At 31.9% G+C, this 132,587-nt stretch overlaps 8 protein-coding genes and 1 non-coding gene across 13 annotated transcripts; 3 read left to right on the forward strand and 6 right to left on the reverse strand.

Moving 5' to 3' along the window:
- Positions 1-7,903: 7,903 nt before the first annotated feature.
- LOC133294963 (AP2/ERF and B3 domain-containing transcription factor RAV1-like) lies at positions 7,904-9,204 on the reverse strand. The gene has a single exon (XM_061493739.1). It carries the CDS (start codon positions 9,182-9,184, stop codon positions 8,054-8,056), a length of 1,131 nt encoding a protein of 376 aa, XP_061349723.1. The 5' UTR covers positions 9,185-9,204; the 3' UTR covers positions 7,904-8,053.
- Positions 9,205-39,611: 30,407 nt separating this feature from the next.
- On the reverse strand, positions 39,612-45,851 carry LOC133294968 (receptor-like protein 4). The gene is made up of 9 exons (XM_061493747.1): positions 45,734-45,851; positions 44,570-45,640; positions 44,192-44,342; positions 43,400-43,471; positions 42,657-42,725; positions 42,099-42,167; positions 41,512-41,589; positions 40,633-40,838; positions 39,612-39,990 (listed from the first exon to the last, which is right to left on the reverse strand). Exons 1-9 carry the CDS (start codon positions 45,810-45,812, stop codon positions 39,884-39,886), a joined length of 1,902 nt encoding a protein of 633 aa, XP_061349731.1. The 5' UTR covers positions 45,813-45,851; the 3' UTR covers positions 39,612-39,883.
- Positions 45,852-57,001: 11,150 nt separating this feature from the next.
- On the forward strand, positions 57,002-57,073 carry TRNAD-GUC (transfer RNA aspartic acid (anticodon GUC)). The gene has a single exon. It is a non-coding gene; the product is annotated as a tRNA-Asp (tRNA).
- A 6,302-nt stretch (positions 57,074-63,375) lies between these two features.
- On the forward strand, positions 63,376-63,801 carry LOC133294969 (small polypeptide DEVIL 4). The gene has a single exon (XM_061493748.1). It carries the CDS (start codon positions 63,455-63,457, stop codon positions 63,593-63,595), a length of 141 nt encoding a protein of 46 aa, XP_061349732.1. The 5' UTR covers positions 63,376-63,454; the 3' UTR covers positions 63,596-63,801.
- Positions 63,802-68,735: 4,934 nt separating this feature from the next.
- LOC133294961 (SUPPRESSOR OF GAMMA RESPONSE 1-like) lies at positions 68,736-75,138 on the reverse strand. 2 transcript variants are annotated; one of them, XM_061493737.1, is made up of 6 exons: positions 75,009-75,138; positions 73,998-74,133; positions 72,212-72,398; positions 71,626-72,110; positions 69,941-70,330; positions 68,736-69,838 (listed from the first exon to the last, which is right to left on the reverse strand). In XM_061493737.1, exons 1-6 carry the CDS (start codon positions 75,020-75,022, stop codon positions 69,782-69,784), a joined length of 1,269 nt encoding a protein of 422 aa, XP_061349721.1. In that variant the 5' UTR covers positions 75,023-75,138; the 3' UTR covers positions 68,736-69,781. The 2 variants fall into 2 exon arrangements, with proteins under 2 accessions (XP_061349721.1, XP_061349720.1); XM_061493736.1 differs by lacking the exon at positions 75,009-75,138 and adding an exon at positions 74,700-74,830.
- Positions 75,139-85,042: 9,904 nt separating this feature from the next.
- LOC133294967 (leucoanthocyanidin reductase-like) lies at positions 85,043-88,956 on the forward strand. 2 transcript variants are annotated; one of them, XM_061493744.1, is made up of 5 exons: positions 85,043-85,284; positions 85,928-86,068; positions 87,628-87,865; positions 87,984-88,187; positions 88,512-88,956. In XM_061493744.1, the coding sequence occupies exons 1-5, from the start codon at positions 85,081-85,083 to the stop codon at positions 88,814-88,816; spliced, it is 1,092 nt and encodes a 363-aa protein (XP_061349728.1). In that variant the 5' UTR covers positions 85,043-85,080; the 3' UTR covers positions 88,817-88,956. The 2 variants fall into 2 exon arrangements, with proteins under 2 accessions (XP_061349728.1, XP_061349729.1); XM_061493745.1 differs by lacking the exon at positions 85,043-85,284 and adding an exon at positions 85,535-85,681.
- Positions 88,957-89,134: 178 nt separating this feature from the next.
- On the reverse strand, positions 89,135-98,486 carry LOC133294965 (uncharacterized). 3 transcript variants are annotated; one of them, XM_061493743.1, is made up of 15 exons: positions 98,108-98,486; positions 96,589-96,679; positions 96,399-96,483; positions 96,189-96,258; positions 95,832-95,901; positions 94,405-94,474; positions 93,244-93,289; positions 93,120-93,155; positions 92,900-93,029; positions 92,590-92,795; positions 92,382-92,456; positions 91,886-91,946; positions 91,649-91,729; positions 90,586-90,665; positions 89,135-90,202 (listed from the first exon to the last, which is right to left on the reverse strand). In XM_061493743.1, the coding sequence occupies exons 1-15, from the start codon at positions 98,242-98,244 to the stop codon at positions 90,124-90,126; spliced, it is 1,317 nt and encodes a 438-aa protein (XP_061349727.1). In that variant the 5' UTR covers positions 98,245-98,486; the 3' UTR covers positions 89,135-90,123. The 3 variants fall into 3 exon arrangements, with proteins under 3 accessions (XP_061349727.1, XP_061349725.1, XP_061349726.1); XM_061493741.1 differs by having other exon boundaries at positions 92,900-93,155; XM_061493742.1 differs by having other exon boundaries at positions 92,900-93,155; positions 95,814-95,901.
- A 3,616-nt stretch (positions 98,487-102,102) lies between these two features.
- LOC133294962 (serine/threonine-protein phosphatase 7 long form homolog) lies at positions 102,103-102,444 on the reverse strand. Its single transcript, XM_061493738.1, has one exon. It carries the CDS (start codon positions 102,442-102,444, stop codon positions 102,103-102,105), a length of 342 nt encoding a protein of 113 aa, XP_061349722.1.
- A 17,186-nt stretch (positions 102,445-119,630) lies between these two features.
- On the reverse strand, positions 119,631-121,792 carry LOC133294964 (transcription factor bHLH30-like). Its single transcript, XM_061493740.1, has 2 exons — positions 121,241-121,792; positions 119,631-120,259 (listed from the first exon to the last, which is right to left on the reverse strand). The coding sequence occupies exons 1-2, from the start codon at positions 121,790-121,792 to the stop codon at positions 119,795-119,797; spliced, it is 1,017 nt and encodes a 338-aa protein (XP_061349724.1). The 3' UTR covers positions 119,631-119,794.
- Between the last annotated feature and the right edge of the window lie 10,795 nt (positions 121,793-132,587).

The following is a 132,587-nucleotide window of genomic DNA, read 5'->3' on the forward strand; positions in this document are numbered from 1 at the left end:
ACTGGTGCCCGCTATTTTTTAACTGTAGTCGATGATTTTAGTAGACATGTTTGGATTTTTTTGATGCGCAATAAAACTGAAACTTCCACATGTTTACTTCGGTTTCTCCACTTGGTTCGCACCCAATATGATGCATCTGTTAAGCGAATTCAGAGTGATAATGGGACTGAATTTTTGTCATCTGTAGTCCAAGAGGCTCTCATCCTACGGTATTCATCATCAATTATCATGCACTTACACCCCACAGCAAAATGGACGCGTTGAACGTCGTCATCGTCACATCCTCAACGTCGTGCTTTGCGTTTTGCTCACTTGCGTTTTGGGGAGATGGTCACTTACCTATCAACAGGACACCGACTCTCCTTGGTGGTCAGTGTCCCTGTGAAGTTTTGCATGGCACTCCACCAAAGTATGATCACTTACGGGTCTTTGGGAGTTTATGTTACACTACTGTTTTACCCAAACCACATGACAAGTTCGCTCCTCGCTCCCGTAAGTGTGTGTTTATTGGCTACCCTTTCAACAAAAAAGGATGGAAGGTCATGGATATCTCCACTCATGAAATATTTGTTTCTCGTGATGTTTTATTTCATGAAACTATTTTTCCAGTCCATGTACCGTCACCACAAGCTGTCTTCACCGATTATGATGTGGCACCTGTTACTGCTATTGATACTCCCACAGCGGAGCTTGATGACAGGGGGAGTTCGTCCTCCCCAGTTCCGGGTTCTATTACTTCATCCACGGATGTCCCTGGTTCACCGGTTCCGTTGACAGAACCCAACACTGCATCTGTGGCAGATATTCGTGAACAGCGTGCCAGACGTCCCCCATCTCATTTAAAGGATTATGTATGCAACACAATGACTACACCCTTTCCTCGTCTCTCCACTTCTCCAATCGACTCAGGTATTCAATATTCCATTGATCATTATGTTTCTAATGCATTATTTTCTTCGCACCATCAGATTTTTCTTGCCGCCGTGGATAGTAACCTGGAACCCAAATCATTTAAAGAGGCTATGCAATATCCTCATTGGCAGAAAGCCATGCAAGCCGAAATTGATGCATTGGAAGCCAATCATACTTGGCAAATTCAACCTCTCCCTTCTGGTAAGAAAGCTATTCCATGTAAGTGGGTGTACCGCATCAAGTACAATTCTGATGGAACCATTGAACGCTATAAAGCGCGTCTGGTTATTGCTGGGAACAATCAGATCGAAGGAGAAGATTACACTGAGACTTTTGCACCGGTGGCTAAAATGACAAGTGTGCGTACATTTTTATCTGTAGCTGTAGCTCGAAAATGGAGCATTTTTCAGCTGGATGTTCAAAATGCCTTTCTCCATGGCGATTTGGATGAAGAAGTCTTTATGCGTTTTCCTCCCGGTTTCTCCCAAACCAAGTCTGGTCACGCCTGTAAGCTTCAACGTTCACTTTATGGTCTCAAGCAATCCCCACGAAATTGGTTTGCTAAGCTTCGTAGTTCTCTCCTCAGTTTCGGCTTTGTTCAGTCTCGTGCTGATTATACGTTGTTCACTTACTCGACTGGTTCCCATTATGTTGCTATACTTGTCTATGTAGATGATATTTTGTTGGCAGGTAGTGATCCTTCTCTCTGTGACCGTGTCAAAGCTCATTTACAAACCTGGTTTAAAATCAAAGATCTTGGTCCCCTCAAGTATTTTCTTGGCATTGAATTTGCTCGAAGCAAGACCGGTTTGTTTCTTACTCAACGCAAATTTGCTTTGGATATTCTTAAGGAATGTGGACTTCAAAGTTGTAAACCGGTTGCTTATCCTATGGATCCCAATCACAAGCTTGCTCTTGCTGAAGGACCTCCGTTTGATGATCCTAAACGTTATAGACGTATTGTTGGCCGTCTTGTATATCTCACGATTACACGACCAGAACTTAGTTATGCAGTTCACACACTTTCTCAGTTTTTGCAGCATCCTATGCAGATACATTACGATGCGGCTATTCGTGTTCTTCGGTACATTAAGTCCAATCCTGGCCAAGGACTCCTTCTTCGATCTGACAGTGATCTTCTTCTTCGTGCCTATTGTGATTCGGATTGGGCTAGTTGTCCCTTGACTCGAAAATCAGTCACTGGTTATTTTGTTACTCTTGGACATTCTCCTATTTCTTGGAAAACCAAGAAGCAAAACACAATATCCCGCTCCTCTGCTGAAGCTGAATACCGTGCCATGGCAGCTGCGACTTCTGAGCTTATTTGGTTAAAGTCTTTTCTCAGCTCTCTTGATATTCCTCATGCAGCCCCTATGCAACTGTTTTGTGACAGTCAGTCTGCTATTCATATTGCTTCTAATCCAGTGTTCCATGAGCGTACCAAGCATATCGAGTTAGATTGCCATTTTGTTCGGGACTATCTTCTCAGCAAGACTATTTCTACTCAACATATCCCCACTAGTTCTCAACCCGCAGATATTATGACCAAAGCACTTGGATCCAAACAATTCGATTTTTTGACTTCCAAGTTGGGCATCTCCTCCCTCCATGCTCCACCTTGAGGGGGAGTATTAGAGTAGCATTAATTTGTTAGGATCCTGATTGTAACTATCACGGTTTGTTACCTTGTATATTAAAATAGATTAGCTTGATTTATGCTTTCTGTTCCTTAGTTTTAGCTGATTTCCTGATGTAAATAGATTAGCTTGATTTATGCTTTCTGTTCCTTAAGTTTAGCTGATTTCCTGATGTAAATAGATTAGCTTGATTTATGCTTTCTGTTCCTTAAGTTTAGCTGATTTCCTGATGTAACCAATTGTAAATCTTGGTCTATATAATAGACCCAATTTGATATATCATTAAGCTGCGAATTACAGCAACTTCTGTTACAATCCTAGCAATCATTATTTATTAAAAAAAAGAGAGAGATGAAATTGTGATAATATTATTTGAAAAAACCAAAGAGGAAAAATGTTCATTTGTATGAAAGGGTTTTCGTAGAAGTTTCACGAATATTAAGAGGCAAGATAGTAGTGGGTAATGACTATTAAAAGAAGCTTCGGTGTGGGATATGCTTGATGTTGTTAATCATCATTCATCACAACCAGTCCACCAGTATCAATCGCTGTCGTTTAGAGTGAATTATTCAACTTAAATATATTGTTAAGGACAAAGGGCCAAGACTATAAAGATAAAGACGAATATGTTGACTCATTTGGAAATGTCCCAAGTTGACAATTCAAAAGCATTTCATTTTCAAAAATTTCAAATCAAGTGTCAATAGAAATAGCAATAGAATAGAATTGGTGGGAGATTTATAAGCTGCCCCCGCATTGCATGGTGCAAACACTGGCGTAAATTGAGAAAGTTAATTAAAAGAATTCGTTTTAGAAAATAATAAAAATGAATGAAGAAAAATAAAAGTCAAGTATTTGATTTTTAAAATAAATATGGACAAACATAATTCTGACAGTGTTTTAAATAAAACTTAAATAAATTGAATGTGAAATATTTTGAAATATATTGTTAAACTTATTAAAGCTTTCGATGGAATAGAAATGTGTATCCTTGATAGGAAAATGTAATTAGAGAATAAATTGGAAAAGGAGATAAATAAGGTCTTTTATTTTTTACTTATTTGTACTCGTAAAAAAAGTTAAATAGCAGAGTAATGAGTTATTAAGCTTGCTTAGTATCTATTTGGATGAGTGTTGGAGAAACTTGTTTTTGAATATTTTGATTTTGTGAATTTAATTTCAGTTAAAAATATGTTTAAAGTAAAATTATTTACATTTAAAAAAATTAATTTAAGAAAAAATTAAACTTGTATAAAATTCCTAACCAAATGTAAACGTTAATTTTTTTAACTTACATTTCTTTTCTTTCCTTTTTATTAAAATCATGTTTGCCACTTATGCAAGTTTGAAGTGGATGAACGAAAATCCAAATGTAGGCATGTACGAGTTTTTCCTCAAATCAACTATCCAAGCCAATGTTATAAAAATCGACCCAATCGATTAAGGTATTAGACCGGTTAAGTATTTGATCTGGTATAAAACCGGTGAATTGATCTTGAATCGAGTTCAGTCGGTGTTAAACAGGCACTAATTTTTTTTTTTCAAAAAAATCGGTTTTGCAAAGTTTAATTTGGACAAAATATTTGAAAAATACCATCAATGGGATTTGAATATAGACCATGTGAAATATAACTTATAATTAGTAACAACACTTATATCACTAAACCAACTCTATTTATTAACTTTAATTCTTCTAATTTTATATTTATTATATTTAATTCAAGTGATTGAACCAATAACTAGTTAATAATCTGGTGACCTATTGATCCAGTACACGTTAGACTTTCATAACATTGATTCAAACTCCGTACATAGGCTATGAACTAGGTATTTTGAACAACCCATAAAATTATATTATTAATTTCGCTGCAGCATCACTTCAAATATATATGAGAATTAACAATTGGACATTGTATGAATTGAAGTAGGTTGCTTTTAATCTATTGACTTTAAATTTAATTCATTTATTGTGTAAAGTTTTTCTTATATTATTTCAATAAAATCTTAACACATTATATAAATAAGTGATCAACAAAGAAAATTAGCAAAACAAAAAATTAGAATTGATTAAAGAGAAACTCTCTTTTTTTATAGGGTTTAAAATAAGAAAATATTCAATTTCTTTATAATAGGGGTCTTAATTAAATGCCATTTTATAAGTTATTTACATATCAATTGTAGTTAAATACATTAAAAGGAAAAGTAATAATTCAATACATATATATTAAAAGTCTTAAAAATCAAAATTAAATCAACCCTATCCTAATAATTTAAAAAAAGTTTTACCATGACAATTAATCAAGCGCAAGACATATATCAAATCTTTACCCTGAAAACACGCTAATTTCTTTAACATGAGAATTATGTTTAATGTGCCATTAATTTTTATTGACACTGAATTTCTTGAATTAACCCATTAAATACTTATTCATGCTTAATTAGCAACTCTAAATGCATTAGGAACTGACATGCCATTGAAGATTGAAACGTTCAACATGAAAAATATTGCAGTTCTGTAGGGCAAGGCAAGTACATGAAAAGTCGTGTTTGGCGCTTATACGCAAACTAAATGGAAGAATAAATGCTTAGAGATACCTAAATATGGGACCTCGTGTAGTTAATAAAAGTAACCCTAGTACCAATACTCGGACGTGAAGATTCAATTCCCACTTATCGCATGAGAAAAAGGGTGACAAAGACCTAGACTAAAATTATCTTGCAGTATAATGTTCTTGAGATTAGATTTCGTTCGTGAAGGAGGACATGAATGAAAATTTTGAAAGAAGAATAACATTTCGTTTCAGTTTGAATTTGATTGTTGGAATGAAAAACTGGTATATACTTATATCATAAATAAGTACTAAAAAAGTAATTATTTTTAGAGAATGTCATCAAATTAATGGCTATTCCTTTCAAATTAAGAGATGCGCCTAGTCCACTTCATTAACTATAAATTTAAATATCAGTTTGTCGATTTACATTGGATGTGCGCTTAAGTTAAAAAAGAAAGAAAGAAAGATGTGTAATAACATATTGAACTTCATACATTGACATAACTCGTTGACAATTGACACTGTCAGTCTTCTTTCTTTCTTTTTTTGCAATGACAAAATTTCAACCCCAACATTCATTGCTACCGCTAAGGTTGCAACCTTCCTACGGCTATGGCAAAAGTCATGATTGCCATGCGACTATTATTAATACGAAAAAGTGTTTGTCATTTTAAATGACATAAAATTATGTCTCATTTTAGAAGAGAGATAGACACAAAATAAATTTTTTTATTTAAAATTTAAATTAAAAAAAAACTCCACTCTCTCTCTCCTATGATTTTCATGTGTTTATTTTTCTCTTAAAATGACGTAACTTATGTCATTTAAATGACAAACATATTGTTATAAAAAAAAAATGACAAACATAAAACCCTTATTAATAACGCTTATTTCCGTTTAATTAAGCATGAAATCTTCGGTTACATCCATACGTACGTACGTAATACGAAAATCTATAATGGAGGGGGTTTGGGAGCAGTGCCTTTGAATTTTTTTTTAATTTTTAAATAAAAGAATATAAACAAAAAATGATTTATATCTTTCATGTTATATGAACCAAAACTTTTGTCATGTTAAAAAAAAAACAAAAACAATTCATTGAATAATGTGTGATCTCATTTTCTTTAATATTAACTTGTTTTTTTCTTAACATGACAACAAATTTCATTCATATATGAAAGATATAATCCTCAAAAAAAAAAAAAAAAAACTTCGAATTATTATAAAAAAATAGTAATTAACTTAATGATATAAAATCACTAAAACATATGTAGTAATGTTACCTTCTTAATATTTCTGGCAATGCAGTCACTAAAATTGCTCCTTAACTGACATTCTTAATTAATTAAAAAATATATCTCTTTTTTACTAAAAATAAATGTATGACTAAATTTATGCATGCACTTGCACACATTGGCAACCAAATAGGTCCGCCAACGAAGCCCGCAACAAGATCAAAAGCCCATTAACTGATAAATTAAATAAATAAAACCGTGAAAGTTTACGCAGCTTTTTTATCTAAAATTATTTTTAATTTTTTTCTTTCTCATTTATGCTGGTCATATTGACTGTTTGCTGTTTGGTTTACAAGTTTGTAGTATATAAATCAAAATTCATAAAATTATTCATGTCTAAATTAAGTTTTTACAATTAATTGAAGTGATTTTTTTGTTGACAATTCATTTGTGAGTGTCACTATAAGCTCTTGTTAAAACTCATGACATATTTTAATCTTAGAATAAGATAACTTGTACTCATATCAATATTTTTATTTGTAAAAAAAATAAAGGGGGAAACTTAAATTTGTTATGAATTTAGCTTTATGCAATGCAATCTTGTAAAGAACTATATTAGCTAGGTTCAAATTTTAGCCTAAAAAGTACATATTTTAAATGGTTAGGATAATATAATGAATTAAAAAATAATGAAGAGAATATTTGAATTTCAAAAAGGAACGATTTACCTGAATTCCATTAACATTGCTCAATCCAAAATTAGAGAGAAAGTCAATAGAAAATAGAAGCTTGTAGTACACGTTATTATCCTTAATAATAGATGAAAATTTGTTAAAAATATATACAAGCGATATTGTTGCATATTATATATTTGGTAGAGAAAAAGAACATATTTGGTAGAGAAAGAAAAAGAACAAGCGAAACGTAGAATTTTCAGGAGTTCGAAAATGAAATTGATCTGCCCCAAAACATGTCGACAAAATCTGAGTTGCAGATTTTTGGTTCCCTTTTTTTCAGGGAACGAGTTGCAATATTTGGGGTGCAGAGTGATGCAAACACTGCAAGCTTCATGGAAAGTTGACCATTCCAAAAACAAGGTACTGGCAAGGTCTTGAATTTTTCGAATATTAGAAGCTATGGGCACGTACAGTGTACGCAAAACCAACTTGCCAAATAGCTCTTCCTTTCTTTATTGGACAAATGTCTCATTATCAACTTGTTCGCATTTTCCTAGGCCATGCCTGCTATGGACCCCCCACCCGTAATATATACGAATTAATTTTTCTGAATCTTTAGCATACCTTCCTCGTTCATAAAAAATAAATGAAAGGTAAATATTTTAACTTTTCAACAGAGACGATATTTTCGGAAAGCCATGCCCCTACACCACAAAGAAGATATCAAAAGTAGACCGAAACCACGTATGTGTATGTGTATGTGTATGTGTTATGCATGAACAGATTACAAAATAAACACTTATAGTCCAGCTTCTTCATTTCTTTTTCAAAAACCTTTTCTATTATACAGTTTCTGCTGCCCCTAAATTTCACCTTTTCTTTTCTAATAATATACAATTCACTTTTTGCAACTTGCAACTACACCACCATTCTTGTACCTTCTCCACTTCCCATTCTTTTCCACATGATTTCATCAGTAACTAAATTCCAAAATTCACAAAAAACAAAAAACTTATAAAATAAAATAAAATTATGTAATGTTACAAAGCTCCAATTATCTTTAGCTTCTTGCTACATTCTAAGGTAAAGAGATTCAACTCTTTCCTCTTCCCATTACACCCACCAACAACACCATCAGAACCAGGTAGTTTCAAGAGGTTGACCCCAAAAAGCCGAACCATATGAACCGGTTCAACCACCGGTCCGACAGGAATAAACATATCACCATTATTAGTACCAACCTCACAAATACTAGTACTCCTGGCCTTGCAGTCAATGAAGAACTGCCTGTCCGGTCCGGTCGATCTGTAGAACCGAACCGCATCACCGGCCCGAAGGCTCTTCTCCTTCACGAACCGGCTCCACCCTTTGGTCAGCACGTAGCTCTGGCTACTGTTCCAATATGAGTAACGAAACCGCCACACTTTCCCTCCAATGTCCTCGAAATTCAAAAGCACACCCTTCGCCGCGGCCGCCGTCTCCGCCACGCACGGCGAGCTCCGACCTCCTAAGGGAAAGTGTTTCTCCGCGTGCTGTTTCGGTATCACCAACCGATTCAACTTCCCCACGTCACTCGGCGTAACGGTTTTCTCGAACAGATGCGCACGCGTTTTCATATCGCACGCGTCTCGCGACGGCGCCGTTTCTGCAGTTTCGCCGTTGCGCCGCTGCTTCATGCCGCCGCGCTTGCTCTGTTGGAGCTCGTCGTGGTAGGTGTGCTTTCGGAGCATGTCAACGATCTCGAATTTGGAATGCGAGATGAGGAACTCGGTTTCCTCGTCGTCGGAATCGTTTCCGGCGCCGGCGAGGGGCTTGAAGTTAGTGACGGCGTCTTTGCCACGGAACCTCTGGGCGGCGATGTCGTATGCTCTTGCGGCTTCGTCTTCATCGTTGAAGGTGCCGAGCCACACGCGCTGGTGCTTCTCGTAAATCTGAGCACCCCACCGGCCGTTGGGCTGTGGCACGACACCTTTGTATTTCGACGACGGAAGTTTCCTGGATTCTGCCTCACCGGAGCCGCCGCAAACTTCGGGGTCCACGACGGCGCTGGCGCCACTGCCGACTCGGCTTAGCGTGTTGGGCGTCGGTGAAGATATCTTCGCCGGTAAAAGGGATACAGAAAGGGAATCACTGGTTGTGGTGGTTTCGTCTGTGCAACTACCAACTTCCATTTTCTGTTAATTTTTTTTTTTTTTGTAACTAACTTTTGGTTTGTGTGAAGAAAGGGAGAGAAAGAGCAAATAAGTGTTTTGGTTCCGTTTGAGTATTAGCTATAGCATGAAGCATGAAAAAGCAGAGAAACTTGAGAATAGGTAAGCGTTGCTTTGAGTGTGGATGTATATATATAGGAGGAGACTGTCCTTAAGTGTATTTTTTATTTTGTGAAAAATGATATGTAACCAGGTTGGGATACTTAGGCATCATCATGGGTAATTACTATATTTTATTTCATTTCATTAATTGTGAGTGTGAATGAGTATAGTATAGGTGGGTGTGGGTCAACTCAATTGGACATGGAGGAAGATTCATGGTTGTAGATATATATATATATATATATATAGAGAGAAACAGAGAATGTGTGAGAAAAGTGGATAAGATCTCATAAGAGAAATCACCGATGTGGGTCACTTTATAATTTTAATTTCATTTGGGGGGACTTTATTTAAACTAGGTATCGAATTCGAAATAGGTGGAATTTTACGGGTCACTTTATATATACATAACAAGAGAAAATGTGTAAGTCACGTAATAAAATTGAAATAAAAATAAAACAATATTTTAGTTCGATTTCATAAGGTTTACGAAGTTTAAAAATACTATTATAATTTTAAATTTATTTAAATATTATTTTGAACTTGAATAAATAATTTATTTAACGGAACTATACTTAACTTGTTGCGGATCAACTTACATTTTGTTTAACCCGTTAAAAAATGACCTAAACTAACTCTCCTATTTGTATCTCAGTAGTGCTCACATTCACATATCTCAGTAAAGATCAATTCAATACTTTAAATATATAAGAATATTTCCAGGTCTTACCTTAAAATAAAATATAAGCGCATTTTATTTATCTGGTATATAAAATGTAGATTATATCATTATAGCATTAAAAAATATATTTTGAGTGAGAAAAAATAATAATTTATATAAATAAAATAGTACACGTTCAGTAATGTTATGGTTAAAAAACAATGCTCATTCTGTAAGTCATAAAAATTTCTCCTGTAGAGAATTGCGTGTCTCATATATATTATGTTTTAGTTGGGGGCTTTGTGTGTGACATAGGAACCCCCCACACATTACCAACTTGGCAACTTGATGGGGTTCACATGAGGGGGTGGACCTTGATTTTGTGAAGTTCATCCCCCCTTAGCTTTGCTGCTTCTGCACAAGCCCTCGGCATGGTCTCTTCTCTTTCTATCTCCTTAATTATCTTAAATAAACCTTTTTTTTTTCAATTTCCAAAATAATATAGAATATATCTTAGGAATCTACTCTATTGTTTGTTGTTGCTTTTTATGAGGCCAGTGATCAGACTCCAGATTAGCACATAAGGAGATATTCATTTTACATTTACATTGGGTTTATCCAAGAGTCATGGTAGGCATTGAAATTAAATACGAATAATTTTTTTTAAGCACGATTTATTATAAACAGTTAAATCATTATTAAATATAACTGTATAAATTATTACAAAATTATGCTTATAAATAATAATTATTTTGAGGTTTATACTTCTGGAACAACAGCAAAAAAAAAAAAATCTTCTGCTCGGTCTTGTTTTGCTGTATAGACCCCAATTATTTTTATATATTATCAAAAATATTTTTATACATAAGAAATAATGATTTAATTGATTTAGAGATAAAGTAATAATTAAAATGTGTGCCTAGCTAAGAATTTTTCTTGAAGATACATGCTCTCAACCAAAAACAAATTCTTGCCCATCCGTTGGTCCCCCGCGGCTTCACATATCATTCGTCCTCCCCCAGTTCGAGTTTGTCTTATTGGCCAGGTTCGCCTAAGTATTTTTCCATCAATTTTTTTTTTTTTTTTTAAAAGCCTATCCATTGCACAATCCTCCCCTTTGCTCATGATAATAATGATGATTCATTTTTCTTGTTTGTTCGATGAATTCTGTCCCAGAATGTTACTACTAAGAATGACTTGGATTGGATTGAGGTATAGATCATAGAGACAATCATTGTCATGTATTATAACTATTAACATTTTTTTTTTTTGTACATTGGATGACTATTTTACTATCTGTGTGCGATATACTGTAACATTACTAGTGATCCTATTTATATTTTATACTTTTAATATCAATACAAAAAAAAATATTAATAACTAGTTAATATTTAAAAGTAGAAAAAAAAATATTTAGTCAGACTTAGCACCACATCTTTTTGAGATGCATTTAGAAATAATGGAATAGAAAAATGATATTTATGTATACATTTTTAATATAATTAATCTTTCCTACTTTATTTTATGGGTTTTATATATATCATGTTATTATTACTCTCACAAAAAGTGATGGCCCCACCTTGTTTTTTTTTGTTTTTTGTTTTAGTGAGACTCACATCAAATGTATTAGAGTAACATGGCACTACAAATTTCCTATAATATAACATATACAAAACCCTTACATTATTATGGTTTTTTTTACACATATTCAATGATTCATTTTTGTAATGTGTTTATATTATGAGTCGCGCATTTTGTACTCAAGGAAATAAATAGCGCCAAGACCAATAGGATGAGTATGGTATTGAACAATTATGACTCTCTGAGTAGAGTATAACACTATATTGTAAAAATAGATTAAAAGAATTGAAATCCGTGTTACCATATAGAACAAAGTTGCATAAAATAGGTCACATCTTGTACGGATCAGTCCTTGGCGTTAGGGTGGACCCACATAGACAAGTTGATAAAAACCCGAGAACTCAAGATAGCGCGCCAGTTGTTTTTCATCAGTTTCTCTTCAGTGATTTGCTGCTTTTGGTTTTCTTCTCTTTGTGGACCCTGAAATATAAAATGACCCAAACTTTTCAATATAGCATCCAAGAAATATTTTAGGATAATCTATGCAAGGTGGATGATTATTACCAACTAAATATTCATGCTGCATTCATCAAATAATACAAATACCAATTAATTGATTGCCAATGGTTTAGGCTTTTGGCCCTCAACAGCTTCTGTCCTCAATCGAATTCCATGTAACTTAATCATTTCCTCCTTTCCAATTCCATCGTCAAATTTTTAATTAATATTATGATTTGTCTTAAACAATAGGCTATTTGAAAACCGTGTCATGCATATAATATATACCAGCATTCAACAAGTTATATGCTTGCTTATAAAGCCCTACAACAAGTCATAACTATTTTAAAAATTGTTATCCGCTACATGTAGTAATTATTTGGATCATCTCTTTTTTAGTTTTTTTTCTCTCTCCTTATAAGTAGAAATTAGATCAAACAAGTTTCTACAAAGCTCTTATAATAAAAAGATATTTTTTATAATGAATAAAAAAGCCAAAAGTTCATAGAATGAGCTCTTTTCAAAGTGCTTATCAATTTTTCTTAAAATGAGGTTTGAGCTTTTAAGTAACTTTTAAATTAAATTTTTTATGTAATTATCAAATAATATTTCTTTTTTTTTAAACTCTATTTTTTAACTTTAACTTAAAAATAACTTTTAACTTAAAAAAAGGGAACTCAAACAATATCAGTCATGTAACAATATTCTTATCTTAAACTTGGCATGTGAACGACATACGGTACCGATAAAAATATATAAAAAGGGGGTTAATTAGGTGGATGATATCGATATAAGATTTAATATTTTTACAATATCTATGTAGAATACGTTTTTAATTAATCTAAACCGTTGAATTATAACCATATATTATATTAATTGTTTGTGTTAAATCTTATGAAGTTTGGAAATTAAAAAAATATAGTCAAATGGTCTTATTTTTATATATTTTAAAAATACATTACAATCGAAATAAAGAAAGTTAAATTATTATTGAAAGTCTTGAAAAATATAAATTATGTAGACTTTTGTCATATAAAATTTCTCATACAAAATTTTACCTTTGCAGTTTATTTATTTTTAAAAAATAAACATTATAGATATAACATATAAATATAAACAACACTTAGAAATATAAATTAATAATTAAATATATAACATATCATACATATATGCATGGTATTATTCATATTTATGTTATTACATATATATGGTAATTATAAATTATAGAATTTTAAATTTGATGAAATATAAATTACATATATATATTTCTAAAATATAAATTAATATATATAAATATAAACAGCATTTAGAAATATAAATTAATAATAAAATATATAACATATTATGCATATATGGTATTGTTCATATATATGGTATTACATGTATATGGTAATTAGAATTTTAAATTCGATATAATATATATATATATATATATATATATATATATATATATATATATAGGTGTGTACAATTATAACGTACAAAAAATAACTTTATCATATGTTTATATTTTAAAAGAGAATTTATCCTTATTTTAATATTTTATTTTATTTTTCTTAGTTGGCAAAACTTGCTAACTTCAATTTCTTTTTTTTCTTTTTTTTTTCTCTTTCTCCTCTAATAAAGTTTCTTTCAAAATTTTCAAGACCCATTTCTTTTTCTCTCTCTTATTTCTCTAATTTTTTTTTTTGAAACATTGATAATGAATCCTTTATCTCTATTTATAGGGAAAAAATTTACTGTGTAAAAAATTCTTCTATTAGAAATTTACACTAAATCCTCATTAAAAAATTTCATTGAAGATTTAATTTATATCATTAACTCACGTGAAGATAAAAAATTTCATTCAAGATAAAGATAAATAAGACAAATTTAGTTAAAGGTGATAATTATATCATGAATTCATATAAATAAAAAAGTGAAATTTCATTGAAGTTGCAAAAGTGCTTTTTTTATATTATATTATTATTATTTAAAAAATTTAGAAATTATAATAAAATAATATAAAATTATAAATTTAATTAAAGAGTGTTACGTTTACCAAAAAAAATAAAAATTAAAGAGTGTTACATTATATGCATTAAAGAAAATCAAAAATGTAATATAAAAGTGAGACTGAATACTTAATGAAGCTCCATGGAAACTCATTGTACTCTAATAGGCAAAAAAAATTATTTATTGCAATTTAATTAAATAATTACACATTTATTACAGTTTTGGAAATAATTACAGATCTATTGCACAATGTGACGCCTTTTTTGGGCGTCACAAGTGACGCCTCTTTTAGGCGTCCCTCACCAAGGGAAGACGCCCCAATGGGGCGTCTCTCATGAGGTGTTGACACGTGTCATTTCTCTCTCCAAAAAAAATAATAATTTAATCATAAAACTTCTGAAGGCCATAACTTTTGACAAATAAATATAAAAAAATAAATAATTTAATCACATTTTTTAATTTTTAATATAAAAAATAAATAAAATTTTGGTTTGTGATTTAAATTTAAAAAATTCTAAAAAATTATCATTAATAAGGAAAACAAAAAAAAGATTTGATTTGTGACTTAAACTCAAAATCAATTTGAAAAATCTGTATAATAAAAAAATAATTAAATAAATATTATAAATCTCTAAGTAAGAAGGATTTTATTTTTGAAAACCATTCAGAAGCTATAATTTAAATGGCTTTAAAGAAAAAAATCATAAAACAGAAGGATGTAACTTATGATACCGTATGATTCAAGATACGAAAAATCAACCAAACGATACACAATACGAATTTCGGTTCAATAACATTGTACACTATTTTTTTTCAAACACTTGGTTTTAGTGTGTTTGGTGTTGATTCGGAAAGAACTAAGAGACTTTTAGGTTTAAACGCTCGTATAGTACCATTCTTGCAAATTTAAATTATGTTTGTGAGAAATAAAATATATCAAATGAGATGTCATTACGTAGATCTCGAAAATTTATGTGGAATCAAAAAAAGAATTATCTGAATTGAATAATCGAGTCAAAAGTTATGGCCTTCAGAAGTTTTATGATTAAATTATTATTATTTTTGGAGAGAGAAATGACACGTGTCAACACCTCATGAGAGACGCCCCATTAGGGCGTCTTCCCTTGGTGAGAGACGCCTAAAGGAGGCGTCACATGTGACGCCCAAAAAAGGCGTCATATTGTGCAATAGATCTGTAAATACTTCCCATATTGTAATAAATGCGTAATTATTTAATTAAATTACAATAAATAAATTTTTTTGCCCATATAGCCATATATCTTCTCATGTAATCTCACTCTTCATACATCTACTAAAATTTGTAAAACGAATATATATATATATATATATATATTTATATATATATATATATATATGGTTCACTTTTTCTATAGTTACTGCAGATAAGTTATCTGCAGTAAGTCCAATACGACGTCGTTTTGGGCGGAAATAATGGTATTTTTGTAATTTTAATTTATTTCAGGGTTATAATAGTCTTTATACTTATAATTTTTTAAGATTTCAATATCAAAACGACGTCGTTTTGAAAATAAATGCAGATAATTTATCTGCATTAACTGCAGAAACATTTTCCCCATATATATATATATATATATAGGGAAAAGTGTTTGTCATTTTAAATGACAGAAAGTTATGTCATTTTAAGAGAGATACAGACACAGAAAATTTGAATTTTAAATTAAGAAAAACCATCAACTTTCTCTCTCCCATGATTTCCGTTTTTCTATGTCTATCTCTCTCCTAAAATGACATAACTTATGTCATTTAAAATGACAAACACCAAACCCATATATATATATATATATATATAGGTAGGATCATCTTACACCGGTGTAAAAATAATAAATCTTACACCAAATCTTAACCATTGATTTTCTACATCTAACGGTTAAGATTTATTAGGTCTTACTCATTAATTAATTTTTAATTCCTAATAAATCTCAACCATTCGATGCACGGAAATCAACGGTTAAGATTTGGTGTAAGAATTATTATTCTTACACCGGTGTAAGTTGATCCTATCCCATATATATATATATATATATATGACGAAAGTTATATTGACAAACTTTTTTTCTTAAAACTACACTAAGTCTGACTGGTCATACTTAGTATAGTTTGTAAAAGTTTGTAAACAAAAAACTTTATAAATATATCATTCCCATGGCTTGTCGTTTCTCAAGCTGCTTGAGATAATCTTATCTTCGGCTACAAAATCATAACCGTACAAAGATGGATCAATGGTGATATAGGAAGAGAGAAAAAAAGAGAATCATAACCATTCAAAGGTGAATCAATTAATATAAGGAAATAAATAAATAAAACGACATAGTTTTGGGTAGCCGGAGATAAACGTATCTCAAGCTGTTTGAAAAATATTTTTTCATATATATATATATATACTTAATCAAATTTTTATATTAGAGAGGAATGATATTAAACTAACAATGAAATTTGTGAAGAGTAATTCTTCCTGTAGAAATTATCTCAAATTTTCACCAATCAATATATTTGTATCACTAGCAGTGGCGGAGCCAGGTACATCCTGTGTATAGCCTCGGACCGGGCTAAATTTTAACAAATTATACTTATTATATGTAATTATATAATTAATTATAATTTGATCCGGATTAAAATTATAATTTGCCCCCGGCTACAATTTGTATTTTGGCCCTATCTAAAACTTAAAATATTTTTTGTAAGAGATTTGGGTAAGTTATATTAGGTTATGTGTTTAATTTTCACTTGTATAAAAAAAATATTTAATAAAATTATAATTCTTCTTGGTACTACCTGCTCAGGTGCTCTATATTTAATATAATTTAAATAGGGAGGGTTATATTTACAAACTTTTTATTTATAAACTCTTACAAAATACACTATGTACTCCCGGAAGTACACTAGGTAACACTATGTACTTCCGGGAGTATGTAGTATAATTTGCAAAAATTTGCATTTGTTTTTATAAATAGATCCTTCCCCAATTTAAATATATTATGATATGAACTAACTAAAGTTAAGGAAAATAAATACGCATAAATTTTTTTTGGCCCGGGCTCAAATTTGAACCCGGCTCTGCCACTGATCACTAGTTTTTGGATTGCATATAGGAACGTAAATAGAGCAGGTGGTCTATTAGAGCCTACAACTTAATTCCGATCAGTATATTTAACAAAGACGGTGTTAATAGAAAACTTGAATTGTGGAGAAGCACGTTGAATCTAAAGGATTCACATTAAGTCGGAGCAAGACTGAGTATCTGAAGTGTGAGTTTTCTCTGATAAGAGATGTAGACCAAGATCCTGTGCATCTAAGTGGTCAAGAGGTACCCAAGAAAGATGCTTTTAAATACCTGGGTTCCATTTTGCAAAAAGGTGGAAAGATTGATGAGGATGTAAATCATAGAATCAAAACAGGGTGGATGAAATGGCGTAGTGCATCTGGGTTTTTGTGTGACCGCAAAATTCTCCTTAAATTAAAAGGAAAATTTTATAGAACAACAGTAAGACCTGCAATGTTATATGGAGCTGAATGTTGGCCAGCACATAGGCAACATGAGCATAAAATGGGAGTTACAGAGATGAGGATGTTAAGGTGAATGTGTGATTATACGAGGATGGATAAGATAAGAAATGAAGATATTTGATGAAAGGTAGGAGTAATACCGGTGGCTGAGAAGATAAGAGAACATAAATTGAGGTGATTTGGGCACGTAATGAGAAGGCCCCTGGATGTTCCTGTAAGAACAGAAGTTTGTTACCAAGAGCTCAACACAAAAAAGGTAAAGGTAGACCGAAACTTACTTGGGAAAAGGTAATAAAACAAGATTTAATGGAGTGAGATATAGATTGGCGGATAGTATGCTTTAGAACGTAATGGAGAAAAGCTATAAGCATGGTAGAGGGTTAGACCCGTTGTTATTCCTATGTTCCAGATGACCCCTTTTTATTCTTTTCCCCCTTCATTTCTCCCTCTTATTCTTTTCCCTTTCTTTTTTGTACTTATATATATATATATATATAGATATATATATATATATATATTTACTATTCTATTTATTTATTTTTACTTTTCTTTTTCTTTTTTCAACTTTTTTGTATCTTTTATTTGGGTTCATCTACTACTAACCTCAATTAAGTTGAGATAAATGTGTTGTTGATGTTGATGCTGATATTTAACAAAATATAATATGCTTGCACCTAGGGGTGAAAGTGGACTGGGTTGGGCCAAGTTTTGCCCCGAAAAGCCCAAGCCTACGTCAAAATATTTCAATTTGGTCTGGCCCAAGCTACTAACGAGTCTAACTATTAGCCTGGCTTGGCCCATTTATAAAATAACAAATGGCCTGTCATGGCCTGTTGGCCTGTTAATTTTTAACTTCTAAGCAGAACCATGAATCAACTTTACAAAATACTCAAATTCTGTTGCTAAACCAAAAATCATAGTTTCAACGTCCAAACAGAATTATGAATTACAACAAAACTCATACAATCTGCATTTAAGTCACTTTTAAAACAAAATGCTCAAACTAAATAACATATATTTCATCATATCCAACAAACAAATTCATACTATGTAAATTAAAATAACTACATGAATCTAACAAACACATCATAATACTTGTAGTAAGTATAACTTCTCCCAAAAACCTTTTAATATTCTCATATACACAATCTAACATGCTGAGATGTTGGTTCCTCCTACATAAGAAATATATTCAGATTTTTATTAAAATATAATCGAATATAATTAAGTTATAAATAATTACAATTGATTAAATTTATATCTTTTCTTTTTTCTTTAAGGCATACTTGTTTTATTTTATTTAAAATAAATATTATTATATAGGCCGGGCTGTAGGCTTATAGGCCAGGCCTTGTGAAAGTGGGCCTTCGGTCTTTTATTAAACAAGCTTTTTCAAGGCCTAAGTCCGGCCTATTTTACGAAATATATTAGGTCAGGACTGGCCTGACATAGGCCGACCCGTAGGCCCCTGTAGGCCGGCCCGACCCAGTTTCACCCCTACTTGCACCTAATAAAAGTCTGACCTATTTTTATAAGACTTGATTTATGGGTTGGCCAATATTATATTAATTAATTTTTTAAAATAAAACTATTTTTTAAATAATTTTAAATAAAAAAATAGTGAAATATTCATTATCATTTTTTATATTTTTATAGGCCCGCGAAAGGCTTAAATAGATTAATAAAATTAGATTATTTATTTATTTTTTAAATATAAATTAGATCTATATTTTGACACATAAATTTAATAAGTCAAACCAAACTCAAAATATTCTGTATAATACGAAGCCTAACCCATCTTAATCTACTCACACCTTTAATTGTGCAGTTGCAATTTTCAAGCAAAAGCATATAATATATAATTAGTTTTTTTTGTTATCATATTGTAAATCTAATGTCGGCTTGAAACTTTTTGGGCTGCCAAATATAGAATAATATATACGTCAAAATCTATCGAACCTGATTAAATTAATAAGCTAGCATCATATACCAATCACTACCGATAACCATGTATAGATTAAATTAAATACAGAAAATAAACTAGATTGTCGTGTCATATCTCTTCAATAGTATTTTTTTAAGGGGAATGTATATCTTCTTTTATCTAAGATAACAATTTATTCTTTAGAGATAATAAAGTGGAGTCAGCAATTAATTTTTTTTTTTAAATAAAACAAAAATGTAGCGCAAAAATTGATTTATGTGCAAGAATGAATTCTTATCCTGTGTCAAAGAAGAGAAGTATTTCCCATTTTTTAAACCACCCGACTTTATTTTGGAGAAAAAATTGAATCTTACATAACAAACGCATAAAGTGCATTTTTCACTTTCTCATTAAATAATCCAAAAGTTAATCTCAAGAGATATTCTTTCTAATGTCTCGAACCCTTATCATCAACCAAACCAATTTGGAGAAAGGGTGTGATGGTGATTAGAGGCTAGGAACCGCATTATTACACGTGCCTTTGATCCCCCTATTACAGTACTATTGCCAAAACAGAGGTTCCAGATCATCATACATTTTTATTTGGTGGATGAGATCACCGTATTAAAACAAAATAAGAATGCTACACGTTTTAATTTTGTGATTAAATCATATTTTATTAGGATGCTTTTGATGTTATGGATTGAAACACTACTTTATATATTTGAGTGCAGGTTATATTTATAAACTTTTTTATTTACAAACTCTTATAAACTACATTAAGTATGACCGGTCATACTTTAATCATGCAGTGTACGACCGGTCGTACTTAGTGTAATTTGCAAAAAAAAAAAATTGTAAACAGATCCTATCCCTATATATATATATATAAAACACGAAGGTACATGTTGAGATATATAAAATCATTAATGTAAAGAACTAATTCAACCCAAAAGTTTAAGCTATTGGGTGAGGTTACATTAATAATTTTATATATCTCAACACGCCCCCTCACACGAGAGCCCACTGGGCTTGAAGGGTGGACAATGCACAGGTCCACCTACGAGACTCTGATACCATGTAAAGAACCAATTCAACCCAAAAATTTAAGCTATTGGGTGATGCTACATTAATGATTTTATATATCTCAACAGTACACGTATATTTCCCCAAAAAAGGTTGATACTCGCATCATCGAATAACTTTTTTTTTTAATGGGATTTCCTTTGAATTCAATTGGTTTAAAGAGGATAGAGCGATTTGTTTCATCAAACTTTTGTGTCATCTGTATCCAAAAAAAAAAAAAAAAAATCTTTTGTGTCATCGATTTGTAATATTGTGCTAATTCACGAAACAACAAACACTCATAGAAATGTACGGCACGATATGGTAAGCTTACCCATTTACTTCACCGAATTGTTTTATTTGTTGGGGTGTAATATACCATTCAGTCATTATATATATATATATATATATATATATATATATATATATAATTAAAAAAATCAACAGTTCAATTTATAAATTTTTCAAATCATTTTATGTACGAAATGTTCTGCTGCTTTGGTGAAGCTATAAATTTCATCCTTATGTATAATTATTTTTCAAACTTCAATATTAAATCTACGATCCCTAAAAATGATATCTAAAATTAATCTCTTCGTTAAGCTTAATTTTTTCTGGACACCTCCTTTTTTTTTTTGTCCATAAGAAATTTTATTTTAAAAAAACCTATAATAGTATTTAATGTATTCCTTAAAATTATAATTATTTTTTCAGGTAATGGCCTAGCAAAAATAACACTGGTCATTGATAAACGAAATTTAAATAAAGAATATTCTATGATCATCTTCCCCAATTTGAGATTTATATAATGTTTGAAATCATGTATATTTGGGTGCTGAATTAATTATATTTTTTGCCATACAACGAAAACATTGTAGGAGAGTGATAGATACTAATTTTCACTGTAATAAAAATTTGAGGCAGATTTTAAGATAACTAATAAAAATAAATTTATATATACAAAAAAAAAATTATAAATGAAAAAAAAGTATGAACTTATAATAATAGATTAAATTATCAATTTTAAATCGTAGGATGAAAGTAACAGAAATATCAAATTTATTATTTGACTTTATTCCTTTTTTTTTTATTTCCCTGGTTTTCTTCCCACTTGGAAACAGAGCTTTCCTGTGTGTAATGCTACTTTAATTTTTGTACAATATATATTTTTTTATGAAAAATTAATAATAACTGTATAATCTTGCATAAATTATTAAAAATAGTTATACCTAAATTTAATCTACACACACATTATACATAACAAATGTATGAAAACTTTGCAAACCATACATGCCTGTTTGGTATAGCTAAAATAAGAGTGGTGGAATGAATTTGCATAATAATTTGTACTGTATATTTTTATATTTTATTTGGGTTTTCCAAATTAATTTTACAGCTAGTAGCTAGAATTGATTTTGTGGGAAAAAGATTTTTATCTTTTAATAAGTAGAATTCATTTTTGGTATGAAACCTACGAAAATTTTGAAAATACCTAAAGTTGCTTTTCTTAAGTATTTTTTGTTACTAACGAAACATAATTTTGCGTGTGTGGATAAAACAGAGGTATTCTCCATGGGAGGCAATCTTGTTCAAAGAAATCAGGATTAAAACTTTAAATCCTTCTCAAAGATAGTATTTGGAAGGATCGAACATAACCAAACATAATTAACTCTTCTATACTTATTTTTTTTTTTTGGTAATCTCTTCTATACTCATTTTAATATTACTCTTAAAGACATATTAAATTTTTTAACATCAATTATTTGAATTCTTTTAAGATTAATTTTACTAAAAAATAGTAAAAATTAAAACTAATGAACCTAAACAGTGATTTGTGCAGTTCGAGTTTATTATCTCCTCAGGCCCATGTTGCTGAACTAATACCATACTGTGAAGTCTGTTTGGATTCTCTCTTTTTTAAATTAGAAGCTACTTATAAGTATAAGCTAAGCCAAACAGGTTTTGAGAAAAATTCTTATAATGAAAAATTCTTTTTTTATAATGAAGAAAAAAGCTAAAAACTAAAAGCTCTTATCTGTTTTTCTTGAATTGTGTGCTTTTTTTTAAATGAAGAGTTATAAAGATAGAGAGAGAAATAATTTTCTTGAAACATGTGCTTTTAAATAATTTTTAAGCTAAATTTTTTATGCAATTACCTAGGGCCGGCAAAATGGGCTGAGCCCGCCGGGCTGGCCCGCCCCGCCTGCCAAATGGGGCGGGCTGGGTTGAGTCTTTCAACCCACCAGCCCGCCAAACCCGCCCCGCCAAACCCGCCAGCCCATATGGGTCAGCCCGCCACGGGGCGGGCTAACCCGCCAAGTCATTTTTTTTTTTTTTTTTTAGGTTACCCAATTGTTATGTAGCTCCGTATCTTAGATTTCTCTGCTTGCAAGTGGCTTTTTTGAATTGTTGTGGACTGCTCATACAACACTTTGTTACTTGTTTTGTTATTCTATTTTATCCTGATATGATTTTTTTTTTTTTTATTATTTTTGGATTGAAAGATGCATATTTATATGCAGATTATTAAACACTGATCTTCTTGGTTTCATAAGCACATTAGGATTTTATACAGATTTTTGTATGCTTTTATACAGATTTTTTTATGTGATTTTATGCAGAATTTAATTTTTTGTATTTTATTTTTTTATTTTTTTTATTTTAGGCGGGCTGGCCCGTAGCCCGCCAGCCCACTCATAAAACGGGCCGGGTTACTCAATTCAACCCATTTTGTCAAAACGGGCCGGGGCGGGCCAGCCCATTTTGGACGGGCTAGCGGCGGGCCGGGACGGGCTGGCCCATATTGCCAGCCCTACAATTACCAAACAGCTTTTAGTTTTTTTTTAAGCTTTTTTTTAGCTTTAGCTTATAAGTAGCTTCTAGCTTAAAAATAAGAGAATCCAAACAGACTAAGTGCCTGTTTGGATCCTCTTATTTTTAAGCTAGAAGCTACTTATAAGCATAAGCTAGGCCAAACAGGTTTTGGAAAAAGCTCTTATAATGAAAAACTCTTTTTTTTATAATGAAGAAAAAGCTGAAAATTAAAAGCTCGTATGAGAAGCTTTTTTTTAAGCTCTTATCTGTTTTTCTTGAATTGTGTGCTTTTTTTTAAATGAAGAATGATAAAGATATTGAGAGAGATAATTTTCTTGAAATATGTGCTTTTAAGTAATTTTTAAGCTAAATTTCTTATGTAATTTTCAAACAGCTTTTAGCTTCTTTTTTTAAGCTCTTTTTTTAGCTTTAGCTTATAAGTAGCTTCTAGCTTAAAAATAAAAGGATCCAAAAAGGCTCTAACTAGCAAACCCAAATGGCCATACATATTCAGAGAAGTTTTCACTCAGCGGAAAGCATATATTGGGATTCAGATTCACAATTGAAGGAGAGAATATTAGGAAATCAAGTGCGAGTAATGCATTCTCAAACTAGTTAGAAATGGATGAAGTGAATATTATATAAATAAAAAAATTCATAATCTCAATGCCTTAAGACATGGTGTCAAATTCACTTATCATGGTGGATTGCATCTTAAGCCATTGGTTTGATGGATTTAAAACCATTATATAATTAAAAGTAAAAAGTATAAAATATATATTTTTGGATTAGAATCATTTTATACCGGTATAAATTATACTTTTAATATTGATCGTTGATCTGTTTATATCTAATAGTTCTAATTTATTATATACTTAGAGTCGTTAGATACAAACAAATCAATGACCAAGATTTGATGTAAAACTTCTAATTCTTATATCAGTATTAGAATATCCTACCCCAATTTTTAATAAAATTTTAATATATTAATAAATCTTTTTATTTAATGTTTTCCTTTTAGTTTCTCAATAAGTAATTCTATAATATTTGTTTATAAAATTCTATAATTTAAGGGTTTAAAGTTTCTAAAGTTACTTTAGATAATTTTATTTAATGTTCACCAAAATACATACAAAAAAAATGTGAGATCCAGGTGAATCCATGTGAAGAGAAGAAAAGAAAAAAAATATAGCCCCATATATTTTTTATATGTATGTTGGTGAACATTAAATAAAATTATCTAAAATAATTTTAAAAATTTTAAATCAATAATTTTAATACACGTGTCATATGCAACAAACCTTAAAAGAAGGATCCCAGAATGCAGCAGCATTGGTAGATTCTATTTACAATCCGTTCCCTATTGTGGAGTAAAAACCAATAAAAACAAAACCATTGATTTTTTAAAGCAACGAATAACAAGTGCCACACAGCCTCTTGTTCACAAAAGGAGATCATTGGCTTAGCCCAACTTGCAACTAGCTAGCGTTAGGGTACCCCTCATGCAAATGTAATGGTATATAAGTTGCTTTATGTAAGTTAAGCACAATCCCCATTGGCCATTTTGGCTTTTGCTATTATTAATTTATTATAGTAGGCCCCACTGAACTCTGTGTGCCATATAACCAATCTAATTGGTTGAGGAATTTTTTGGGTACTATATTACTTTTATTAAAAAAAAATAGAAATAAATTTATTTTATTTGAATTACGTTTTTATTTTTATTTTTCTCAAAGTCTCAAATTTTTACCATTTTTAAAAGGGCTATATGTATTCCTGAAGTAACGAGAAAGCTCTCTTGATTGAGAAGATATGTCAGATAAAGAATTTATGGGGCAGGTGAGAGGATAATAAGGGTGATCGTGATTGTGTTCTTGTTTCATTCACCTTAAAAGTTAGCAAATTGCATAAGACTGTCCCACAGTTTTTGGGAATTATACTAAAAGCCCTTGATATTTATTTTGTCATTGAGGACTTTTGATTTTTCCCTGGTTTCGTTAGATCCACAGATTGCATGGTTTACATCAAATAGGGTGTCACTGTGTTTGACTTTATCAAAGGGGACTCTCATTTTCGTTGACTGTCTCAGACAACTGAACTCTTCAACTTTGGGGTGTTTTACTCTGGCATTTATTTCATAGGCGCATGGACGCGGAATATGAGAAAAATAACAGTCTGTTTTTTGGGATCATTTTAGTATCTATATAATGGGTGTTTAATTGAAAATAATTGTTTGTCTTAATTCTGAATTTGCATCATCTTAATTGATTTTAATTCAATTCTCTTCATCTCAATTTCGATTGTCCAACTAAATCACAATTAGTGAATTAATGATTGAAATTCAATTCTCGTGGAAATGATATCGTACTCAATACATTTTTATTACTTTTACAATTAGGTGAACTTGTCGAAGTCGCAACAGACAGTATCTAATATATTCTTTGAAACAAATATAAACTTAATATTATTAAAATAAAACATTGAACATAAATTTATTTTAATAAAAATTCTTCTAAAATCAATTTTTAGAAGAAATATTGATTCGAAGTTAATTTTTCATTTGAAACATTGATTCAAAGAAATAATTCTTTTTATAGTGAAAAAATAATATTATTATGTGTGTAAGTCTAAGAGGGGGTAAATAAGTCAAGTTAAGCTAAGTTTTTTTTTTTTTTTTGGGTAATCATCAAGCTAAGCTTTAGACTAAATGGTCTAGGCTTGTATAAATTATTTTAAGCCTGGCTTGTTAGACTTATACTAGCCAAATTATAAGTTTGACTTGACTTATTTTTCAAAAAAACAAAGTCTGACCTGGCTTGTCAAGCTTACCAAGCCTTCAAAATGACATATTGCACTCCGTAAAATATAGATTATGATTATTTTATTTCTTTTGTATGTTTTACTTGATGAAATATATTTCTTTTCTACACACATAACAACCTAAAAAATCAATAATTTAACTATGTTGCAAGAAATTGAAAACAAAAAATGGCAAGGAAGTACAACGCTTAATTACACTAAAAAAATAAATATATTCATTCACTCACGAATTAAAAAATTTCACTCAACAAAAATGATAATCGTGTTGATGACAAAAGCCAAAAGCTAAAGGCAATAAATTGTTCAAGAACATCATCAAAACTTTATGAAGAGATTCAAATTTTGTTGACTTTTTTTACTTCATCCACACCACCAAAAAGATTGGAAATGAAATTTGCTTGTCTTGATCGATCAAGGCACCTTCATATGAGCAAATTAATAGCATGTGATATTGACTCATCTTGCATAGGAAATACTTGAGAGTCGATGGTGAGCGATAAATAGTTTGAAACTGATAAGAAGTTAAGAAAAAGGTTAAAGAGTAGCAAAAATTGACGAATGGGGGAAGGAAAAAGAGCGGGGGTGAATGAATTTAGTGTGAAGAAAACGTGTTTGCGTGAAGAGGAAAGATTGCGAAAATTGAAAGATATTAATTTATTAAAAAATAATAAAGATATTATTTTATTGAAAACTAATAATATATTATTTTATTAAAAATAAAAAGATATTATTGTATTCAAAATAAAATAAAATATTATTTATTAAAAAATACAATCCAAGTTTGTAGGCTTAAAGGCTAAGCCTGCTAAAATCGGCTTGTGGCTTGATTTTTAAACAAGTCTTTTTATGAGCTTAATCCTATACTATTTTTAAAACGGGTCAAACCGAGTCAGGCCGAAGGCAGGACAAGCATAAATAGGGGTGTAAATGGGCTAGACCGGCCTACAGAGGCCTATGACATAGCCTATATTAGGTCAGACTTGGCCTATTACAAATAGTAAAATAGAACAGGCCTAGGCTTTTAAAAAGATCTATTTTCTAAATAGGTCATAGACTTTATTGTACATGTCTAGCAAATAATCCTACATGCCGACTTATATCATATTATTTATTTTAACTAAAATTATTATTTTAATATTTTGAATAATAAAATAATATTATTTTAGTTATTCTTTTAATTGTTGAATATTTAATAGGTCTTAAACATGCTTGAGCCAAAACTTTTATTTTTTAAATATAGGTTATGTCAGACTTGTAATTTTGGGCCTATACAGACTAATAGGACAGACCAGGCCCAATGATTTTTGTATAGGCCTGACCAAGGTAGTTAAAATCGAGATTTTACCTAAAATCGAAAGAGGAATGAAAAATCATAAAACGTAAAATCATAATACAAAACGTAGATTTTACCTGCACTTTAAAATTAAATTTATATATATATATATATATATATATATATATATATATATATATATATAAAGTAGGCCACTAGGCCGCCTGCCACTATCCATATGCATTTGCATGCAATCTTAGGTTGCATCAAATATTATTCTAAGGGAAACATTATTATCAAAATCAAAGCAAAGGCAAACAAGTTTAATATAGTCTAACATTATCATCAAATACCAATAAAACACAGGCAAACAAGCTTAATATTATCCAAGATTCAAGTCTAATTTAAATCAAAACAGCCTCAATCAATGTCACTCATTATCAAACTCTAATTTAAATAATTGTCACACTCTAAGCTAATGAATCATTCAAGTTATTATCATCAAAGACATTATCTTCCATATGATCTTCAACTACATCATGATGCATGGGCATTACATCTTCTCTTCCTCTTCTATCAACCTCATTGTCAAACTCAAAATTAGGAATCGTCATATCATCTATAAAGGCACCAACACCACCAATGTCATCATCTCCTCCAACTTGAGCATCCAATTCCAAATCAAAATTGTCTTCATCTAAACCTTCATTTCCTTCATTTTCCACAACTCATTCATCTTCGGATGAAACATCATCCATGTTATATTCAATAGTTTTTCTAACTTGCTTCTTCCTAGCCAATTTTGAATTTGTCATCACAAACACAACATCATTCATTTTCTTTTGTGTCAAGCGATTTCTTCTCTTTGAGTGGACCTGGAAAAAAACCCACTTAATATACAACAAGTAGGTTTCTAATTTTAATCATATAGCAACTACAAACTCAGATTTACATATTAAAAAAAATTTACCATCTCAAATGTATTCCAATTCCTCTCACAACCAGAGGAACTACATGTCAAGCTTAAGATGCGCATTGCAAATCTTTGGAGCTCTGAATGCTCAATCCCATAAGATTCTCACCATTGTGTTGGAGATTTTGTACTAATGCCACCTTGAGCTAATTCACAACCAAATCTCCCTAATTTCAACTTGAAATCATCAATTTGATCATCCATTAGAAAATAAAAAACTTATATATAAAAGAAAAAAGACTCATTAGCAAGCCTAAAAACTCTACAGAATCTCAGAGTAGAGTAATCTTAGAAGGTCAATTCAGAACAAAAAAAAGCCAAAGCAATATTAATAGCGAAATATAACTACCCTTTGAGATTGAATAACAAAGAGGATTACCTAATTTTTTTTTATTGAAGTACCAGAAAGTCATGTAACTAAAGAATTCAACACTAAAGACATTAAGGGACAAATAATTTTATTTTATTTGTTCTAATCTTGTGAAGCAATTCAAGAACATTTATACAAATTTCAGACGAATGGATTAAAAAAGGAAAATTGAAATCACATCATCAGTCATCTTAGATAAGTGAATAATAAAACTCAGTAAAGAAAACCTAAGCAACAATTGAGAAATTGAAAAAAAAAATATTATTAGTGAATCTGAATCCAACCCTAAACCCCAAAAAAAACCCTCAAAAAATTGAAGGTTCTTTTTTGTGTGCAGAAAAGAGAGGAATAGGGTAAGACGAAGAAAAATCTGACCTTTGTGGAGCTTGATTTGGAGCTTCTTAGCAGCCAAAGCGAAACAAATGATTTAGATTTTAGACTTCAAACTTGGTTGGAGGCTGGAGCTTCTTAGAAAATAGCAACGAAACAAAGGATTCAAACTTTAGAATCGGAGGACAGAGACGAAACAAATGAAAAAGTGAAATTTTTTGAGGGAAAGTTTAGTGTTGTGACTCGGCAAGTGCACCAGTCGTTAATTAATAAAAGTGTACCGGAGTACGAGATCGTTCCCACGAGGATCGAATTTCAAGCATTAGTTCGCTAATTGCGGTTTAGTTGGACAATCAAGAATAAGATGAAGATGATTGTATTTGGAAGAAATGAAAATTAAGAACAAGCAATAACATGTAATTAAAAATTCAGAATTAAAAAGACAATTGAAAAAGATGATGATTGATTACGAATTAAAACAAGCATAGTTAGAGTTTCGACTTCCCCCAATATCCTCGTTATGTTATGAGTTAAACAGTTAAGAACCTTTTCTTAATATAATGCCAATCAATTCTTTCTAAGTTAATTATGGCTCAATTCCTTGTTACCCTAAATCTATGTGATCTCAGACGAACCCTAGTTCTCCGGTTATTCCCCAAGAAAACATGCATTAAGATCAAGAATTCCAAGCTTGCACAATTACCCTATGTCTATCCCTAGGTCACAAGGATTGTGATAAATTTATCAAATCAGGGTTCATGCACCAACATCCCTATTGTCATACAATTCCCCTAAATCAATCTATAAGGAGCAAACTCATAGAAAGCAATAAAGACGGATAAATTTATTCAATTATAAAAAGAAAATAATTCAGATACAATTTAATTCATAAACATAAGTATTCAATTGGGTTCCATCTACCCCTAACTACATAAAAACCTATCCTAGCATACTGAATTCAAAAACAATAGTAAAGAAAAGAGAATCCCAAGCCTCCATTGGTGTGATGTTGACTTGGTTCCTTAGTGTTTCAGCGCTCCGCAACAGGATTCCTCCTTTTGGTCTCTGTGTAATTCTTTGGATTGGTTCCAGGGTAAAAGTCTGTGTTTCCTTGACCCTCAGCTCCCCTATTTATAACCATTGAAGTCATATCTTTTAATTCTCCATCCAATCTTCTCATGAATCTCTATCAAATTTGCAATCAAATCTTTAATTGCTTCCTTTTTATTTAAGATCTTGCAGATTGGGTGGCAGATTGAGCTTTGAATCTTTGTTATAATCCCTCATCAAATCTTCCCAGGGATCTCTATCAGTTAATAAATCAAGATTGATTTGTTTCCGCTTTCATTCAGAAATATTACAAATCTGTATCCATTGGCAAATCTAATCAAATCTTGGCTGACTGGTGCGTGTTTGGGCGCTCAAGCGCGCTACAGGGCGCTTGAGTATCAATTACTGAATTTTTCCTGCCTTCACGCACTCGAGCGTCCACTTGTGCGCTCGAGCGCGCTCCTCGATGGTGGATTCATGTGATCTTGGGCGCTTGAGCGCCCTGGATTGCTCAATTTAGCTTTTTTCCCTGCCTGAACGCGCTCGAGCGTCTATTCTCTGCGCTCGTGCGTGCTATTCTGGCCTTTGACTTGTAATATTTTGGCTTCCTTTGGTCCATCTTGAGCTGCAACTCTTTGTCATGATTTCTTCTTCACTTTTTAGCACCAATAAGTGTGGTTGTATCTCCAAAATGCAAAGAACATCAAAACGTTAGCTCAAATTCCTATCTTATGACTTATATGTTGTAAAACCTTGAATTCCATGCAATCTACTATATAATTCTTGTTTAATTTAGCCAAAAAACATGATAAACCAAAGGTTTATCATTCACATTTCAAGACGAAAATTTTGAGTCTTTAAAATCGTACCGACATGTAAAAAACGTAAGATTTTGCGATTTTACGCTTAAATGAGACGATTTTACAGATTTCAGTTCTAAAACGATTTCACGTGCAATCTAGATCGTTTTGTTAAAAGAAAAGCGTAAAATCTGCGATTTTACGTTTTAAATCTAGATTTTAGCTACCATGGGCCTGACCTATTTAAGTCAAAACCTAGTCTATTTACAATCCTCACTCTAAACCCTTGACAAGCTAGACTCCCCACGTGTGACTCACAAAATTCTTAAAATATATTTATAGACTATAATTATATTCTAAAGATAATTTTAATTTTGATCAAAATAAAATATTGAATAATTACTAAAAAAATAAAGCATCAAATTAACTTTTAAAATATATTTTTTAAACGTAAGATTCTTAATAATAATTCTTCTAAAATTAGTTTTTTTTAGAGTCATCTAAGTCAAACGGGTGGTGATATCTTAATCCTCATTTACAAAAGAGGTTTATGAGAAAACTTTTGTTATACTTAAAACTTTGTAAGTCAAAAACCTTGCCTGTAATTTTTCGAACAAAATAACTTTTCAAGATCGTCTAGCTGCAATCTAACTCTACTCCACAGAAAGTAAATAAAGATATTAGTCAGCCCGTGACTTATAAAATTTTAAGGAGCACTTGCTTGCAAAAGACACAAAAAAAAAAACAAAATTAAAAGACTGTTAAGGGATAGTGGAAAATAGAAACTAGAAATAGAATATAAATTTCTTTATTTTAAAATATTATGTATGAAGGATAAAAATAATTAGAAACTTGCGTTCATATTACACAAATAACCAAAACTCCATTTTTAAAGAATGACAACATCATAGGAAATTCTTTCACCGTCCTTTTATTTTTACGAGCGTCAGTATTTTTAGTAAATAACAGTTATCACATTCAGACATGTATTTCATTTAATTAAAATAAATATATATTTTATTTTAATATATATATATATATATATTTATATTGGAGACCCCATTTATTATATTTTATATTTCAAGTATATAGTAGGGAACACGTGCCTTTAATTGCTATGGCGTATCGTTTCCTTCAAAAAGGAAAAATAAAATAAAATAACACGAGGTAGTTGTCATCACAATTTAAATTAAGCTAATTCTCCACAAAAATTAAAATTAAGTCTATTAAATTAATTGGGATGGACTGAATCGAGTTGAGAATTTATTTATTTTATCAACACAAACTAACCCAATTTAACGATGGTCAAGTTGGTTTGAATTGGGTGATTGAGTTAATATTTTTTTAAAAAAATTAAATTCAACAAAAATTCACATCAAGCACGTGAATCAATTAATAATAGGAGGTTGTATTAGCTTAATTAGTAATCTCAATTTTGAGATATAATTAATTATGCCGTCGTGTTAAAAACTTGATAAAAAGAATTTTTTCATTCTTATGATCCTATTTGATAAACTGATAGAAAAATTTATATATATATATATATATATAAAAGAATAAGAGGCAATAAAGTTTAAACTCTAGAGTCTAGACCACTTAGCCACACATACTTTAATACTATGTTTAAACAATCAACTATCATAGAAATTTAGCTTTGTTATGGAAAGGGAGATAAATGATTTTATATTATATTTTTAACATATTACATATATTTTATACAATTTTTTGAAATATATATAATAAAACTAATGATCAACAAATAATTAAGAACTTATCTCAAATACATATTTTTAGATACTATAGTACTAACTCTATTAATTTTCAGTAAATTTCAAACTCTTACGTCACAAATTAAATTCACCCGTATAAAAGTCACGTGACTTGTTTGCACGAGCACGATGGAAGTTTATATAAGAGTTAAGAAAAGAAGCAGAAATTAAGCACAAGGGGGAGCTATGTTGCCGACATCCACATGGCACCTATAAACTGGTTGATTCAAAGTCAAATGAAAACAAGACAAGTGGAAGGCGTCGTAGCTGGCTAGTGGCTACCATTGTTGTTTTCTTGCTACTGCCACAGATTGGCCCATTGGCCTTTAAGATAAGCCTTTCTTTTTTCATTTTCAAACGTCGACGCAGTCTTTATCTGACATCTCTTTCTTCAACTTGCCCAAATTAAACTATATATTGCACCAATATTTGTTTTGATTCCATAATATCGAGGTCAACAGGGTTGTCCATTACTTCCAGTTATTATTAATTTAAAAGATTTGTATTTCTCATTTAACACGAAGGTAGAAAAATTCTTATACATACATAATTCAAATGAGTCTCATCATAAACAAAAAAATAAAAAATAAAAAAAATATTGCACGTAAAACGATCTCTCACTAACATGAGAAAACAATTATCCTATTAAAGGAGAAAATGTTTTCCTGAGGCGTTTGGTAGAAGAGAAATTTTTATTTATCCGGGAATCTCGATTTTCAAAAATATTATTTTTACATTCAGTTTACGATAATATCCAAAAATACAAAATTTAGAAAAATTCAGTTTCCCGGAAATCCTGGAGAATTCCGCGTACCATTGTGTGTGTCATTCAAAAGGATACAAGTTGTGTCATTTAATTGATTTACATATGACCGGTTGTACTCTGTTTTATTCTGAAAAGTTACTTTTTTCACTTTACACGTTAGCGATGTGACTGGGAAGAGAGAAAAAAAAAGCAACTTTTCAGTTTTACACAAAGTACGATCAATCGTATTTTTTGTAAAACATCTAAAATGATACAAGCTTGTGTTAATAAAAAGGATACTTCTTTTTTCCTAATTTAATACTATAATATGATCTGGGATTGCCGCGGAATTGAAAGCAAAAGGAAAATCTAGGTGTACATGTGTGTTTGTGGGGGGGGGGGGACTAAAAGTCAGGAAAAAAACATTTTTTATTTTCTAATATTGTAGTAACTAACTTATTCACATTTTGAAATTATTTATAAATAAACAATAAAATAAACTTTTGAATAAATCACCATAAAAGTAGGAGATTTGATCTAAAACACAGTTATGGAATTTACATAGAAAAATTTCACTAGAATTTTAAGGAAAAAATATATGTCATTTTAAAAAATATAAAATTAGATTCTTTTAAAATAGAGATAAATTATAAAGGAAAGAGAATTAAGATTTTTTTTTTCTTTCTCATAATCTATCTCAATTTTTTTCTCAAAAGAACTATCATCTTAATTGACACACACTTTTTCCAAAGTTACAATTATTAGAATTGAGAAACAGACCGACCTATTGTTCAAATTATTACGACAAATACTTAAGCTGGATTGTTAACCGATGTACGATTAATACTCAGCTTTCGAACAATGAAAACAAAGTCAGCAAAGCTTTGAGTGTTTTATGTCTTTTCAATAAGATTGATGTATTGGATGTGGTGTTTCTTTATTTGCGGTGGTATATATAATTTGGGAAATCTTATATTTATGAATTTTTTATTTGCAAATTATATAATATTTGATTAATAATATATTTTTGAGTAGCATATTACAGATCAAATATAATGTAGTTTGTAGGTTTGTAAAAAAATATTTATCAATATAATCCTATTATATTGATAAATAATTGTCTTGGACGAAGGAATGCATATATGTTTATGTTTCTCGTATTGTGGAAGATAAAATTATTTCTTATATATGTGTAAGGAGCTCATATAGGGTCATGTAAAAAAAGAAAAAAAAAAGAAAAATATATGTCTCACATATTTTTATATGAGTTTTTTTTTTCTCATGTTGCATGAGACAAATTGTCTCATGCAACACAAAAAAAAAAGTGAATGAGATTCACTTTTTTATTTTATCTATCTTTTTTAGTGGGTCTCACCCCTTTTTTTTGTGTTGCACGTGAGAAAAATAAAAATATTTTTATATATATGTAGAAGATAATTTTTTCTCCTATACATAGAAGACTTTAAACTCTTCCTTAATATACTAGAAAGAAAGGAAAAATCAAAGCCATATATCGGGCTATAATAATCCTGAACCACATAAAATTATAATTGAATTAATTAAAGTAAATAGTCAACACGTATTTTCAACGACTGCCTAAGCAACTAGGCGTTTGCTTGCCTAATTAACTAAAGTAATTAGTTCAAGATAACTTGTATACTTAGTTAAGCTAGTTCAAGAGGAAAGATCGTTTATTCTATATATTTCGTTACCCAGTGTTTGTTAATAACTAATAGAAAACGAGTGATAACTATTAACAACAAAGATTAAAGTATCGATCATTCAATGAGTATTGTTAATTAACCATTCAAGAAGGACCTACAACCATGCATATGTTGACAATTTAATGACAATGATCGATTAATTAAACATGGAGTCATGGCTGTTAACACCAAACGTTACATGCCATGTCAAAATTCACTCACATTGAACTTAACAGTGTTGATCATTTTTTTTCTTTTTTCTTTCTTTTAAAATTAGGAGTAATAATCTCCAAAAATATTTCTCAATAACATATAAAATATAATGATTTAAGAACTTAGGAATAGTTCATATTTTTTTTTTTTGAATTGTTTATGTTATGGACCTGAGTAAAGCCAATGTCCATGGGACAGGTAACGCAAGCTCAAAGGTAAACTCTATAAGTAGCTAGGAGCTAAAGACCACAAGTATGACTGATCTCTTTTTAACTCTATTTATGCAATCACACAGTGAACACACACCCCTTTGGCAAAGGCCGTTATATCGTGTCGTGATTCGCTACCCCAAGATACCTAATTCATAAGTATCTAGAGAGAAAACATTAGATCCAACATTAATCATCTAACCTCCGGTTAGACATCTCTGCCTTAGGAACAGTTTATACTTGAAAAAAGAAAAGAATGAAGGAGGTAAAGCTTTAACAAGCAACATAAAAGCAAAGAGAGATGAGACAAAATTAACAAACATAATAAAACTTTAATAAAATAGAGAAATAGATTGATGATTGAAATTTTATTAAGATAAGTTTTGATTATTAGGTGGAATTATATGGTCTTTTTTGAATTAAAATTTGAATTGTACTTTTTAAGCATTTTAATTTTTTTCCATTTAAATTAAATATTACTCCTTAATAGTAATTAATTAATATTAATTTTTCCATTTGAACTAATTTGAACTCTTTCGCAATAATCTACGGGGAATAATCTGTTTACAAACTTTGTTTACAATTTTTTACAAATTACACTATATACTCCCGAAAATACATAGAGTAACCTAGTGTACTTTCGGGAGTACATAGTATAGTTTATAAACAAAAAAATTTATACATATAACCCCCATTACTAGAAACCCTGCTACGAAAATAAAAATTGCAAATGCGCAATATGATCAAATCGAACACGGGCTTATGGTTTTAAAAACCATTTGCGCATTCCATATGCTTAAAATTTTGCTTTATTATATATATAGTAAAAGTTACTGACGTGGAGATCGGGATCCCTTGAATGGTACCTAATTAATATATCACATTTCCACCTAACATCAGTTAATTATTAATTTTCCAACATTATCTATGGCTGCACACTTAAGCCATCACATTACACAGAGTTAAACTGTTTTGAAAGTTTAATAATACGCATTATGTATAGGTCAGGAATTTGTAGACAATCTCCTAATAAATAATAAGATTACTAGATTAGATTCACAATTGTGTTTGATATTTGTTGAAAAGAAGAACAAGAATATGAAGTTTCAGTGCAACATTTCATGCTTTTTTATTAGGTATATCTTATTATATAATAACTAGTACTACACTCATTGAGTTTGAATTCTTCTTTTCAGTCAAAGCATGGCTAGAACAGAAAATGTTTCAGAGAGAGGAATATAAATTATTAACGTGTTGCGTCTTAAAAGTCATGTATTCGTTGTATGCTTGTTAAAGTCAATTTCCACACATGCGTTAGTGGTTGTTCATCATTTTGGTTTGGTCCAAGTCAATGCCTGTAGTTCAAATTCTTCTTCGTGAATTGTAACTTAACAACGTCGTTGGATTCCATACGTATTTAGGTATAGGGAAAACTCAGTTGAATGCTTGCTATTACCAATTATATACAGCCAAATCTGACACAAAAGCACTTATGCATATCTCTCTGTGTTCTCCCAAGAAGGACGCAACTCAAAGGTTAATATATAGATGACTGGGGTAGCATGAGATAGTTGACTTGACGTGTTTAATAAGAATTTTGTTTGGAAATATTCCATCGGTTCATCGCTTCGCGATTAGTCCGATTCGGGGCGGGTCCAGGATTAAGGCTTTAAACTCCTCCCAAAGGTGGTACTGGGGAGATTCGAACACATGCCCTCACCCCACCTGCTCAGCTCCCATGCGCCAACTGAGCTACCACCATTTGGTGTTTAATAAGAATTTTAAAGTACTATTTTTCACCCTAATATAAAGAAAGTCTACTACGTGCAGCGTGGATGAAAGGTTCGGTTTGCGAACATAGCGATTTTAGAAGTAAATTTAATGTCAATTGAATCACAACTCTTAGTTGAATACTAAAACTTTTCAATGTTTATGATTTCGGTCAAAGTTTTGAGCAATAAAAATGCATGCATTGTAACTGGTAAGTAATTTGACATTGCTTCGAGGCATATGACTAACATTGACAATTTTGAGGGGAGTGTAGCTCTACGAATTCCACAAACTCATAATATAATCACTTCTGAAAAAATGGGTGCCAAATACGGGAAAAGGTACAAATAACTAGAGCCCCAATATGACCTATGTTTACAGTATTAACAATGCCAGATCAAAGCTACAATATTTAGCATTCCCGCTCAAACCTTAACCCTATATTAATTATCCTTCTCAACTGACTTCGAGATTCATTTAAACTATACAACTCTAACTCCATTTGTATAACCTAATTAATTAAGAACCTATAACTTTAGATTCATTTAGACTATAAATTCAACTTTCTCGAACCTTAACATGTAGAATGCGAACGATGAGAGTACCTATAATGAGCATTACATATTTGGTTCTTTGGTTTTAATGACAACAAACATTATGAATGCAAGCTGGAGGAAAGTCCATCTACTTCATGAAGACGTGTACTGTTACACCTTAGGACTTAGATTATTTCGTTAAGGGTAGCAAAAGTTATCTAATATATGGCTCACTTCTTTGAAATTAAAATTATTGAAAATCTCAAAAAATACTCCATAAAAAGTTTTAAGAAAGCCGTCTAACTTGGATAATTTTGAAAGTGCAAATGGCTATAAAAAATAAATTGTAGTTGAATCCCATATGAAGATATTCAAATTTCAACCTCTATATTGAATCATTCGAGTATTAAATGTGTACCGGAAAAAAAAAAAAAAAAAAAAGCAGCAGCAGCTAGCAAGGCTTGTATTCAGAAAAATGTAAAGCTGAACAAACGAATTATACTTGAATTAAGATGATGGCTACTTATCCAGATCATTGAGCCCAACCCATATGCTATAGTGGGCTGCTTTGACCCAAATGCCTCGTATGGATTCCAAACTGTTTTTTTTTTATTTTATTTTTTATTTTTTACGCACGTGATTCTAAGGCAGCTGAGTAATGTTTTGTGTTATTTCCTAAACTTGTCGGCATTGAAGTCTTTTAAATAAAGTTTAGAATTCCTAAGTCAGAATTTTCTGTCCCTAAGTATATTTGAAATAATAAATCAGAAGGATAACTTTGATTAGTGTTTACTTTTTTTGTCTTTCCTTGGAGGGATGCACGTTTCGAGTCTTCAACAAGGCCAATTTCGAAGGGTTGTCATGCACTTTGATCCCCCTCCCACAGTCACAGCATTACCCTCAAGAAATTAGTGTATTGAATATACAAGGAAGGAGGGTCCGGTTCTTTGTAACAATTTAAGGCGCAACCTTTGAACCCTCGCTTAAGCTTTAGCTGCGACTTTAGGTTTCGTTACTGAGGTCAGGATAGGGCAACATACCGAACTTGCATGCCTATTCAACTTGTACCGACTACTAATACCATTACATTAATGAATACTCTTCCAATGCTTGCGGAATAAACAGCAGGATTCTCCAAGGAGAATAATGATGAAGATCTGAAGACAGTTGAACTTATGCTGTACAGGGTCACTAAAAGTTAGTGGTAGTCCTTTTACCTTTAGACCCTTGGGCCATTGACAATAAAAATTAAAAATTCTGTGAAACGGTGTTTGTTAGCTCTCTTTAATCATTCTGCTGACTTCATCTAGCTATAGGATATTCTCACCAAAGAAGAAAGTTGCAAATCAATAGAGCAATTGTCAGGAATTCTAAATTGTAGTCTTAGGTAAAGTAAACAAATCAATAATACACGTATTTATATTAGTAAAAGGTACGGAATTTTATCTATCATGCAATGTTTTGAGTATAAGTGTGGAAAGGCTTCGACAATACTCACTCACGTTTTGCTACATAAATCAGTATAGTGTTAAGAATCAAGCAGAATTGATGTAACATGAAAAACTGGACACTAACTTGTGGCTCAAATTGTATATATGGTTTGTTCCTATCACATATTTACCAGGAGTTTTGGATGACTATTGATATAACCAGGAATATGCCTTTGTATAATGACTAAGGAAACAATTGTCACAGTGCATGGCAATAGGTATCTCGCACAATCGATCTCGACAAAAAGTTGTAGGAGAAAAGCAAACCCCAGAAACCATCTTAACACTAATGCAGCATTGCGACATGGCCAAGCAGAGAAGCTTGCAAGCTTGTAAGATTTAACTACTTTCTCTAAGCAGTAACGGTGTATGTTTAGACGCAAACTATGAAAACCAATCTACCATTTTCATTTAAAAAACCAATTATTGTGGGGTAAAAGGTGAAGGTAAACCCTTGGCATGTTGACTCTCCAGCTCTAGAAGCATCAACGATTTCTGCCTCTGATATTTGTTTCTCTTTGCAGCCAATGCTGCAAAAGAAGCCACAAAATAGTCGACAATTAGCACAGGGATTAAACATCCGAAATCCATATAAAACCAAACATTTGTTGTCAGTTAGTGAATTTAACAGCTCAAATTAAACATTTTCAATGGAAGGACAATACAAAAATTATAGCAGGAGCTGTGTAGGCCACTAAAAAAAGATTGACTGGGTTTGAATGACTTCTGCTTCTTTGATCCCACCCAATTTGATGGAAGTTATTCAAATAACAAAACAAAGATTAGATAAAGATATGGTACATGATTCCAATTTTTACTCCAAGGTTACAAATTCCTATTAAGCACGTACATGCACTAGAAAGTTATTTTTCCACCTTCAGCAAATAATGGAACATATGGTGAAGACCAGAATAATACATATAACAGCCCAAGTAAGATCAAATTTATGAAGGATGTTTTATGTTCTTGCGAGCGGCAGTTAGATTTAATGGAAATTTTAACCAGTAAGACTGCCAGTGCAAGAAACACAAAATATACTGCTCAAAAATCAAATCCTATATGTATGAAGTATTGAAGTGTACTTCTATGCAATTCAAGAGTAACAGAAAAGAGCAGCTACAACAAAAATAAAAATGCTAGACAGAAACAGAATCTCTTTGAATTATACTTACACATTAATTCATGAGGCAGACCAAAGTCATAATCATTCCTTTTCCTCCTGATGCAGATATATACCAGCAGCAGTACCACACAGGAAACAAAAAGAAATGACAAGGCTATTGCAATTTTACCCCGGGAGGATAATCTGCCGCGCTCCCAAAACATAGGACATGATGGCAGAGATGGTACACCGCACAAACCCTTATTGCTAGAGAGACTGAATGAAAAAAATCAAATTAAATATGGAAAGAAATTATTTCTCATTGGCTTATACAATAACAATATAACTGTACCTTTATTAAATACAAAATAAAATTTCTTTTGCCTCAATTACAACCATAGCAAGTTAGATAACAACTAATGTTTAATTACTCAGATAGACAAAATCTTAGTCGGAACATCCATGCAAAACTGACAGGCTTGCCATGGGTTATAATCAATTTAGTTATTCCTTTAAAAAGGCAGCAGCACAACTACTGTGGTTGAAGTAGTTTAGTTATTCCATTAAAAATTGAGGAAATCAAAGTGGAAGAGATTTTCTAAGTCAAATTTACTTCAGCTTACAAGATTTGTGCAACTAAGATAGCCATACACCCAAAAAAGGCAGAATATAGCAGAAGTAGCAAGGGAAAATCGTAGACACTTAAGAACAGAAGCACTTTCATGTTAGAATAGGTATTTAAGTTGAGTTTGGCATCCAAAGCTGATGAGAGATGATACCATAAGCCTGGACGGGACTATTGCAACAGTTCAGTTTAGGTGTGGACACTTGCATGCACGCAGTGACACAGAAAATAATAAGCCAAATAGCAAGTATCATATGCAAGCTAATTTATCCAGCATTTCAATCTGAACACCACATTATGAGCTTGCAGATTAAGGTGACATACTCAATAGCTCCACCATGTACACCAACCGAATAAATTTGCTCTGGCACTCGTCCTTCCAATAAGTTATCATTCAATAACCTGGCATAAAACAAAATGAGGTAAGTATAACTTGTCTAGAGAATAAAAGGGACACCCATCTAATGCAGCAATAGAGGTCAAGTGTTATCTATCATTTCATTCCTAAATTTCAAGGAAAATAAGGCTTTATCTATCATTTCAATCCTAAACTTCAAGGAAAATAAAGCTGTTGAAATGAGCATTAAGATACCAAAATGACGAATTAGAAAATAACACCCGATGCAGAAAAAATATATTGACACCAATATAATTTTAGGAATTTAATTTACTAAACTAAATGACAAGGAAAGATGACTTGAATGACAATAATGACATGTTTCTTAAAAGAACATAACATTATAGCATCACCATTTTTGACAGAAAAGGATATTTTTCTACAACTAGAGGGAGGAATACTCATCTTCCAAGACAGGAAAAGAAAAGAACAAGGATAATAGAATCTATTTTGTCACTGACACAAGCTACGTAAATAAAAAACAGTCACATTAATTAATGCAGTGGATACTTACACAAGCTGCAAACTTGAGGATGCTAAACTGTCAGGTATGGAGCCCGTTAACTGATTGTTGGATAAATCCCTACAACAAAAATTACAAATGAAATAAATAGAATATCAAATAAATAATAAAGTTAGATTTTGTTTTTGGCAAAACCAACAAGTACTGCTACACCCTCTAGGTGTGGGATTAATCCCCGGTCCGCTCACATACTGCATAGTCTGCTCGTTAAGCCACACCTAATAGTTAAGTTAGACTATTTTTACTATAGTTGACATGGATGCATCATAATATTACAAATTATTTAAGAATTTAAATAGCATATATTTTAAGTTAAAAATAATTGAGCAAAAAACACACATATAGACTGTATATACCGTATTCAGTAGTATGATGACAAAAGTATATGACTTTTAAATGGGTAATAACATTGGAAGATGATAGTGAATTAATACAAAATAAAAATCCACTGATCTGCTCAGTTTAGTTCTGTAAAGCATTTGGATAACATCTAAAAACAACAACTCAGCAAGTAACTGTAACTAACAGAGAGATAATATCATATCTTACAATCGTATCAGGGATTTTTGACCTAGTCCAGAAGGTATTTCACCCTCCAAGGAATTAGAACTCAAGTTCCTGTAAAATGAAAGAGAAGTTACCAATAACTAAAACCAATATGAACATGACCAAAGTTAATCTAGGAAAACACTTGCTGCATGCAATAGAAGACATATATGGCATAGGAATACAAAATTGTGGCCAACATGCATATAGAGAGCAACACTTATAGATAATGAATGTGGATATAAGATTGAGGCATGCACTAGAATATGTAAGAAATTCTAAAGATGATTTCAAGGACAAACAAATTAGGAAAAGGTAAAGTATAAAATATTGAAATCCTTGAACTGGCTACGGTGTTCATTCATCAGGTAGAATGCAGAAGAGGTCTACTGTACATTATGATACTATCATCATGGTTTAACAGATCAAAACATAAATACTGTAGCCACCAAAATGAAAGAATTAGTAGGGCTGAAAGTACCAAAGCAGATCATTTTGAAAATGGATGTTCATAGTGTTCTAAATTGAAGTGGCAACGATATGCCAAACAAAAAAAAAAAAAATACATAAATATAAAATTAACTGCAGATCATGAATCCTGCAAGAACATATAAGCCAGAGTACTACTAAACGTGTAGAAAAATTACAGATCTAAGTTAGTTAGTAATTTTCTTACTTCATTTTAGTAAAATTTGGATATTTGCAAGATTTATGGAATATTTAAACATTTGGCAACTGATACTTACAAGCTTACCAAGTCTGACAAAAGACTAATCTGGTCACTCATGTACCCTTTCAAGCCTTGTCTGCCAAGATCTCTGAAATGAAAATAGAAACGAATATAAAATCAACCTTTTTCCTTTGCTGTTTTTGGTTCAGTAATATAAATAGCCATCTGTGGAGCAGGAGTTGAATCCACAATCAACAATCTACACATGATTTTAGCATGAAGGGGTGTTGATAGGACCAAAGGTCATATGCAAGGAAAATGCTACAAGTTCAAATAAGATATCAAGTGTAAATTAGATTAACCCACCATCTGCGTATATGTTTACACATTGAACCTATCCACTCATTAACCTTACAGGTGAAGTATGCCATGTCAACTGTTAAGAGATTTTATACATATAATAAGACTCCTTGTATATGTTGCACCAATTTCCTCAATAAAGGCTCTAAAAGCGTGAATATACATAACTTTGGAGAAGTGGAAGGAATTCCTAACTCATCATTAGGAGAGAAGAACAATTTAATCATAAGGAAAATGTTATATGTAAAAAAAAATAGAAACCTTCCTCATAAAATGATACAGGAACAAGTATCATGCATACTTTATATTCACACATGAATTCTGTATTTAGCACGTGGAACTTCCCCTGCCATTAACCTTGTACATAAATGGCATGTCAATTGTTAAGAGATTTTAATCAAAATATAGTTGATAGTAAGACTCGTTGTTAACGCAGCACGAGTTTTGTTTCATAATGCCAATTATAAAAGTAAATACACAACTCTGGAGAAGTGGAAAGAATGCTTACATTTCACTTATGACAAGAGCAGTTTTATCGTTATTCATACGGCAGGTAACACCCTCCCAAGCATCCCAGTCAGTAGGAGCACAAGGATCACCATTCCAACCCATTCTATCCGGAACACGAAGAGAACCCTTCAATGCTCTCATGGCAGTTACTAAAAAAACAAGCCCCCATTCAATTTGAGTGTTATATTTCCAAATTTGTAATGAAAACTTAGTGCTATAAAACTTTTGCTATGAGAAGGGTAAGACCTAGTCAACTTTACCTTATAATTGCCAAAAGACTGATGACATGATTAGAAATTTAGAACATATGACATTCCAGTTCTTATATTTCCAATTTTGTAAGATTCAAATAAAAAAGAATATGAGCACAACACACCTTGTTGAGGGACAGTAGAAGGATCATTGGCGACCAATGCATAATTCTCAATCCCACAAATGATAGGGGCACCAACAGCAGCCACAAGCTTAATATTCAACACGCTTTCGCTCAAGTTCTTGACAGTGTAATGCCAAGTAAAGGCAGCAAAACCACCCACCTCCTTGTATATATCAACCCTGCTCACATTGTTTCCATTGATGAACACATCAAACACCCTCTCCCCCGCTCTCTTCACGCTCGAATCAAGCTCCGCAAAGTGCAGCCACACCATATAATCCATCTTCGCGTCCACACCCAATTCGTACTCCAACTCACCGTCTATAGTCACCGCCGACTGGTAAAGCTTCATCGGAAAATAATTAGGTTCCACGTCAGCGCCGCTCACGCTGTTCGTCGTCACCACTCGAACATCGTCGGAATTTCCCGGTTTGGTTCGGAACGCCGAGTCGGTCTGCCAGGACCGGCCGAACCGGTCAGTGTCGTTGGTGAACCCGGCCCCCCAGTGGACGCCGGGGCCGCAGGAAATCCTGCCGTAGTTGACGAGAACGATGTTTTCTCCGGTGGAGGAAGAGTCGTAGGACGCCGGATCGACCTGGACGAGCTCGACGGAGGAGACAACCGGAGCGTCGGTGGCGTAGCCGTAGAAACAGAGATCGGCGCCGGCGGTGGTGGAGGACGTGGCATTGTCGACGAAGGCGAAGAGATCGGAGTAGGCGCCGTCGCGAGCGACGGATTCAGGCCAAGGGGAACGCCAGCTGAAGAGGACGGTACCGGAGAGGGCGACGTCGAAGGAGGGAGGGCGTGACTTTGCGTCGTAGTTATCGTAGACGGTGAATGTACGGAGGAGGTAACGACCGGAGGGGAGTGAAGGGAAAGAGTAGCAATTCTTCTTGCCATAGGAAGAAGCGGGGAAGAAACGGAGGGTTTTTTCCGATGGTTGTTGGAAACGAAGAGGTTCAGAGACAAGAGCGACGGAGCCGCCGGTGAAGAATCGATCGGAAATCCATGTGGTGTTGAAGGAGTCGGTGGTGTTTGTTGAAGTGCCGCAGTTAATGTCATAAGAAAAACCTGTGGAGTGTGTATAAATAATATTATTAGATTAATGTTAGTGCATGAAAAATATGAAATGTGAGAGAAAATTTGGAGCTTTGTTATTCTTACCGTAGGGGTATAGTGGTGTGGAGTTGCTAACACTGATGCACAAGAACAATAACCAAAAGAAGAAACATGTTCGAGTCATTGTGTTGGTTGGTTGAATGAAAAATGTGTGTGCTCTGCTCTGTGTTATGTAATAAGAGAGAGACCAGAGAGAGTGAGAGATGGCGAAATTAGCGGGAGAAGAAGAATTAGAAGCTTTTTGATTTTACAATTTTTTTCAATGATTGGTAATCTCATTTATTAAATATATATTCAGGTTGTGATTTAGCAAATCACTGAGATTATCCCTGATGTTCTGCTATTTGCCAAAAGTCATACTTTGACCAATCAAAGTCAAAAGTAGGTATATTTGCCTTTTTCTTCTTTCGTCTTTTGTTTTATTAATTCATTAAAATATTGATGAGATAGCTGTAAGTAGTAACTACTAACTACCCCCCTTGAATTGTAACTAAGAATAACTAACCAGAACAATTTTCTTGATGTTATACAATATTATATTATAATTAGTGTATTGCTCGTTGCGATGCACGGAGAACAAAAATTAAAAATTTTGTCAATGATTGTCATTGGTTAATCGTTAAAAGAAAAAAATGTGTCAGCATTTTGTGCTATTTTGTGAGGTGAAAAAGCTACAACACTCACATAAAACTATGTAAGTATCAACCATAAATAAAACTATGCAATTAAGAAACATCAATTATTATACAAATCAAAAATAGTTATGTATTCTATAATTAAATATTTTCATATACAACAATGCATACAGCAACAAAAGTGATGAGATGCAAATTGTTCTACCAAAGAAAAATATCAAAAAAAAAAAAAAACATTCGTGCACGCAATATTATCCGGAACAATTATTATTAGTCATCGAATTATGTATAACGAAAATGACCGTAAAAAGTAAGAATGCATTACGGTACATAAACAATAATAAAAAAATTAAAAATTATTATTTACACCTATCACATGTATTCAATTAATAATATCAATTCCTATAACTTACATGCAAATCAGTAATTTTATTTATTTTTATTAGTTTAAATAGTATTCATATAATATTATATAACATTATATGTTTATGACAAATAAATAAGTAATTGGAAAAAATTTAATATGTTCCAGGCTTATCATTTATTCAGTGGTCCATTTTAACTTTCTTCCATTTCTATCTTTTTTTATTTATTTTTTTCCCCTTAATCCCTCTCTTTTTTCTATTTTAAAGAGAAATTACTATGATCCAGGCCCAAAAAAAAACTTATGAAATAACTGGTAGATATTAGAGATTGGGATAGCTAAAGCTCTGATTGTGGGGTGTCCCAAAAGAATGGGTGCTACACTGTGAGAGCACTACTAACAAGAACAGAAAAATTGATCCAGGAAAGTGTAGAGTGTAGACCATCCAAGGGGAACTCATATCATTCTGAAAATTTTGCATACATAATAAATTATTACATCACATGGAATAAAAATATGGATTATGTATTCTTACATTGATTTTATAATAAAATTTAAATTAGAGGTTGCAATATTATTTTTGAAATATGTAAAAAAAAAACTTATATACTTTTTCCATTTTTTTAGTAAATAAAAATTTAGATTATAGAAAAATACAGCCCTCAGGTAAGGGAAAATCATCAAACTCAATAAAAATTTACGGTAGGATTACATATCGCATATCTGAGCACGAAATTAAAGTCACCGTTAGAGCAAAAAGGTTCTAGCAAATATACCAACCTTTAATGATTATATATATTTTTTCAAACTAAAATAAAAATTATTTGGTGTTGGTGGGTCCCCACCCATGGAGCAATTTAAGAAGATTATTGGTGGAGTACTTTTAGCCGAGATTATATTTTTTTGTCATTATTGAGAAATTATTTTTTCAAATATGATGTTATCGCGGGATTAATTGTGAAAGATTATATTATCTACTAATATTATTATAGCATAATTGCTGAATCAATAACGAAATTATATTCCTTAATAATGAATATTGTATGAACTTGTTTTTTAATACAAGAATTTAAACCAATAATTTCATATAAATTATAAAGTCTCTTTTCACTAGCCAATCCTAATGGCTTTAATTAATTTTTTTGGTTTTTCGTTTGGATGAGAGTAATTCTCTTGCTAGTATAAAGGATAAAGATCTTTGCTACCGGTCCCAAATTGCTTCGTCTAGAATTTGAAGTATAGATCTTTCAACCCTAACAATTTACTCCTTAAACAGAGCTCATTTATCAATTGTGCCAACCGTTGAGATCTAATTAATTTTTTTTCTTTTTCTATACATGACAAGAATGTAAAAAATAATGAGTGAAAGGAGAAAAATTTCAATGGTCGGGACCACCATTTATTCAGTGATCCAAATCAATTAAAATCATATAACTAACGAGGAGAAAGAAGAAATAAAAAAAAAATTGTCCAAATAGCAGCTCTTAAATGGAAGGACCACGTGAGATCTAGAAAAAAAAAAAATCCGAGTGAAAGAAACTGAATACAATTAGTCATTGGAATGAGGATATACAAACTGAATTTGGGTTTTGGTATAAATTGATGGTTTGTAACTGTATTTCTCAAGTTTATTATATAATCGATTTTGATATTTTCATTAAAGTAACCTGGTTTTGAACGAATCACAAAAATTTTACGCTTCTAATCTTATTTATTTATTGTGAAACGTTGGGAATGTATATATACCCGATTTATATCTCAGTGAATTGGTAGTGGACCTTTGATTTGTTAAACCTGAATTTTGATTTGTTGTTACAAAAAGACGTGCTACCCACTTCTCATGCAACCCAAACCACCAACACGCACTATGCGTAGGGAAGGGGCAGGTCAGGCGTTGACAATATTTCTCTACAGAATTTTTATTTTAAATAAAAAATGTTAACTAATGTGCAGAAATTCTTACTACTAATTTACTACTCATTACATCAGCATTGGATCAAAGAGAGAAAATGTTAAAAAGTTTTTGAAGAGAAAGAAAATGTTAATTCAATGATGATTAGATAGGTAGTAAGTAGGTAGTGAAAAATTTTGGTAGTGAAAATATCCCTCCTCTTAATATAAATAACTCTAAAGAGAGAAACAATAACTCCTAATTTCTCTTAAGAGAGTTATAATTTACTCCCAATTTAATATAAATACCTCTCTTAGCGGTGACTTAAAGAGTCAAGATCACGAATCAACTTTGTGAAGATTTTTTTTTTCTTTTTTTCTCTTTGTGCAAACACTTAATGTCACCTACAACTCATTTTGAACATCTATTATAAATTTTAAGATTTTAAAACATAGGATAAAATTTTAAATACCCCTACTATAAAAAAATGGTGTATAATACAGAGAAAGAGAATAAGAGATGGCAAAATTAACAGAAGAAAAAGAAGGATGAATTGAGAATTTGTAATTCATCATTAATTGATTTTATAAAAAGTTAAATTGATGGGTATTTTACTTAATAGACCATGACATGCAATAAAAAGATGGAATATGTATTCTTAAACTGATTTTATAATAAAATTTAAGCTGGACTTGGTTTGAAGTTTCGAAAATCCTTTTTCTTTTATTGTTTTTGTTTAAAGTATAGTGTAGAGAAAGCTCACGCTATAATTGGAGAAGAGTGAGAGGGTGAGTTCAAGGTCCAGCACCATTCATCAACCATCAGATTGAAGCAATAAATATTACAAATTTTTTTATGAGTTTAGTGTTTTTTATATAAATAAATTTATCATATAAAAGTACGTGAGATTCATTTTTTTTTTCATTTTTTTCTTTCTTCTCCTCGCAAGGGCTCACATGGGCTCCATATGCCTTGTGCAGGAAATAAATTTATCTCCTATGACATGAGAAACATTAAACTATTTTTTTATTAAGTTATAATTGCAATAATCTGAGTTAAATTTTATGTTTTTTAGTTGTTGATCTGTGTTAAATTTAAAAATTGTTCGATTATACTTCTGTTGTCTGAATTGTAAAATTGAGAGGAACTTTGCATTTTAGCTGAGATTGAGAGGTTTGCAAAATATATATTCATATTTGTTCATGCTCATGATTTATGTTGATATAGGATAATGCTAAGGTTAAGGTTTTCTGGTTCATATCTCTTGTTTTATTTTATGGTCTTTACTTGGTTGCATGTAGCGTGCAATAATATTGTTTCCAAGACATGCCAGAAGTTCTTTATACTTTTTCAAACTAAAATGAAGGAGTTATAAATTCCCATATATAACCAACATAAGTTATCTGTATTTATTCTCAAAACGACGTTATTTTGAGAATAAAAAAGTTAAAAAATTATAATTATAAAGACAATAATAACCCTGAAATAAATTAAAATTACAAAATACAATAATTTCTGTCCCAAAACGACGTCGTATTGGACTTACTGCAGATAACTTATCTGTAGTGACTGGAAAAGTGAACCCTGTAACCTATGCACAAATTCCTAATTCTATTTGTTTTTTTTTCTATTTAAATAGTATTTATATGATAAAAAGTATCTTTTACAGGTTATATGATCATTTAAGAAAAATGAATAGCTAGAAAGGCAGTTGGTGGATATTAAAAACTTTAAAAACTCTAATTAAATGATGAGGCAAATGCTTTTATCTTTTTATTTCATCTTAAGGGGTGTATTGGATTAGGATTTTAAAAGATTTTTTTGAGATAAAAAATTCTACAGATTTTAAAAGACATTTTAGAATTGGAGAGACTTTATAGATTTTTTTAAAAGACTTTTTATACAATCAAGATTTCATAGGATTGAATTTTAATAGATTTTAATAGAATTCATAAGATTTGAAAGGACAATATGAATTTATAAGATTTTAAAAAATTATATGAATTTTTAGCAAATATTCAAAATTACAATAGTCAATAAAAACAAATAACAAAGAAATGCAATGATATTAATAAAAAAAAAGTAAACTTAACAACGGGTTGAAAATTATATCAAAAATTACTAAGTAATAACTCTCCACATATCAATAAATTCTAATATAATTTTCTCAATGAGTTTGAGTTTGAGTTTGATTTGCGAAAATAATAACCATATATCAACGATTAACTTCCAAGTTAAATATTAATTAATTAGTTTGATTTGTGAAAATAATAACCATTGATTGACGAAAATCAACGATTAAAATATGATTGCAAACAAAAATAGGTTGTAAGTATAATATTTCCCATAAAAAAATAACAAAGAAATGCAATGAAATTAATAAAAAAAAAGTAAAACCTAATATAATTTCTCAATCAGTAAAACATATTATAATTTTTAACAAACATTCGAAATTACTAAACAACAACTTTTCATATATCTAACGGGTTGAAAATTATCTTCTTCATTTGGTATCAAAGTTATGCATATATGATTATAAGACCCAATTTTTTTAATTATAAAAATAATTCTAAATTTGCATACAGAACCTAAAGTTCATGATAAAATTTCGTTTGAATTTTTTTGCAATTGATCTTGAAAACCTTGGGGTTTTTGTTTTACGTGATGAGAGTTTTCTAACCATATATCATATGCATATTTTCATTGAATATTCTAAGAAAATTTTGAATCTGAAATTTTGGGTTTAATTACATGAAAGTTTAGAAAATTTCTCAAAAAAATTTCAGTCGATACATTGAAACCTTAAATTGCTTTGGGGCTATTGAGAAACAAGTTTTTAGTTATCTATTGACACAAAAATTGTTTGAAATCGTTTCCTATAGTAAAGGAATTCCGTTCATGAATGTATTGTTACGAAATATAGAGTTCATATTATGAAAGTTTCAATCTTTCTTTAAATTGATATTGATTCATTGATGTAAAACGAAAATTGGTTTGAGGGTTTTAGTTTTCCTGTTATTTTTTCACTGTTTTATGTTGTTTTTAATACCAAAATCACATGTTTTTGTGCCAAGAAAAATCGCGACCCATAGCTTGAAAAATCACTTTTTAAACTTTCAAAATTTCTCAAAAACAGCTCAAAAATATGTTATTTTTAAGATAGATTATATTAAATCTCGTTGGTTTGTTGTTTCTGGGTTGTTTTGTAATGAAAATCGCTCAAAAATATGCTTTTTTTTAGTTTAGACGAAGCTCCTATGGGGAACCCAATTTCGAGCAGTCAACCTGTCGAAGGAAGAAGAAAACACTGCAACAAAAGAATCTCACGAAATCCTAGAGGTTGGGGTGAGATTGTGAGAGAGACATCCTATTTATATTTTTCACTAAAAAGTCTCACGAAATTCCCACCAATAGAAAATCCATCAAAATCGTCGGATTTTTGAATACCACGAGATTGTGATTTCATTGTTTAAAATCCTGATTGAATACCAACGGATTTGGACGGATTTTAAAATAATCCTTTAAAATCCTAATCGAATACCACGTGACTTTTTTTCAATCCATTAAAATCTTAATCGAATACCAACGAATTTTTTTGTCCAAAAATAATCTATTAAAATCCTTTGAAATCTCAATCCAATACACCCCCTTAATCATGTAAAAATAAATTATAAAATATAAAAATATGATAATCAATCTTAAGAAATTATCCAAGATACTTATTATAAAATATAATGATGATGTCATACATATATTTCTTACCAACACAAATAATCAAACTCGGTTTGTATTGGCTATTATATATAAACTAGACCAATCCCAGTCTATGGTCTTGGGGTGAAGAATCCAATGAATACCTGCCACCATAAACTTCTTCCTCCTAATCAATGCTAGCACCATTATCAAAATCCGAAGCACTATAACCGGTATCAGCCGGTATAACTGTTGACACAGCGATAGCATTTGCAGGAAGATGCCCACTTCTGAATTTTGCTGGAGGTGGTAATCCAAATCCTCTGCCACTTCCACTCTTCATCCCACTTATGGGATCATTGCGAGATCTCAAAGTGGTGTTTGAGAATGGAACATCCTTCTAATCACAAAAATAATAATAGTAATAATCAGAACTTCACAAATATTAATGTGATCTCAAGGTGGTGTTGGAGAATGGAACTTCCTTCTAATCACACAAACCGAAATTGAAAAAAATAAAAAAATAAAATAAAAAATCAGAGCTTACAAATATTAATGTGATCTCAAGGTAGGGGAGCTCCAAGATGGAACTTCCTTCTAATCATCACTCGTCAGCATTATAAAAAAAACCTTTATAAATATTAAGGTAAATTAAGAGAAGATTACCTCTCTAACAAAAAAATTTAACAAGTGGAGATTACCTCTCTAAGACTCTAACCCATCGAAGTGCATTTTTGTCAAGGCCTTCGGTGAACATCATAACCTGAATAAATGGCAAATCTAGAGAATTATATTTATGTCTGCACATTTAGGGGTGGGGGTTCGGGATTGGCGCTCCCGAAATTTTTTTTAAATTTTTTTTCAAATGTATTAAAAAACAAACGAATATAAACAAGAAAAAAACAACAAAACTTCAACTTAGTATAAAAAAAATAGTAATCAAGAGTCTCTTAGGTATAATCGGGTCCGATTGCTGGTTAGGGTTATATAGAAAAACAAATTTTGTTTATTATGATATGTTGAATATTGCAATTATTTTTCATGTTAATGTTAACCTTTAATACTGAATCCAAATAAATTTAAAATTAAATATTGAAGAGTGGACAGTGCACATGTCCACCTACTTGTGCGAACAAAGAAAAAATCCGGGACACGAGACTCTGATACCATGTAAAGAATCAATTTAACCCAAAAACTTAAGCTTTTGGATGAGACTATATTAATGATTTTATATATCTCAATAGAATAATCAATTAGAAAAAATTTAGATATATACAAAAATATATATATATATAAATTGAGTAACAAATTATTTTTTAAAATTTTTTTATTCAAAAACGAAAGCCCTAGTAAAAATGGAATAATATTTTATTCAAAAAACAAAACCTTCTTTTCTATTTCACAAGAAATGAAGTCATCTCTCCCATTTATAAACAAAACCCCTTGTGATAAAAAAAATTTCTTACAAATTTATGTCTGCAATTGCACACATGTCAGTCCACCTCGCCTGCAATAACAAGTAACGTTCAAATCTCATATGAGCAACCCCTCCATGCAAATGCACTAGAATAATTGGAGGCCTTACATAAAAGATGAATCTTTGCTTGGACAAAGGGAAGGGTACTACGAGGAATGACAAAAAATGTAGTAATCTGACATGTGAATCGGTTTTTCACAGTAGAGGGTACCAAAGAGGAGCAAATGATACAGAAAAGGTTTCTTATTGAGAGAGTGAATCAGTTTAGAGAATGTAGAAACCTAATGGGGTGAGATTTGAGGGAGAGAAAAGAGGATTGATTAGCTTACTCAAAAAGCTTTCTTTGTTTAGCACTCATTCGCTCACTCACATAAGAGACTACTGAAGCATGAGAGACACACAAAAGTCCCTCTTCTCTCTCTTACTTGTCTCCTTCTTTGGGAGAGAAAGCACCAAAAGGACTTAAAAAGGAATTAAAGATAAAAATAATGGATTAAATGATATAGAAACTTCTCCATTTTTATTTTTATTTTGGTGTGGGAAACTTCTCCATTTAAGAGAGAGGGAGAGGAGCACGGAATTTTGGTGCTAATGGAGTACCAAGTTTCAATAACGTTTTTTTTTTCTAATCTATTAAAAACCCAATTAAGATCTTTTATTTTATTTATGAGATCCAAGCTAAATTTTAAATAATAATTTAACGAATATAATTTATTAAACATTAATAATTAATTAATAAATATGATCTAATAAAATATAATTATTAGATTCATAAAATTAATGGGTAAAATTTGATATTAAATTTTTTAATTTGACATTAGTATTAAAAGATTGTATCTAATACTAGTGCATTGCCCGTGCACTGCACAGAGAAAAAAGATCAAAAATTTTATCGGTGACTGTCGTTGGTTAATCTCAAAAAGAAAGAACGTGTCACTATTTTCCTACATGTATTAGTGTTTTGTCCGTGCAATGCATAGGAAAAAAAAAATAATCAATTTATCTATCTCGTAAAAATTAGCACAAATCGTAAAAGTATATCGCTGCATTTTATGTAATTAAGATAATGAATGGTCTTTTGAATTATCACATTTAACTTCAACTATGAAATATTTATTGAAATATTGAACGTACTAACTCAAATAATAGGATTAACAGATACTCATGCAAAAAATATAGGAACAATTAATAGGCTTAACAATTACTCATGCAGAAATTAGTGGGAACAATTAATGGAGTTAACAGTTTCAATGTAGAAAGTAATGAGACATTAATACAGTTTTCTGCCACTAACAAATTTTAAAAAATAATGATAATTCAAATTCAAGTTGTTTCTAAAAGTGGAAAAGTTTAAGTTGTTTAATTTGTAATGTGAACACAAAATGAAGAATGCATGGGAAATTGACACATCATCAAACTTGCCAACAAATGATTTTACTTTAGAATAAGTATAGATTTTAAATTTATATTATATAAATTAAAATATCACTTTCTCCTTTAGATTTGAAGATTATTTTAAAAGTATAATAAAAAATTTAATTAAATTTTTATAATTAAAATTATTTTGCATTATAACTTTATGGACTTATTACGTGTTTATAGGAAACAATATGGACTTATTACGTCTTCTCATAATATTTTTATATGAAGTATTTTTTACATAATGTTCTGTTTAAAAAAATTCTTATTTATCTATTTTTTTTAAACCACTTAATTCAAATGAGATGACTGACTCAATGGTTCGACTTTCTAGATTATAGCACTATGCTTGGTAATGGTATAATCACCTGCGTCCGTGTTTGAGTTGTTTACAAGATGCAACCTTGTTCCAGACAACAAAAGAATATGATTCTTCAAACCCAATGTCTCATAAGCTGGATGACTATCTTGTTGGACTGTTGGCCACATATACATGCTTCCAGCCCAAACTAAATAAAAGTTCTGGGTACGAGTAGCAAGTACAACACAAATGGATTCGAATTACGTGTCCTAAGTAACATATATTATTTGTGATTTGTGAAGTGTAAGGTACTTCTCACTAGTTAACATGTATGTTTCCATAGTTTTTTTTTCACGTTTGATGTTTTTTATATTATAGAAAATAATTTTATTTTCTACACACATAAAATAAAAGTATGTGGAGTCTATATGAAAAAAAAAAACATGGATTTTATATATTTTTATGTGTATATAAAAATGATTTTATTTTCTATAATATAAGAGACATTAAATTATTTTCTTTTCCTATGAGTAGGCTTTTTTTTAAGCTAGAAGCTACTTAGAGTCTGTTTGGATCCTCTTATTTTTAAGCTAGAAGTTACTTATAAGTTAAAGCTAAAAGCTGTTTGGAATTATATAAAAATTTTAACTTAAAAATTACTTGAATACACATATTTCTAGAAAATTATCTCTCTCTCTTTATCACTCTTCATTTAAAAAAAAAAAACATACAATTAAAGAAAAACAGATAAGAGTTTAAAAAAAAGCTCCTCCTAGAAGCTTTTAGTTTTCAGCTTTTTTCTTCATTATAAAAAAAGAGCTTTTCATTATAAGAGCTTTTCCCAAAATCTGTTTAGCCTAACTTATGCTTATAGGTAGCTTCTAACTTAAAAAAGAGAGGATCCAAACATGCAGTTATAAGTATAAGCTAAGCTAAACAGGTTTTGAAAAAAGTTCTTATAATGAAAAGCTATTTTTTTATAATGAAAAAAAGAAGTTAAAAGATAAAAGCTCTTGGGAGGAACTTTTTTTTAAGCTCTTATATGTTTTTCTTGAATTGTGTGTTTTTTTTTTTAAATGAAAAAATTATAAAAATAGAGATAGATAATTTTATTAAAATATGTGCTTTTAAGCTAAATTTTTTATAAAATTATGAAATAACTTTTAATTTTTTCTTTTGTTTTTTTTTTAATCTTTAGCTTCTAGTTAAAAAAAAAAATCCAAATAAGCTCGTGATAGTTGGTCTTTAAAAAAAGGGTTTTATTAATCTCCTTCCACGTAAGATAGTTATCTTATGTGGTAGAGAGAAAATGGGTGGGTCCCACCATTACAAGAAAAAAGAAAAAGAAGAAAAAAGTGGGGTGCGAAAATCGAAGTGAGAGAAAATGAGATAAGTTAACTCATGTAAAAGGAGAGTAATATTTCCCTTAAAAAAAATACAATAGAATTATCATCTGTCACCGCCGTTTGAAGTTTTCACTTTTATTTCATTGCTTTACGTCTTTTTTTATCTGACGAGAAATTTGTCATCAAAGTCGTTGTAGTATAGTGGTGAGTATTCCCGCCTGTCACGCGGGTGACCCGGGTTCGATCCCCGGCAACGGCGTTTTTTTTCGAAGAATGAAGATTATTTTGTACTGTAAGGTACAGTTACTACGGCTTTGGTTGCTCACTAATTCAAACAATCATGAGGGAGCTCTTGTTTGCGTTAGATTATCTTCAATAAACATGCACAAAACAGAACATTATTTTCTCTCAATCATAAAACATTATTTGACATATAACGTTTGCAGTTTTAAATCATAGCATATACGGGAGAAGGGTTTTAAGACTTCAGCATGTATTACGGTTATCCTTGGAGGTGGCAAATCACAGTTGGAGTATTCCATCACTGAAACAATGCAGTCACGGCTAGTTAGAGAGATGAACACAACTTTTGCATAGCAGGATTTTTTTCTTTTCTTCTTCTTCAGAAATATTTTATTGAACATGAAGAAAAGTAGGAGTCATATTGCAAGCCTTTTTTCATTTTTTTTTCCTTACAAGGAGATTGTCATATAACGGTAACATGAACATTGGTGAAGTCCTTGTTAAAAATTGCAGATAAACTCTAATTGTGCAGAATTCACAACGGATACCCATTGAACTTCTTTTCTGCTATTGAAGGTGACAAGGAAAAGATGGTGTTAGATACTTGGGTTCGCTAACTCAATGTGAAGCAGAATACCGAAGAATTTATTTGTCTTATGATAGGATTTTTCTGTAGTTATATATAATTGGCTAGAAATTATCATACAGGTTAAATTATTACTTTTTATATTAGATGGCCACTATCAATGCAAACTGTATTAATTTTTCCTATCTCATACAGTATGATGTTGTCTTTTGTTGCCGATAATGGTTTTCATCTTTCAAACATGAATTTGCCCGACAGATTTGATATCCATCTGGTGCTGGTTATAATCTTTCTTGAAATTGGGTGTATCAAATAATAATGACTAGCTTTCATTCTCCTTATCAAAACTAATTAGTCAGTTTCTGTATTGAAACTCATTTGAATATTATAAAGTAACTAATCAGACCAGTTCAATATGGATCGGGCTAAATCACACACGGATAAAGGTTGAAGACTTTGGAATGGGAATAGTATTTCGTGGGCTGATGATGTTCACCGTGTAGACGATATATGGAAGCCGGAAACTGACAGATATGACTGTTGCCGGGGGAAAAAAAAAATATTTTACTCAGCAGACAGTGGTCCACCGGAAAAAAAAAAAAACGCGGATTAGGATTCCTCTTGTTAGGCTCTAGATACCATGTTAATCACCAAGAGACAAGAGGTATTCATTGTAATCCTTGTTATATTAAACTACACAACATTGGTGCTATTATATAGCAAACCAATTGAAGAATACAAAGAGACACACTCAATGTGGGACTTCTATACTATGTACAACAACATAGATGATGGTTGGTGTATGCTTCTAGCGCAATGGAGCAGACTAGGGGTACTTGCAAAGACAAATACTCCAATGCTCAAGTCAGTATCAATGCAAGGTTTATGTTATGTTTTTATGGGAATCAAATCATCATAACTGAGTTTGTACCCTTTATATATATATCAAGTCTTATGCCGCCTTTGGTAGGCGGCATGCCTTTTTATTGGTTGTTATGGACTGCCAACTTATCTGCCTCAGCTGGTGCCTTTATGGCTATAGGTCTATATATTTGTCTGTCTTCTTAGAGCGGTGGCAAGTTGGAGCTGTCTTTCGCGTGTTGGCTTATATGCGCGGTGGATCTCATCTTGTTACAGGATCTTTCCTTAGCCTTTAAGTCACACAAGGCGGTTCTGCGTAATGTGGCCATTGCGCTTCTTGGTTCTTCTGCGCGATGCTTGTATCGCCCGTTATAGGCCTGTGTATTGCTTGGGCCCTTTCTGGGTCTTAACTCTGGTGGGCCTATATAATTATCCAGATCAGTAACAATATAGGACCTCTCAATAGCAGGATGACTGCATATTAAAGTTTTAACTTTAATGAATTTGTCAATATATTACTGACAATTTTTGTTATGCTTGCAAAATATTTTTACTCTAGTGTAACATTTAAGCAATAGCAACTAGCTAATCCTATCTATTAATTATATGATTGATCAAGCTGGATTTTCAAAGTGCTCGTAGTTTATGCCATTTTCTTACAGGCATTCCCTGGATTAAGCACAGATAATAGCCTAAAAAATATCCCTGAACTCAGGAGAGGCATGAAGCTGACCTCAATATTCTGATGTAAAGCACAACAAAAGGCTGAGTGCAAAAGCAATAGTAGCACATCCCTACTTTGAAAGGGAAGGCCTATTGGCATTATCTTTAATGCAAAAGCTGTGGCTGCAGCTCTTAGGTACCACTCTGCGGGACCATTGGAAAGGTACCACGTTGGTTATTAGGCTAAATGGCAAAGTTAGGAACTCTAAAGATTGCGGATTCACTGAAGCTCAGCTTCAGGAACTGAGAATATTATCTTAACTTTATTCTGAAATCACTTTTTCTTTAACATTTATATTAAGGTAATGAGTTTTTTTCTTTTCATTTTGTAGAAAATTAAACCCAAGAAGGCTAGTGCACAGAAAGTTGCTCTAGCTTCAGCTCTTAAACTTCAGAAAAAAAAATTAACAACCTTGAATAAGAGTATGGATGAGCTCCTCAACCAACTCAGGAAAAGCCTTTGGTGTAGCAGATGGATCCCCATAGAGGAATGAAGATTGTAAATAATTGTAATACATGTAAGAATTTTGTCTATATTTTGGATACCAAAATTAATTATCTTGTTAAGATAGAACAGTGTTTAGTATGAAAAGAAAAAATAAACAAACTAGTGTCTGATGGAGATGTAACTGGAATCTTTTGACCGCACGTGTAAGCCTCCTTTATATAAGATATGCTGAGAAGTTGTTGAATGACAGAAATCGTGATAATAACATAACATATTATCTTAGAGTGGCACTTTTTTTTTATGTTTCTTCTGGCCAGCTGTGATCCCTTAATAAATAAAAACTCATTGTTGTCCATAGACTTTTAGACAGTATGAAAAGACCCTGTAACTTCTCACTTTAAATTATGTTTCTTATTTCATTTGATTGAGTAAAGGACCGAAACTACGAGATTTTTCAATAGATGACCCCTTTACTTGAAGATAAGATCGTACTCTGGATCTGCAAAAGTTGAGTAGTTTCATAATTGCATCTTAAATCTTCTGAATAGTTGAGATTACTCACACTTATCACTAGATGTGAGACAATAATTATTCATAAATGAACAAAACAGTACTCGTGCTAAATCAAATTAAATCGACAAAAGATTATTTATGTAACTAAAATAAGATCGTTGTCGTTTGTCACTTCCACTCTCATTATGTTTGTGAGAATCCTCATGAATTAGTTGTGCCTTGAATTCCAAAGTTGCATATACTTGTTATCTAACACCTATGGTGCCTTCAGCAATTGGTAATAGAGTCATTTGACTTGTCATTGTTACAAAACCAGCTATGAACCATGCTGGTTATGTAGTAAATTAGAAGTTGGCTATAGTCACTTAACGTGCTATTATTGTTTACATAAGCGAAGCTGTACTTATTATTTAACTAGTAAGCCACAATGTGTGGTGTTGCACACAAAAGAAGCTTCGTGTTACATTCCCATTTGTGATATGCTGCTAAGAGAGGACAGCTGAAAGTCCCTAACCAAATCAACACATCGCGTTGAAAATCGACACACAAATCGGAAATAGTAAAGAGAAAGGGAAGAGATATTTGACACAGTGATTTACTTGATTCACCCAATGTAGGCTACGTCTAGCTTGTATGTACTATATTCACCTCACCACCACTCGTTACAAGTTACTCAGTTTACAAGGGACTATAAATAGGATTTAAAAAATCCTAATCCCAGTTCACTTTCCGTTGACCCTGCCAACAAAAATCTTCGTTTGAATGTAAAGTATGAGCCATACCTAACACATTCCACTAATGAAAATTCTTTAAAACTAAAATTCTTTACATAATGTGGCTGTTTTGAGTTTTTCAAAAGTCTCTATATGGGCATTTGGGATGGGTGTGAAGGAACATGTGGTGACTTTGTTCCTTAAGAATCAAGCATCAAGAAGAGGAATGGAGATGGGGTTGTGGCTCAAATGCTGGAAGTACATATTAAAAATTAAATTAATAATATAATGTTGATTATATCGCAGGCAAAGGTGTTGTGAATCACGAGAACTTCACGTGCAACTCTGACTTCCTTGTTCAGTACAAACGACTAATTTTTTTTAAGTTTCAAGATATGCCATGGTTGGACCACTTTGATCACAGAGCATTTCATACATTAATGTTATCACCTCTGTCGCTAATGTTGTTAAGTTCTCACGGTTTCACTTTGTCTCACGCTTTCAATTAACAAGGAAGTGCACCGATCGCTTAATTGTATATCATGAAAGGTTAAATAGGATTAAAAAAGGGTTACATTTTTTATGTGACGATCTAATAACGCACATTTAAATGTTCTCGATATTGACAAGCTCATAAATCGATACTGAAGACAACTAAGAGAAAAAAAGAGAGAAGAAAGAATAAAAAAGTAGCAAGATTGTTATTAGTACAAGCAGTTGGAAAAAGGTTGGCAACAAGTGACTTGGGGAGAGCACGAGGTAGAGCAAGTGGGTGATCATGTTTTGCCTTTGGCTAAGTATTGATTAGTCTATCATTGATTTAATTAATCACTTAGCTGGTTTTTTTTATCACTTCTAAATAAAATTGTGTGTCCTTTCTTATGGAATCTTAGTCAAAACCTTGAAACTTACGTCCTTAGCTACTTTTCTTAGCCTTTGTGATGTTGAAACCATTTTTCATTAAACCCTGGCTAGCGAGTAGGGCAACGACAATCTTTGTACGCAATCTTAACATTTGCATAATTGCAAAGAAATTATTCAATCTGGTGACCTTTCGATCACAAAGATTTACCACGGTTATAGGCTCGTACTCTTATTAGCCTGTGTGATGTTACTGGGGAAAAAAAAAAAAAAAACTTTTTCTATCCTGTGATCCATCTCATTAGCAAAATGCTTTCAGGCTGATGCAAAAGCCACTTTTTCTTATTTTTATATCCCTTTAAGGGCAAGAGATATTAACCAGTATTGATTTGGATTTTCTATCTTTTTTTCTTATAGTATTTTGGGTTTCCTGTTAAGGAGAAACAAAATACAGTGTGAAGGGGCAGAAAATTCTGACCTATCATCATCATTTGTAAGAATCTTGTCATTCAAAGCCTTAGCTCGTGCAAATATCTCATTACTGCTTCTATATTCTTGCTGTCTCCTCCAAAGCTGTCAGAACCCAATAACATATTCTGATATTCAGTTGGTTTTGGTTTGGATATCCATTATGCAGCTTTTGCCTACAGAGAGGCCAAATAGTTTAAATAGTGTATGTAATTAGAATCGAAGAAGAAAGGACATAAATTTGATGAAATTTGTTAAATCATATCTAACTAGTAATTTTTAGAATTTGGTCGTAAGCGAGTTTCAAACCATCTCACAGAGCCTTTCATTCAACTACAGTATTATAATGTGTTACACCTTCCTTTCCCCAAGCCAAAGAAATTTAAGTTTTCATTATGATGGGGTTAGTTAGGGTCACCAAATTCAGATTCTTGTTTTCTTGAGTGAGATCACCCAAGAAGTGCAATAATTTCTGAACTTTGTACTATTGGGTAAGCTAAGCATGATGACCGTGGTAATTTAAACTTAGAAGTTGATAACTAATTATTGTGTACTTTTTCTATAAAGAGTCAAGTTAGTAATAATAAGTTAGAGTCCATTATGATCTAAAACCTTTGTAATGATTGTCGTTATGAATTCTTATGTAGGATTCAACAAAACCAACCATCAGTCATTTCCCTGATTATGTGGATCCAACGAAAGATAGACAGAAACAACAAAATAAGAAGCATTATAAAAAAGAAAAGAGAGAAGGCTTTTGTCCTAATGGGCAACAAGAAACTCACCTATTATCATGCATAAATTAAGGGCAGCTTATAATCTAAGAAAAATAAAATAAAAATGTTACCTCATAGTTGAAATGGCAGACCCATTATGCTGGTTGGTGGTGCCTACACATAGGATTATAGAGTGTGACATAGCAATCCAAGAAAGAAAGAGAGGCTTTGGTGAATTGCTTGGCTTGTTTTTTATCAAAGGGTGAGGTGGGGTCCAATTTATGTTTGTCTGGTGGGTTTGGAAGCACTGCACGCCCTTTCATGCCCCATCGGTGCCTTCTTACTAGACCAATATGAGATAGGACCACAACCCTCCTATGTTCTATAAGAACCCATCTCTCACCTATTCTAAACCAAGTCAAGGACAACACTAGCTCAAAGATCAGCAAAAGGGTAAAAAAAAAAAGAACCCCTTTTTTTCATTTCCAAGAGTTTGAACAAAGAAAAAATGAAGATGGGTAATGCTACCATGGGAGGCTCAAAGAGAAGGCTATCAAGTAGAGGACTTGGAGGGGTCCTCAGAGAGCAGAGGGCTAAGTTATACATAATAAGAAGATGTGTGGTCATGCTCCTCTGCTGGCATGACTAGTAGATGAAGTCTTGAATACTTGGAAGTCCAAGCTTGCTTCCATGGCAATGGAACAAGATTAGTTCCTTCTCTTCTTTTGTTTTTCTCCCTTGTTTCTTTCTTTCTTTCTTTCTTCCTCTGATTCATGGTGGAGTGTAAATAGCTGACGGATGGATATTATGGGAGAGGGTAACAATTTTTTGTATGGCTTGCGGGCCTTTATGTACATCGGAATAGCAATGAATTATAATGATTAACAATTTCAATTTTATTAAAGTCCATTTTACTCTTCATTCTTTTCTTAGTTTCTTCTGATTAATGAAAGCATATAAATAAGTTACCTTGTTGATAGCTTGTGCATTTTAAGAATCTTTAACAAAATTTATATCTAAGCATAGATAGAGTACTTTGATCTTTTAAGAGCACGCTCTGTGATGATAAAGTTGAAGAGTGGTTGTTCTGGTTAAGGATTATGAGTCCCCAAAAGATTCCTTTCTAAATAGAATCTCAAGTAGTATTCAGGTTTTAGTAGGAATTTCATGAGAGGAAGATTTAATTTGCCATATTCTTATGATTGTGTCAAGCACATAACGGAAAGAATCTTCTAACATTGTGGGTTTTCTTAGATTGCTTGGAGTATTCAAGAGAAAGAAGAGTTAACAACAATCCAGATTGTATATTTGAATTTCTTAAAGTGCTTCTTTCTACAATTTCACAGAACTGCAATAGTTGTACTGGTAACTGTAGCAGTACATTTTATCTTTTACAGCAGTTGAGTGCCAAGGCTAATTTCTAATTCTTTAAAACTAGTCTAGACACAATTTTTTGGCTTATGAAATTAACTACGGGTGTGTTTGGTACAAGGGTATTAAAAAAATTACTGGTAAATCTTTTTTGGTAAATGTCAATTATTATATTTGGTAGAAATAACAAAAATCAGTTTCTGGATATCTAAAATTTATCGATAATTTGATTTACAAAGAAAAGTTACTATTCAGATTACCAAAAATAATATGGTAATTCAGAATTTCAAGTAAAGGAAAAGCACAACAATAATTTTTGAAACAAAAATACCCCAACACACATCAAAACCTATATCCAATCTATCAATTACAAAAGTAAAAATAGTTTGGAGTCATTTTTGTAAAATAACCTCATATTCCAAGTCATATTTCGTTCTAAACCAAACATGAAATCAGTAATCTTTATTCAATATTTTCAGTAATATTTTGACGAACCAAACACTTTTTTCATAACATTTCGAGTAAACTCAATTTCTAGTGTATTTTCATTAATCGTGATTCTCCGATATCAGAAAATTTCTCTTATACCAAACACATCCAGAGAGAATCAATTCAGCAAAATAATTTTTTTTTTTTTTTTTGGTATGCTATTCAGCAAAATAATTTAATATAATAAAAATAAAGATCTATACCCTTTTGGTGTATTTCCTAGGCATGAACCTTTCATTTTAAGGGGGACGTAGATACAACAATAGACTTTTATATGAAAATATGAGAATATGTGAAAAAGAGAGAGAGGGAGAGAGATATTGATTAAATAATTAACTGACGCGCTAAAAGAAAGGAATTAAAATTAAAATTTAATAATAATAAATAAAGCTTATGAAACAAAAATGCTGTATACTAAGATCAAGTTAATAGCAGTGGCATCAATAATTAGACGCATGATGTAGACCCATTAATCATTTGAAGTGAAGATTTTGTTGATGACACTAGTATAGGAACTGTTAGCACAGTATATGGCTTATAGAATCTACCTTTTTTCCCTTTACCCTAAAGGGTAATATCTATAAAGTGTTTGCAGCATGAACTCAAAGAGGGATAAAAAGATTATTTTTCTTTAAAAAAAAAAACGAACAAATATCTTCTATTAAACTTATTTTAGGCATATATTATTCTTTATACATAGTTTCCAAGCTCTTTTTTATTATTAAATGCTAATATAGAGAACTCTGTTAAAAGAAATGTCTTTCATATTTGACCACAAAATTTTGGAAGAACTCTTAACACTTTTATGTTATTATTTTCTTCCAATTTATTTTAAAATTAAACATGCATATGCTATTTAATAATTTTGTCTCTTTCTTTAAAACAAATAAATAACCCACATATGATATGATAACAACTTGTGACATTTTGATTTACTTTTTTCCTTTCTCTTATTTTTTTATTATTTTATGCATTATCTTTTCACCCATTATCAATCAAATATTTACTTCTCTAAATGTTTCTTTTTTATTCAAAAAAATATTTTTTTCATTATTTTTTATATTAACACATTTGTGTTTTTTCTTTTTAATAGTATAGTCGTATGGTGGTGGGGTGACATCATAAGATTAGTGATTAACTTAATTCTCAAAAAATAATTTTAATCGTTACGTGACATCAATTTAGTATGGTAAATTTTGATGTAAAAGAGTATAGTTCAGAAATTAAATTAATATAATATTCTTTTGAAAACCCTTTTTTTAATAATAATTGAAGATTAAAATAAGATTTTGCTATAAAAAAAAAAAAAAAAAAGAGCGTTTGGATATGACTTCACAAATCTCGGCTAATGTCAGCATAATTAACTTAACGAATGATGCATACCAGTGCTTCACATATACATATACATACATTTTATTTTAAAAAATAAAAATAAAAAATTCATCACCCTTGCTCTTGTTTGTGTATGCTTTTCCTTTTGAAACATGATGGTTAGATACTGTTTTGGGAAACATGAATTGTGCTCAACTCAATAACAAGACAAAGACCTTTGGTTGGTGTGCACTGACACTGGGGAAGGTTGACATGGATCTTCTTGTCTTCCAATCTTCATAGGTGAATATGGGATTATGATTATATCCTCATCTTCAACCTAACAACATCAAACATTTATTTTAAGTCTTAAAATAAGATTTTTTTTTTTTCATGCAACTTAGTCTGTTTTCAGATTAAGATATTAAGAAATTAAAAAAAAAAATTAATATCTTTATAATTTGTTATATATATCATATTACAATCTTAATTATTAATTTTTAATTAATACCCCTCTCACATAAACATTCAAGTTAAAGATTGTTTTTTTCAACAAAAAAAAAAAAAGTGTTTCAAACACCAGACAACACACGTTCGGCTCAACCAGGGAACAAATTGTGTGTGTTTATGGTCAAATCTCTCTGTGAATGTGGGCCTGACTGAATTATTGGCTTCTAGCCCACTTTCACGTGTGCCACTCGTCCATTTCAATGGGCCTACATCTGTTACTGATAATACTCCCGATTCTTTTTCATCTTTGACTACAAAAATAAATAAATAAAACATAAGTAACTGTTTAAATAAATAAACATAAGTAACTGTGCAGAATCTGAGTTATTGAAAATTGTATAATAGTGTTGTTAATATGAAAAATAATGTTATGAAGAAATGTGTGATAAGTAATATAGTTCTAAAGAAAAGTAATACTACAATTAAAAAAATTAAGACTCAAAGTGACGAGAATTTTTATATCCTTGTATAAATCTTTAACTGTACTTCTAGATGTCTGTATTAAAAATATTAGAATGTAAATTGGATCCAAGTGTACAAATAATAAACCAATAATTTAGTCTTTTGAAAATAATTTTTTGTTTACAATTTATTATTTAAATTTAATTATTGTACAAGTTACTCTTTAAATTCATGTAATTTGTATTAATTAATCTTTCTTAGAGGTTATTAATTAATATTTCTTAGAGGTTAAAGTAAGATATTAAAAAGACTGAATTGGCATAAATTTTGTTAATTCGAGAACTAATTTAATTAAATTTAAAACTAAATTAAAAAAAGTTAAAGAATTAAATTACTTAATAAAATAACGACAAGGTTGTAAGCTTTCTCAGACACGTGAATGGGAATGGGATCCTTTAGAGTTAAAAAAAATTACAGTAGTGTATAATTCTGTAATTAATTTTTTATTTTTTTATTTTGTAACAAAATAAAATATTTTTTATGATTAAGGTCTCAAAGTAACATGGTAAATAAATGAAGTACCATGGGTTGTTTGCGGAATTCAAACATGAATGGATGAACACACATGATTTTAACTGCATTGTCTTATTTATTTATTTATTATGAAATATGTTTGTGGACCATGTAGACACAGGAGAGAGTGTGTGTGTGTGTGTGTTAGTGAGGTCAAATTGCAGGCAAAAGGCACCCACGTGCGCAACCTTATCCTAAACCCTACCACGTACTTTTGATTCTCTTTCGGTCACATTATGTCTCCTCTTGTCTTGTGGTCCCTACTCCCTAATACCTATTCTTTCATTTCCACTTCTCATACATATACCCCCCTATCCCCTTTTCTCTTCTCCTTTGAGAATACCATAATCATAATTTAAATGTATGTACTTTAAAATATGTTTAGTATGAAATTTTTCAATTGATAATTAAATTTTAATATGTTCAAATCATATAATAGTTAAATTTTCTTTCACTTAGATATTTGAAAGCATACTTAGTTTTAGTCTGAGTCTTCATATGATTGAAACTATTGCTGTACCCTTATTTTCCATCACATTTTGCCTGACACCAAACATATTTTGTTTTGCAAAACTGGGGAGGGAGAGGCAGGAAGAACAAAATGCCTAACAAAGAATGTTCTGTGTCTAGCAAATTTAGAATATTGTTGCGTTCACAGTTAAGTCGTAACATAGATTAGGTTCGATGTTGTTAAACAAGGCACCAACAATTTTGCCGGGTGTTGATAGTTCAGACACAACAGAATGACATTCCCTGCAACTATTGCCTGGCACAATAACAATAATAATAATGATAAATAATTGATTACCATGATTAGTATGTAATACTGATTGATTAAAGGAAGGTTATTAGAATAAGAGAAGGTTATATTTATAAACTTTTTGTTTACAAACTAGACTAAGTATGATCGGTCATACTTCAATCAAGAATGTATGACCGGTCATATTTAATGTAATTTGTAAAAAAAATTATAAACGGATGTTTCTCCATTAGAATATTGGTATTACTATAGATTCTTTTTTTGTAGATATTTTCTCACAATCGTTTGGAATCTATAGCATAAAATCAACTTCATGTTTATATTAAGATTTACAATTTCATAGGTCATAACCAGCATATAATACAATTGGTGATAAGGTCATAAAAAAAAACATAATAACACAATGCTGTTCTTACTACCCAAACAAATGATTATGTTAGAGCTGTGGTGCCATAGGGAAGAAAAATGAATTTGCACCGTAAACTCAAAAGGCAGGTACTATGATTGCTTTGACTTAAGTTCTTCCCCAATGAACGAGCCAAATTAGCCGAAAGAAGTTGAGGTTTCAGGATCAGATTAGTCAGGTTGTTCAGGTCCCCATTGTCTGTGGCGAACAGCAAAGCCAGCATTAGTCTTTGGTCCAATAGGCAGATACTTTGAACGCTATGAACATACCTTGCCAGTTTCTGTTGCCTTGTAAAAGATGAACTGGAATCAGGTATATTAAAAATTATTGTGATTTAGATTTTCTCATCTTATTAGATGACCCACAAATTTTCTCATATAAACACTCATTCATTTTAGTCTCTCTCTCTTAAAATGATATGTTACAAACTAGAATGAAAGAATCCAAAGCTAATAAAGAAAAAAAGATGAAGGATTTGCCACTGTTTCTGAGATTTATAATTGCCTTGGGGGGGTTAAGACAAGTTCATGGGCAGCTCAATTAGCTCTATCTCAAGCAAAGACAAGTTTCATGATCTGTAAGGCAATAACAATCTCAACGTTCATGAATCTGTCACCACCACAGCACATAATTTTAAGAGTTTATGGTAGACAATGCATTTGACTGTAGGGACATCATATCTTAAAAAGCCAAAACATAGCAATATACATATGCATTTTCTACTTTCAAAGTGAGAAAAGGTGAGTGACTATGTGAGCAAATCAGGTCCACATCCAAGATTTGAGAACCTGGAAGGAACATGCCATAACTTCACCACACATCAGAAAGCATTGATTACAGCTTGGTTGATCAAATCAAAGTATCAAACAATAAGTTCGCTGCCCACCATTACAGCCAAAGAAGTCAAGCAAAGGAGTAACAGTTCAATTTACCCCTTATTTTAAAAATGCAATCTATCAACAAAATGTAGTTACAAAAAAATCTTTGCTTCCCATTTGAAGTTAAAAACCATATTAGTTGATTGCCTTGCTGCCACCCCAGGAAATATAGCTATCCTGTGAACCGAATTCCTATAAAAAGAAGAAAGTCATCACAAATCAAGAAAATTTGGTGGTCATGACAAAAATAAATTAAATCATTGTAATGCCAGATCATTGAGAAAATGGGAATACCAGCTGACTTAGCCGAAACTCTGAAGGTGGTGTCTCAAGCTCTACATTAGCAGGGTCAAGGACAAGATTTTGGCACTCTTCAATATCTTTCTTCAGATGCTCTGGTCCTAGATGAGCATAAATAGCAAGACTGGGTCGTTCTTCATGTTCTCCATTTTTCCCATCCCTATTGGGAGACTGGCTTTGAAGGAGATCATCACACAAGGACAATGCTTCAACAAGTTGTTGTGAATCCAACAGATTCTGTGACTCACTATCCCACCACTTTGGGTCTTCAGCATTATTTTCTATATTATCTTCATAATTTTGAGTTTCTACCATTAGTTGATCAGATTTTGCAATCTCTTCACCATCAGCTTGAATGCCATCAACACAATCCATTTCGGGATGCTTTGTTAGAATATGGTGCAGAAGACAAAAACAGAAGAATAAGAATTATCAACTTCTGTAGGTGCTATTTTCACATTTCCCTAAACTATCATCACAGATTCACAAGCAGCAACTATCAAAATTAATATCATAACTCATAAGACTTTCAAATCATTGTCATTCAGAATTTGCCTTAAAAAATATAAGACATAAGAATTAGAACCTTAAGCTAAGCGGTTAAGTGACATTTCAGTATTAATAAACAAGAATGATTAGAAGTGTAAGAAATTATTTCAGAGCAGTGGGACCAGCCATGCATGCATCTGTTCGGAGAAAAACCACATCAAATAAATATCTACTCTTAAAAACGCCAGACCATAGCACATTGTTTAACCACATTAGCCTCAGTGGCGGAGCCGGGCTCAAATTTGAGTCCGGGCCAAGAAATTATACGTGTATTTATTTTTCTTAATTTTAGTTAGTTCATATCATAATATATTTAAATTGGGGAATGATCTGTTTATAAATTTTTTTTTACAAATTTTTGTAAATTATACCATACGAAGTACATAGTATAACCTAGTGTACTTTCGAGAGTACATAATATAGTTTGTAAGAGTTTATAAACAAAAAATTTATAAATATAACCCTCCCCTTTTAAATTATGTTAAATACAAAGTACCTGAGCAGCAGTACAAGAAGAATTATAATTTTATTAAATATTTTTAATTTTACTAAAAATAATTTTTTTTATACAAGTGGAAATTGAACACATAACTTAATATAACTTACCCAAATCTCTTACCAAAAATATTTTAAGTTTTAGATAGGGCCAAATTATAAATTGTAGCCCGGGCCAAATTATAATTTTAACCCGGACGAAATTATAATTAATTATAATTATATATAATAAGTATAATTTGTTAAAATTTAGCCCGGGCCGAAGCCACACCCAAGATACACGTGGCTCCGCCAATGATTAGCCTAATTCAATACCGGGAGCAAATCACATGTTTGGTGCTATGGGAATAAAATCACATATGGCTCTTTCATATTACATCAATACCAACCTTCATTTTGATGTTGTTATCTTAGCAAATGACATGTCAAAAATTAAATCCAGATTAAATACTTAAAATGCTTTTGGGTAAAAAAAAAGTGGGCACAGCATACGATTACAGAAGAACAGTTACACTCTCATTATATGATACATTTCTTCTGACAACAAAGCAAAACACACAATAAGAAAATTTTCATGGAAGACAATAATTGGAAAGAAATTTTTACGTTTGTTAAGAAAAGGTTTAAGGTTTTACCTGAGGAATATGATGCGATTCTTGTCCTATATGTAGATTAGAACATCGCTTTTCATTACGAGGAGGTTCAGGAGTGACGGATTTGGGTGTGACCGGATCAACTTTCACAATAGTTGCTTCAGTGGTTTCTCGAATATCCTGGTCATCTTTTTCACCCAATTTGACTTGCTGCTGCTGGTAAAACACTTTAGAGATGACATACTCTCCATCCTTTTCATCCTCTTCTGTTCCGAGATGATATTGATGCATAACCCAATTAGTTTTCTCAGCTTTTCCTTCTCTCACAGGGCTCATATACAGAACCAAAAACTTTTTACAGCCTTTTTGAACCCCATTCAAGATGACAGGTTTAGTCCTTCCAGTCTTGTGCCAGCGGACATCACCAAAATCCTGACCATATATCTTCCGACGCTTTCGATTGCCAGTATTATAAGCCTTGATTGCTCTGTGGAAAAAGTGAGAAGCACTTCCATCTTGCTTGACACCTAAATTTTTTTATTTTTTATATTAAAAAAATCATATAGGATAATATATTGATTGAAAAAATAATCAATCATTCAAGTTTGAATAAACTCATGCTATCCACCTGGTAAATGTTGAGGATGAGTATGACAAATTCCATCATCATCTTCAAGAGTAGTAATAAATTCATCAATGAAAGGGTGAGGTTTTGAATTTCCAGCACAAACTTTTGCAAGCAAGTGCCATATTATCTCTTGATCAGATGGATCAAATTTAACACCTTTAGGTAGTCCAGGCCACTCTTGTGCTACCTAACAACAGAAAGTTTACAAATGTCAGAACACCTATAAGTGCAATACTAGGGGACTTAAAAAGGATGAAGTTGCAAACTTAATTTCATTATATGTTTCAAACTTAATTGCATTATACGTTTAAACTTTTAACTCAATAATGGTAATAAACTTATAGGACATGTTTCTGCGACTCCAGATATATGGCAATCAGCACAGTTAAAAATAAGAAAAGCAAACACCAAAGTAACAAGCATTTCTGATCAGATCACCAATCTCTGCTGTTGAGAATGCGTGATAGAAAGAAGCAATACTTGGATAGTGACTGCAGCCCACTTTTTGGTGTCATGTGCCTAACTTCGAGGACAGATATCAGAAATTGCCATGAAATAGGCTCCTCTGTAACAAATGGTTTCCGTCTCTAGAAGTTTGCTAACATCATTACTAAGTAAAAACCATGCCAAAAGTGCTCTAATCCCCCCAACCAATCCAATGATACAACTGATCCTATTCGATTTTAGAAGTACATAGAGAAATTGTGTGTATACTGAACAATTCTGATTTCCTATTTCTCCCATCACTTTATAACAAGTTTGATGATTTCCACGCTGAATTACATCAGGAATGCTATTTTAGAAACAGCTAAAACAGCAAAGGAGTATTTATATGTGCTTGAGGGAAATGATGAATACCAAAAGGGGGAATCATTTATTTTAGATTCCAGATTTCAAATTGAGGCTGGTACAGTGCCAATGTGCCATAGATTCTTTCCCTTGCACCCTATCTTGCTAGCAATGCATCATTCTGTATTCTCTACAATTTCTTGATGCTTGAAGGAAAATTTGAATTTTTTTATACCCTTCTCTCCACCTCGACAAACGACCCCATTACTTCTAGTGAAGTTGAAAATTCATCTTGATGTACACATGGCATTAATATCAGGAACGAACCTTTGGTACCACAACATGAGCTGGAACTGGAAATGTGCAATTTTTCATAATGCAATCATACTTATCTAATATGTTGTTGAAGATAGCAGCACCCACATAAATTATATATTCAAAAGTGAATATTAAGTAATTTGCCTCTTGAATTGCTAAGAGATAGTTAAGGCAAAAAAACTCATAGTAAGCTTTAAACTCAGGGCAAACTGACTTGCCCGTTTGATTACAAGCTAGCATGGAAAATGATGAGATTATCATCTACAGACGGGCATAAAGAAAAGTGACAGTTTCCTTCCTAAGATATAAGTAGATATTAAATGCTTTTGCATTAATGTTTACATTCAGTTCAGTTGGGATAAATCCCTTCTCTCACTTTTTTTTTCTTCAGTTAATAGTAGCTTCAACTAAGGCATAACTGAATAAAAATCATATACAATCACACTCGCGCAATATCACTGACAGAACATGGCAAAGAACCATCAGCAAGACTAGCGTAATTATGATGAAAAGTAATAATGAAAACTAGACTAAATGTCAAGGAGGTAGAGGGTGAACATCTGCCATGAAATAAACCTTACACGCAAACATGCACACACAAAATAGAATATCCACATAGGAAGATGTTCCAGCGAAATATAACCCAAAGCAAAAATCAATATTATAAAGATACACATACATCGCTGTTGTCAATAACATGTTGACAATTTGGGCAAGCTCTGGTAGGATCGCTTTCCCATATAGCTTTTCCATATGCTCCAGATGCACTCTTTATTTTGGTTGCAATTCTACTTTTGTCCACCAACCACGATGGTCTGCATACGCAAGAAGAGATACAAAACTTAACAATCTGAATCGATGCATCACTTCACAACATAAATTGTAATAGTCACATGATCCAAAAACTAAGATCAAAATGATATCAAGAGTCCCTTACTACAAGCTTCCAAAGGGATAACACATTAAGAAATAATGAATCCAAAAAGAAAGTTACAAATGGTAACATTAATCAAAGAATAATTCAAAAAGGAAAAGGGAAAATTCTTAGTTCTCTAACATTAGTACAAAGATGGCCTGGAAACTCAGGAAAACACAGACAAGACACACAATTACAATTTTATTACTTGGCTAGAACTACATCCGTCCACCAATATTTAGGCAATTTGGACAAGTTCAAAATAGCTTTCAGAAAAGCTTATAATGAAAACGATTGATCATAGAGAATTTTTTCCTGAAAATCTGTTTTTGGGTAAAATTTAAGCAAAACCAAACATTAGCTTAATCAATATCACAACACAGGTGACAGTAAGCAGTGGACTACCATTTCCATTATATTTAGAGAAAACACACAATATGGTGGTGGGGATGCAAGTGCTCAAACCTGATTGGATTAAAAATAAAAAGTTGAAGAGTATAACCAAAAAAGCTACGAGCTTTCAATTGCTTACGGTGAACTCTCATTTATTTCTCAATAATAGAACAATGAACAAAGCATAGAGGAAACCATCTCAGAATAACTCAACCGAAATCCAAAAAAGCTATGATTTTTCACACGAAAGTAGAAACCCCATTTGCGATATAGTAATAGAAGCACACGACAATGTTCTTCTTCTTCTTGAATGATATTTCAGTGGGAAAATGAAGTAATTTGATACAGTACCAGGCAAAGAAAAGAGAGAGAGATACATACCCAGGCCCAGCCATAGGAGAGAAATGTTGATGATGAAAGTCAAGCGTGAGAGAGATTCAAAACCATCGATTCATGCTACTTGCTGAGTTGCTTCTCTCTCTCTCTCTCTCTGAGAAACTTCCCATTATTCAAAAAAGGAGTGTTGTTATCAAAAAAAAAAAAAAAAAAAGAGTGTTATGTCGTAGGTATTCTTTTAGGGGACGTTTGGTACGCGGCATTTGGCCGGATTCCCGGGAAACTGAATTTTTCTAAATTTTAAATTTTCGAATATTATCGTAAACTGAATGTAAAAATCATATTTTTGAAAATTGAGATTCCCAGACAAATAAAAATTTCTCCTGTACCAAACGCCTCCTAGGCTTATCATATTATGTTGAATAGATTTGAAATCAATGAAAATTAATTTTTCTCTTTCAATCGTTGATTTCAAATTAATAATCAAACAGATAATAATAAAAATGGTAAGAATAAAATGACAAATATAATCGTCCCTAATGTTTAATACCTTCTTTCTTCTTCTTTTTTGTTTTCTCATTTCAAAATCTAACTTTATATTATTATTTTTTCAAAATTTAATTCTTATATTTTTATAAATTTTAAAATAAGTTTGAATGATAAACAAATGAAGAAAAAGAATCACCTTTTTTAGAAATACAATGAAAACTAAAGCAACATCAAAAAAAGTCCTATACTGGGCACAATCTTGGGAGACTAACTCCCCTCAAGTCATTACGAAGCAATTCCAAACAAGCCGTTAGAGGGACATCCAGCACAATCAGCTGTCCATCCTGATGAGGTGCATGAGTAGCAAGCCAATCAACAACAAAATTGCCTTCTCTATAAGTATGACTAAGCTGAATAATCCAGTCTCTTTGAAGCATGCTACGAGCTCGGATGATTAAAGCAGAAAGAGGATGACTTACGTCACACCCTTTTCTTATAAATTCCAAAGCCACCTTGGAGTCACCCTCCACAAAGACTCTCCTAAATCCCTTATGCCAAGCCAGATCCATACCTGTCAAGAACCCCCAAATTTCCGCTGAAGTAGAAGTATCACTCCCAAAGAATTTTGTAAAACCAGTTAACCAGTTCCCAGCAGCATCCCTTATGACTCCACCACATGCAATCCTTTGCCCACTGTCTATGCTGGAACCATCCACATTAAGTTTAACATAACCCTCAGAGGGAAAATTCGAGTGAATAAGACGTTCCTCTCTTCTAAGCTCCTGATGACCAATCTTAATAAGGGTTTCATTAGCCAATTGAATATTACCACAAGTATAGGTAATGCGCCTAATGAGACCATACTTCGAGGTGCTAGTTTGATAAAAGATCGCCTTATTTCTTTCCCCCCACAAACACCAAGCTATCACCCCAAAATACAAAGGCCAAGTTCGATCAGTTTGAAACGAACCTTTTAATCCTAGATTTGTCTGAATCCATAGGTGAAGATCCATGGAGAAAAAGTCACTACGGTTATCAGGAGGAACCCAATGCTCCCATAATTCCCTGGCACCAGGACAATCTCTAATGGCATGTAAACTATCCTCACGATTATAATGACATCTCAGACACCCTGCATTTGTAGCCATGTGACGATGCACTCTACGAACATTAGTTAAAAGAGAACCTCTGTAGAGAAGCCATAAGAATTGTCTAATACGTTTAGGATCAGGCCAAGCCCAAATTACCTTCCAAATCCTATCCTGATGATAATGCGAGGTACCCATGAGATAGTTATAAGCTGATTTCATTGAAAAAACCCCATCTTGGCTACCTGCCCAAATAACACGGTCCGGAGAAGGATCCACTGTAGGAGGGAGCACACTACGAATCTTGTCTAATACTGAAGTAGGAAGAAGGTGTTGAAATAAAGGCCAGTCCCAATTACCATAACAAGTTACAAATTGAGACGTAGACCAATGAGTCATAATAGGAGGAATAGGTTGAACAACCAGAGAAACAAGTTGAGGACATCCTGGCACCCACGAATCCATCCAAAAAGACGTATGAACCCCATCCCCTAAAATGATACGAGAATTCTCTAGAGTTTGAGGCCAATACTTAACAATAGCCTTCCATAAACCAGAATCATTTGCGGAAGCTGAGATACTTGGAATGAGCCTTTCCTCCACCTTATACTTGCTACGAAGGACCCGAACCCATAATGAATTACAATCAGTCATGATTCGGTGACCTAGCTTCATGATAAAAGCCATATTATTCTCTTTAATTTTACGAAAACCAAGCCCCCTACATTCTTCGGCAAACAGACCGTCTCCCAAGAAACCAGGTGAGCTTTCCTTCGTTCAGAAGTTGATCCCCAAATGAAATTCATAGTTACACTCTCAATACGATCACACGTACCACTAGGAATAATACAAGTTTGCATAGGATATTGAGGAATTGCAGTAAGAACTGACCTAGCCAAAGTTGATCTTCCTGCCAATGAAAGAGTACGTTGATTCCAGGCATTTAAACGAGCTTGCATCCGATTTAAGATATAGTCAAACGTACTCTTTGTAACACGGCTATGACGAAGAAGAATACCCAAGTATTTACCCAAGTCATTTGTAGGAGAGTAGCCCATCAACTGGCTTGGATTCTGCACTCGGGTATAATTAACGTTTATGGAGAAGAAGACTTTTGTTTTTTCCTTGCTAACCTTCTCACCAGAGCACCTGCAAAAACAATCAAGAATCTTATTAATAATAACAGCTTGCCCCTATGTGGCTTCTGTAAAGAGCAGAAGATCATCTGCAAAAAATAGATGGGAAAACAGTGGTCCCCTTCTATTCAATCTGATAGGCTTCCAAACGTCCTCTTGAACTGCTACATTAATCAAATGAGCAAGTCTTTCCATGCAAAGGATAAAAAGATAAGGAGACAAAGGATCTCCCTGACGAAGACCTTGATTAGGAGAAAATTCTGTCGTAGTTGATCTATTCCAGAAAAAGAATCACCTTGTACTTAAGAACTGTGAGACATACATTAAATTAGAACATAAATTAAAATAAATAGATAAAGATATTTTCATTTTAAAATTAAATTTTATGTACTTTAGACTAAACTAATAACAAATGTACCTTTATTCATTTGCTTTTCTCCCGTCCTGTTGACTTTGGCTTCATGTCTTACATTGTAATTTACCTACGAAAACGTGACTAAGCCTATGCAGGAAATATTATTTTTCTCCTTGTATAAGATTAACGGGAAAAATGTTCTACTTTTTTTTGGGTTTTTCAAGGTATCATTGAGCCGACAGCCGAAGAATAATCTTTTCGAGACGGGAGATCCCGTTAACTCATTAAGTGGGTAAATATCTCCTAACAAAGTTTTTTTCATACACTCGGCCAGGGATCGAACCCCTGTCAAGGTGCTTAAAAAACCCAACTATCTACCAACTGTGCTGAGTTTTGTTGGTTGTTTGTACTTTTTTTAAAGAATATAATTGTGTAATTTTAGATTTTAACTGTAAATTTTCATCAATCAATGATTAAATTTATTGGGTTTTATTATGTATTACTAATTAATTAATAAATTTGACCCAATAAATTCTATTCATTGATTGATGAAAATCAATAGTTAAAATTTAAAATGAACAAAATTATATATTCGGACAAGTATTTTTTCCAAAATTAATTATCCAATACAATATATAAAATAAATAAATGGGATTCATTTATTTATTTTTTTATCTTTAATTTAATGGGTTCTACTTATTTTATTTTTATTAGATAAGATAAATTTTATAGATATATCATATATATATATAATACTTACAAGTTTTTTCCACCGGTGATTGAGTTCCACTCATGATCTTAAACTTGAGCCCATAAATACACAGAAGATTTTTCCTAATCAACTCATCGAAGATGGTTGAGATTAGTGTGCATCCTAAATTAATAATTAATCAAACAATACATTTGAGACTTAAACGAATAAACGCTCATTTTTTTAATACTCTCCAAAATAAAAACCCAATTTTTTTGACTACCCTCCTACTAAAATAAATGTGTAAATCATTCTATTTAAAAATAAATCCAGGTTATCTTCTTATAACTCCATCGGTACAAACTTCAATCACGAAACTTGAGTGCAATTTTAAAGGCTATGTTTGTTTAAGCGTTAAAAAAATTATTTTTAAAATTACTTTTTCAATCATTTTTCAATTTTTTTAATCTTTCAAAAAACTTATATAATTATTATACAAATTTTAACTAAAAAAAAAAAAAAAACCCTCATAAACAAATCCCCGATCTCCGGCAAAGGTGCATCCGTTAGGTCCGATCCAAAATCAGTCTTAGTCCAAAATCAGCTTTAATACTGGAGAGAATCAAATACATACTTTTACTCTCACCTGCTCAAATTTTTTCACAACACCTAAACTACCATCATTTGATTCAACAAAATACAATCCATCGTCAACAAAAACAACCCCAAACACAAACCCACGCATACAAACTAATAATGCCTGTTTACATTTGATACACTTGTAAATGCTCTTGTGCTCAGATGTGACAGTAGTAGCTAGCTCTGGTGAAACACAATCAATGCTAAAACAAAAAAGAGAGGTTCTTATAGGTTAAAGGAAGAATTTTTTTTTTTTTATCCCTCTAGGGAACAATTTCACTTTTACTTAAATCTGTATAAATCTCATGGTTAAACCTACAAAATGCATGACATCTAATAGTAATATGAGAAAAATATGTGTGGTTTTAAAGGATATAAAATTAGGTTATTTTCAGAGAAAAATAGAAATAAATCATGAGAAGAGAGAATGGTTTTTTTTTTTTTTCTTTCTCCCTATCACTTATCTCTATCTCTCTTTTAAAAGAATTATCATTTTTAATGACATGTATTTTTCCGTAGCGACAATTCTTCAGCAGAAGTATATAAGAAATTTCCAAAAAAAAACAGAGCTAAATTATATTCTAATTCCAATACTTTTTTAACAGAAGCAAGCCAAAGATTAAAATTAACAACTTTTATAAGAAATAAAAAATTAAACTCAAGTTAAAAAGCAATCAAAGTTGAATTTAATCGTATTTACACGAACAAAAACATACTAAAGTCTGTTAAAATCTAAAGCAAGAAAATATGGACGATGTTAGGTGATAATTGAAAGAGGTAGTAATGACAGAAAATGAGATGATAGTGTGGAAGTGACAGTGAGCGCAGTGTGCTGGGGTGGGGTATATATGTTGTGGTTTGTGTTGGACACATATTGTCAATTGAGCAGACTGAGATACGGATCTACAGTGCAACGTGTCACTCCCAAAGAAATTGCTTTACAAATAAGGACTACGACCTTTCCATGGTTTTTTTTTTTTGTCCTGTACATCTATCCAAAATGGGAATCTAGTTGTATTGGTTTTGCATTCAATTTTTGTGAGTAATATATGGGCTTGTTTCATTTCTGTTTTCAATTTTTTTTTATTTTTTTTAAATAAAAAAAAAATTGTTTGATAAATCCTGTTATGTAAAAATAATTATAAAAATTATAACTATTTTTTAATTTTATAATTAAATTTAGAGAATATATCTGAATTATTTTTATTTTCTGTTTTGGTTTTTAATCTTTAAAATTAAAAAATATAAAAAAACCTATTTTATTAACTACTCTATAAAATTGTTTTAAAAACAAAAAAATCAAGTCATAATCAAATAGGCCCATATATATCTCCCACTAATTACAATGCATCATATAATCTTTGGGTAGAGTTTTAATTATAACTAATTCTTTACTCGATATTAGTCTTATAGTCGGGTTCAAAGAGATAAAACTTGTGGAATTTTAGGGAAAGTCAACTCGCCTCAAAAATAAAATAAAATATTTTAGAAATGATTATCTCATAGTCAACCATATGATAATGTGATGTAATGGGAAAATATTTTCGATACTACAAATATATCGAATATTTGGTACATCTTTTATCAAATATGAAAAATAGTAACCCCCAAGAGTAGCTCAGTTGGCAACTGAGCTTCGAAGAATTTGTATGGGTCAGGGATTCAAATCCTGTCTCAAGCTTCCTTCCCCCGATAGCGAAACTCAATGCACCTGCTGTTTCAATTAAGAGCTAGTCTTCGGGCCGTACTCGGAGAACAAGGTGACTGAAGGAGGTTGAATGTGGATCCCCTCCTCACGGGCGAGGTCTCTGGTTCAAGTCCAGGATGGCTCAGCTTCGCCAAGGAAAAGAATAGAAGACTGATTTGACTCCTTCATGCATGCTCCACTTGATTCGGAGGGATATAGCTCAGTTGGTAGAGCTCCGCTCTTGCAATTGGGTTGTTGCGATGTCCTTGTATCCAAAATAAAAAATAAAAAAATGTGCTCATGTAATGGATATATAGGTTGTAATTTTCTATACCCTTCATTTTCTTCTTTGTTTTTTTCTTTACGTCAATCTATTCTTTACATGTCTTGGAACTCGGGGGGATATAGCTCAGTTGGTAGAGCTCCGCTCTTGCAATTGGGTCATTGCGATGTCCTTGTATCTAAAATAAAAAATAAAAGAATGTGCTCATGGAATGGATATAGGTTGTAATTTTCTATACCTTTCATTTTCCTCTTTGTTTTCTTCTTTACGTCAATTTATTCTTTACATGTCTTGGAAACTATTTTGGCATTGAAAATGAAAGAACGAAATAAGAAAGATAAAAATGAATCTTAAGAACGAAGGAAAGGAAAATAACGAAGTAAATAAAAAATATAAAAAATTAAACTCAAATTAAAGAGTGATCAAAATTATAATTTATCGTAATTCATACGAATAGATTTATATTTAAGTCTTTTAAATTCATACCAAAATTATAATTTTTTGTTTATCAGAATAAAATAAAAAAAATCTAATATATGATAGTGCAGTTGGTAGCAAGCAAACTGAGTGAGTGAAAAGAAAAGAATCTCGATTCGATTTTCACTTGTCAATTTTGAAGAGGATTTAAATATCTTCGTTATTGATTCGCTTATTATTTCGGACTTGTCTTATAATCAATTCAAAAAATCAAAATTTATGAAAATAAGAAAGTCAATTCGCCACAAAAAAATAATTTGAATTAATTTATTTCTAAGAAAAAAATTATACCAAAACTTTTCTCCACCACCAAAAATGAGACGAGACGCGGCAAGCCAGTTACCTCTACGTACGGGGCATTTCAGAAAAAGTTGTCGTTATTCGTATTGATGTGAAACGTCTCCAAACGACAAAAAAAGACTGAAATGCTTAGAGGACTTGAAGAATAATAATAAAAAATATATATTTGCAGTAGTGATAAAAAATTTATCATTATTCCTTTATTCTAAATATTTATTTTTAAATTAGTTTATCTTTATCTTTGATGTTTAAATTATCTTACTAGAGTTATTTTATAAGTATTATTAATTTTAAATTCAAAATAAGATTTTTCTCTCTTTATTGAAGTTGTAATTCTGTAAATTATTAGCTTGTTAAGCACATAGAAAAGAAGAATAAAATATTTCAAGTCTCTCTTTAATGTCTATGCTCTGAATCTTCTCTCCCAAAACTCTCTGCTCTCCATCTTTAAAGTCATCTCCATCTCTAATCTCTCTCTATCATTGTAATTTTGTTTCCAACAATATTCAACAACAATTGACACATACTCTGTCAAGAATCAAGATACACCGCATAAGTGCAAAACGCTACACACAAATTTGAATTTAAAAATGGGAAAAATGTGCATTATTTTAAAAGATATAAAACTGTGTCATTTTAAGAGAGAGAAAGAGATAGATAAAAGAAGAGAGAATTGATAAAAAAATAAAGATATAAATCTCACCTCTTTATGAGAGTAAAATAACATAAATTGTAATAAATACACCTCCTATTCAGCATGGGACACTCGGATTTTTTTTTTTTTTCTTTCTATCTTCTCATATTCTTTTCTCTATCTCTTTCCTCCTGCCCATTTAATATTTTGACTGCTGTAGCGCCAAAACAAAGCTGGTCAGTACAATGCGTTTGAGGACCTTTATCTCACAGTCAACTCTGCAATAGTGTGATGTGATGTAATTACGCACAATATGTAAGTGCATATGTCACCTTTTCTCCTCGTCAGGGAAAGAAGAAAATAAGAAATATGAGACGAATCTTAAGAACGAAGGAAAAGGAAATAACGAAATAAATCAACAATATAAAATAAAATAACAAAGATAAAATAATAGGATTCATTATTTAAAAATAAAAATAATGAATCTCATTACTTTGTCTTTATTACACAAAATAATTATCTCATACAATATAAGATAATTATTTTTCTATAAAATAAGGACAAAATACAAATCCAAGTTAATTAATACTCTAAGGAGGTGTTTGGCTCGCCGCTTTTTAAAAGAAACCTATGCAAATGTAAGAAGGATTCTTGAAATGAGATGTTTGGTTTAGGGTGATTTAGTGAGAAAGGTATTCATCCAATTTGCATGAATTTTTAGATTTTGGAACGGAATGATAGGTTTATTTACTGTTGAGAAAGCGTTTTGGGAGGTGGGTTTTTGTTAAAAAGTTGGGTAATCTCATTGTTCACTCAAATTTTTCACTATATATTACTTTCAACCAAACATACATTTCTTAAAAATTACTTAATTTTTCCAGTAAATTTTTTCCCTACAAAACTATTTTTTTAACATTTTTCTATCTATCTCACTTTATCTCACTTTCTCTATCAATTCTATTTTTCTAGTATTCAAAAAATTTCTCTTCAACCAAACGCTCTAAATAAACTCAAATAGACTGACTCCGTACAAGGACGGATAACCCTTCCCAAATAACCGATTCCAGGCAAAACTTCCGAACTGAATTATTTCTTATGCGTAATAATTAGGGTGAGGCGGAGGCAGTAACGTGAAAAATGTTATTAAATTCAAACAGATTGTCGATTTTATCGGAATATTAATTTAATGGGTTAAATTAAATTTATTAAAATAAATAATAAATATGATAACAATCTCACTTCTAAATATTTTATTAAAACATCCAAAATTAGGTTTAACATCGATCGCACCTCGTAGGGTTTGATTTTAAGTTTTAACGACACCGAATTCTCGAACTCTTTTTTTTTTTAATTCATTTATTTATTTATACATATAGTGTACATATTTCTTTAGATAAGCAAGTTAAATCTGCCCCCCTCTTCTAAAATTCTAAGGCATAGCAACCCATTTAAAAATTTATAGTTTCTCCCTATTTTATAACGAGCCGTTTATTTTATAATTATATAAAAATTTTAAATTAAAAGTTATTTTAAAACTCAAGCTAGTAAAATTATTTCCATAAGTTATGTTTCTAATTAACATTATTATAAAGGATATAAGAAACCTCTATTATTAGATAAACACAAATATAATAATAAGAAATAAAAGACAAATATTTTAGATATGAAAATTTTAAAATTTAGATAACTTTGAAGAGGTGGCACAATTGGTAAACGAATTGTGCCCAAAAGAATGGTGGGACTGAAAGGCCTCTGAACAAAACAATAGATCCAAGTAAAAAGCTTTTATGATAATAAAAAATATGTTTGCCTAAACTCCTTCTTTTAAGGAGAAGAAAATCTTAAAAAAAAACCCATCAATCACCTACATAGTATGACCTAAACTTCAATAATTAAAATTTCCATTTATTTATTTTGGTAATTAAAACTTTGTGCATTCAAATTATGGGAATATAATTTCTAATGTTCTATGAAATAATTTGTCTCATGCAATACATAAAAGAATGGATAAAGACCCATCAATAAGAAGAGAGAGAAAAAAAACAAGTGGATTTCATTTATTTTTTATCTGTTACATGAAATATTTTATCGCAGGTAACATGAGAAATTATATTTCCTTAAATTATTTAGTAAGTAAAAAAAAATAAAATAAAAAATCTTTGCCTTGCATATGCGTTGAAGAGTAGATGAAGAGTACTTTTAGCTCTCCCAACAACTATTCTTTTTGAAGCTACAATGTAACGCACACTGATTGTCCTATATAAACTAGCTAGCCCCCGTTTGCCATTGCATGCCCAAATTGGAAAAATTTTAGAAACAGATAAGCAGTGGAAAAACCATGGCAGTGTCACTAGCCATTCCAATCTCCACCAAGGGTCGAGTCCTGATTATAGGAGCAACAGGTTTCATGGGCAAGTTCGTGGCTGAGGCAAGCCTCGCCACATCACACCCTACCTATTTGCTCGTCAGGCCAGAAACTACCATCCCTTCCAAGGTTACCATTATCAAAACCTTCCAAGAGAAAGGTGCCATAGTCGTTCACGTAAGTTGTATCCAAAACTTTCCTTTTGGGTATACACCATATTTTTCTATGATAACACTACTCTTTGTTATTAATAATAGATCCTATTCGTGATAATATATGCATAGATTAAAATTTTTTATTGTGCAAATTTAGAACTTCAAGTTATTTAAAGAAAATATAAATATGTTGTCACATCTTGTGTACAACATCAAGAATAGCCTAGACCATATACGTGGACTATTCTCATTTCCACTAGGACCACTACTTCATTTTCACATTTGACAAAACATCAATATTTTTTTTTACACCAATCCTTAATTATCTCTCGAGTAGGTTCATCGGATATTTTTACTAGTTTTGACTTTTTAAGCCTATGAGACTAATTTCGAAGGTGGAATGGATTTCTTTGAGACGAGTAGGTTCTTCAGATATCTCCATGAAAATTAAAGTTTTCTACTCCTCTGATTGAATCGAAATCCCTCTTTATCCATTCAACTCTCTCGCAGCAACTGATCTAACATCGTTAAATCACCGTCAATATTTTGTTTGCATAGATTTTATATTATTTTTCACAACTACCTATTTATGCAACATTTATGGCATGGGGCTGGGATCACGAACAGTTTTCATACATAATTAGTTGTGTTGTATTTTATGGCAGGGTGTGATAGAGAATAAGGACTTCATGCAGAAGATTTTGAAAGAGTATGAAATAGACATAGTCGTTTCTGCTGTCGGGGGTAAGAGCTTGATGGATCAGCTTCCATTGGTGGAGGCCATGAAATCTGTTAAGACTATTAAGGTACAGTTTTACTCTTTTTTAAATTTATTTAATGGTAAATTTCTCATTTTACTCTTTTTTATATTTCTCATTTTCCTAGTGGAGTAACACACTAAAAATAAATAATAGATTGAGTGTATATGATTTTGTAGGTAATTGTTTTTTTCTTTATTATATTGCAACTGTTGAAACCAGTGACAAGTGCATTAGCTATTTGTAAACGGTTTTGTAAGAAATCCGCTCATAATGAATAGCATCAGTTTTTGATAAAACCTCCCAAAGATTTTATACAGCTGAAACTTAAAGAAAAGGACAGTTAAAAGTTTATACCTATAACTCTCGCTATTGTTTTTGAACTCATTTTACTTTTCTTTGCGGTAACAGTTGTTAATTTATGTTGATGAATTTTCAATTATAATGGTAAAGTTACTTTTGAAATTGTGAGGTACTTTTTTTATAGACCATTTTAAAAGTTACAAATATATGAAATAAGTTTAACTTGTATATAATTGTTAAAACTGGGTCAACTATTTAAACCAGTTATTGGAACTGAATGATGTTGTAGAAATAATTTATACGAAATAGTATGAAATATAAAATAGTAATGACATGTTAAAAAATTAGTCTTTTTTTTTTTTTTTTTTTTAAATGATGATCGGTTGGTTTAATAAATTACACCAGTCAGTCGAATGAGATTTTAACTGATTACAACTGTGTATGTGGTGGTTTCTGACAACACCCCTTATGAGATTTTTAGGACCCCAGAATTCGCCTACATATTTTAGTGAAAATAAATTGGTAGCATTGTAGATTTCCCCCTTTTTATGTGCTTTGCCGTGCGATTATCTCATGAAATCTATGTATTGTTTCAAATCAATGTATTGGATAGATAACAAGCCCAAAAGCCTGTGCCCGTCAATCTAATTTTCATGGATTTCCGTGGCCCTTATTGACTTCATTTTCTTTTCACCGAGAATATTTTTGGTATTTTTTTCACCTGATACCAAACTTTTAATATAGCTGTATACTTAGAATTTGAACTTAAAAGGGAACAATCTCCTCAGATTGTGTCATCTCAATATGATAAACTTGAACTTTCTAAACCAATTTGAAATACTCAACTTTGCTATAATAATTATTTTCTTTACCATAAAAGGGAGAATATTTTCAATGCTTAATCTTAAGCTATTGGGTGAGATTACATTAATGATTTTATATATCTCAACACGCCTCCTCACACGAGAGCCCATTGGGCTTGAAGGGTGGACAATGCACATGCCCACCTACTTGTGCGAAGAAAGAAATTCCACTAGAAAGAAAGTGGTGGCGGCGAGGATAGAACCCGGTACACTAAGGCTGTGATACCATGTAAAGAACCAATTCAACCCAAAAGCTTAAGCTATTGGGTGAGGCTACATTAATGATTTTATATATCTCAACAGTGTTATTGCTCTAAGCGGACTAGTTGGACGATGGAGAGACCCTTTTATTTATTTATTTTGGTAACAAACAAAACCAAATATTATTGATGTTCAATGTTTATTAGTAGAATTTTGACGTGTTATAATGTAATGTGACAGAGGTTTTTGCCTTCAGAGTTTGGGCATGATGTGGACAGGGCAGATCCTGTGGAACCAGGTTTAACAATGTACAAAATGAAGCGTTTGGTTAGGCGTGTGGTTGAGGAATCTGGGGTCCCATACACCAATATATGTTGCAATTCCATTGCTTCTTGGCCCTACTATGACAATTGTCATCCAACACAGCTTCCTCCACCCTTGGATCACTTGCAGATATATGGTAATGGCACTGTCAAAGGTATATAATAAGTAAACAACTATATGTCCTTACATCTATTAAACAAAATTGTTCTATTCTTGGAATCAAATATTCATTGAACAAATAGGCTGTGAAGAGTTTATTTTTGTATGTGCAGCTTACTTTGTTGATGGCATTGATATTGGAAAGTTCACAATGAAGGTGGTTGATGATGTGAGAACACTCAACAAAAATGTTCATTTTCGACCCTCAAGCAACTGTTATAGCATGAATGAGCTTGCTTCTTTATGGGAAAAGAAAATTGGTCGTTCAATCCCCAGAGTGACCATCTCAGAAGAAGATCTTCTAGCAGTAGCTGCAGGTTCAATCATACTTCACTGCCACCTTTTTTCATTTCTCAAAGAGTTTGACCAAGTTTTATGATTTTTGTTGTTATAATCTATGATGTACCGACGCTTCAAAAATCCTGACCGTGTGACACTTGCTTCAAATATCATGATATAAATAAAGAGTTTATTCTCTATATCAAAACATGTCCTAATCGAAATCTAACATTTAGAATTGACGTGCCGTATCGTGTCGTGTCGTATCGTGTCTTATATCCCGTGTCGGTGCAACATATGTTATAATTAATAAATAGTATTCCTCACTGCATGACCATTACTTTTGATACATGCAAATGCAGAAAATTGTATACCAGAAAGTATTGTAGCATCTTTTACCCATGATATCTTCATCAAAGGTTGTCAAGTTAACTTCAACATAGATGAACTTCGTGACGTTGAGATTAGCACTCTCTATCCTGATGAAGCATTTAGGAGCTTGGAGGATTGCTTCGAGGACTTTGTTCCCGTGATCAATGAGAACATTCATAAAGGGGAAAATTTAGTTACCAACACAAAGCCTGTAGTGGAAGCAGTGAAAATGACAGCTTCCTGTCGTGAAGAGTCACCTCAAAAATGTTCTAAATTCGTTGTTAACAATTACTAGATTTTTGGTAAGGTAGAAATTCAGCTGAGTTATGAGATATGAACCTTCCTTCTTGATGCTACTTCGAATACTGTCTGTCACCTTAAGTATAAACCATGTTATCTAATGTATTTTATCGCATTTTACCTTAAGTACGTTATGAGCTGCGTAAAATTCTTTTTACTTAGTTTTGGTGTAAAATCTTCATGTAATTGTGCTGCACTTTTAGATTTACTATTCATCAGCATAAATCATTGGACTATAGATCCCCTTAAAACTTACAAAAACAATATCATTTTAAAGTGACCAAATACAAAAATAAGGATAATCAATCTCCACACAACATATATTAAGCTTTTGAAGAATTGAATAATTCATCAAAATAATAATCCAGTAGCAGTTGCAAGTATCTTTCAGGGCCCAGTTCTTTACAATTCGAGTTGATTGCTGACGACAAACTACCTTGTAGAAAAGGATGTTTAACGTACTCAGAAATGAATGGCTGCAATCTAAAACAGACATTCCACAAGTTTTGTTTGACTATTACGGGTATTTATTTTAGTATTTAGTTTTTTTTATCCCTTCCGGGTGTTAAACCTAAAATACAGGAAATATTTCCAGTTGCAGGTCATCTTAAAGAGCGCATGTCCCACAACTACACTTATCCATAAACTTTTTGTTAAAATTTAGTCTACGCTATTAGTTGTGTTAGACAACTTGTTATTTTCTTTTTTGGATATGTCAACTAATTCATCAATTACCTGATTAATCTGGTTTGAATAGCACTATCAGATCCATTATAGGAGACAACTCTCCCAAGATTATTTTTCTCCATTCCCAACACTCGAACTCAAAATCTTGGATTAGTAGGAATAAGCTCCTAAGTGGTTGCTAACCTTAAAGAGTTGTAAAAATAGCCCTAAAGTTGTGGGATTCAGAGTGAACCCCACCACAAACATGCGTCAATGATAAGTCCCAGCATGGATATGGCCATATGGGTCCTTAACTGCATGGTATTCTTAGATCATATGGAGTTCAGTAATCATCTTGCATTTTTGTGTAGGTACAAAAACTCAAGACGACAATGCACCTACTAGTAATGGAGAAGGTAAGCTTCCACTCCGAACAAGAAGGAATTGCAAGAATGCACTATAGGGGATGAGGGGGGACTTATAGTACTTACATTGAATGTTTAAAATTATAAACAACCACATGTGATGTTCATCATATCTATAAGCAAAGAAATTGGTAATCCTCAGTGCTTGCCTCATCTAAAACCACAAGCTAGATGGTCAGTAAGTTATCTATACATCTTCTTTGAACTCAGTCTACACATCATATACAGGCATCCGATCTTCAATGGTGCAACGGCAGACAGGGCACTTTTTACATTTTTCGCAGCAAGTGCTGTCATCCACATTACGATTCAAAAGGAGGGGAAAAAATAGAAGAAGAAATAATCAATATCTTTAAACATAAGTCCCTGATAAGATATTTGTGTTACACTCTAATAACAACAGTGGCAAGCAATTTAATAAATAGATTCTTTACAAAAGCTGAAAACTGCTGGAAATTTTCTTATTAAAAGGCAATATTGCAACTTTATTCTTGCTTATGTGTTACATAATTGTTTTAGAGAAGAATAGGAGAGTAGTAATACTAATACTTATTTACGCATAGCATACATAAGAACTCCTTTTTTATGGGCTTGGGTTAGAAAAAGTAAATACGTTATGTTAATGGGATAGTGACAGAAGAGTATTACACTGGAGAATTGCAAGAGCTCTTACCTGCAAAGAATGTGATGCCTGCAGGGAAGTAGGACCACATTAATCTGCTGTTCGAAGCAAACTCTACATAAGATCTTCTCCTGATAGGTTTATCAATCAATTTGAATAGTGTTAGATCCTGATATGGTTGACTGTCAGTCATTCAAGCACAAACAATGAACAAAAATAACCTACTAACTGATAACAAGAATGCTTGGGCATGAATATATAAAACACTTTTGATTGCAAAAGGGTAACAAAGCCTGCATAATTCATAATGACAACCCTTACAAATTTATTTTGTAGTACTACCAAGTATGCCTTCAAACATACATACATACCCAATAAATAACATTGTGGGTACTGATCCCTTTAAGAACAAATGTAACACATTTTTCCTTGCTTTAGTAGGGGATAATATATATAGCAAAATTTGAATTGAGACAATTGTTGTCTTACTCTATTAAATGATTTACTTCTATCATATTGTAAAAAGAAGGCAATTAATCGAGGACTGAGAAGAGACGTAGATTATAAGAGAAACATGACTTAAATTTATAGAGTTCATTAAAATATAAAATCAGTAACAACTCCGCTCAGATTTTGCACCTCCATCCCCTTGGCCCCTTTTTCTTTTATTTCCCCTTTTTCCCTCTTTCTTTAATACTTTTCTTTTGTAGTCAGGTAATGAGCACATTAAATTAAACTTCTCAATAAAATAAAACAACAATTGTGATGTTAACGACTACCTCTACAAATAAATCATGAAATTAAAGGCTAAGGAACGTATAAATCAATCACAAGTTTGATTGCCACAAAAACAAAAACAGACACTACTAATTTAAATTTTTTATCTGCTCGGTTCAAATAAGTTTCAAAGTGAATTGTGTGAAATCAACCCTACCCCCTTCCCAACCAAAAGGAAAAAAAGGCACGTATTCAAGCAGGTCCCAATTGACCAACGAAACTGAAGATAATGATGCTTGATAAAAAGTAGATAATGTACTAATACCCACTCATACAACCAAGACTTATTCACATATTCATAATGCAGAAAATAATCAATCAAGGTTGAGAATACTACATTTTGAAGCCTTTCATATTCCTCCTGTGTACATTTTGTAACTTCTGTCTGCTCACCCAGTGCAGCTTGAAGTCTCCAAATCTGTGAATTGCAAATAACTGTGATTATTGAAATGTATGAAAAGATTAAACCTGCCAATGTAATTGGTTTAACTAATTCATTCTTAAATAAGGAAACTATGACATAAGAAACAATGCAGTAACTACATATTTTAATATAAGGAAACAATGTCTTCACCTCCTCAACGAGATCTGCTCTAGGCATTTTCTTCACCGTATCAGGGGAGAAAGTATTATACCTAAATAGTAAACCAAATTCATATCATCAGAGAGAAGTTTGATTAAAATTATATATTCTTTAAAATAGCAATTACACAAGGTGCAAATACTTAATGTCACAAGAACCACTTTGAGAGCCTAAAGAGAGAGAACAAAGCACACCATATTCCAAGCACACTCCAATTGTCAACATGACATAATTATAACCATCACCAATAAACCAGAATTAAATAAGATCTGCACAATTCTATTTAAGTTTTGAGACAGAACGCTGAGAAAGATTTGCTAATTTTAGAAAAAAGAATTGTTACACTACAGAACTTGAGACTTTCAAGAAAAGGATATGTAAGTGCTCACTAGGTTTTTGGATTAAAAAGCTATTAAGCAAAGGGGAAAATGGCTTACAACACTGAAAATATGCCATATAAAGGCCTAATGTAGGGTAGAGTACTGACCCAGAACTCCCAGCACAATAAAGTCTAGCTTCTTCCTCTCTACTCCCTTCATCTATTGACCACCAACCTAGCAACCTGTTAAAAGGGAAAGTGCAGCCAATGACAAATTCTCAATGACAGCTCAGCAACTTTTTCATTTTTTCTAAGTTCAGTAGTGAATCTACCAAAGATAAATTCCTTTTCAAGCCAATCAGATCGAAACTGATACCTTGATCCATGATGCAAGAACCCAAAGCAGTCACGGGATTTTGATGCCGTAGCTGAGTATCCTCTAGGAATATCTCCACTGTAGAGTAAAAGAACTATCTTCTCTATTAATCTATATGCTGCAAATAAAACCCCAGCTCCTTGCAACAAATAAAGGGGGCAAAAAATGACCCAGTTTGGTATTTTTTTTGCACCAGATGGTGTTCCCTAAAATTTGAACCATAAAAAAAGGAAAAAAGAAAATCAAAAAATGAAGAAACCTACAAATTCTGAGAACATAATGACAGGCTTTGGTTAGGCGTCTACCATACCTCTAAATGCATAAAAAGAAGTATTTGAAAACCAACGAATGGAATTTTCATAATATGCCCACCAATGTCCTGCAGACTGCAGAACCCATATTGTTGCATATCTTCATCTGAGGAAACAACTAAGCCTCCTCTATTCCCGTCCATGTATATTATGGTATTTGATGATGATGAACATGGTGCCGTAATGTGACAGTTTCCATGAATTGTTGGATTGTGCCACTTTGTACAAACAAGAAATGCAAAGCACTGTCCAACCCTGCAAAATGATACAAGGATTTTATGAAGGAAAAGGCACAAGACTAATGCCAAATACTTAACAGTCTACCAAGAGATATTAATTATACCCGTAGTTAATAAATAAGTCCCACCAGCCCAGAGCACTAACATCACCTGCACGTAATTGAAAGAAAGTTAGTAACAAAAAGTTTAATGAATGTATACCTGTCCCAGATAAACAGTGAGTTTTGCAAAGAATGCAATCAAAGCAACACATAACAGCATGAAATCATACCATAAGCAAATCAGATGGAGATTGCAAAATCATTACAGGAATAATTATTAATACTTAGCTTAATCAAAAGGGTTCTTTAAAAATTATTAATGACATCTCATCCCCGTTCACTTTACATGAAATAACTAAATATGCCATTTCCCAAAGTCCCAATTCATAATTCCTAAACAGACACTAAGTAGCACTACGAGATACTTTTACCTATGTTTTTCATCATATTAACAAGGGGTTCCGATTAGACAACTCAGGACATGCACATCTTATATCGTGATGCAGATGTTAGTAGATTTTCAAAATATTGAAGACTGATTTCTTAATGGTCAACCATGTCAAATAACTTCAACCTGTGTTGTAAATTGTTTCATCCTTTTGCAATTATTGTTAGAAGGCAGGGAGCAAATAAAGCTTTATCTAGTTTAAATATAAAGAAAATGAACTCACGATATTTCTTGATCACAATGCCAATGTAAGTATGTAACTATAACTATTTGACAAGACTGACTATTTAAAACTCCCTTCCTTCTCCTTCCTCAAAATGGAAAAATAATCATAATATACGAAAGAAGTTAACTACAGCAGGTAAATTCTAACCAAATAGGGAATTAAATCTGTAACTTGCAAAATTAATTGAGAACTTTTATTGAATTTTAATTTAAGAACACTTTAAATCCAAATTAAAATCCCAATTAAAAGTTTCCTACGTTCTTCATTAAATAAATAACAAAGTTGTCAAGGCCAGAGAACAGTGTATTACAGACAGCTAATAACAGTATATTTAAAAACAGAGTCAGTTTCATAAATCATTCAAATGTTGTAGAAAATTAACCAGCATCACAAACAAAATAGATGTAGAGAGGTCAAGAAAAAGTGGGGAATGAAGTCTGCAAAGTTATATTTCCCAGTACCAAGCAGCTCTAAGTTAACAATGAAATTAGACAGGATAGAAGTTAATTACACAATCAACAATTGTTTTCAAGAGAAAATTAAAACTTACCACATAACTTTAAAAGGGTGAACACTGTAGCAGCAATGAAGAAGACCATGGATATCGAAATCCAGAAGTGCTAGAAAACAGAAGTAACACAATTTAGTATTGAGCTATCAGAGAATCTACCGAGTAAAACACTTAAAAAAATTCTCTTTGGAGTAGACAAGTTTTGAATAAGGCAATGTCAATTATTATGATGAGAACAAAAGGTTTTGACCACAGAGTATGATCAATCCTCCTTTCCCTCCCAACACATCATCACTTGTAGGAAGGAGAAATGAAATATGGAGCAAGCACACAAATAACATGACCACCTCAATGCAATGAAACTATCATACACATTGCACAGAGATCAGCACTATCAATTTACACAAGGCATAAAAAGGTTAAATATAACAACTGTTGACACACAAGATGAGATATGCAATTGATAGTTGTAAGACTCCTTGTGCCTAGAAACAATCATTGACATTGTTATGAGATTGAGAAAACAAACATGGATAAGGTTTCATACCTCACCCAGAGTGCTGCCCAACTCTTATGTTAAAGTATAAAGACACCAAGACTTAATAACAACAAATATATTCCAATGGTGAAGTTCAATTGCTTCCAAGATTTACTTCCTGAGGTTAAAATATAAAGAGCCCCATGGTAGAATGTACAGTGCATTGTATAAGTTCCAATAACATTTTGACCATGTAGCATTCTTCCATAACATAGACACACAAAGATTATAAAACACCCATCAAAATCCAGGCCATGCATGCAACACACAGAGAGAGAGAACACGGGCTATAGCACATTTCTAAATCAGACCACATCCAGCTATCCATAAGAACGAAATATGAAATAGTATTCAACTAAAACATTGGTCCGACAACGAAATGCAAGCCCAGAAAGATGTCCAATGATGTCAACCACAACACACAATCAAATGAATCATTAAAGTCGGCAAGTCACAGTTGACACATAAAAGGAATAATTGTCAATACGGTGCAAAACAAGGACAAAAATAAAACAAAAAGGAAAGTTACAGTTTCTTTATATCTCATAATTCTTGAGGGGTTTTTCTCACCATCAACTCATCAAGCGAAAACAAAGAGACTGAAATTTCAATCTCTACTGCATTTTAACCCAGAATAAGTATCAATTCAGATCCATAAACATCGAGGGCTTATAATTATGGATTTAATCACAATTTTATTGCAGTTTGACATTCCACATCCCTACAGTAACACTATAAAATTCACTAAGGATCTGAACGAATGTTACTTAAAAACCATCAAAATTTAGTACTTTTAATTGCTAAGCAGATGTCAGTATAGAGGACATTAGGTGCGTATTTCAGTAGCATCACCGAGGGACCGTACTTTATTCTTTTTCAGAGCATATCACTAATCAATTAATTAATCAACTGATGAATAGTATCTTACAGGAAGAGTTTCCCATACTGCTTCATCGGTTAAATGTTCATCATCGCCAGGCATCAAAGCCCTACACATCCTATGAAAAGACATTTTTGTCAATAACGCATCCATTTGATAGGAGGGCAGATACGACACTTCTCAACTATCAAAGTTGAAAGCAGACCCAAAAATGCATGCTACTTTATAAATCAATTGAAAATGTTGAATGTTTGTGGCAATTCTGTTGCCAATTTTTTTAAGACAGTTCCAGCTGTTATTACAGAAGATGGAAGACTATGAATGGGTTGAAATATAAGTGCAAGATCCTTATGAACTATAAGAATATAAATTTTGGTAAGCTTCTAAATGGAACAAGATATTTACCTGATATTATCAATCAAAATCACTAGTTCAAAAGCTATCAGGGGCAAGAAGACTATCCTTAAATTCACCACTGCATCATTACAATGAATAATTATTTACATTGATAGCATATACAATCTATAACTTATAAAAGTACCACAGTTATCTTGATGAGAAGATACAGAGGTCAATAACATCTATGGTGGTTGTGCCACAAGAAATGTTGCCTACCATAACCGCTCCCGAGATGTATACAAAGAAGTAGCTCGAATGCAACAAGTAATGGTGTTGCTATGACTGAATGACAAGGAGCCCACTGCCCATACACAATTTATTTTTACTTCAGTAACAAAAACCTACTACAGGACACATTTCTATTTTCCACAATACAGGGAAGATATTTCCAAGAAGTGTATCTTACTTGGCGATCATGAGGCATTGAAGGAGCAGGCAAGGAAAACCTGCCTCGTGCTAGCACAGCATGAAAAAGCCATAGAGGAAAAAATACAATCCTGCCAAAAAGAAAGATACAAGTTATGATATAAATAAAAATGGGAAGAGTATGTTTCAGCTTAATCTATTTCTACTTTGTAATCTACAACCTAAGATATGCTACCCACACTCCATCTCTCAATGACATTTTAAGAAACAATTTGAAGGACTTGCCCCTGATTTACATGGAATGATCAATCGTTTATGTCTACTTTACTGTTCAGCATAACATAAATAGGCAGTACATCAACATGAAAATGACACACACCCATACATATTCTTGAGCGTAACAAACTTGACAACAGTATTGCTGTTGGTTTGAATCATATGGTACAAGATCTCATCAGGATGCTATATAATGAAAAAAGAAATACCACAATCTTATGGCTGAGTTAAACTTTCTTGGAATACAATCCTTTAGGCTCATGTACTCATAAGCATATACACGCATCACAAGACTAGTCATTTCATGTTCACAACCATTGACAATTCCGAATCCTTTGATGATTATTCTCAGTTGTATAATTTGGTTGAGAGCAGTACCAGCTAGAGTTGTGATTAATTAGTGAGGCAATGAATATTATTAGGGTTTGGAAGCCTTATTATGATTTGCATTGCACTATTGCAGTCGAAAAAACTTTCTTTCCGTACACATAACACGGTTAAAGGGGGAGAGGAGGGTACCCATACCACCAAGGTCCAGGACATACGGTGGAAATCGAACCTAAGCCTTAAAAGTGAAGTACTTCCATTCTTACTAGCTGAACCAACACTAGTTGGCCAGTACAAATATTATTAGACCATAATACCATATCACTGGACAGTAATTGAGCTTATATATACATCAGATTTCACAATTTTAGTAAATGTATTAAATTTTCATTCCCCAATGAAACAAATAGATTCTCTCTTTAACTTTCGTTTGGGCAGACAACATAAAAGCATATGAGTCTACAAAAACAAGTTAAAAAAAAAAAAAAAAGAGTCACAAAGGGAAAGCAGCAAACAAGAACTCAAATTCGAAGGTATAACATCCCATTTCCAAAGGAATAAAAAGAAAACTAAATAATAATAAACATATTAACGCAACAAAATACAAAGCATACAAGGGAAGTAAGTTAATTTTCTAAAACTGAAAAAAAAAAATCTAGTCATGTTCTCCTCAATGAATGCCATTTTTCTTCCAAAATTACAAAAATTGATAAATAATAATAATAATAATCCACGCATGCATTGAACAACAAAAGGGGGGAAACAAATTAGCAGAGGACCTTGTCTACCACACGGTAAATCACAACTTTAGGATGAAGCTAGATATGGTCAATCAAAAGAAGAATCATACAAAGCTAAATTTTTTTTCTCACCCTTTGATTCACTTCTACTTTTTATGAATTGGGTAATCAAAAAGAAGGTAAAAGAAGAAAGAGTTAAAAAAAAAAAAAACTGACCACCATGCGCAATGGACGATACGGTCAACCTTGAGAGCAAGCAAAAGAGTGAAGGAGAAGAGCAAGGTATGAGCTATCAGAGCTTGGAGGGATTTGGCCACTCTTCTCCAGCTCATCACTTTCCTTCGAACCAGCATTTTCCCAGAAATTAATAGCAGAGAAAGAGAGAGAAGATGACAAAGGAGAAGCACTTGCTGACACAAACAGAAAAACACGTATCTCTCTCAAGCTCTCTGTGAAATTAAACGTTAAAAAAACTGAAACTGAAGTCGAAAATATCGCGGATGATCATATGAAAACTCCTCGGAGTTTGCAAAGAGAGAGTGACTTCGGAACAAACTGTTCCTCCCTCAGCGTTACCTTTGACCTTTTTCTTTTTCTTTTTCTTTTTATTCTCTCTCTATCTTCCTTCACTTTCACGCCAAAGCAATGTTTTTATCCTATTATCTTTATGTTTTGTGTGAGAGAATATTTTTAGTGGACGAAAATAACCTTAATGTTTTGTTATGCAAAGTTGTAAAACCACCATAAAGAAAAAAAAGTTGTTCAACCATAAATAAATATATTTATATACACGAAAAATGTTTCTACTTTCAAAAGATATAAATTTGTATTATTTTAAATTTTAATTATTGGTTTTCGTAAATTAACGGTTAGAATTTATTAGATTTTATTATGAATTAATAATTAATAAATAATTTTGTCCCAATAAACTTTAACCGTTGATTGATGGATCTCAACCGTTGAGATTTAAAATGACATAAAGTTATATCCTTTAAAAGCACAAATATTTTTCTCATATATTGATGAGAAAAACTATTCTCATGCTACATGAGATAAGATTTTCCTCTTACACATCATTCGATAACAGTGTCATCTTTTTCTTTTATTTATTTTTTATTTTTTCAAGTGGTGGAGCTCACAAGTTTGTCTCTATGACATGAGATAACTTATTTCATTTAAATTGAGATTAATAAAACCTTATATTTATATAGAGAAATGTTATACTTACAACCTCTTACAACTATATCTTAACTGTTGATTTTCATCAATCAACGATTATTATTTTGGAAATTTAATCTTATTAATTAATTAATGATTTGTGAAAATAATAATTATTGATTGATAGAAATCAATAGTTAAAATAAAATTATAAGAGATTGTAAACAAAAATAGATTATAAAGATAACCTTTCTTATTTTTTATAAAGGTAATGGAACCAGCATAAATTAAACACAAGTCTATTTTATAAAATAAAGATTTTCAATCATTTGTTTTTTGTTGACTACAAAAATAAGCATAAGAGTTAAACAATAATTCTTATTTGCTTATTTTTTTATTTTAAATTTTGGTCCACATAACCTCTACAAAATTATTCATTGAAAATTGAGGAAGATTATATTTATAATCTATTTATTTTACAATTTTTTATAACCATATCTTAAGTGTTAATTTTCGTCAACCAACGGTTATTATTTTTATAAATTAAAATTATTAATTAATTATTAATTTACAATAAATAATAATCGTTGATTGAAAAAAAACAACGATTAAGATATAATTATAAATAAAAAGTAGATTATAAATATAACATTTCTCAAAAGAATGACGACAATTCATATATTTGACTCAATTAAGTTCAAATTTGTTAGGGGAAGACCGGTTTTTCCAAAACTGATATGATTATGCGGTTTTGGGCAATTGTCATTAATTTTATGTAACTGAATTGTTAGAACAATTTAAAATTTGAACAGGGCAAATACGTATAGTTTAACCAGGGCAAATACATAATAGTGCAAATACTGATTCACGAAATTGGGGATGGGTATATTGGGGAAGTAAAAAGAAAGAAAGAAGGGGTCAGTGTCTTATCCACCGACTCATTATTGCAATTTGATTCCAATTTCATATTTTATTGCATTTCTTCATTTATCTTTTCTTCTGTTGGCCTTTCTGAGAATGAAATATCATTGTTATTAAAATATGTGTCGGTATATTTACTAAAAAAAGAAGATAAATATGTGTCGGTAGTCCCGGTACAGTAAAGAAAAAAAAAGACAATTATTATTTTGAAAATTAGACAAATTTTAAACACGCAAGCTTGTGTTTGATTCGAGATTTACATGTATAGAAAAAATATTAATAAAAAATATTTTCACCTCCATCACTTAATTATACTTTAAGAGGTTAAAATTTCACTTATCAAACGGTATTATGAAAGGGAAAACAAGTCATCTATATTATTTTAATCATATTGTTTGGTGTAATAAATTATTACTTTGCAAACTAATAACTATACTCGTTATTATAAAATTACGGAATGGAACACTATAAAAAGTATAAATGTCCCGTTGAAAGGATCGAAATAATTAATAGTAAAACCATACCATGCCCTTGTCATTTACTTCTAACTTTATTATTATTATTATTATTTTATATTCCTATCCGGTACCTTATCCTTCTATTCCCAAGGCCTAAAGAACATTTTATAATATATATATATATATATATATATATATATATATATATATATATATATATATATATAAGAAGATTATATTTACAAAAATTTTGTTTACAAATTACACTATATTCTTCTAAGAAAACACTATGTTCTCCTGGGAGTATATTGTAATTTGTAAAAATTTGTAAAAAAAGTTTGTAAATGATAATTTCCGTATATATATATATATATTTATAAACTTTTTATTTTCAAACTACACTATGTTCTCTCGGAAGAACACTAAGTTACACTATGTTCTCCTGAAAGTACAGAGTATAATTTGTAAAATTTTGTAAAAAAATTTATAAACGGATCTTTCTCATATATATATTTCATACTTAGTGTAACCTAGTGTTCTCCCGAGAGTACACAATATAATTTACAAAAATTTGTAAAAAATATTTGTAAACGAATCAATCCTCTATATATATGGGAAATCATTTTCTTATGTAATAGGAGATAGTTTTTTCATGTTGTGAGACATCGAAATTCGTGCTATCTTTTTAGTTTTTTCTTCTTTTTTAATAAGTGATGGGCCCCACCACTTATTGTGTCTATGACATGAGAGATGATATCTCATGTGACATGAGAAAAGAGAAGCCCTATATATATATATATATATATATATATATATATATATATATATATATATAAGCCGTATATGTGGAAGTAGTTAGAAAACTTTGTAATCCAATGAAAAATAGAATCCCGTAATTTAATATCTAGGGTACCGTTAATGAGATTGTTGCATAAAATGACCCTACAAAAGCCAGGATAGTTTTAAAAAGGGTGGACCCCAAAACGAGTCTTATCCAATTAGCTCTTATACAATGATATTCTGGATGTGTAGTATTTTTCTAGGCAAAAAAAAATTATTTATTATAATTTAATTAAATAATTATGCATTTATGACAGTTTGAAGAATAAATACAAATGTACTGCAAAATGTGACGTCACTTTTGGGCGTCACATGTAACGCGTGGCGTCACATTGTGCACCCTATATAATCCTCCACCCCTCTATTCACTCTTCACACCTCTTCTCTCACTCTTCTCTTTAATTTAGTATTTGAATTTTATTTCTTATTCTATTTTAGAATGAGTTCCCGTCCTGAATCTGTTCGTGTTGTGTTATATTACAATGGTAGAAAGGTAGAAGGTCAACGAGGTGTCATGTTTGAAGGTGAAAAAAGGCCGACACGCATCCAACGCAACGCAACCATTGGCGAACTGCATCAGAGAATTCGGCAGAAGTTAAGTCTTCAAGGCAACCAATGTATCACTCAGATCACGACAAGGTTATGGCAATGTGATAAATACATTAGTTTGCAAGTGGTTGACAATGAAGACCTGGAGATGACAATGGAAGAAATTTCCAACTAGTCAAGGACAGATTTTCTGGAGTTGTATGTCGACATCGTCGCAACCGAGAATGTTCCGTTACCGGTGAGGCCAGTTGATTTAAATTCTCCCCGACAATCGAAATTGCTGCCTCAAGACTTGTCCGCCAGCAACCAAGAACCCAGCATCCTGGCAATGTGCGCCTTTGTGAAGTAGATCTCGGCATCATGATCCCCGACATGATCGGTCCATCGGGTATATAACCGATCTAAGTATGAGATACGCAAATCGCCTGAATGATGGAACTCATTTGGCTGTGGAACCGCGCCAAATACAGCCCCACAAGCAGCGGACCAATCCTCAGAGGTAGAGCCGGTGACGACAACCCCGTTAGTAGGCAAGCCTAATATGCCTGCCACATCTTGCAAGGTGATAGTCATCTCACCTTGGGTCATATGGAAAGTATGTGTCTCTGGTCTCCACCTCTCGACCATAGCACTAATTAAAGGGGCATCGATTTGTGATAAATTACGCAATTACAACGTGTTAACAAATGATATTGAATAATTACATAAATACAAAACAAGTTAAATTGCATACATGGATATGTCGCATCTGGGCAACATGTATAAATCATGCCTGTGTCAGGTAGTCTGCGACAACCTCTGGGATAGCGCCGGTAGGTGGCCCCCCATTGGCTTCCCACGCCTGGTCTTTATTTTCCTGACATGCTCTGTATTCCACACTCGTTGTGAAATATGAGCACACTGCGTCCTCTTACGAAGGACGTCCCATATGTACGGCCCATGTATGATGTACATGCTGGGATCGGTAGGCTCTACATCCGATGCAGAACCCGATGAAGATGATGAATCAGTCATTACCCTCAACTATATCATATAAAACAACATTTAAATTAATCACATGTAATGCCCCATTTTATTTACAAATTAATTAAGCAATGCCATAATTTATTATCAAAAAATTTAAGCATATGCGTCATTTATTTTTAATTAAATAATAAAAAAACATTGGAAAAAAATAATGTAATACTTACAGAATACTTAACCCTAGGTCACTAATAACTTCGTAAATATGTACAAAATTATGAATAAACTCCCGCATTAATAACATCATACATACAAAATTTACGATCTCGCTATCACTATTTTCTAAATCACTAATTAATACGCTAAACCCTAATGCATAATTAAATATTAATAATAATAACTACGTAACAAAAAAAGGGAGTATCATTACAACATTCATAGCATGACACAAAATTTTTAAGTGACTATCCTAATGTTCTAAGTCTCTAATATACGATCAATCCTAACATGTATTACTAACTAGCACTGTAATTTAAACGTATACATAGGAGGTATTACGACCTTACCTAAGTCGGCAGAGCTTCGCTACAAACCGTGGTTAGAGAGAGGTGAATGAGTGAGGAGTGAAATGGGAAAAATGGGGTATTTATAGCATTGCACATGAGACGCCCCTTTTGGGCGTCACACGTGACGCCCCATTGGGGCGTCTTCTCCTTCATGAGAGACGCCTCACTGGGGCGTTACATGTGACGCCCAAAAGGGACATCACAGTGTGCAATAGATCTGTAAATACTCCTCAAAATGTCATATTTGCGTAATTATTTAATTAAATTGCAATAAATAAATTTTTTTTGCCTATTTTTCTATATATATTCCATACCAAAACTTTATTTGTTTAATTGAATTTAACCAATAGAACTATGTATTATCTCCTATTTCCATTACATTATTGAAATCACAATTTGTGGGTGCAATTGGATCTACAGAATTTCTAACACCGTTTCTGATTTAGAATATATTAGATTATCATCATTTTAGTTTCATAGAGGTTTAGCTATTATAGTGCAGATATGAGATGATCCTTTATAAATTGGCTTAATTAGCGTCCCAACATAAATAATCATCTTATAGAGACTAGCATAGCTTCCAGACTAATCTCAAGAGGTGACAAGAGCTGATGTGTGAACATTCTTTCATTGTAAAAAATGACTTTATCTCAGCCAAAATCACAATAAAACTTTGGAAGCTAATCGCTAAAAGTGAGAATATATATAGATATCAAAAAATTCTAGTCCTAAACTATGGGGGGCTCTTTTCATACAATTTTTTTTTTAATCTAAAAAAAACGCATAAACTCAACACAATTATAATTCTAACTTTAACATCTCAATTATTCACCTGGACAACTATCCACTCCAAGTCCAACTAGAGGTCTGACATTATTTTTAAGGTAAAACTTGTTTTACTATATTTTTTGTTACTTGCTTACCACTTATTTTATCATTATTTATGCATGACCTTGATATTTTTAATGCGTCAAGAACATATAAACCTTTTATAAAAAGTATACATTATTTGTTCTTGTATAACCGAGCTGAGTTAAAATGGAATTTTAAGAACACGTCAACCATAATGGGTAGTCCATTGATGGAAAGGCGAAACAAAAGGAAGGTTCCTCACCATTTGAAAAAGGTTGGGCAAGTAAGGTCAGAATCCACTTTAATTTGCAATTGTACAAATCAAATGAAGGAAAATATTTATCAATTGTAATGTGTCACTTTATACGAATTGATTACTTATTTTAAAGAAAAATTGGTCGAAGGAAAGAACATCCAATAGTAGCAAAAAAAATCCTCCCAAAATAGGAATAGTACGCATCTAACAATTTAGCAGTGCCGTCACACTTTAAGATATGTGTGAAACAGTGTTTAAAAATTTGGCCCGGTGATCGATTCGGTCAAAGTTAGGAGTCACGAGATCATGAATTTAATCGGGGGTCGCAGAGTCACTACGCTGACCTGATTTTATATATTAAAAAAATATAAATATATATTCTATATTAAAATATTAAAAAACAAACCACCAATTATCAAAGATTCAAAATATACTTAACATAATTCACCAATTACAAGTCAATATTACACAATCTAATTAAAATATCAAGATACCAAAGTACAAAACTCATATTCTAATGGGGTCACTACGCTGACCCGGTTCTGCCTCTTTTGAGAAGGTCTCTGACAAAGGAAAATTTAAAGGAAGTAAGAATGAGTTTTTTTTTACATTGACGACCGTAAAGATTTCATTTGAATGGGTAAAATTCTTACCTTTTCTAGAAGATTCACGGCAGCGAGGTGAAGATTGAAAACATTTAGGTCACTAAGAGAGAAGAGAACGATTAGATTTAGGTTTGCAAACATTTTTATTTTATTTTTTAATAAAACAATGTTGTTTCATGGAATTTTTAAAAACAAAAACAAAAACATGCAATGACCCCTTTGACCTCTCTGACTCGAGAGTCACTGAAACTCGATCGGGTTTTGGGGGTCGGAGGGGTCGATATGTATACAGGGTCCAACTTATGACCCCAATCCTCAGAGGAGAGAGGTCAGGGTTGACCGGGTCAACCCGGGAGTGGGGCGAGATTTTAAAACACTGGTTCGAAGTATGAGTCTAAATAACAATGTTGTTAAAATTGAGATTTTAAGTAAAATTGAAAGAAGATTAAAAAATCGTAAATGTAAAATTGAAATGTAAAAAAATCGTAAAAGTGTTTAGAATATTAGTAAAATTATTTTGATGAAAAAAATCATAAAAACATAAAATTGTAGTGATAAATCAAATTTTAACAATCATGCTAAATAGGACAAAAAGAGGAAGATAAAATTGTAAAATATTTATAAAATTAAACAAGAAATAAAAAAAAGTAATATGATAATTTCTTCTCATTTTAAAAGGTTTCCAAATAAATATTTTTTATTATAAATAAACTTTTTTTTTTTAATTTTCAAATTCTTCTCTCAAAGTACGTTATTATTTACTTTTTTTACGACATACACCAGTCATAAATATTTTTTATTAGTTGATTGATAAATTTATTTTAATTTTTATAACGATTACTAGTTCGCAATTTTTTTACTAGGAACTTTATAATAGTATAATTGATTATTGATATTATTAAAATTGGGCCGATCATGTGATTTTCCTCTACACAAAGGCCTGGAACCTCCTTGGGTCAGAGCATCTTGCAGTTTGGAGTTTGGAGCAGCTTTAATCCATGGGTCTTCTATGGAACGAGATGGGGGTGTACCTGCAAGACACTCCGACGCTCAAGTCAGTTATGGTTCAAACAAGTTCTATTATGTAGGAGGAGATGATGTACCTTAGTGTTGATACATATATTTATAGTGGAGAGATGTGCAGCTTGGGGGATGACCAGCTTTGCAAGTGGTGAGGCATACTTGGAAGTGAAGTATTCAGACAGATAAGGTATTCAATATTAATGAGCTTGCTTTAATATTGAGGAGCCTGTTTGTCGTGTAACCATTAATGTTAAGGTGCTTGCTAAGATAGCCTTGGTGCTAAATAGCAACATGTATTTATTATGGTGGAGCTTGCTGTCATGGAGTCTTCAATATTATGCAGCTTGCAGCCTTCTTGGACTAAGGCTTTGCTTCATTGTGAAGGCTTTACTTCTGGGCCCTTGTATTTGTATAATATTTATCCAGATCAATTATACATCAAAATATTTCGTAATTAATTCCTTTACTTAAACACTTATATATTTATGATTGGATTGAGAGATGCATATTAAAAGAGAAAATGTGGGCATGTTTGAAATCTATTTCGAAAAACAGTTTTTTGATTTTTCAAAAAAAAAAAAAAAATCGCTTTATAAGGCTTGTTTTGTATAAAAAAAATTAAAAATTGTAACTATTTTTTTTTATAAACAAATTTAGAGAACAAATCTGATTTATTTTTGTTTTATATTTTGACTTTTAATTTTTAAAACTAAAAAAAATATAAAAAACCCATATTTTATTAACTATTCCGACAAAGCATTTTTAAGAATAAAAAAAAAAGAACACAATCAAACACGCTCTGTAATTATATATATATATATATATATAAAATTTATTATTTAAGTAATTATATATATAAATTCACTTTTTTTTTTTTGTAAAAACTGAAATAGTTTTGTACCAAAAAAAAAAAAAAACTGAAATAGTTTCTGTATAAAACGTAAAAGTAATATAAAAAAAAATGAAAAACTCAACAAGGTACTTAGTTTTATGTAACAATAATGTTATTTCTACTCTTAAATTCATGCACTTGTCTCTTACATCTATCTTTTACGAGACAATAGAAAATCAAATAATTTCACTGTACTCCCGGTTAACTCTCTCTTTTTAACCAAAATATAAAAAAAAGTAAGTGTAAAGAAAATTGTTAAATGTTAGGTGCTAAAAACATTTTCGTTGACAGAATGGTTTATGCTATGGTTCATAATGAAAACGAAACGGATAGTTTTAGCGGAGAGATGATAGTCATTATACTAAAAAATTATCTATTTTGTTTTAAATTACTCTGTAACTTGTGAGCCAACTTATATGATATTTTGCACTATAAGAAGGGTTTAATGTATCTATAGTCAATCAAGATAACTTATTTATAGTGAATTTAAAACGATAAGAATTTAAAACGATATCGTTTTGAGATTAAGAAAAATATATATTTTTTATAATTCTAATTTATTACAAGAAATGATTTATGATTACTCCAGCCCATGGCACTGAATCATTTGTTTGTATTGAGGAAGTTCATTTCATTTATAGATTTAAGTGTTATGTTGTACATAAAGGAACTGAAATAACAACTACATTTTCTGCTTTACACAAATCAAGCAAACTAAGTTGCATATCCTGTATCTACGCCATGATATAGTTGTGGAATAAATTTCTGGAGTCTACACCTCCCTGCACAGGACTAAGCATGAAGAGTATCGCATGTCAGAAATAAATTACAAGTTTGGGAAATCTAAATTTTGGAGTGCAACGGGAGAAATTTCTTTGACAAATCTTATATTTCATGACTCAAGATCCGGTTTAAAGTCTGCAATTGCAACTAGAAGCACATTCACCTGTGTTTGTGGACTCGATGCAAAAAAGAAAATTGATGCACCTAAGATTGACTTAAAAATATCCGTGCGTGTTTTGAGCTTTTTAGACTTATTTTATAGTTTAAAGAATTTTAGTCATTACCCATTATTTTATATTTCTGTTATTTAATAATTTAGGAAATTTTAATCATTGGCCGAGAGCAAATTAAAAAAGGCTCAGCTTAACATGTCATTTATAACTTGAATTGTTGTTTCTCTGCCAGGTACCAATATATTATAATATATTACAATATGATATATTATATCATTTTTATATTATATTATAAGAGGATAAAAAAAAGGTTCCCGTGTCATTTACATGCCTTCAAGCATTCAGCAATAGGTGAGAGTGGAGCATATGGTAAACGGTCCATAAATGTAGGATGTGAATGCACAAAGTGATTATATAAGCAGGATATCAGCATCTGGATTGACTTTAGTTTTAGCTCTAAATAACAGTAATTCCTAACTAACCTCAGCAATTAGTGCTCATGCTTTGCAAGTTTATATAATATTAGTGTATTAACCGTGCGATGCAGGGAAAAAAAATTGAAATTTTTGTTGGCTATGGTTGGTTAATCTTTAAAAAAAATCAAGAATTTTATCTTGGTATACAAAGGGTAATGAGTATACTTAATTCTGGAAGTTTAAAAAAAAAAAAAAAATCGGATGATGAAGGATAGTCTTCGGAAGAGGAATGAACTGATTAGTATATACTTGTTTTCTCCTTTTTCAAATTGTATTGTTTCTTGTATTCTCAGGATCCGATGACAAATAGTACACATCAGATTAGTATATACTTGTATTTCTCCTAGGTGGCATATTGATCTCTAATCATTCAACCTTTGAGGTGGATTTGAAGATAATATTTGTTTGTTGTACCTAGATAATGACGTTGTATAATACATGCATTATGACAAAATTGTTTTCATAATATACTTACCACACTTTCTTCAAAATGGTTGATGAGAATGCAGTATACATAAAAGAGTAGAATTATATCCAAAAGAAAAGTAAAAGATTAAAGAATATATGAAACTTCACAAGAACTCGATGCCCAAACTGAAGCAAAAAATATAATTAGGAATAAGATGAATTTGATTACGAGAAAAAAAAAAGTAAACAAAAAAATAGATAATGAATAGAAAAAAAAACAGAAAAAAACAGTTGCGAAAATATAAAATCATAACCAACGGAAAGAAAAAAAAATGTAAATGATGTAGTTGCCATCCGAATGTGTCAGTTTAGAGTGAAAGAAAAAGCTTATTTCTATGATGTAGTTAATGTTCCTTAGTTTATTTTTGTTTCTCAATTAAAAAAAGAAACAAAAAATGTTGCACTGATTAGGCTATTATGTACTACAAGCAGCCAAGTTATTCTAGAGCATAAGTTCACCTTGCAAAGGCTAAACTCAAGTCTACCCATACAATATCATATTATAAGGAAAACTGGAATTGATTGATCCGTGTATCCAGTACACTCGAATCACTCAATAAATCAAATATCAAATGAGCATCCGTACGGAGCTATTGCTATTGGTGATTGCAGTGGTGGTAGTGGTGTTGAGTTCATTAACAATTGGGGTAGCTCTTGGAACTCATTGGTTGTAGGTTGCACAAGATTGTGAAAAGAAAATGAACCATTTTCTTGGCTAACAGTAAAATTAGCCAAGCAAGGATTAGTGTCTAGAGTTATGGTGGTGCTAGTGGTGATGGTGGGGGATGGAGTTTCAGAAGTAGTGGTAGGAGCAAAGTTGGTTTTGTAGCTTCTTACAATTGCAAAGAGATCCAAATCCTCATGAGCCATTTGAGAGGACGAGTGATTATTGGGTAGGCCTAACACAGAGATTTACAGTGTATTTTGTGTGCTTCTGTTTTGCCCAATTGAAACAACTAGGCAGAAAGCAAAGACTCACACAAAGGTTGAAAATAGAGGCACAAAAGGACTGCGCTGACTTTTTGTGTGAACAAGAAAAACTTGTTTTTATAGAGAGAAGAAGGAGCAAGCAATGTGATGATGGAGCACTGCCTCACTTAGGCAATTCTTAATAATTTATGCTAATAATATGGACAATTTTCACTTTTAGAAAAAAAAAAGAAATTTAAAGATATTAGAGGATAGAAAGTGATATGAAATTAAGGAGTTTTTTAAGGGATTTTTCTTTCTCTAAAAAAGGCAAAATGAAATTCAATTGCCTTTTTCATTGACTTTGGTAAATTGTCAAAGGGGGAGTCAATCAAAATTGATGATTCGGATGCTTCCTCCAGGATGTTTTAGTATCCCGCACACATGTTGGTTGCATCCAACTCGAGTTCTGATTGGTGTGTGCGCGTGCTCGAGGAAATGCACATTTTTTTCTTAGCAGTGGCGTGCTTTGAAATTGTTGAACCAATGAACACTCCACTATCACTGTGACATGTTTCTGCATGGCAATATCTTACAGCTGGTGCCACACCCTGCACTCTCTGCTGTGTTTCAGTTTCAGTTTATAAATATAAAATTAATACATTTTGTAACTTTCTTTTGGGGTAGTTTAATATGTTAGCTAATTAATATGAATATATATAAATCTTGTGTTGGCTGGCTCCATACTCGTGCATCGAATGATTTGCACCTAATTCTCTTTAGTGTCACCATGTGTCAGAAATAATATTACAAGTCTGGGAAATCTAAATTTTAGAGTGCAATGGGAGAAGTTTCTTTGACAAACCTTATATACCATGACTTAAGATGTCGTTCAAAGTCTGCAATTGCAACTAGAAGCTCATTCACATGTGTCTGTGGAGTTGATGGTGGCCATGCAGAAAGGAAAGTTGATGCACCTAAGATTGGCTTAGAAATATCCGTGCGTCATGCGTCATTTTGGGCTTATTTTATAGTTTATCCTTTAGGGAATTTTAGTCATTGTCCATTATATTATATTTTCATCATTTTCTCAGCCTTTTAGACAGCTGCGTGTTGTAAACGACTGCTGTGATGTTTGTCAGGGTCAATTGAGCTGAAAATTGGATAATAGACAACAGAAAATTTATAATGTAACCAAAATTAAAATGTATGGATAAATAAAAAATGAGGGGTGCAATGCTGCTAATGCAGATATGGACAGAAAGAATTTTAAGCAATGAGAACGATAACGAAAAACTGTGTCTGAAATAGAAGGAAATAAAATTCTGTTAAACCAAGTGAAACTTCAAAATCTTGATATTAAATAAAAACTAACTGCACCTCCTAGCACAGAAAAAAGAAAATAGATAAATAAAATGTGTTTTGCTTTTGCTTTTGGGGCAGAGACATATACATAACCAAGAAAGCAAACATTATGTGTGATTGAATAGCAATATGTATGCACTGTTAACTGTATTGTAACTTACTAAATATAGCTGTTGTAGCCAAATACCTGGGGAATATATGCTGACCCTGGATTGTATGCTGGCTGCGGATCTTAATCTCTGCCTGAATTTCGTTTCTTTTCATCTTTTAGGTATGTCGTTGAGAATGTAATGGTATCCATTTGGTAACATTCAGAGGTGCTTGACACAAATTCATCAGTCTTCATGTGTTTTTTGCACTTTTTTCTTGCTGCAGTCTGTCAACAGTAACCTTTTCATTCAGACTCCAAAAAATGAAATATAATGTGATAATATTGTTGCAGCAATGATCCCAAAAACCTTTTGTGTTTGTATGAACCACAATCTTGATATTTATATACTATATATAGGCTGTGAGAAGGTGGGGCTGAAAGCTACAATTTCCAGGAAAAGATCAATCTTCATATGCAGCCCTAAATCAGATTCAAGCATCTATGCTATAAGTTACATTGAACAAGAGCATCAGTTATCACTTATCAGTAACAATGGCAATATAAAATTAACTGCGGATAGTTTCTTAGAATAGTTTGAGCATCTAGAGCTAGTATATCATGAAGATTACAATAGACTTGTACAGCAGGATCAGGGCCCGTGCTTCACAAATCGAATGTTGGACCAAAATGATCGGTTAAACCTGTTGGTTAGTTTTCATCTAGCGATTTGTAATTCTCAAAAACAGTAGCTAGAAAACTTTCAATTTGAGTTTCACAATCCGAAAGTATAGTTCTCTGTGAGATCAAACAAATAGAGAAATTGTTAGTCACTATCCATTTCCAATGATGAATAGTCGGGTTAGTTACAGACAATATTACAATTAAAAAATGACAAATTTCAAGGTAATCAGTTATAGACAACAAGCAATACATCAATGTTAAAAAGTAAAGTTTATTGCTTAAAAGGCTTCTTCAATCTTCAGCCCCCTTTTCTCTAAAAGTTGGGTATATTGGTATCTCAGCCATGTTCTGCAACTTCTAGGACTCCTCCTGATGATGACAATTACCCAAAAAAAAAACCCTCCTGAATCATACAAGCACTTGCTCATTACTGAATGTATAATTTGTCTAAAGTCTAAACCAATCTCATTTGCTTAACATATTAAAACAATTAGAAGCTGGAACAACATAAAACTAAGTAAACCAAAGTACATGATTTGACAAGTTACTGCAATGGGAAAGAAAATGTTCCTGCCAGTGCATGTCACCCTCCAACAACAAATCATAGGCTTGAGTTTCAACAACAGGTGCACTCTGCAGAAAATGTAAAACAGAGCAATAAAAACACAAAAAACTATTATTAAATCATGCTGCGCCTATCAAAAAAAAAAAAAAATAGTCCTTTGACTGATCAAATTAGAATAATTATAGTTAATTTCAGAAAAGGTGAAGAATTATAGTTATTGAGAAAAAATTTCATGCTTGATAAATAAACTATCACGTCTTTGTAATTCAGTTGTCAAATTGGAAGATGATCTTCTTACATCAACAAACTGGAAAATTCTATTTGATAAAACAAGATTTATCGAACTTAATCTTGGTAGAGATTGAACCTTTGTATGATTGTTGTCGAACATCGCTTGTCATTGTACTGCCAGTGGAGAGCTAGATCTTGCCATTGCCAACACATTCACGTTCATCATGATATATTGGCCACCTCCGAATTCTGTCAGTCTGCATATCAAGGAAATTCATTTCATGAATGTGGATGGTGTAGGGGGAAGAGTAATATCTATAGATGGTATGGCAGTGGAGCACATACAGGATTATCACTTAGGGATGAAATTGGAATTCTGGCCTCACTTAAGATCATTAATAACATTGCGTGTTGTTCCGTACTGTTAAAACGAATAAAGATACCCCTAGGGTACCGGGTCAAAACATTTCGGGATTTTTCCCGTTTAATATACGAATTTGGTTTCTTGAACGAGAGAAATTAGTGCTTGAGGTCTTTTAAGTATCGTGTGGGACCGAGCAACTCTAGATGAGGCTCACATTTCACCGCAGCACACGATGCTGCCCCCACTCCCATCGGCACTAATTTCTTTTTTTATTATTATTTAAGTGCCGCCCATTCCCCCGACGGCACTTATATAAAATTAATCATCTTTTAATTTTTTGAGTGTCGCCTCTTGGAGAACTCGGACGGCATGTCAAGTGGCACAACCCCAGCCGTTCGAGCCCCGCATTATTCTATCTTTTAATTTTTTGAGTGTCGCCGCCTTGGAACTTGGACGGCATAACAAATGGCACAATCTCAGCCGTCCGAGCCCCACATTACCCTATTTTTTATCTTCGTGTTCTCACTTTCAAAATTTTAGATCTGCAAAGATTCTTCTATCTCTCTTTTTCCATTTACATCATTGTCTTCTCCTTTGTTTTTTTTTTCTCCATTTGCAAAGACATACTATTTATTGGTTGCAGCAAAGCACAAGCTCTTCCAAAGCAAAAAAAACTCTTAAGGCAAGTTAACATCATTTTCATTTTATTAGTTAATTAAAATCATTTAATTTTTTTACTTATTTTAGATATTTGACAAAAGCATAAATTCATTACACAACACTCATATAGATAAATTGAAAAAATTGGTAGGATTTCTAAAAAAATTTATATGTTAAACTTTTAGAATTAAAAAGAATGTATTGGATTATGATTTTAAAAAATTATTTTGAGATAAAAAATTGAGTAAACTACATAAAACTACCTTGTATTAAGGTGGCTCTTAAAAAACCACCTTGCACTTTTAATTAAAACAATTAACCTCCTTCTACTTTAAAATTATAATAATTAAGCATGTTTAACACTTTTAATACCAAAATACCCCTATCTATGTTGGCCATCGCCTTTCACATCTCCCTCTACAGGTAGTTTCCTCAACTTCTTTTCTACCAAGTTCCCTCTACAAATAGTTTATCATCGTTGTATGAGTCATTTTGGTATAGATTTTGGAATCCAATTAGATGACCAAGACTTCTCATAACCTATGTCTTTAGGTATGCCTAACTAAAGATAACCTCCATGTAAGAAACCAATGCCTGAGACTTTTCAATAGCAACATTATTCTTGCAATGCTTTCTAAGAAACCAAAAGTAATCCAGCCTTAAATTTTTGTAATGGCTTTCTCCCGATGACACAACTATTTAAAAGTCTATGGCAAGCATCAAATTTATTAGGGTGAGAGAAGTTGATGGTAAGCTTCTAAGCAAAATTTCGTCATTGCGAGAGGAATAAGGTTTGAAGTTGTGATGATAGAATCACTTTAAAGGTAAACAACATTATTGATGATAAATGTTGGTGGTAGAAATTAAGAATGGAATATAAAGATGATGCCATTATAAAAGGTTTGGTTGGATGGAACTTTAGGGCGGTTACATAAGGCAGGTAGAAGATGGTGAGTGTGGATATTTTTTTCTTAAAATTATTAAATATGTTTAATTGTTATAATATTAAAGTTTGAGGGGGTTATTTATTTTAATTAAAAGTATAAGGTGGTTTTTTGAAAAAGCATTAAACTACCATACGGTTATGTATAATTTAGCCTAGAAAATTTATAGATTTTAAAAGACTATCTAGAATAGTAATGACTTGACTCTTTTAATTTATTTTTTCTACAATCAAGATATTATAAGATTATATTTTAAATTTTTTTAATAAAATTTACAGGATTTGAAAGGACAATATAAATTTATAAGATTTTAAAAAACTATATGAATTTTTAACAAGTATTCAAAAGTGATTCTTAAGAAGTATAAAATTCTTAAGAAAGTGATTTGTAAAAATTTGTATGCATAAAATTCTTTAAAATTTTGTGATACATTTGCATGTTATTAGTGTGATGGAGCATGTTATTCACATTTAAAATGTAAGACTTGTGAAATATAATACTTTAACTGGTAAAAATAGAAGAATGGTAATGTGGGCCTAAAGCAGCATATGTGAAAAAGTTAAAAAATGAAGTGTCTATGTTTGTCTCGCTCCAAATGGACTTTTCTTATGAATGGGTATATTTGTCTTGGTCCAACTGGACTTTTCTCATGAATGGGTACATTTTATTAGATAACCCAACTGGTTCATATGATACGAGCTAGGTTCATATAGCAATTGCAGAAATTTGGGTCAAAGGCTTAATTTTAAAAAATAATATGAATTTTTAATAAATATTCAAAAGTGATTCTTAAGAAGTAGAAAATTCTTAAGAATGTGATTTTTAAAAATTTATATGCATAAAATTCATTAAAACTTTGTGATACTTTGCATATTATTAGTGTGATGGAGCATGTTATTCAAATGTAAGACTTGTGAAATATAATACTTTGAATGGTAAGAATGGTAATGTGGGCCTAAAGCAACATATGTCAAAATGTTAAAAAATGGAGTGACCCTATATTTGTCTTGATCCAAATGGACTTTTCTCATGAATGGGTATATTTGTCTTGGTCCAATTGGACTTTTCTCATGAATGAGTACATTTATTTGGGTATGAAGGGGTTAATTTTAAAAAATTATGAGTTTTTAACAAAAAAAAAAAACTACATTTAATTTCATAACTCCACAAGTTTCTCAAGATGTTGAGTCAGGCCTGCAAGATGCAACCATCAGCCCAACCAAGTGAAGTTAAAGCTGTGTTGCATCATCCAAAAGCCCCCACTTGGGTCACAAGCTGGCGCACCCCAACTCAGTATTCTGACATCCTTTCAGACTGTGATATATTTTGTGTATATATATATTTGGACAATGTGGTACTCGGAACGAATACAGTTCTAACTACCATGTAGTAATGGACTCGTGCACATACAGTAAATCTAACTTTTCTTCGTTTCAATTTTTGACAATGTTATTTTTCTAACTCTCCTGGCTTATCACTATCTACAAGCCGTGCAAGTTCCATACAATACAACAACATCATTTTCATGATTTAGTTAAATAATTATGTTTGAACTCCGTAAGTTTTGTCTGTTAAATATAAGATGGAATTTGCCACTAGCTAGTTTGTACTACCAGGGAAGATGCCATTGGCGACTCAGGCATCTATTCAGAATCAGGAGTGAACTGCATCTAATTGGCTTACAATTGTACAACAAGCTAATTTTTGGAACTATGTTTCCTTTGACAATATTGCTCATGAAACAAGTTGTTTGGAGGGCAGGTCATCAACAATAGAATAAAATATGACTCATACTTTGATACTATTGGTTGTTCGAGATTGTAAGAGGCTGGTGCAGCAGTTTAGAAACTCGTCATACCAACACTCTCATCGTTCTGGAAATCTTGTTGGGAATGAACTTTGCAAAGTTTACATGTGTATGAGATTCTATGTACCTGAATTGAGGATGCGCTACCTAGGAATTATTGTCTCCTCGGTTTACCATTATTTGTTTTTATAGCTAATGAAAGCCATTTTCCACGTAAGGTAAATTATTTTATGCCATCCAATCTCATAAGGTGTTGGTAAGTAGGCATACTAATAATTAAAAAAATGTTTGAAATGCATAATTAAACTTTTCATGCGTATCATATTCAAATAAGTCAAAAATAAATTTTCGAATGATCGATCTGTTATTACAAAGTGACTACTTTTATTAGTTGCAATGGTACAAGTAGGTGTGGTCAGTCCTACATTTGAATTTTAGAATAATATATTATTAAGCAAAGTTATCCAAATTCATACATAATTGTCGATAAAAAAATTTCTAGTTGTAAATCAATAATAGTTTACATTCAATCTAATTTTATCTTCTTCAATAAAATGCATAAGACTAAGAGCACTTTAAACTATATCCAAAAATTGTGTGTGCTATCAGCGACGGAATCAACCCAAAAATTTAGGTGGTATCAAAAAATTTAACATGTTAAATTATCAAAATATTTATCGTAATTACATAAATTTATCAGGAAAAAATGTTATTATTAATTCTAGCATAATTATCTAAATTATTTACTAAATAATGTCACATAATATTAAAAATTCAAATAAACAATTGCAATGATTATATATATCAAAGCAAACATATAAAAAGGCATTAACCTTTTCGTTAAGCATTTCAAACATAAGAATTTCACTTTCCTCCCGCAACATAATAAGTAATTAATCAAACATTGTCCTAAGGATATAATAATTATATGTTATTCATTTGGTTTCATGATTGTTACTTTTAAATGGGTTTATTTGGTTTAGTTGGGTCCAAATTTTGAAATAGGTCAAATCATTTTTGTGGTTAAGTTTAAAATTCTTTCTTTCAATTTCTGTTTAAAAAAGTATAGCTGCACTTCCACTGCAATTGAAATTTTATTTGTTCAACTAATTTTATTTTTTCTTTTGACAAAGAGTTTACTTGCAATAATTTGATTAAGATTGCCTATGGCTGTGTGATTCTTCTTTTAATATAGGCCAAGGCCTTCTTGTATATAGAAAAACTTTCGTGAAAAATGTTACGCATGCATTCAGTGTTTGCTTCACATCATGTGATTTAGCAGAAAGAGGAAAAGGAACTAAGTGAAAAGAGACCAGACAAGAACACATGAAAGTCTATATGTTAATTAAATGGATATAAACTTACAGGTCATATGGGCGCATAATATATAGTTGCAGTCTTGTTCCCTCACGCTTTATATTACATAAATCAATTACGCCATAACTGTAATATAATAAATAATGCTAAAGAATGTTGAAGTGAATCAAAATTTTATCTTGTAAAAAATTAATCAAAGTTTTACGTATAAATAAAGAAGACTACTAAAAAATGTAAAAAAAACAACCAGAACTGATCTGTTGATATTGCTCTTTACTTTCAAAAACACGTCCACTTGAAAAAAAAATCCTTACTCAGGAGCTAGTAATTTAGCCTATGTAACTATATGTCTATATCTAGTCCGGGTTTAAAATATGACTCTTGCATCATTTCAGGGTCCCGATTTAGTATAAATAATAAGGTTTAAAAGTATTTTTTATCACATAATATCACATCAATATACAACATTATTCATGTATATTATTCTCTTCATCCTTTTTAAGCCTAAATCTCTATAATTTCTATTTATTATTCTCTTCATCATTCCTCCTTAAAAAAAATTGTTTTATGGCTACACTTTGGGCCAATGGAAATAGTTATAAACTGAATGAATCAATTTCAAATTTTCAATCTTATTTTAAGTGGTTTTTCCGTTAATTTTAGTTTTCCTTCTAAGAAAATGACTACATAATGGTTGATAGATCTTAAAATTTTATTACAAAGTATATAAAATATTTTATTTATAATGATTAAAAGCCATATTCTTTTAATGATTCTGATGATAATGTCTAACAGTAAAAAATTTTAAATACATTTTTTAAGTTCAATTATACAGAGACATATTAGCATCTGTTAATTATAATAGAGAAATTCTTAGATATGAACTTGTACTTAAATCAAGAGTAAGACTAAGGTGCTTTTAAGAAATAAATGTATTTTCAACATGATTCAAATAACTTTACACATGTCAAACTAATAATTTGAATAATGCTTATGATAAAAACAGTTTAAGAAATTTTAATTCTTGTAACCATAAAAGCAATGAAGTAAAAATCAAATTAAAAAGAACTTTATAAAAAAAAATAATGAAGATAAAGTATATATTTATGTTTTAACGCTCACGTATTTAAATTTTAGACATATAAATTGATCAATATTTCATCACCTCTGACCTCTAGCTAGCAAGCAACTCAGATGAACAAGCAATCTCATTATTTAGATCTTATATATATTTATTCAACACTTTTTCTGAATTGAAATGCATGGTATATGCCTGGGAAAGCATTGCAGGATTAAAGTGGTTGGTTAGGACAAGGTATAGTGGTTTTGTTACCATTAGCCTCTTATATAGGGGGACGTAGCACATGTCCATTAATTCATCATCACTTTCCCATGGTGCCTGGGAGGAGATCGTTCCACACGAAAACTTCAAAACAAAAGAGTCCCAAGCAACTGCTACGGCATATACATATATATAGTTTCACTTCTCAAGAGCATTAATAAATTAAGACCTTATTTTTCATGTTAGGATTTGATTCTTAGCTTTTCCTCTTTCATAAAGGATATTATATAATAATTTCACTTTAAATTCTCTTTGAGATATTGGTGATCTTCTGTAATATTGCAAGCTGCATATCTCCCCTAATCTTAAACCTTTTTTTTTTTAAGAAAAATAAAAATAAAAAATCCTTCCCTGTTTTTCTTCCTACCCAACTCTACGTACCCTCATATATACCCATCTCTCTTAGACTCAACTCAAGCAGTGTTAAGCAACAAGTACATGTAAAAAAACCCACCAAATTATCATTACTTCATTGCAAGATATGATAATGTTAATGGAGCTAGACGATACATTACAACAATAATTTTCAGCACACCATTGAAAAAAGACAAAAGAAAACCACACCCCAAAATAATAACTAAGTACGATAATAATGAAAAATAGGCCTTTAATTAGATAAAATTTATAAAGACCTTTAATTTGTTCTAGGATATTGATATTATATTGGTCCTTTGTCTCTTAACACTTGCAGATGCTGACTCATCCCCAACGCTCTTCTCCATCACTGCCTTGAGTGCTTCTTGTATTGAACTAATGCAGTACTGTTGATGCTGCTGATGGTGGTGACTATATTCTTCACTGCTACTTGAATCCTCTTCACCAGTTATAAACAACACGTTCTTGACACGCCCACCAAGTGTAGTAATCTCAGCTTTGAGTGTTCTTAACCTTAACGCTTTCAAGGTTTTGATGAGTTCAGGCAAAAGATCTGACCTATCATCACAACAAAGCGAGGCTTTGATCACAAACTTGCCATCTTCATCAGCTGCATCCACTGTTAACTCATCAGCTTCCGTAGGAACTGGACTCGTTTCTGCTATCAATGAAGTTTGACGCTTCAGTTCCTTCACATGCTGAATCACTTCAGCTAGCAATGATGCTTTATCTGTCTACAAAAAAAAAAGAAAAAAAGAAAAAAAAAAGAAGATATTATCATGTGTAATTATAATATTATAAATTAAAGCGTGTTCAAATAAATTATACATAGTGTGAAAAGAATTGGTAGGTAGGTTATAGCATGATGATTGTGAAATGGAACTAGTGGGTATATTTGAATGGTGGAAGTGTCATGCAGCATATTATAGCTATAGTGTGTGTGTGTGTGTGTTTGTGTTTGTGACTGACAAGGGTGCTAGTTTGTGTCTGGCTTTATTTCTTTTCATTCTCGAAATTGAGTTTGACTGATCAACATTATCCGGCAAGAAATTTTCATGCGAAGCTTTTCAACTGCTACTTGGTTTCTCTTTATCTATACCAACCAAGCGACATTAACGCTAATACCCTTTTCTCTTCTCTTTTATTACTTTTTCTAGCTACCACCTCGGAACTACCACACAGAGAGACTCCCAAAGAATACATGTACTTAATAATTAAAGTTATTAATTAATGACAAGAAAGCCAAAAACAAAACAAAAAAGGAAGAAAAAGATGAAGAAGAAGAAGAAAAGAATGTGTAAACACAAGAAGAACTAATAAAAGCCAAAAAGGGTGGTAAAAAAAGCAGGCAAACAATAAGATTCTTTGCACCTCATTTTCTAAAAGGTTAATTATTAGATTTTGGTTTTGTTTTCATCAGACCAAAGTAACAAATAGAATCTTGAAAAGATTTACAAATTAATCGCTCTTTGAATTGAAAAGTTGCATGAAGAAAGAACACTCCATAACACACTCTTACGCTAGTATATATGTGATAGCAATAAACATATGAGATTGAGATCTTTGATTTTTGTTTTGCATTTTTCTTGGAACTGATATGATTAATTAATTAATTACTAGTAATTAATTTATAAGTGGTGATTATTATAATATTCTTTAAAATCTGAATAAGAGGGATTTGGGAAGAGTTTAATTTGAACAATTAATAGACTTACTTTGGTTGTGCTGGGTAACATGCTGCGGAGTTTAGCAAGATGGTTATTGATTCTCTCTCTGCGTCTCCTTTCAGCTTCACTGTGACTCTTGGATGCTGCAAGAGCCTTAGCCTCCATGATTTCTTGAGCAGTCATCTTGCCAAGCTCGGCTTGAAGCCCAAAGGGTGCTGAACCAGGTTGAACCACAGTTCCAATGTTATCTGATATGATTCTGAGATGGTTAGAAGATGGATCCTCATATGCAAACTGAAGAGAAGGAACCCTTCTGTTGAAAAAACTTGCATAGGGTGAAGGCTGATGAGGAGGGACAAGAAAAGGGTCATGATCTCTGACAGGGTTGAAAGGGTGATGAACCTGAGGCATAGACCATGGTTGTTGCATGATTGGAGAAACTTCAGAAGGGAACATGTTCATTAATCCTCTTCCTCCTCCACCAAAGATATCACTGTTTTGTTGCTGCATGATCTGTTGTTGAAGGAGAAGCTGCTCTTGATAGGTTTGAAAGTTATTGATCGCTTGAGAAGAACACTGTCCTTGATCTTCCTCTATCATTTCCCTTGTCTCCTGTTTTATACTAACTCTATTCAAGAGTCCAAACTCCAAGGCTTTATATAAGAATATTTTGTTGAGGTGAAAAAAAAGAAGAAAAAAAAAAAAAGAGATTCAAATGTCAGAAGCTGGGGTAGGTTTTCTATGCAGCTTCTTTTTGTTATTATTATTATTATTATTATTATTTTGTTTTGTCTGATATGACCAAGAAAATAGAGGATTGAATTTGAGAGAATAAAGAGTTTGCTTTACACTCGCACAAGGAATGATAATAAAAATAATAATAATAATAATAATAATAAAACAAGTAGGACACACAAACCTTCCTTTGATATGTGATGACTTATTATGGTGTTGTAATGTAATTCTATGATGCTAAGGATAAAATCAATTGGTTACTTTCTTTGTTTCTTTCTCTTAGGTGGTGGGCGGCCAAGGCTTTGTATCTCTCTTTCTCTTTGTGTCTCAATGTCAAATCTCTTTCACTTGTACATTTTTTCTGCCACAAACCTTTGTGCGGGGTAAGGTAATGATCCTTTTTTATACTTTTAACTTGAACAAAACTTTCCTTTTCCTTTGTGCTTTGTTCATCTCTTTTTGGTTTTTTTTTTTTTTTTTTTTTCTTCCTTCTTATCTTTGTCTCTGCAGCCTTCTGCCCACTACCACAGTCTAACATATATAGAGTCTCTTTGTGTTTGAGTGCTGCTACTCCCACTTTCCTTTCTTCTTACGACATTCGCTATATCTATAAACACCCATATATGTAGCTTTCATTGGGTGTGGGGATCTTCTTTACACCAATACTATATATATGTTTTTAATTGTAATTTATATACATTATGCTCTCATTTTTTTTTTTGGTAAACGATTATGCTCTCATTTAATTATGGGGTTTTTTTTTTCTTTCTAAATATATGAGATCAAATTATATCCTATAATTCCGAGTAACGCTATTTTGGTATTAAGGAACAAAATTGCTATGATGAAGATTAATATGACAAAAAAATAATTTTTTTTTAAAGAATTCCCAAATCACAAAACAACAGCATTTTAAAATTATAATAGATAATTTTATCTCTCGTAAGTAGTAACAATTAACCTTACTCAAGTGTGGTGGCTCAGTTGGTAGCATGAGGACTGAGTGGTAAGAGAGGACCTCAGTTTGAATCTCACCAATACCATCTGGGGAGGGGCATAAGTACCGTAATCCTTGGACTCGCACCCGAACTCTGGATTAGTCCCATAGGCGGCTCAAAGAGTCGAACCCGTAATACCAGAGTTCTGATTCGCCTCAAAGAGGTAATTAGGATCAGTTTCCAAAAAAAAAAACACTTAACCTTTATTTATTTATGAGAAAAATATTTGTCATTTTAAATGATACAACTTTATGTCATTTTTAATAAAATTACGTCGTTTTGGTGTGCTTTTGGTATTTTTTATATTTTGTTTTAAAAAAATTAGGAAAAAAAGAAAATGAAAGAGAGAGAATATAAAAACACACCACAACGTCATAATTTCATTAAAAAATGACACAAAGTTGTATTATTTAAAATGACAAACACTTTACAAACACTTTTCCCTTTATATTAGAAAATTATCAAAAAGAAGTTTAACTTTGATAATAGTTATCCAAGAAAGTCTAAGTTCAACTTTTTAAATAACATATTAAAATACTATCAAATGATGCTGTATAAAATATTATATTTGTAATAAATCATATTTAGTGTATATGTGAGATGTCTTTTTTTAGTTTCTCTGCTTCTTATAAGTAGAATCTAGGCCAAATAGGATGTCTATTTGGATTCTTTTATTATTAGCTTCTCTAAGTTACGCCAAACAGATTTTGAGAAAAATTCTTATAATAAAAAAAAATTATAATGAAAAAAAAGTCAAAAGCCAAAAGCTCCTAGGAACTTTTTCTTAAACTCTTATCAGCTTTTCTTGAATTATGTGTTTTTTTTTTTAAATGAAGAGCCATAGAGATAGAGAGAGCTTTTCTTTAAATGTATGCTTTTAAGCTAAATTTTTTATGTAATCACCACACAACTTTTAATTTTTTTAAAGCTCTTTTTTTAGCTTTAGCTTAAAAGTAGTTTTTAATTTAAAAAATAAATAAATGATCTAAACAGGCTTAGAATTTTATAAAAGTTCTTATAATAAAAAGAGTTTTTTTTATAATAAAAAAATAGCTAAAAGCTTTTAGCTGGAATTTTTTTTTAAGTTGTACAATTTTTTTTGTTGAAATATGTGTTTTTTCAAATGAACAGCTTTTAAATAACTATTAAACTAAAAAATTTATATAATTATAAAATAGCTTGTAGCTTTATTTTTAAAGTTTTTTTTTTTTAGTTTTAACTTAAAAATAACTTTTAACTTAAAAAAAAGTGGTGCCAAACGTTCTCCTAAAACTCAAAGCAATTACAATTTGCGTATAATTAAACTAGCTGTGTGTGGGAGAGAAAGCGAGACTGGGATGGGAAACACAAGCAAAACATAGTGAACACACAACACAGATTGTCGACCGACCAAGGACCAAAAAGACTGATAGTATCATCATGATTAATTGCTTAGCTAACCCTTTTTCTTTCTTTCATTTTAAGACTGAAGCATATTGAGGAATGCAATTTTTCTCTCTCCATAAACTGATTAAATTATTATTGAAACAGACAAAATTGTGGGTTAGTTTTTTTTAATCAAAGTTTGTATAAATAACTATTTCAACCCAAAAACTTAAATTTATAAGTGATGAGTTTTCAGTAATTTTTATATTATATCTTTTTAATACACTACTTTACTTAATAGCCCTTTGAACTTGAAACATGAATATAACATATATCCATTTTTTAATTTTATTTTGTACTAACTTAATTCCACTAGAAAGTAGAGAGCGATGATGATCAAATTAACTCGTGATCATGCACTTTGGCTTTGATACTAGTAAAAAATCATTTCAATCCAAATACTTAAGTTATTGAGTTGAATTAGTTGCTTATCATGATATTAAAGCACGTAAAGAACCATTTCAACTCAAAAACTTAAATTTATAAATGGTCGGCCTTGGTTTGTATGTTATATCTTCTAACATATTGATACAATTAACAAATCAAAACAGTTTAGATAATAAATAAAATATGGATTTTATAATTCTCATTTAACATGAGAATTAAAATCTTTCTACACGTACACCCTTCGATTTCCGTGCGGACATGGGTCCTACACATAATTATTTTTATCATATGGATCTCACATGCTTTTTATTTTTACAACATAAGATTTTAATTCTCATGTAACTTGAGAATTATAAAATCCATAAAATATTTCATATATATTACTTGAAAAACTTATTCCTAACTGATATCCAGTATATATAAAAAATATTTTATATTACAGTTCTTTCAATGGTTAATATTCAGAGAGGTTTTGAATAATTTTCACACTTCAAGGTAAAGTTAAGGTACACTCGTACAGCAGTTTATTTTTTTCTCCTTCATTTTTAGTTAATAAACAATTTCAAATATTTTATTAGTTCTTTTGGAGCATTTTGAGCCCTTTGGGCTTTAGGCGTTTCCTTTTCCTTGGTACCTCGGTCAAGCCCCCCACGTTGTTCAATACTCTTGCTATGTCCACGCCACCCTTTCTGCTTACCCAAGACCAAGTAATCATTGTGTCTTGGAACACACTTCACCTCCCACCATCTCTCTCTCTCTCTCTCCCCCTTTGTTTCTCCTCATGTGTCTTGGTTTCAGTTATAAGTAGGTGCAAATATTTATATTCGTGGCTCATTACCCTGTCCTTTCCAAAGCTAATTCCCACAGTAAATTTAGTGAAGCATGTATCATACATGCATGTGATATTTATTAGTGGGGATGGACCATGACGAATGACTAGCAAGGAAAACAAGACAAGAGATACCTAATGTTAATTGAAATGTTTAGCTTTTCAGGTCGAATATTGCAAACTATAGAGAGAAAAAGTGTGTGAGTGTGTGAGAGAGAGAGTAGCTGATCAACATTACCTTCATTTTTACGTGGGCATGCAGTAATGCCTAACTTCAAGGATAACCGAAGCTTAAAGTTTCATCCAAATTAAAGTTCGGATCATTGTGGCTTTTAGCATTATTATTAGCAAGTCATCATATTGCAAAATTAATTAATAGTACATGAATTTCATTTTCATCCTCGCCCCGTTAATTTTTCTCAATTTGAATGAACATTTTACAAAACCATTTACCACAATGCCTATAGTAGTAACTCTTTCTTGAAGAAAAAAAATGGTAGATACATGGAGAATTGATAATATGCCTACTTCATATTTGTTGTTATGTGAAAAAAGAAGTATACTTAGTTTATTTGTTTATGATATTCTGATTCAAAATGCATATTTACTCAGGCAAAAAAATAAATAAATAAGAATTCCATAACCATAGGTGATCTTAAGGCAACTACTTTTTTTAATTTATATATGTTTTTGGCTACAGTCGAATTAATTGACTCAAACTTAGGAGAGAGCAAAGAGAGACCAATAGTGTGGTTTTATGACGAAATTATTTTGTTTGTTAGCCAAAGAAAAAAGGATTAATTATCTAAAATTATTGTGAAAAGAATGCATAAAAATATGACACTTTGGAATGGTTGGTAAGATATTGTCCACCAGAATGTTAGAACTTGAAAAGGCCACACAACACCAAGGAATCATAGATGTTTCCATTTACTTTTGACAAGTGGCACAGTCTTTCAAACTCTCTCTATTATTTCTCTTTCTAGCTAGCCTCACCATCTTCTCCCTCTTCAATTTTTTTGTTTTGCTAAATTTTTTAAGTTAAAAGTTATAATAGTTGAACATTTTTTATTTTTATTTTTATTTTTATTTTTTTTGCTTTTTTCTGAAATTTCGTCCATCTCTCAAGATTCACAGAGTACTGACTGTTTGGCATTTCTTGCAGCAGGAACCGTGGTTGGTCCAAAAGATGTTGATATTGGCTTTTGTTTCTCTCTTTTTATGAGTCGTGAAAGGTGAAAAACAAGCAGGACAATTTAGTAGCCCTGGCTTAAAAGGCAAGTCTTAGATCTCTTAACTGGCAAAGCCTGCTACTTAATTAATACACAGTTCCATAAGCAGTTTTGCCTTCAAAAGTAAAACAAAAATCATTATAGCCTATACACATTTCATTTCCCTATTCAACATTATAATTAATGTTGTGTGTCCATAGATAATGGCAGAAGAAATTTCTATAATATATTTATCTTTTTTATTTTGAATATATTGATCATAAGTTTTTACAAAGCCCGTGAGAGAGTTTTTACCTAAACTTTTTGCAGATAAATTAAAGAAATACCCCTCCCTTTCTTTTATAATGAAAATGATGTCATAAAAGGGAAAGCGAACTTATTTTTTCCAGTTTGAAAAAATTTAATCGTCAATTTTTCTGCACCTTAATTAATATTTTTAATCCAGATTTTTTAAATCATCAATTCATATATTGATTCTCTACTAAAAACTTTCATATTTAAAAAATTAGAATTTATTGAAATTGTTATGTTATCCGAACACAAATTAAGGATTGAGAGTTTTATAATTGGGGTTTATAAATCTTATCTTGAGATAATAAAGAAGAGAGAGAAAGTGAGATGAGGAAAGAGAAAAAAAATTATGATCCCCACATTTTTATTGTCTCAGATACAAAAAAAAAAAAATTAAAAAATTGTGGTGCAGTAACATAAATTTTATAAACCCCTTTATAATTATATCAAAATTGAAATATTGATGAATTTCTTTTCAGAAGTCCTTAGTTAAAGGGTAGGTTCTGCGCATTTTTCATAAAAAATTGTACAGGCTTAACATTTTAATTGCAAGTACACGTAACCACATTACTATGTCGCCTCTTAGGCATCCTTTCACTATTTCTTTTGGGAAAGAGGGTTATCTTTTTCTTAATAAGGCCAGTCACTAGTGTAGGATATCTTAGATTTATGCGGAAACAGTTTAGGACCTAGTACATTGGTATGCTTACCGAATCATCATTGTTTCACAATTACCTCTCGGTGCGCAGGTCTTGTGTAGAATCTTCCTTTGTAGGATTCCTCTTCACGAACAGCTCACCTCAGCGCCGCAGCACGAACAACCTTCTTGAAGTTGGACTGTGGCAGATCTTCCAAACTATCTCTCGAGGAGGAAGGGGAAGTGTGTGGGCACTGATCAGATTCTAAGCTTGCCTCTTTCTCACAAAAAGGACCTCTTTAGGCTAATGACTTAAGAGGTACTATTTATATGGATTCCAAGAAACCCTAGCTCATTGGGCTCTAGGTTCCTTGGGCTCTTCTCATACTAATAACCCATTTGGGCTTTAGTAAAAGAGCAAACCCAACAATCTCCCACTTGCTCTTTTGGATACAAACTTGAGTCGTAAAACCCAAGATCATGTAACCCATAAGTCATCATCTATCCGAAAAATACCCCATCCCTTGTCTCAAGCTAGCTTGGGGATCTACCATCTGTTATTAATCAAGGCTCCTGATAATCAACGAATGATTATCTAATTCGGTGCTACTCCACTAAAAGCCCGAACTTGAACTCCAAGATTAACAACACTTATAACATGAATATGCATCGCCCCTTTGTAAAATGTCTATAATGGATTGACAAGTTTTCTGTAACTCAATCAATTATTTATTCCATTGACTATGATAGTTTCTCTAATGGATTACATGCACTGGCCAGTGTCTTTAATATCCAAGTACCGAAACATATCAAGGGGACATATCCTACAAATTCCATGTTGTTTATCTCATAAATACCGATAATCAAATAATCTCTCCCAAAATACCGAGTTATTGGCCGTCAATAGATCGAACCTCACCCGTTGGTAAATCAAAGAATGAAAACTATTTGATTACCTATTTATAATAAACTCAGGATTAAGAGCAATTACATAACTATAGTTAACTAGAGATTTGATACCTTATGACAGAAAAACAACCTTAATCAAATCTCTCCTTGATCCTTTCAATGTGAATGTTAACTCACACCAATATTTTACAATGATTCAGACAAAACCATTTCATAAAATATTGCAGCCTAAATAAAGTGCCCAACTTTATTTAACAGCTGTGAATCCATTCATCAATTGTGAGAACCTATGATCATGTCCTCTATGAACGTATCCATATGATCATATACTCCACAATTTGATCCGGACCTTTATGTTTGTAAATAGTGCGCAAAATAAATAAATAAAACCTTATTTATGAAATTCAGAAAATTATTTTATTGTTTCATTGTCTTACTCCAAGAGCACAATGAAACCAATAACTCCCACTTGCTTAATGCAAGTCTGGGATCCTCGTAAGACCCAAAGAAGTAACATGCCTCTCGAACACAAGTTCAGGCAAACTCTTAGTAACTGGGTCTGCAAGATCCACCTCTAATGCTATCTGAGTTTAGTGAAAAACTCATAGCTCGAGGTTGATTTTCTTGAGTCAATATCCACTTGAAATAACTGAATTTTTGAAAACTCAGCTTTTCAAGACTCCCAACCAGCATATAATCTCTCGTTCTCCAAAGATACTTGAGTACATGCTTAACAATAATCTAGTATTCCTCTAGGTTCAAAATGGTACTATCTCACTACTCCCACTGCGTGACAGATGTTTGGTTTAACGCCCAACATGATATGTGTGAGTCTACCTTTGCCAAAGCATAAGATATCTTGCTCATGCATTCTTCCTTCTTAGAAGTCTTTGGTCACTCCTTAGGAAGATGAATTCCACATCTGAGAATTATAATTCTTCTCTTAGAATTCTCATGTTGAATTTTGGGTTTTGTCAATGTAAGTAGCCTGAGGTGATGCCAACAACTTATTCTTCCGGTCTCATAAGAGTTTTATACCAAGAATATAATTGGCTTCCCCAGTACTTCCATACCAAAACACTAACTTAGCCAACTCTTTATGCTTGATATTACCTCCACATTGTTTCTAATAAGGAGCATATCATCTACATAAAGTACCATAAAAGCTACTGTCTTCCGTTGTATCCTTTACATACAAATACACATCATTCATCAAGGTTCTCTCAAAATCAAAATTTTGATAACCTGATCAAAACTGATGTTTCAAGACCTGGATGCTTGCTTAAGTCTATGAAATAGACTTTCACAACTTGCATACCGTGTGTTCCTACTCATTTGCTATAAACCCTTTTGGTTGTTGTATGTAGATATCCTGACATCCAACTCCCAAAATGTATTCTCATAATTGAGACTTATAGCAACTAAGAGAATCTGGATAGACTCAAGCATGGCGTCTGGCAAAAAATGCCTCCAAGCTAGCTTTGAAGGTTTTCACCTTTCTGTCCATCCTCTCTTTGCCTTTTATGTCCACATGCACCTTGTGGGTTTTACCCTTCTTGGTGTCTTTACTAGGACCGAACGGAGTTGAAATACAAGTATTTCATCTCATTGTTCATAGCCTGAGCAACACTTGATCAACAACATCTTCTAGTGCATTATCGTAACTAGTAGGATCAATGTCACTCAACAAGAAACAACTTGAGAGTTAACAAGGTTCTCTCCCACTACGAATGTACTGTACTAGACCTTGGGTATTTATAGGTAAAACAAATAGTGGGCCAAATGATGGATCTTCAATTTCTTGAGGATCCGCTTATCCTTGATATTGTTCCTTTACATGTGATACTAATATTTCTACTAGTTTCACTTATATATTATCATGTTGAATTTCCAATCATGGTTCTCTTGTTTGTTCACTTAGAGATATATCTATCCCCTCTTGAACAATCAAGGGAACAGTGGATGAAGCTTCTAGAGATTCTGGAAATTCTTGATCTGAGATAAATCTCATCAAGAATAACCTAACTTAAGAGCTTATAATTTCTTATCTAGTCCTCCTTTAAGAAAATCATGTGAGTGCTCACTTAGATTATCTTGTCCTTAAGACTAAATAAGAAATCATCTCTAGTACTCTTAGGGTAGCCAAAACATATGCACTCTTCCATACAAGATTCCATCTCATTTGACTGCTGTTGTAGGACGTGTGCCATAGCACCCTAAATCCGAATATGGTTTGATCTGGGCTTACACCCTTTCCATAATTCTTTAGGTGTCTTTACAACAAATTTTGACGGAATCAAGTTAAGAAGGTACATTTCCTTCTCTTATGCATCTCCCTTGAACAACATTGACAAAGATGAATAACTGAACATGATCTTCACCAAGTCTAGAAATGTTTGATTTTCAAATACTGCAACTTCATTCAACTAACGCATTCTTAGAGTTGACAGTTACAAAAACTATCCCCTCTTAAATCAGTAAGACCTGAAATTACCAGACAGGTAGCCAAACACTTTATTAGACCAAAGTGTTTTGATTTGAACACCTACATGCTTTTCTGCCTCAGACTAAACCTCTTGGAAATTTCCAAAAGCTTTAGACTTATGGCGCACTTGGTTCATCTGTCCAAATCCAGAGTAAACATTCATATAATGAAGTACTCATCACCTCTTCTGGTCTGAACACTAATTGGTCCACATACATTAGTATGTACCAGTTCCAGTTGAATAGTTGCGCAAACCTTTTTGGCCCTTGTAGGATTGCTTGGCCACTTTACCTTCCAAATAGGACTAACATGTAGCTGTTAGTTAAAAGATTCTTGAACTTTCAGTATCTCTTTTAACTAAAACATATTTTCTACTTGAGATAATGTGACTCAATCACAAAGGCCAAAGTTATGTTTCATTTGAAACTTTTATTTCTTTGGTGAAAATCCTTGTTCATCATCCTTTCCATTCAACATAACAAATTTAAAAAGGTTATAGGACATAGGTAATAAAGACTATTTAAACAATGTACCAGAACAAACAAGACGAAGATGAACTTCGAAATGTAACTGAGGAATCAATTGCATTGTCAACCCATGTTTTAACCAAAACAACTAACAAAAATTGAATTCCTCTTGAAATCCGGAACAAATAAACAGTCACTCAAAACCATAGTCGTATAAATAACTTGTCTTACTGCAAATGCAGACACAAGTTTCCATTTTCAAGCTTAAAATATCTATGTCCATTGCTGACAGGTATGCCATGTTTGAACTACTACAAAGAGTAACAAACATAATCAGTGATTCCTGAATCAATAATTCATTCACTCATCAGGCCTAGATATGCCCATGTCTGGTTCTTTTCATCACCTCTGGGAAATTTTTCTTTCAGTATCCCTTCAGTCTGCACTTGAAGAACTTGCCTTGCGGCTTCTTCATAGCAACTGGTTTGACAACTGATAACCAAGTCATTTTGTTCTTGTTACCACCCTTGGGTTTCCCTTTGGATTTAACAAGACTCTTAGCAAAACCTGCACCGACTGCATTCTGTCTAGCAGAGCTGCTAGACGCAGCAAACATGTCATTAAGAGTCTGAAGCATTTCTACTCCACTCTTAATCATGTACACTTGCTTCTGCAAGTATTTGGAAAGACTGACAATAATATAGCAGCGAACTACCATATATCTGAGAAATGCATCTTAACAATTAACCATTGTTTAATTTCAAAATTATCCTTAGTGTCTAAGCATTGCCGACGATGGGCCGTACAATACTTTACTAAAATTTTGAAATTATTAACTTAATCTAGTGAAATCTGATTATCCCTTATCCGATGGGGCTTCAGCGATAACCATTTCACTAATTAGAGCCCGCAGGTTTTTAAAATTAATTAATTTTTAAAAACCATTGTTTAATTTTTAAGCCCAAATTCATTAATTTCAAAATTATCTTTAATAACTTAG

This window comes from Gastrolobium bilobum, unplaced genomic scaffold (assembly GCF_033153095.1).
Source record: "Gastrolobium bilobum isolate Gb01-03AN ecotype WA unplaced genomic scaffold, APGP_CSIRO_Gbil_v1 utg18403, whole genome shotgun sequence".
Taxonomy (NCBI): domain Eukaryota; kingdom Viridiplantae; phylum Streptophyta; class Magnoliopsida; order Fabales; family Fabaceae; genus Gastrolobium; species Gastrolobium bilobum.

Bases quoted from the DNA above. Each gene is read 5' to 3' on its own strand.
- LOC133294963 (XM_061493739.1), bottom strand. From the start codon at position 9,184: ATGGAAGTTGGTAGTTGCACAGACGAAACCACCACAACCAGTGATTCC.
- LOC133294968 (XM_061493747.1), bottom strand. From the start codon at position 45,812: ATGACTCGAACATGTTTCTTCTTTTGGTTATTGTTCTTGTGCATCAGT. The intron at 43,472-44,191 runs GTAAGCATTCTT...TTTTCATTTCAG, and splicing joins GCTCTTGTCATAAGTGAAAT to AGATCTTGGCAGACAAGGCT. The intron at 39,991-40,632 runs GTAAGTATAATT...CTTCTTTTGCAG, and splicing joins TCTGCCTCATGAATTAATGT to CATTGGCTGCAAAGAGAAAC.
- LOC133294969 (XM_061493748.1), top strand. From the start codon at position 63,455: ATGAAGATGGGTAATGCTACCATGGGAGGCTCAAAGAGAAGGCTATCA.
- LOC133294961 (XM_061493736.1), bottom strand. From the start codon at position 74,779: ATGAGAGTTCACCGTAAGCAATTGAAAGCTCGTAGCTTTTTTGGTTAT. The intron at 74,134-74,699 runs GTTTGAGCACTT...TTGCGTATGCAG, and splicing joins TTTATTTTTAATCCAATCAG to ACCATCGTGGTTGGTGGACA. The intron at 69,839-69,940 runs GTATTCCCATTT...TTCTTTTTATAG, and splicing joins AGTTTCGGCTAAGTCAGCTG to GAATTCGGTTCACAGGATAG.
- LOC133294967 (XM_061493744.1), top strand. From the start codon at position 85,081: ATGGCAGTGTCACTAGCCATTCCAATCTCCACCAAGGGTCGAGTCCTG. The intron at 86,069-87,627 runs GTACAGTTTTAC...GTAATGTGACAG, and splicing joins AATCTGTTAAGACTATTAAG to AGGTTTTTGCCTTCAGAGTT. The intron at 88,188-88,511 runs GTTCAATCATAC...ATGCAAATGCAG, and splicing joins TCTTCTAGCAGTAGCTGCAG to AAAATTGTATACCAGAAAGT.
- LOC133294965 (XM_061493742.1), bottom strand. From the start codon at position 98,244: ATGCTGGTTCGAAGGAAAGTGATGAGCTGGAGAAGAGTGGCCAAATCC. The intron at 96,680-98,107 runs GTCAGTTTTTTT...TCTTTTTGGCAG, and splicing joins ATCGTCCATTGCGCATGGTG to GATTGTATTTTTTCCTCTAT. The intron at 95,902-96,188 runs GTAAATATCTTG...GTCTTTTCATAG, and splicing joins ATTTTGATTGATAATATCAG to GATGTGTAGGGCTTTGATGC.
- LOC133294962 (XM_061493738.1), bottom strand. From the start codon at position 102,444: ATGGTCGAGAGGTGGAGACCAGAGACACATACTTTCCATATGACCCAA.
- LOC133294964 (XM_061493740.1), bottom strand. From the start codon at position 121,792: ATGATAGAGGAAGATCAAGGACAGTGTTCTTCTCAAGCGATCAATAAC. The intron at 120,260-121,240 runs GTAAGTCTATTA...TTTTTTTTGTAG, and splicing joins TGTTACCCAGCACAACCAAA to ACAGATAAAGCATCATTGCT.